Source organism: Somniosus microcephalus, chromosome 32 (assembly GCF_052327205.1).
Source record: "Somniosus microcephalus isolate GS21.2 chromosome 32, FLI_Smic_1.0, whole genome shotgun sequence".
NCBI lineage: Eukaryota > Metazoa > Chordata > Chondrichthyes > Squaliformes > Somniosidae > Somniosus > Somniosus microcephalus.
This window is the reverse complement of record NC_141018.1, coordinates 14,484,515-14,628,693: the sequence shown is the minus strand read 5'-3', so window position 1 is coordinate 14,628,693 and position 144,179 is coordinate 14,484,515. Positions and strand designations below refer to the sequence as shown.

Sequence of the window (144,179 nt, the reverse complement as noted above, 5' to 3'; positions counted from 1 at the left end):
TATTCTGCAACAGATATGCAAGGGGGCAAATAGTTGAATGTGGAACTCGCTACCACGGGAAGTGTTTGCGGCAAATAGCTTAGATGCTTTCAACAGGAAACTCGATGAGTACATGAGAGAAAGGGGAATAGAAAGATATTCTGAAAGGCTGGGGTGAGGTAGCTGGAATGGGAGGGGACTGGTGTGGAGTATAAACCCTAGCACACACTCATTTGGCCTGTTTCTATACTGTATATTCTATGTAATTCTGTGTAAAACTCCAACCATCCGCATTCTGAGCAGTGACTCAAAAACTGAAGACACTGGACTAGTTCGATTGCTTTGTGTCAGACCAGCATTTAAGGTGTTAACTCCTCAGTCACAGAGTGGGAGTGTTCCATGGCCGTGGCAGTGCCAACCCCAGTCCCATCGGCAATTTGGCGAGGTTAACAGATTACAAACTTCAAGTTAAGATAGATTTTGTCGCTGGGAGATCAGTGACCTGGTGTGATACAGGTAATAATATAATATAATATATAACATACCTTGTAATGTTTCTGACCCGCTGCCCATCTCTCCATTGCGTGCAGATGGTGCCGAGCTCAGCCAAGGTTCAGCTAAGCGAACAAACATTTAAGAATAGGTGTAGGAGCCAAACACAACCTTCCCCGCCCCAGCCCTCTACATAACTCAATGACCTGAAGGCAAGTGAGAGCCGAGAGCCCAGCGGAGTGAGCCGGGATCAGAGTGAGCCGGGAATGCCTTACAGAGAGGTGGAGGGAAAACTGGGGAAAGGAAAAGAAAAGGAACGAATGCGGGGAGAGAAGAATGGGGAGAGAGGGAGTGAACAAGAATGCTTTTAAAACTTTTATATTTAGATTTTTTAATGTATTACATCACTGCTCTTGACAGCTCACCAGCCCGAATACCAAGGGATTAAGATGTGAAATCTCAAGGAACACAGAATCCCGGCACTGTGAGAGTTAAAAGAGACACAGCTTTCAGATTGTAAAACATAAATCTGGTTTCGACAAGAGTCCCTGAATTCCAACTTTACATTCAGTAAATGAAGACTCTTCTCAACAAGCAATACAAAAGCTGGAATGGTTGGAGCCTGATGATAATACCGGTCTCTAATTTCCACGCAGAGTCCTGGCCCTGGCTTCAGTGGGCACTGCTTCTCCCAGCTCACAGCTCCTCTCCCCGCTGACTCACTGTCTGCGCTTCACACCTGGAAGTTCAGAAAAACTACAGAGGATCAGAAAATAAACCTTCAGAGCAACATGACTGCCAGCATCTGCTTAAGGCCTTACACTAAACATCCGTAAGACAAAGGTCCTCTACCAACCTGCCCCCGCCACACAGTACTGCCCCTAGATTATCAAAATCCATGACAAGGCCTTGGACAACGTGGACCACTTTCCATACCTCGGAAGCCTACTGTCAACAAGGGCAGACGTCGATGACGAAGTCCAACACCGCCTTCAGTGTGCCAGTGCAGCCTTCACTTGCCTGAGGAAGAGAGTGTTTGAAGACCAGGACCTCAAACCCAGCACCAAGCTCATGGTCTACAGGGCAGCAGTGATACCTGCCCTGCTGTATGCCTCAGAGACATGGACCATGTACGGCAGGCACCTCAAAGCACTGGAGAGGTACCACCAATGCTGCCTCCACAAGATCCTGCAAATCCATTGGTAGGATAGGTGCACCGTCAGTGTTCTTGCTCAGGCCAACATCCCCAGCATCAAAGCTTTAACCACGCTCAATCAGCTCTGATGGACGGGTCACATTGTCCGCATGCCCGATACGAGACTCCCAAAACAAGCGCTCTACTCGGAGCTCCGGCACGGCAAGAGAGCCCCAGGTGGGCAGAGGAAACACTTCAAGGACACCCTCAAAGCCTCCTTGAAAAAGTGTAACATCCCCACCGACACCTGGGAATCCCTGGCCCAAGACCGCACAAAGTGGAGGAGAAGCATCTGGGAAGGCACCGAACACGTCGAGTCACTTCGCCGGGAGCAAGCGGAAGCCAAGCGCAGGCAGCGCAAGGAACGCACGTCAACCCAAGCACCCCACCCACCGTCTACCCCACCTGTGACAGAGACTGTAGGTCCCGCATTGGACTCATCTTTAACGTGGAAGCAAGTCATCCTTGGTTCCGAGGGACTGCCTAAGAAGAAGGTCCTCCCCCACTGTGGGAATACAGTCACACCCCTGTGCATAACAAATGCTGAACGCTTGTTCCCCTCCTTAAATCAAGACAAACAGGTCTTTGATGATCATAGTGCCTAACCCGAACCCATATTTTTTAACATCTGGTATGTGGGAGGGCGAGGGGGCGGAGAATAGAACTTGTATTTAAATTGCACCTTTCACACCCTCAAGATGTCCTAAAGCACTTCACAACCAGTGGGGAACTTTTGAAATGTAGTTATTGTTCAAGTGAAACGTGGCAGCCAATTTGCACACAGCAAGTCCCACAAACAGCAATTGATCAGATAATTTGTTTTAGTGATGTTAATTGAGGGCTAAATGTTGGCCGGGAAACCAGGAGAACTCCCCTACTCTTCTTCAAATAGCACCATGGGATGTTTTACATTCATCTGAGAGAGCAGACGGGGCCTCAGTTTAACATCTCATCCGAAAGACGGCACCTCCAACAGTGCAGCACTCCCTCAGCGCTGCACTGGAGTGTCAGCCTGGATTATTGTGCTCAAGCCTCTGGAGTGGGACTTGAACCCACAACCTTGTGACTCAGAGGCGAGAGTGTTCCCACTGAGCCATGGCTGACTTTAGGATACTTAAATACTCAATATATAACTCCCTGGTAGATGGTTAAATTTGGGTGTAATTACTGGGCCAGTGGATGATTGGTGTGCAGATTGAAACAGGTTTAACCAGCAGGAGCAACAGGAGCAGACCATTCAGCCTCTCGGGCTGATCGCTATTCAATTAGATCATGGCTGCTGTGTCTCTCTAATCCATTTACCTGCCTTTGATCCTTATCCCTTGATGCCCTTCCTTACCCAACAATCTATCGAGCTCAGTCTTGAAAGCTCCAATTGACCCCCAGCAGCCACAGTGTTTTGGGGACGAGAATTCCATATTCTTGCTATCCTTTACATAACGGCGGGGCCTTATTATCATTTTGTCGGCCAAATTGACAGCCTTGCCGCCGGGCGTGAGGGGAGACCAGCGGTAGGAGCCGCAACCGGGGGCTCCTTGGGGACGGTCATTAGGGAGGTCGAAAATTCCTGATCAGAGCTGATCGGGGCTGGAGGGGGGGAAACCTGTTTTACACACTGATATTTCTCTGCGGCGTGCTCCTTCGAGCTGCACAGACCGACCGCGAAACCACCTCTGCATAATACATGAAAACAAAGTGAACACCGCAATAATGGCAAAATCTCAGCTCCACCTCACGCCCGCATCCTGCTTTGAATCCACCTCCAAACATTCCTGGGCAAATTTCTGCCGCCGCTCAATTGGTCGGAGACACAGTGATGACCACACGGTCACTCTGCCCCAAGCCAGAGCGGAATCACTAGAGCGTTAGCCAAGAACTGTCAACGCCTGCGAGATTCCATAGTGCAGCTCCGGAGGTAATGATTAACAGGAGCAGCAAAGGCGAGATTACAACCTCTCGTTATTATTGAATTTAAGATTGAGGAGGTGAAAGAACACGTGGAAAAGGGCATTGTTACCAGTGCTGGAGATCCTGACTAAGTCCAAGTCAATCAACGAGCAAAGCTTTTACAAGTTTTACATTTGAGGAACATGCAGCTTTCGTTCTCTCCTGATCTTTCCCATGTTCAGGAAGTTCATATCCCGGCTGCTTTTTGTCCAATTTGGGAAGAGGAACAGAAATTGACGAAGATACGGAATTGAAGGGCAGGAACAGACTAACTGGTCCATCAAGCCTGCCCCACAATATGATGGCGGGAGCATCTTGACTACACACTTCCTACCCCGCTCCCACAGCCATGTAATCTCCTGAGAGAGGCAACAAAAAACAATCAGAGAAAAACCCCAGGGCCAAAAAAGGGAAAGAAATAACCTGGAAAATTCCTCTCCGATCCCCTCGGGCGCTCAATACCAGTCCAGGTGGTCACTTGGGCCAAGTGTGTTCTGTAAAACCACTTGGCTTCTATCTGATGCGATCTCTGCCCATATGACGGGTGGTAAAGTTCAGGAGAAATTAAAATTTCTGCCGCCGCTCAATCATTATTGAATTTAAGATGGAGGAGTTGAAAGAACACGTGAAATCCTAACTGCCTTCACACTTGCTGAGTCAATGGGTACAGTAACAACAACAACTTGCATTTATATAGCGCCTTTAACGCAGTAAAACGTCCCAAGTTTCTTCACAGGAGCGTTAACAGACACATTTTGACACCGAGCCATATATAAGGAGATATTAGGGCAGATCAAAGAGGTCGTTTTTGGTGAGCCCTGGCTCCCAGCCCAGCTCCCACCTGAACTCACTAGCCGCTTCTTCAACAACGACCCGCTCACCATCCCTAGCTCCTTCGGGTCACCGAACCGACGAGGCGGTCAGAAGGGTCAAGAGTGGCCCTTCCGCTGAAACTCCGCCACAGCCTCACGTACCGCCGGGGGAAGGTGCATCACCTCGTAGACAGTTCGAGAGCAGCAACAGGCCATTTGGCCCATCGAGGTTGTACCAGTGTTTTTCTCCACATGAGCCACCTAGTTTAATCCTCCTCACTCCCCATTCCTTCTTTTCCTAGTTTTTTTGTAGAGGCAGAGAATTCCACATTCTAAGCACATTTTTTCTGACCTCCTTATTAATATTTGTGATTATCATAAATCCGGGCTCTCTTGTTATAATCTCACTGACTTCATGATCCCCTCACCCCTGATAAGATCCGTCTGAGTCTGTGCTGTACTCTTTCAAACATTACTGCATCCTTCCTATAATAGGATGGCCAAAACTGTGCACAATACTCCATCCTCATCCTAACTAAGGCCTTGAACATGTTCAACATCACCATCTTACTTTTGTATTCTCTGCCACTAGATACAAAACCGAAGATTCAGTTTGCTTTTTATATGGTCTTATTTACTGGTGCTGCCACCTTTAATGACTTGGGTGGCTGCAAAGCAAGGCTACTCTGCTATTCCCTTTAAAATCCCCATTAAGCTCATTTCCTTTTCATATTCTTACTTCCAAAATGTGTCACTTAATTTTGTACACTGAACTGCATCTGCCACCTATCTGCCCATCCCACTGGCCTCTGTCCCCCGTCAGTCTTTGATAATCCTCATTGCAGTTTCCCATTCTCCACAATGTGCAGCCTCAGCAAGTTTCAATATTGTTCCCTCAATTCTGAGGTCTAGATGATTTCTATATGCAGTGACTAAGAGCAGCCCCACTCGATGAGACACCACTCGCCCCATCTTCCCAGTTTGAGAAACTTCCCTTTATCTCTAGCCTTGGCTTTCTGCCCTCCAATCATCTCTCTATCCTTGTAGCCACATTCCCCGTAATTCTATTACCATTACTATTGTCAAAGATCTCTTATTTTGTCAAACATCGAATACAACTGTCAGCTGTGGTAGCACTCTCGCCTCTGAGTCACCAGGTCACGGGTTCAAGTCCCACTCCAGAGACTTCAGCACAAAAATCTAGGCTGACCCTCCTACTGCAGTACTGAGGGAGTACTGCACTGTCGGAGGTGCCATCTTTCAGATAAGATGTTAAACCGAGGCCCCGTCTACCCACTCAGGTGAACATAAAAGGTCCCATGGTCACTATTTCAAAGAAGAGGAGGGGAGTTTTCCTCGGTGTCCTGGCCAATATTTATCCCTCAACCAACACCACTAAAACAGATTGGTCTAGAAATTGGATAGAGCCAAGAAACGGGCAATAAGGCCTAATAATGTTAAGCTGTCCCACCTCAAAATGGTCTATGTAGAATGCAAAATTCGTGCTCACTGCTCTTTAACATGATTTCAGCATTAACGCTCTTCTCATTGGCTTAATGCTCAACAGGTGGGCCAATATCGGGTCCAGTCTAATTCACTGTACTGTGTGGCACAGGAGGGAAGAAGATGAAGAAGTATTATTATTATTATTATTCGGCATACACCGCCCAAAGGATGTGGCAGGAGATAGCCGCACATGTGACTGCCAGCACTGTGGTGCCAAGGTCGGCCATACAGTGCTGAAACAACTTTAATGATCTTACAAGGGTGGTCAAGGTGAGTGAAGTCTTCAGCAAATGCCATATCCCACCATCTGCACCACAAGCTGCATACACTGCTCAATGTACCACACCCCCATCACTTACCTACCAACAACCTCTGCCTATCACCACTCACACCTCACACCCATAGCTTAACTTCACCCTCACAACCTTACCACAGCTGCAACACTCACAGCCACATCTTGCATCTTGCATGTCCCGTGTCTGACCTTTCCGTGTCTGAGCGTCCTGTGGCTGAACGACCCGTGTCTGAGCGATCTATGTCATAATGTTCCATGACTGAACATACCATGTCTGAACGTTCTGTGACTGAACATTCCGTGTAAACTTGTGTGCATAAGAATCGGCTGAATGACACTGCATTAACCAGCGACTACCATATAAGGCAATGCCAGTTCCAGTTTGATAAGCAGAAAACAGTGTCTAAAAAAGCTTTTGTGTTAAGTTTTAGAGGAGAGAAACGGACAAGGATGAGCTCATGCCTACGTTCAAATCTGTTGACAAAACTTCGCTTGTAAATTGTGTTATACTCTGAAGAAATTATACTCTGCTTTAGATTGCTTTTTAAAGTAGAAAAAATAAAGTGATTATTACCATAAGACTGAATTCATTATGACTCAAGTGAACAACGGAATTTTGTTTAAACAATATTTGGCGAGCCGAGCGAAGGACCTGAACCTGTTGCTTTTTGAAAACCGGGGGTGTTGAGACCAGACTGAAGTCGAACTTCAATTATGAGCGAGCTCTGGGGCAGGAGGTGGACTACTTCCACTGTCAACAAAGCAAGTTGATGCAGCACAACACAGGATAAAGAACACATACACGTATGAATAGTATCAGTATCCAGTTTGATAAGGGGGTACAGCAGATACCAAGTTATATGGGCCTAGAAATTGGGTATAGCCCCGCTTGGGGCGTTAGAATTGGCGCAGCGCAAAGTTTATAGCCAGACGCAACTTATCGCCACCTGGCGCGATATTGGGTTGCATCGTCCCTAAAGGTGATTGAGGCACGAATTCAGGTGTTACACGGGACTCCTAAGGCGCTAAACTTCCGGCGCAACCCAATATTGGAGCGGACGGGCGCAGCGCAGGTGCTCTCAATTACCGATGACCACGAGACTTCCAGGCGCCGGCCAGCTCTTAAAGGGGTGGGTCAGTCAGCTTCAGCATCCACACTCTGTGCCTTGCAGGCCTCAGAATCGGCGCAGGCCCTTCTCTGGCGCTAAAAACTTGGACCAGATGGAGAAGGTGAGACAGAGAGCAGAGCGCTTCACCAATGAGGCTCTGGAGCAATTGGTGGCCGCAGTGGAGCGCCGGCGAGATGTTCTCTACCCAGACAATGGCAGGAGGCCGAATCATAAGGACTACCGACGAGCTTGGAGGGATGTATGCCAGAGGGTCAACTCCAGCAGCATGGTGACCAGGAGCCCTGTCCAATGCAGAAAGAAATTCAACGACCTCACTCGGGTCATGAGGGTGAGTGTTGTTTCTGCAAACTTCTGCATCCCTTCATTTGCACCTGACTTTATGGTTGCAGGGTGGGCTGTGCCCCATTGGCCATCTGCCAGCAAGCACCCATGGCCCTTTCTGGGCACACACATGCACATTTGACTCAAGGCGTCATGTAAGGGCTCTTGCACCATGGGGGGCATGAGATGATCACTCAGGGCATCATGAAAGGGCTCTTCCACCATGGGGGGCATGAGATGATCACTCAGGGCATCATGTAACATAACTTCCCCTCCTTTCCCCTGCAGTCCAAGCTGGTGAGGATTTGCAAAGACCAGCTTCGCACCGGTGGAGGACCTCCACAAGTGATCACTCTCATGGATCTCGAGGAGAGAGTCCACCAGATTCTTGGAGGACGTCTGAGTGGTCCTGTAACCACTGCAGCTGCCGACCCCATTGTCGACAGCGATGGTAAGGTTCTCACCTTTTACAACTGTCTCCTTCCACTTGTTCCCCCCGCCAGCATGCTTTCTCACTGTGGAGCTATGTCATGGCCTTGCCGCAATCTGGCATCCCTTGCTGCCAAGCTGCCCTTTTGCTAAAGCCACTCTTCCACCTCCCTGCTTTCAGATGCTGCATCACCAGCTCGGGAGCCGGGCCCTCAAGCTGCCAGTGCCAGTGCCTCCGAAGGCTCAATGAGAAAAGTACTGTCCAACAGAAGGTCAGCAGCTCTCTCCAGCAACAATCAGAATGGCCAGCCCAAATGGCTGCAGCTTTTATACTAGTGCTGTCCCCTTTAAATAGCGCCCCCCGAGTCCGAGAAGGGCCTGGGAACGCTCCATCCAACTGTCACTAATAGCGCCAGGCGGAAAGGTTGCGGGTACCACCGAATATATGGTCCGGGGCGCCAAAAAGGCGTTGCACACTGAAATGACGTCATGATCTGCCTGCGCCCGCGGGCGCGCGCAAAGTGTTAGCGCCAGCACTAAAAGGATACTCAATATGGGAGGTGGCGCTATATTCACTGCGCCCGCCCGAAAATTGGGTAACGCCCCAATTCTCGGGCTCTTTAGGCGCTAATCGCCGGCGCTACCAACCGAATTTCTAGGCTGGGAGATCACTGTGCTAATCATATAGTTCTCAATCTCTTACAGGCATCATAGAAAAGGGGGGGTTGTTGTAAGTGGGGAAATTGGAGACTGATCACCTTCAATAAAGGCCGAGTCCAAGAAGGAGAGGGCCAAATAAGAAACAGCTGTAAAATAAAAATTTAAACAAAAAATAAAGGAGCATTATCGTGGATGTTGTGGGCAGAAAGTTACGTCCAAAAGAACACTCGGGAAGCACCTTTTGAGGAGGGGAACAGTGACCCTTATAGAGACCGTACAATGAAGTGTGATAATCGAAATATGAATGAAAAAAAAGTAAGAAAACAAAAAAGACCAACTGCATAATGGCAATGGTTTGAATGAGAAATTCACTAAAGAGAGTACCAGGTTCAGACTCTACAGGCAGAGAGATAGAAAACTGAATTGAGAGCTGTACAGGCAGAATGGAGATCAGCCGCCAACCAACAGTTGGAGATCCACCAAGAAATAACTCAAATACGCTTCCAGCTGCAGAGTTCTTCAGAAACAATCGTTAAGACGTTGGGAAAATTGGAAAATACCGAAATAGCTTATCGGGAACTCTGGAATTTGTCGCAAGGAAAACAAGGAGCGAGAGGTGGTCAGGCAGTGGCGAGAGGAGAGACGGGGAAGAGCAGAGGACAAGAAAAAGATGAAAGAATTAGAAGTTAGATTGGCAGCCTTGTCTTTGACACTCACGAAGAGGAATCCGGTAGTGACGATGACAAGGATGATCCGGTCCTCCCAACAGCGCCCCCCACAGTTCGGAAGACCACTGAAGGTGGAGGCTTCTGATGCCAAGCAGGGGGGAAGTGGTACTTGTAGTATCAGTATTAATCCAGGGAGTGTTACCGATTATACCCGGTCTAAAACAGGAGATAGTACGGGGGGTACACAGGTCTGTTAAGATGCCCCATAGTTACCAAACACCTGCGCACAGGAGGAGCGACAAACAGGGAAAGTCAAGTAGTACATGAATACAAAGATAAAGAAGTAATTCGGGATCTGACCCTTTCAGATTTGTACCAACTTAGTGGCCAGTTGCCCAAATAGAGGGAATAGGAGACCCAACTCAGTTATTAAATAAAGTTCGATTGCTACAGCAGGCAGACGCCTTGACAGACAAGGATGCTTCACTGCTGCTGCAGGCGTGATATTGCCTTACAAGTTTGTGGAGTAAATAGCAGCTAATAAAAAAAACCCTGGGTTGAACACTGGATGTGCAACAAAAGGGTTAGTTAAAGGAGAAAGAAGTTAAAAAGCCCACAGCCAAAGTTAAAGAAATAGGATCGCTGTGAGGAAGAAATAGGATAAATGTCGTCAGCATGCTTTGTTTTTATTTTTTTTTAAAGGAAAACATTTCCGAGGTTGTGTGTGTGTGTGAATGTTTTATGGATTGCGACCAGGGAATATCACATAAATTTTGGCATTTTGAGTTTATAACCCATTGCAGGGATCAATGGAAGGAAAAATAGGGGAGACTGGTCACCTCCAATAGGGGCCAAATCCAAAGGGGAAAGGACGAGAGATAAGCAGTTAGTGTCGTTTTCGCGCAGTCCAGATGTGGACTCATATAAAAGGTCTCAGAATTAAGGGTGGTTAACTCAAACAATGTTGAAAGGGCCAGAGATACAAAATCATTAGAAATTATATATTTCTAAGTTGCATGGAAGTGTGAATATAGTTGATTATGTTCATTTTAATTTTAGATTTTGCACCCAGAATTGGGGGAAAAACTCTGAATTACATTTTAAGTTTAAAACGCTGGTGTGGATTTATTTTGACTAAGGTTTACTTGTGCAACTGAGAAAAGCAAAAAGTTTGTTTTACAAAAGGTAAGTTTCAATCCCAAGTTTCAGCCTTGAAGTTACGGTAGAAAATGAATTTGAACTCTTCGAAACATCTTGTTCTAATTGGAGTAGAGTTAAAAAAAATGTTTAAAGATGCGTGGTCTTATTTTAAATCAATGTCAACAATTACAAAGCGCTGTTACTGCAAATCTGCCAAAGATAGACCAATGTAAGCAGTGTAGATGGAAGCATAACATTACAAGGAGATATTAATAGATTAAATAAATGGGCAAAACTGTGGTAAATGGATTTCAATGTCGCAAATGTGAGGTCATCCATTTTGGACCTCAAAACGATAGAACAAATTACTTTTTAAATCGTGAAAAGCTAGAAACAGTGGCGATCCAAAGAGACCTGGAGGTCCAGGTACACAGATCATTAAAATGTCATGGACAGGTACAGCAAATAATTAGAAAGGCTGATGAAATGCTGGGCTTTATATCTAGAAGACTAAAATACAAGGGGGTAGAGGTTATGCTACAGCTATACAAAGCCCTGTTTAGACCACACCTTAGGAAGGATATGTTGGGCTTGGAGGGAGCGCAGTGTAGATTTACCAGAATCCAAGGGTTAAATTACGAGGGGAAATTACACAAACTATGGTTGCATTCCTTGGAATTTAAAAAAAGGGGGAGGATTTGATCGAAGTTTTCAAGATATTAAGGGGAACTGATAGGGTAGAGAGAGAGAAATTTGCAGATTGATCACATTGACCAGTTTCAGAAGAATCAAAGGGGAACCAATACGTCTTGGTTATAATTGACTGCTTTTGCAGATGAGGTTGAGCAGCAAACATCAGAAACTGAAAATTGGTTTGAGGAAAAAAAAAGGCAAAGACAGTCTATGATGGAATAAAGAAGGAGAAAGGGAAAGATTCTCTCCCTTTTCTACCTGTAAAAGCTGCAAGATTTCAGTGTAGCACCGCTTTAAAATGCCTGTTTTTGTTTTTGTTTTTGGTGCCACTGGCTGTGGCTCCGCCCTCTGTTCCCTTTTGTGTCAGAGTCTTAAAAGTTCTGTTTCACTGAAAAAATAATTTTTTGTTCTGTTATAATCAATATTGTTACAGTCATTTGGAAAAACACCTGAAGAAAGAAAAGGAAAGATGTAATTTACTGTAAGTACGTGCTATTTTGTTTTATTTTATCTGTTCTGTATTGTGTTTAGTCAATAAAATATTGTTCTGAATTAAATTGGAACTATTGAGGTTAAACTAACCTATTAAATGGTGTAAACCCAACTTTCATCGTGGCCACAGTGAAATTCTGATTATTTTAAATTGTGGGTGAGTTCCTAGTTCCGGACATAAGGGGCTGGATTTTGTCAATGGGAAGCTTTTGGAGGCAGGACTACTGCTTGCCGGGTTTCAGTCCCACCTCCATCAACTTCTGACCAACCAGAGGGCTCAGCAGGCCAATTAGGGGGAAGTCATTGACAGAGCACGTCAACATATGACGTGTCATCTGTCAAGATTTTTTGAAAGAAGAAATGTCAACGTTTGACAGCTCTGTGAAGCTGTCACACACTGACATTCTGTGTAGTTTGATGAGTCCTTGTGTTCAGGACTCATCAAACCTTTCAACTTTGCAGAAATCACCTGGCTGTTGTATCGGAGGATCCAACAGCCAGTCTGTGAAATCTACAATGGAGATGTCAGGACTCTGGCTTCTCAGCGGCTGAAGGCTGTAGGCAGAAACAAAGGTAAGTGAACATTTTCTAACACTTTACACTTACCTTACATACTTACCACTCCACACTTGCACCCATCACTCACCTCTACATTGCACTTTCAGACCCTTCCGACCCCCGCTGACCTCCTACTCATCTTCTCCACCCTGGCGGGGTTCCCCGAGGTCAGGAAGCCTGCACTTGGGAAGGTAAAAGGGGAATAATCCTATTTTCTGCCTGTTAACTACCTGTCAACAGGCAGTTAATTGGCTTTAATCCCTTTCCCGCCTCAAGGAGACGGGAGCCGGGGCAGGACGGCTTCCCGCCTCCTGGCAAGAGGGCACGGAGGCGGGATGGGGGCGGGTTTCCCACCAGCCCCCAAATTCCCCAAGTCCCGCCTCCATACCCGCCTCCTCGGGGCTGACAAAATCCAGCCCAAGGCTTTCAGATTGGAAAAAAAGGGGAAGGCATCCTGTAGTTGGAATAGAATTGGTTCACAGAATGTTTTTAACTGATTTTTAATATTTATGATGGATAAAAATTTGGTAACATTTTTGTGCCTTCGTGGCTCACGTTTTGCAAATTGGAACTAAAGGAGAAACTGAAATTTATTTATGACTTTAATTGCATCCTGAAATGTTGTGCAAGTTTTAAAAGGTACAAAGACTGAGGCAAATATTTAAAAAAAAATTAAGATGTGTTTGGTTCTTTGGCAAAGTTTTCTTAAATTTGCGTGAAGTGAGGCAATGACGTCTGACAATGTTTCGCTCCGTCTTCTTATAAGCTGACAGCTGTTTTCTTTATTCACCAAGCAAACACTTTTGATTACTGAATGTAAATTTATATGGGGCATTATTAAAGTTTCTTGATTTAAGTGGATATTTCCCCATGGTGACAGAAGGAAATTATGAATTGACAAATGAACCCCTTGGGCTCTTAAGCAGAATCATAATAGATTCTCTGTTTCTTTTTTCTTATAAACAGGGGAGCACGGTTTCCCGAACCATATGGAGGTTGCTGTCCAAGCAATTGATCCAGCATGGTGACGATTTGGACTTAAGATTTTGCCCTTCAAGGGCTCAGACGTAACCCATTCAGGGTCATTTGTTATCTTCTGAGACAGAGTGCTCAAGAGGGGGAGATATGGAAGTTACCTCTGTAGTAATTGTGAGCACTTCTGTCTCCAATGTAAAACCACTAAGCCTGTGTATCATTTGTTTCTGAAATTGGAATTGATAAGATAAATTGATATGAGTTGCTGTTTCAAGCACTCAAGATGGGAAAATTTACCTGATGGTTAAAGGAATAATCAAATTTTTATTTAAAAAAAAAGAGAGGAGTGCCGTCTAGGTGGTTTCTGTGTATCAGGAAGAAAGTTTTTTGGGGGGGAAATAGAATTGGACATTGACAAAATCGGTTAGACCAACAATACTGCTCTTTGAGGCGGGAAAGGGATTAAAGCCTATTAACTGCCTGTTAACAGGTAGTTAACAGGCAGAAAATAGGATTATCCCCATTTTTTGTCCTGAAGTGCGGGTTTCCCGACCTGGGGGAACCCTGTCGGGGTGCAGGAGGCGAGCAGTGGGACTGCGGGGGTCGGAGGGGTCTGAAAGTGCGATGTAGAGGTGAGTGATGGGTGCAAGTGTGGAGTGGTAAGTATGTGAGGTGAGTGTAAAGTGTTAGAAAATGTTAACTTACCATTGTTTCTACCTACAGCCTTCAGCCGCCAGCGATGAAATTTCTTTTTTCAAAAATTCTTGACAGATGACACGTCATGCGTTGACGTGCTCTGTCACTGACTTCCCTCTACTTGGCCTGCTGAGCCCGCCGGGCAGGCTTAACAAGGTCAATCAGGGGAAAGTCCCGCTGGTTGGCCAGAAGCTGATGGAGGCAGGACTGAAACCTGGCAAGCAGCTGTCCCGCCTCCAACACGTCTCCATTCATAAAATCCAGCCCTAAGAGTCTGGGATGAGGGATGGACTGATATAGCCTACAAGGGCAAGGGAAGATACTGTGTGACCACCATAGCTGCTTTTATGACTGTTGGATTAACAAGATGGCCCACACTGAAGCACCAATTCTGTGTGTTTCTAGCTGGGGAAAACCCAAACTGGTGATAAAACATTGTTGCCGGTACACCATCATAATGTGACCCACCTCCAAGTGAAGTTGCCTTTGGAGAGTGAGACGATTCAAGCAATCTCACACAACAAACATTATATACCCCCTCTATCCCTCAGTTTGAAATCTACAATCTACAGAACGAGAACCTCACAAAAGCATACTGTGCAAGATAATAAACAAATAGAACAGGCAATCAAGAAAACTAGCAAATCATGAATGGTGTGGAGTTACACCCATGGGTAGGTTATTTCAGATGGGATTGGTGATAGCACAAGCCATAGTATTAGTAATTCTGATCATTGCTTTATACTGCATGAGGAAGTCAATAAGAGATATAGAAAATATAAGGAAAGGTATAAAATAGCAAGGGCACTAAAAGGAAGCCAGGATTATTAATGTGAAGAAGGGTATAAAGCAATCTGCTAAGAGGTAGACATCCAATATAAAAAATAAAAAAGGCTTGTTGGTAGATGAGGGAGAGATACTCTAGCCTAACAAGTCGAGAGAGAGAGAGTTAAAGAATTACAGATCACCCTAGCAACAGCAAGTGTCAAGATTGAAATAATATGCCATACTATAAACATCCCACTACATACTACTGCAACTTACACGAAAGGTTGTTGATGTATGTATGTTGTAGAGAAATGTAAACTTGTGTGTGTAAGAATCGGCTGAAGGACACTGCATAAACCAGAGACTACCATATAAGGCAATGCCAGTTCCAGTTTGAAAAGGAGAAAAAGTGCATAAAAAATAAGTTTTGTGTTAAGTTTTAGAAGAGAGAAATGTACAAGGATGAGCACATGCCTATGTTTAAATCTGCTGACAAAACTCCGCCTGTAAATTGCGTTATACTCTGAAGAAATTAAACTCCGCTTTGAGATTGTTTTTAAAGTAGAAAAAATAAAGTGATTATAACCTTAAGATTGAATTTGTTGTGGTTGATTGCACCGACATCAAGGCCTTGACAGAAAACTGGCTGAGGGGTAATGACACCAACCCCCTAAATGAAGCCTCCCAGCCTTGCTATACCTTCCACCACTTTTCCCGTTGTGACCATCGAGGTTGCGGTGTGGCTCTTATCACCAAAACACATCTTGGTCTGTCCCCCTACTCCTCTGGCACTTTCTCCTCCTTTGTGCATCTCACCTTGTTCCATTCCTCTCTCCACTCATTTAAAATCCTTATTCCCTACCGCCCTCCCAAGTACCATGTGGCTTTGCGGTCACCGTATACCAATCCTGGGATCTTTCATAACCACAAAGGCTTCCACTCACTTAATGTGCAGTTGTTGTGTGACCATGCCCAGCGGATCCTGATGGTCAATGCCAGCTATCCTGGCAGCTGTCATGATGCCTTCATCCTGCTTCAATCCGGTGTGCCAGCAATCTTCCAGCTACTACGCCAAATCCGAGGGCGGCTGCTCGGAGACAAAGGCTATCTGTTCTTCACCTGGCTGATGACTCCCGTCCGCAACACCACCACTCCTGCCCAGCACTCATATGATGAGAGCTATACTGCCACCAGGAGCATCATCGAGCAGACCATCGGGCTGCTGACGCAACGGTTCTGCTGCCTTGACCGCTCGGGAGGAGCCCTCCAGTACCCGCCGGAGTGGGTGTCCCATTTCGTGGTGCATGCTCCACAACTTGGACATCAGGAGAGCGCAGCCCTTGCCATCAGGGATTGCGGGACCACCTCAGGAGGAGGACGAGTGAGAGGAGGTGGAAGAGGGAGAGGAGCAAGAGGAATAGAAACAGGAGGAGGAATGGAGGAAGGAAGTCTGTGAACGCCTCATCAGACTCCGATTCCAGTGAATGAAAGCCCAGATCCCCGTTGCTCACCACATCCCCATCATACCCTCCCTCTGTCATGGAACATCCTAGCACAAAGCTGAAATGAGAGCCACCACAAAACAAACATTCAATACAAAATTAATACATTTATAATTATTCAATTAACAGTACAATATCAACTAATCAGCCTTGTGCAATCCATTAGTGCCTGTTGTTCGTGTGCCCTTTCCTACTCTAGTGCGCCTACGCAGTGCTCCCCCAGTGGATGCAGCATGGCTGGTGGAAGGCTGCTGAGTTTCCATGGGAGAGACTACAGATGACCTTGCAGGGTGACCTGGAACAGCTGTGGTATAGAAGTTTCTGAGCTGGTGTCTGCGAGTGTCAGATGCAGTGACGGTGTGTCTTCTTCATCTCCACCCTCCTCCATGACTTCAGGGGCAGGCTGTGCTGGTGGCAGTTCTTGGTTGTCTGAAAGCAGATAGGCACAAGAGTCAGGTTGTGGTGAGGGGAGGGGGTGGTGGAGGTGAAAGCAAGATATCCATGTATACCATCAGCAGCTTTTAAGTGAGAAGAGATTGTGAGATGAGGGGGAAGTGGGATGTGAGAAGAAGGATTAGGAATGGCCAAACCATTATTGTCCCCAAGGGATTCAACTTCGCCCATGGCCACGGTCTTGGTGACTCCCCTCCAATGATGTCAAGCACCGTCTCCTCCAGTTGGCTCAGGGTATCTAATGTGACGTGGCTGCCTCCTGTCTGCTGCTGCTCATGGCGGTCGTGAGCCACCTTGGCCTGCACGAGAAAGGTAATATGTCAGTGAGTGTGGCGCAATGTGTTTAGGTGATGTGTCTGCCATAGTTGAATAGGTGTCAGTGTGAGCAAGTATGTAAAAAGAAAAAGATTAGTGAAGACAAATGTAGGTCCCTTACAGTCAGAAACGGGATAATTTATAATGGGGAACAAAGAAATGGCGAGCAGTTAAACAAATACTTTGGTTCTATCTTCACGGAAGAGGACACAAATAATTTCCCAGAAATACGAAGGAACCAAGGGTCTAATGAGAAGGAGGAATTAAAGGAAATTAGTATTAGTAAAAAAATAGTGCTGGAGAAATTAATTGGACCGAAAGCCGATAAATCCCCAGGGCTTGATAATCTGCATTCCAGAGTACTAAAAGAGGTAGCCATGGAAATAGTGGATGCATTGGTTGTCATCTTCCAAAATTCTATTGATTATGGAATAGTTCCTGCAGATTGGAGGGTGGCAAATGTAACCCCACTATTTAAAAAAGGAGGGAGAGAGAAAACAGGGAACTACAGACCGGTTAGCCTAACATCAGTAGTAGGGAAAATGCTAGAGTCTATTATAAAGGATGTGATAACAGGATACTTAGAAAATATCAACGGGATTAGACAAAGTCAACATGGATTTATGAAAGGGAAATCGTGTTTGACAAACTTACTGGAGTTTTTTGAGGATGTAACTGGTAGAATAGATAAGGGAGAACCAGTGAATGTGGTGTATTTGGATTTTCAGAAGGCCTTTGATAAAGTCCCACATAAGAGGTTAGTGTGCAAAATTAAAGCACATGGGATTGGGGGTAATATACTGGCATGGATTGAAAATTGGTTAACAGACAGGAAACGGAGAGTAGGAATAAATGGGTCTTTTTCGGGGTGGCAGGTGGTGACTAGTGGGGTACCGCAGGGATCAGTGCTTGGGCCCCAGCTATTCACAATATATATCAATGAATTGGATGAGGTAACCAAATGTAATATTTCCAAGTTTGCTGACGACACAAAAATAGGTGGGATTGTGAGTTGTGAGGAGGATGCAAAGAGGCTTTGAGGCGATTTAGACAAGTTGAGCGAGTGGGCAAATACATGGCAGATGCAGTATAACGTGGATAAATGTGAAGTTATCCACTTCGGGAGGAAAAAGAGAAAGGTAGAGTATTATTTAAATTATGATAGATTGGGAAATGTTGATGTACAAAGGAACCTGGGTGTCCTTGTACACCAGTCACTGAAAGCAAACGTGCAGGTGCAGCAAGCAGTTAGGAAGGCAACTACTATGTTGGTCTTCATTGCAAGAGGATTTGAGTACAGGAGCAAGGATGTTTTACCACAGTTATACTGGGCCTTGGTGAGACCACGCCTGGAGTACTGTGTGCAGTTTTGGTCTCCTTACCTAAGAAAGGATATACTTGCCATAGAGGGAGTGCAACAAAGGTTCACCAGACTGATTCCTGGGAGGCCAAGTCACTGAATATATTTAGGAAGGAGATAGATAGATTTCTAGACACATTTCTAGCAGCAAACCTGAGGATTGGGAGCAGCTTAGGATTCAGCAAAGGAGGACAAAGGGATTAATTAAGAGGGGAAAAATAGAGTATGAGAGTAAGCTCGCAGGGAACATAAAAACTGACTGTAAAAGCTTTTATACATATGTGAAGAGAAAAAGATTGGTGAAGTCAAGCATAGGTCCCTTGCAGTCAGAATCAGGGGAATTTATAATGGGGAACAAAGAAATGACAAACCAATTAAATACATACTTTGGTTCTGTCTTCACAAAGGAGGACACAAATAACCTCCCAGAGATGTTGGGGAACATAGGGTCTAATGAGAGGGAGGAACTGAATGAAATCAGTATTTGTAGGGAAATGGTGTTAGGGAAATTGACGGGATTGAAGGCCGATAAATCCCCAGGCCTGATAATCTACATCCTAGGGTACTTAAGGAAGTGGCCCTAGAAATAGTAGATGCATTGCTGGTCATCTTCCAAAATTCTGTAGACTCTGGAACAGTTCCCATGGATTGGAGGGTAGCTAATGTAACCCTGCTATTTAAAAAAGGTGGTAGAGAGAAAACAGGGAATTATAGACCGGTAAGCCTGACATCGGTAGTGGGGAAAATGCTAGAGTCCATTATAAAAGCTGTAATATCAGAGCACTTGGAAAACAGTGACAGGATCGGACAAAGTCAACATGGATTTACAAAAGGTAAATCATGCTTGACTAATCTACTGGAATTTTTTGAGGATGTGACTGGTAGAATAGATAAGGGAGAACCAGTGGATGTGGTGTATTTGGACTTTCAAATCAAATCAAATCAAATCAACTTTTATTGTCATTGTTAGTGCACAAGTGCAGTACAACGAAATGTAGGCTTGCGGCTCCCGAGAGTGTACAATTTGGATTAGGACACTTAAACATTTCAACATACATTTGTACATATATATTAGCATAAATATGACCATAATAAAGTGCATCGGCAGATGTGCAGGCTTTAGTGTTTATTTGTGGAGTTCAGTAGGATGACAGCCCTGGGAAAGAAGCTGTTCCTAAATCTGGTCGTACGGGTGCGAATGCATCTGTAGCGTCTTCCAGATGGTAGGAGGGCGAACAGACTGTGGCTGGGGTGGGTAGGGTCTTTGATGATGGACCGTGCCCTCCGTAGGCAGCGTTTCTGATATATATGATCTATGGTCGGTAGCCGGGTGCCGGTAATGCGTTGGGCAGTTTTGACTACCCGCTGCAGGGCTTTCCGGTCATGGGAGCTACAGCTGCCATACCATACCGTGATACAGAAGGCTTTCGATAAGGTCCCGCATAAGAGATTAGCGTGCAAAGTTAAAGCACATGGGATTGGGGGTAAGGTACTTACTTGGATATTGTAAGGGGTGGTGTGTGTGGTCAGCTTTGCCTCTGACTCCCTGAGCGGTTTGAATCACTCGCACTCCCTTGGTTCTAGACTTTGGACTTATTTGGGTTTGTAATAAAATTGCAACAGACAACTGAGTTGGTCAAAGGAATTGAGATTTTATTTTGAAACAGGAAAATATACAATACAATAAATCTTATACTCTAAAAGGGGGAACACTTCAGAATATGCGAGGGAGAATGACAATAGACAAAATACCTTACCCCTCCCAATCCCACTATCCTAACTAGGTTGAATTCCAGAGGACCAGGAAATGCTCACCAAATGACTTTCTTGACAGTTGTAGAGGTTCGTGATTTCGGGGTTCTCTCTAGCTGTGGTGGTTGGGGCCTGCTGTACCCCGGACGTGGTGGAAGACTGCACCTGTGTTGGGTTTTCAGTCCTCGTGAGTCTGCTGATGCGGTCGGGTGCGTAGTTGGATTTATCGTGTAAGTACCCAATTTCCTTTGGTTAGGTATAGTTTTTAGAGTCTTTTGTGTTAAATCTTACCCAGGGTTAAGTCAGGCTAGCTTGTAGAGTGGAAACAAGTTTGCGATTCTTCGGTTTTTCCCAGGTTGGTTTCTTGATGGTCGCGGTGGCCCAATATTATCTAGTTGGTGGTAATATTGTTAGTTGTTGGTTTCTTGGGGCCTTTGGTTGCTGCGATTCCTTTCTCCTTTTGTTTCGTTCTCCTTTCCTCGAGTCTCCGATTCTCCGACTGATGATGGTGATGAGTAGTACCTGTGATAAAAATAATAACTTCCGGGAAGTTATGTCATCACTTCCTGTGAACTGTGAACTGTGAACTATGAACTATGAACTGTGTACATACCTCACTTCCTGTCATGTGTCACTTCCTGTTGGACTGGTATAAATACTGGTCTGTTCAGTATTGTAAGAGGCTTCTACCAGAGGCATGGTAAAGACCTCTCTTGTATATAGTGTGTTTATAAGTTACTTAAAGCTTACTTTAAAGTTACTTGATGGTAAGCCTCCTTTTTCTTACATCAATTTAAGTAACTTAGTATTTACACTCACGAATACTAGACCTTCGGACAAACTCGGAATTAAGGATCCAGGGAACCACCCATCATGGAGAAAATCCTTAGACCTATTCGTCTGGACTTGGACCCGAATGCACCAGCAGCTGGCAGGGTATGGAAGCATTGGTACCGTACTTTTGAGAATTTTCTGGATGAATGTGAAGCGGATGCTCCTGCTAGATTGAAGATACTTATCAATTATGTGACCCCAAAAGTGTTCGAATATGTTGATGAATGGGATAATTACGATGAGGTGATTCGGGCACTTAAGAAACTGTATGCCAAGACCCCAAATGAGGTCTATGCTAGACATCTACTGGCCACAGCCCGACAAGGGCCAGGGGAATCAATTGACGAATTCCTGCAAGAACTTCGCAGGCTCAGCGTAGATTGTAACTTTCAGGCAGCCTCAGCTGAGCTGTACCGCCAAGAAATGATTCGTGATGCTTTCACCTGCGGGATTGCCTCTCCATTTATACGCCAGCGTCTACTAGAAAGTAAAACACTTGAGCTACAAAAAGCTTTTGACCTAGCTTATTCACTGGATTTGGCAAAGAGAAATGCAGACCTCTATCAGCTGCCCAGATCTCGATCTGCTGCTGTAGCTGCAACCAGACAATTCAAGCGGTCTCAGGTGAACCCTATCATGGGGGAATCTAATTCTGATAATTCTGATGAAGAAGAGGAGGACGACCCCACTTTAGCAGCCTCTTGGCAATCTAGGAAGGAATGCTTCTTTTGTGGAGATGCTTTTCACCCTAGGAAAACCTGCACTGCTCGCAATGCAATCTGCAGTTATTGCGGGAAAAAAGGACACTTTGCTAAAGTTTGCCTATCAAGGGCCTCTACGAGGGCCAATCCAGCTAAGGCCTACCGAACTGCCCCAATTAGGGCCTATCAAGATGCTCCAGCTAGGACCTATCAAGCTTCCTCTCGAGCTCTCTCCCGAAGAAGCACACCGAGAGTTTTAGCCACTCTCTGTGCAACGACACCAATTACAGCTGCTTGCCCACAGAACCTGTCTCATGCTGCCACAAAAATTTCAATTAAAGGGCATACCTTAGATGCCTTAATTGACTCAGGAAGTACTGATAGTTTCATTAAGGAACAGATTGTTGCGAAATTGAAACTACATGTCTTCCCATCGGACCAGGCAATTGCAATGGCCCAGTCATCACTTAATACCAGAATCTCCGGCTTTTGTGTTGTTGATATGACACTTCATGGTCGTATGTATCCCTCCACCCGACTTTCGGTGCTCAAGGACTTATGTAGTGATCTCCTCTTAGGACTGGACTTCCAAAAACAGCATAAGAAACTCACCATTGAGTTTGGTGGATCCAAACCCGGACTTACTATTTCTAATATACCGTCTAAATTACCATTTTGTGCATTATCAGCAGCTTCACTTGATGAACCCTCATTATTTGCCAGTATTCCGCCTCAATGCCAACCGATAATAACGAAATCGCGGCGCTTTAATCAGGAAGACCAATCTTTTATTGCGGCTGAAATCTCTCGACTTCTAGCAGAGGATATCATTGAACCATGTTCGTCGCCCTGGCGGGCTCAAGTCGTCATTGTCAAGAACCCTCTAAAACCTCACAAACAGCGACTATGCATCGATTATTCGCAAACCATCAATCAATATACCAACTTGGACGCCTACCCATTGCCACGCATTGATGATATGGTTAATAAACTGGCCGAATGCAAAGTGTTCTCAACTTACGATTTAAAAAGTGCCTATCATCAGTTACCCTTGAAGGTCTCAGATAAGCAGTACACAGCCTTTGAGGCTAATGGACGGCTGTACCAATTTCGTCGCCTCCCATTTGGGGTTACTAATGGAGTGGCTGTCTTTCAACGGGCAATGGATGGCCTGGTTAAGCAGGAAAACCTAAGGGACACTTTTCCCTATCTTGATAACATTACCATTGCAGGTCACGATCAACAGGAACACAACTCCAACCTCCAAAAATTTCGGGATGCCCTCCATCGCCGTAATTTGACCCTGAATGAATCCAAATCTGTTGAGTCGCAACCGACCATCAACATCCTTGGCTACTGCGTAGGCAATGGTATCATTCAGCCAGACCCAGAAAGACTTCGCCCGCTCCAAGAGCTCCCGTCACCTAAGAATCCGGCTTCTTTACGTCGGGCTCTCGGTCTGTTTGCATACTACGCTAAATAGATTCCTCATTTTTCGGACAAAATCCAACCCTTGCTGCATGCTAGATCATTTCCACTGGGAACAGCGGCTGTTGCAGCCTTTAACCTTCTCAAAAAACAGTTGGAGAAAGCGGCTCTTCACTCCATTGATGAGAATCTCCCTTTCGTGGTTGAATGTGATGCCTCGGAGGTGGCGATCTCGGCTACTCTGAATCAGGAAGGTCGTCCTGTAGCATTTATGTCCAGGACCTTACAAGGTGCCGAGCTACGTTATCCTCCGGTTGAGAAAGAAGCCACAGCCATCATAGAGGCAGTACGGAAGTGGAACCATTTTCTAGCTCGCCAGCACTTTACATTGATCACGGACCAACGATCAGTCGCCTTCATGCGCGATAATCGAAAACGAACCAAAATTAAGAATAATAAAATACAACTTTGGAGGATGGAACTGGCCTCTTTTGGTTATACCATTCTCTATCGGCCTGGCAAGGAGAATGTGGCCCCGGACACCCTCACACGGGCATTCTGCTCCACTATGTCATCCTCCACCCTCATGGATGTCCACAATGGTTTGTGTCATCCTGGCGTTACGCGCATGCTACATTTCGTACGATCACGGAATCTCCCTTTTTCCACTGGAGATGTAAAGAAAATATGCTCAGAATGCCGGCTTTGTGTGGAATTAAAACCTCAGTTCTTCCGCCCCTCAGATGGTATACTCATACATGCAACCCAACCGATGCAACGACTTAGCATCGATTTTAAGGGCCCAGTGCCCTCTTCAACTCGGAACACATATTTGCTCACCATGATCGACGAATATTCACGTTTTCCGTTTGCCTTCCCCTGCTCCAATATGCTGGCGTCTACAGTAATCTGCTGCCTTGAGCAGGTATTTTCTCTCTGTGGCATGCCGGCTTATATTCACTCAGATCGGGGTCCATCCTTTATGTCGAGGGAACTCAAGGACTACCTCTCAGAACGGGGAATTGCTACAAGCAAAACAACACCATACCATCCCATCGGAAATGGGCAGGTAGAGAGGTATAACGGTATCATCTGGAATTCCGTACGTCTCGCTTTAAGATCTCGGGGCCTACCAGACCAGCAATGGGAAACAGTGCTTCCGGATGCATTGCACTCTATACGGTCCCTGCTTTCTACAGCCACAAATACTACACCTCATGAGCGGTTCTTTGGATTCCAGCGTCACTCATCTCATGGGACATCACTCCCGTCATGGCTAACTACTCCTGGACCTGTATTACTCCGAAGATACGTTCGGACGTCTAAAAATGACCCTCTTGTAGACGAGGTCGAACTAACCGATGCCAACCCCACCTATGCAAACATACGATATTCCGACGGCCGAGAATCTACCGTATCATTACGGGATCTGGCTCCCTGCCCACCAGGACCTAGTGGGACATCGGGTGATGGCATTTCACCAGGAAACTCTTGGGACCTATCGGGTACCCCTCTCCAGGATCCTGATCGGACACCAACTAGCTTGGTGCCGGTAGAACCCCGTGCTCAAGGTTGCGACCCTCCCAGTACCACGCATGAAAGTACTGGTCCGCCACAGACCAGCTCTGCACCTCCCTCTGAACAGAGGCAGTCTGACTTTGAACCTATTGGGGCTCGTACTCGAAGCCATGATCTCCCCGACCCTTCACAGGGCAATCCAGGCCACATGGACTCTGGCCAATGGCCAACCGCATGTAAGCGGACCAGCGACCCTCTACGACGGGAATCCAAACGGGTGCGACTCTTCCTTGTTCGGCGGCTGCGGACCAAAAGGTAGACCACAGCCTCCTAAACCTGCAGGAGGGAAGAATGTGATAAAAATAATAACTTCCGGGAAGTTATGTCACCACTTCCTGTGAACTGTGAACTATGAACTATGAACTGTGTACATACCTCACTTCCTGTCATGTGTCACTTCCTGTTGGACTGGTATAAATACTGGTCTATTCAGTATTGTAAGAGGCTTCTACCAGAGGCATGGTAAAGACCTCTCTTGTATATAGTGTGTTTATAAGTTACTTAAAGCTTACTTTAAAGTTACTTGATGGTAAGCCTCCTTTTTATTACATCAGTACCCTTCTGAATCGTACTTTCTAACTGCTCTCCTGTACTGAACTTGAACCTTTCTGAGCCGAACTGACATGCTGTACTGAACAAGCAGGCCTCAATTATACTGTTTTGAGGCCTGGCTTATCTGACTGCCAAGTCTCCTCTGGCCCATTGTTAATTTTGGCGGGCTCGTTAATTTTAATAGTTTTAAAATTCTTATTGAGTTTCGGGGCTGGTCCCATCTATTTTTAATTGACCATTAACTAGTTTTGGGATTGCTTCGAAATCAGTTTAAGTGTGCAAAACGGTTTTGGAAATCTTTCAGAGTGGTTTTAAACTGTTGTTTGATTGTCTTCTCCTGCTGGGGCCAGGGTCTCTTTTGTTGATTAGTGGCATGTATTGTATTATTCATGTTCTTGATGGCCCTGTAGGTTTCGATGGGAACTGTCCTTCCGTGGGCCTATTGTCTTTATGCAGAATGGCTGGGATGGCCCAGAACCTTCTCAGACAATCTGGCCTTTTCCAATACTCAAACTGTCTGTCCCACAGTGCCCAACCCAGTTCCTTTGGTTAGCTTTTCCACAGGCCTGGACTTGCTTTTTAAAATAGTCAAATCTTCCTGGGGTTTCGACTTTAAGTCCCTTTTGGCCCAATATTCTTTCAAACAGTCCAAAATCTCTTCTTTTCTCAGTTTGGCGGGGGGGAATCTGTAGAATTTTGCGAACCTTACAATAGAGAACTGGTTGTCAGACAGGAAGCAAAGAGTTGGAATAAATGGGTCTTTTTCCGAGTGGCAGGCAGTGACTAGTGGGGTATCGCAGGGATCGGTGCTAGGACCCCAGTTATTCACAATATATATTAATGATCTAGACGAGGGAACTAGATGTAATATCTCCAAGTTTGCAGATGACACAAAGCTGGGTGGGCGTGTGTGCTGTGAGGAGGATGCAGAGAAACTCCAGTATGATTTGGACAGGTTGGGTGATTGGGCAGAAGCATGGCAGATGCAGTATAATGTGGATAAATGCGAGGTTATCCACTTTGGTGGCAAAAACAGGAAGGCAGATTATTATCTGAACGGCAATAGATTGGGAGAAGGGGAAGTGCAATGAGACCTGGGTGTTCTCGTGCAATCTCTCCTCATAGGACAGCCCTCTCTTCCCAGGGATCAACTTAGTGAACCTTCGTTGCACCGCCTCTAAGGCATGTATGTCCTTCCTCAGATAAGGAGACCAAAACTGTGCACAGTGCTCCAGGTGTGGTCTCACCAGAGCCCTGTACAATTGTAGTAAGACATCTTTACTCTTGTACTACAAACCCCTTGCAATAAAGGCCAATATGCTAATTAAGGAAAGCCAACATGGATTTGTAAAAGGCAGATCATGTTTGACTAATTTACTTGAAGTTTTTGATGAAGTAACAGGGAGGATTTATGAAGGGAATGCAATGGATGTTTGTACATGGATTTTAGGAAGGCGTTTGACAAAGTACCACATAGGAGGGCGGTTAGCAAAATTGAGGCTCATGGAATAGGTGAGTCAGTGGCAGCTTGGATAAGGAATTTGCTTAAGGATAGAAAACAGCGAGTTGTGGTAAATGGCTGTTTTTCAGACTGGAGGATGGTAGACAGTGGTGTTCCCCAAGGGTCAGTGCTAAGGCCACTGCTTTTTTTGATATATATGTGACCTGGATATTGGAATACAGAGTAGAATTTCTAATTTTGCCGATGACACCAAACTTGGGGGTGTGGCAAACCGTGAGGATGATACCAATCGACTGCAACAGGACATAGAAAGGCTAGCAGAATGGGCAGACAAATGGCCGATGGAATTTAATACAGAGAAGTGTGAAGTGATGCATTTTGGCAGAAGGAACAGGGAGAGGCAATATACACTTAATGGCACAGTTTTAAAGAGTGTGCAGGGACAGAGGGACCTGGGAGTTAACGTGCATAGATCCCTGAAGGTGGCAGGACATATTGAGAGAGCGGTTAGCAAAGCATATGGGATCTTGGGCTTCGTAAATAGAGGTATTGAGTACAAAAGTAGAGAAGTTATGCTGAACCTTTATAAAGCGCTGGTTAGGCCACAACTGGAGTATTGCATCCAGTTCTGGTCACCACACTTTAGGAAGGATGTGAAGGCCCTTGAGAGGGTGCAGAGGAGATTTACCAGAATGGTTCCGGGGATGGGGGATCTTAGTTACAAGGGCAGGTTGGAGAAGCTGGATTTGTTTTCATTAGAGCAAAGGAGGTTGCGGGGTGATTTGATAGAGGTGTACAAGATTATTACGGGTTTGGATAGGCTAGACGGGGAAAGACTGTTCCCACTAGTTGATGGTACAAGGACTAGGGGACACAGATTTAAGGTTGTGGGCAAGAGATACAGGGGGGATGTGAGGAAAAACTTTTTTACGCAGCGAGTGGTGATGACCAGGAATTCGCTGCCGACGGATGTGGTGGAAGCGGAGACACTCACTGTTTTCAAGGGGAGACTGGATAGACACTTGAGGGAAATAAACTTGCAGGGCTACGGGGATAGAGTGGGGGAATGGGACTGACTGGATTGCTCTACAGAGAGCTGGCACGGTCTCGATGGGCCGAATGGCCTCCTTCTGTGCCGTTATGACTCTATGCCATTTGCCTTCCTAATTGCTTGCTACCTGCATGTTAACTCTCTGTGTTTCCTGTATGAGGACACCTAAACCTCAACACCAATATTTAATAGTGTCTCACCATTTTAAAATGTTCTGTTTTTCTATTCTTCCTACCAAAGTGAATAACCTCACATTTCCCCACATTATACTCCAACTGCCACCTTATTGCCCACTTACTTTACTTGTCTATATCTCTTTGCAGACACTTTGTGTTCTCCTCACAGCTTACTTTCCCACTTAGCTTTGGATCATCAGCAAAATTGGATACATTGCACTCGGTCCCTTCATCTAAATCGTTAATATAGATTGTAAATAGCTGAGACTCAAGTTCTGATCCTTGCTGCACCCACTAGTTGCAGCCTGCCAACCTGAAAATGACCCATTGATCCCTACTCTCTGTTTTATGTCCGTTAACCAATCCTCTATCCATGCTAATATACTCCCCCCCCCCCCCCACCCCCATAGGACTTTATCTTGCGTAGCAACCTTTTATGTGGCACCTTATTAAATGTCTTTTGGAAATCCAAATATACTACATCCACTGGTTCCCCTTTATCTATCCTGCTAGTTACATCCTCAAAAAACTCTAATAAAGTTGTTAAACATGATTGACCTTTCATAAAACCATGTTGAGTCTGCCTAACCATATTACGATTTTCTAAGTGCCTTGTAATAACGGATTCCAGCATTTTCCCGACGACTGATGTCAGGCTAACTGGCCTGTAGTTCCCTGTTTTTTCTCTCCCCCTCCTTTCTTGAATAGCGGTGTTACATTTGCTACCTTCCAATCCGCTGGGACCGCTCTAGAATCTAGGCTGCTCAGAATGTGGATGGTTGGAGTTTTACACAGAATTACATAGAATATACAGTATAGAAACAGGCCAAATGAGTGTGTGCTAGGGTTTATACTCCAGACCCGTCTCCTCCCATTCCAGCTACCTCATCTCAGCCTTTCAGAACATATTTCTATTCCCCTTTCTCTCATGTACTCATCCAGTTTCCGGTTGAAAGCATCTAAGCTATTTGCCTCAAACACTTCCCGTGGTAGCGAGTTCCACATTCAACTATTTGTCCCCTTGCATATCTGTTGCAGGATAAGTATTAATATATGAATCTATTTTAAAAGCTCACCATGGCTATTTTTACACTGCTGAGAGAAACAATAGTAACTGCAGCTCATTTCAAAACAGACAACCCAGTTTGTACGCAGTGTAAGTTTGAGGATTGCACAGTGGAATATCTTTCCCATTGAATTCTTTTTGTGTATTTTACATGTAAATAAACCTGAACAGCAGTTTTAACCTGTTTAAACCACTTTTAACAGTTTAACAACACCTGCATCTGACTCATTACTAAGGTGCCATTTCCTGGTATATTCAATCTAATTAAAGCCCACAAGAGTAGAAACAGCTATAATTACAGCCCTGTATAATGATTGAAGACTCCAGCAAATGACATCACAGTGACTATGTATGAGCGTGTTAAGAATAAGTTACATTTGTCGGAGCGTCGCATTCCTTTATTTGATCAGTTTCATTATCTTGCTGTTTCTCAGATGTCCTCCACAGAGAAAACTGTTCTGATCAAACCCTCACTGAGTGAAGCCCAGGCTGGTGAGTTGGTTGGACGGTTGTACGGTCTGAAGGTCTCCAGTGTCCAACCATTGCCCAGTTACGATGACCAGAACTTCCACATCCTGGTGTCTGAGACCCAGGGGAGCGGAGATCACAGTAAGAGCTATGTCCTCAAAGTGATGAACACTTCCATTAGCCAAGATGCTGATTTGCTTGAAGTACAAACACGAGTCATGATGTTTCTGAACAAGAAAGGTTTCCCTTCGCCCACAGTAATCCCAACCATTGATGGCAAGATTATGTCATTGGAGACAATTGGTGAGTGTCATTTATCGGTTACTGTACATCGGGTTCAGGTCAAGGGTGTGTTGCAAAATTTAAAAGTTTGAACTTTTAAGTTCATTCCTGGCAATTGCTAGATGAAGAAAGACTAAGGGTCATCTAGTTCGCCTTCCACCAGCCTGGGAGTCACATGATACAATGATAATGGACTTGTTGACTAGTCACAGCCATCAATCTCTACCAATGAGTCTACACCAGACCCAGGCGTGAGGTGAGGAAACTCCCAATGGTGGAGAGCTTTGGGAACCACAGGTCCAAAGTCACCTGTTCCTCCTGATCATGTCACACTCACCACACGTCACGTCTCAAATTAATCATGCGCTGTATTCCAAAATTTTATTTTCTGAAAGAAATCTGATTTGCATTTGAATGAAACAATACTCTCTGCTTCCAGCATCTCCCCAGGGAGCCTGTTCCATAGATTGACCACTCGCTCGCTGAAATATCGCTTCCGCAGATTAGTTCACAGTTTAAACCCCTTCAAGTGCAGGCTGTGTCCGAGGAAACAAAGGAATGGGAGGAGGCAATTTAGCCCCTCGAGGCTCTTCCGCCATACAATGAAATCATGGCTGACCTGTGACCTAACTCCATTCACCCACCAAGGTACAATATCGACAACAACTTGCATTTATATGGCACCTTCAACACAGCAAAACATCCCAAGGCACTTCACAGAAGCGATATCAAAGAAAATTTGACACCGAGTCACATAAGAAGATATTAGGAGACGTCACCAAAAGGTTGGAGAAAGAGGTAGGAGTTAAGGAATGTCTTAAAGGAGAAGAGAGAGGTAGAGAGATGCTGAGGTTTAGGGAGGGAATTCCAGAGTTTAGGGCCTAGGCAACTGAAGGCACAGCCACCAATGGTGGAGCGATTAAAATTGGGGGTGAGCAAGAGGCCAAAATTTGAAATGCGCAGAGATCTCGGAAGGTTGTAAACCTGGTGGAGGTTATTATTCCTTAATACCCTTACCTAACAAAATGTGTCAATTACAGATTTTAAAATTTTCAATTGATCCTCAGCCTCAACAGCTTTTCGCAAAGGCTGGTGAATGTGTGGAATGAACTCCCCGGGAGGTAGTGAGGTCTTATTGCAGGGAACGTACCTGGAGGAAACCTTGGCTAGTGGGAATCAGAGGAACTGTGGGTTCCGCCAAGGCCACTCAGCTCCAGACCTCATTACAGCCTTGGTCCGATCATGGACAAAAGAGCTGAATTCCAGAGGTGAGGTGAGAGTGACTGCCCTTGACATCAAGGCAGCATTTGACCGAGTCTGGCATCAAGGAGCCCTAGTAAAACTGAGGTCAATGGGAATCGGGGGAAAGACTCTCCACTGGCTGGAGTCATACCTAGCACAAAGGAAGATGGTTGTGGTGGTTGGAGGTCAATCATCACAGCCCCAGGACATCACTGTAGGAGTTTCTCAGGCCCAACCATCATCAGCTCCTTCATCAATGACCTTCCCTCCATCATAAGGTCAGAAATGGGGATGTTTGCTGATGACTGCACAGTGTTCAGATCCATTCGCAACTCCTCCAATAATGAGGCAGTCGATGTTCGCATACAGCAAGACCTGGACGACATTCAGTCTTGGGCTGATAAGTGGCAGATAACATTCGTGCGACACAAGTGCCAGGCAATGACTATCTCCAACAAGGGAGCGTCTAACCACCTCCCCTTGACATTCAATGGCATTACCATCACCAAATTCCCTACCAACAATATCCTGGAGGTCACCATTGACCAGAAACTTAACTGGACCAGCCACATAAATACTGTGGCAAGAGGATTTGAGTGCAGAAGTAAGGAAGTCTTACTCCAATTATATAGGGCCTTGATGAAACCACACCTGGAGTACTGTGTACAATTTTGGCCTCCTTACCTAAGGAAGGATATACTTGCCATAGAGGGAGTGCAACGAAGGTTCACAAGATTGATTCCTGGGATGGCGGGACTGTCGTATGAGAAGAGATTGAGTAAGCTAGGCCTGTATTCTCTTGAATTCAGAAGAATGAGAGGGGATCTCATTGAAGCATACACAATGATTACAGGGCTTGATAGGATGGATGCTGGGAGAATGTTTCCCTTGGCTGGGGAGTCTAGAACCAGGGGTCACGGCCTCAGGATAAAGGGTAGGCCATTCAGGACTGAGATGAGAAGACATTTCTTCACACAGAGGGTGGTGAATCTTTGGAATTCTCTACACCAGAGGGCTGTGGAGGCTCAGTCATTGGGTATATTCAAAACAGAAGTCGATAGATTTCTGACTAGTAAGGGCATCAAGGGATATGGCGATAGGGCCGGTGAATGGAATTGAGGCAGAAGATCAGCCATAATCTCACTGAATGGCAGAGCAGGCTCGAAGGGCTTACTCCTGCTCCTATTTCTTATGTTCTTATGTTCTTAACAAGAGCAGGTCAGAGGCTAGGTATTCTGCGGCAAGTGTCTCACCTCCTGACTCCCCAAAGCCTTTCCACCAAGTCAGGAGTGTAATAGAATACTCTCCATTTGCCTGGATGAGTGCAGCTCCAACAACACTCGAAGCTCGACACCATCCAAGACAAAGCAGCCCACTTGATTGGCAGCAACTCCCAAAATCGCGTACTCTCCCACCTAGAAGGACAAGGGCAGCAGGCACATGGGAACACCATCACCTCCAAGTTCCCCTCCAAGTCACACACCATCCTGACTTGGAAGTATATCACTGATCCTTCATTGTGGCTGGGTCAAAATCCTGGAACTCCCTCCCTAACAGCACTGTGGGAGTATCTTCACCACACGGACTGCAGCAGTTCAAGGCGGCTCACCACCACCTTCTCAAGGGCAACTAGGGATGGGCAATAAATGCTGGCCTTGCCAGCGACGCCCACATCCCATGAACGAATAAAAAAACATACCATTCCCTCAGCCCTGGACTGCAGTAATCCTCACCCATCTGTCTGTTAAGCGGGAATAAAAGATGCAATGGCACCACCGAATCTGAACCTGTGGTTCCTCTCGTACTGAGCAGGATTACTATTGCAACAACACATCATCAGTCAGGTAAAACTAGCCGCCAAGGTTAATCGGTCAATGAGTTAATGTTCTCTCTGTAGGACCTTGCAGTACACACAGTGGTTGCGATGTTTGCCAACTGAACAGTTACACTTTAAAAAGTAATTATTTGGCTGCGAAGTGCTTTGAGAGGCTCTGAGAATGTGATAGGGTGCAATATAAATGAAGCTCTTTCTTCATCATTAAGGCACAGATTTTCCTCTGATTGTATCTGGGGAATGTTCAGTTCCCGGACTCAAAGCTGATCTGTATCTTAACTCCATTTACCCGCCTTTGCTCCATATCCCTTGATACCCTTACCCGACAAAACTCTCTCGATCTCAGTGTTGAAAGCTCCAATTCTCCCCCGGCATCCACAGCCTTTTGGGGGAGAGAGTTCCAGGTTTCCAGATTTCCACTACCCTTTGTGTGAAAAAGTGCTTCCTGATTTCACTCCTGAACGGCCTAGTTCTAATTTTAAGATTATGCCCCCTTGTTCTGGATTCCCCCACCAGAGGAAATAGTTCCTCTGTCTTTCTAAGCTCAAGGGAATACATAGAATTACATAGAACATACGGCACAGAAACAGGCCAATCAGCCCAACCAGTCCGTGCCAGTGTTTATGCTCCACTCTGGCCTCCTCCATCCTTCCTCGTCTAACTCTATCAGTATAGCCCTCTATTCCCTGCTCCCTCACATGCTAATCTAGCCTCCCCTTAAATGCATCGATACTATTCTCCTCGACCACTCCCTGTGGTAGCGAGTTCCACACTCTCACCACTCTCTGGGTAAAGAAGTTTCTTCTGAATTCCCGATTGGATTTCTTGGTGACTATCTTATATTGATGGCCTCTAGTTATGCTCTTCCCCACAAGTGGAGACATTCTCTCTGTGTCCACTCTATCAAAACCTTTCATAATTTTAAAGACCTCGAGCAGGTCGCCCCTCAGCCTTCTCTTTTCAACAGAAAGATATAAGGTATTAAAAAAATCCAAGTTTATAGAAGCTAGCCTTATACTTTAACCCTTTAAGCCCTAGTATCATCTGGTGAATCCGCGCTGTACCTCCTGCAAGGCCAATATATCCTTCCTGAGCTGTGGTGCCCAGAACTGAGCACAGTACGCCAGATGGGATCTGACCTTAAATGCCCCAACTTCCCTTTAAGATACAGTTTGCTGTTACAGATGTTCTAACAGGGACACATGCACCTTTAAGCCTTCCACTGAAACCTACAGAGCAGAACAGTTATAATCTGCTACTGTACTTAGAATGAGAAAGGTTAAAAATTGAATGTAATATTTGACTGTATTAATCAAAATATATTACAGAACAGGGGAATGAGTACAGACAATACATGATCAGGCTGCTGACATACCTTCCTGGAACCCCAATGGCCAAACTCACTTTGGATCATCGGACTTTCTACAATGTGGGCAGAACTGTTGCCCAAATGGACAAGGTTCTTCACGAGGTACTTGAATATTTTGCTCCTTATTTTATTAATTGTAGATACGGGCTCGGAATCTCCGTGTAATTGTCGGCGCAGCAACAGCGTAGGAGCTGCGCCGCCACGCTAAGTTTGCACGTAAATGGCCGACGCTGGTTTTAGACCGGAACCTTGCGAGCCGCAAGTTTCCGAAATCAGTCCGCTGAGGAAAGCGACTGAACTCATTAACATAGCCCCGCCTCCATGCAAAAAGACCACGAGTTTCCTGCCTTTACATCAGTGCTGATCGGGTGTAAATTTACAGCCCAACATGTCAACGTAGCACGGCCTGAATTAGATTTCTGGAGTTTGACAGCGATTAACCTTTCTCACTGGGACCCGCACTACACTTAAGCTTTCCACCATCTACAAGGCACAAGTCAGGAGTGTGATGGAATACTCTCCACTTGCCTGGATGAGTGCAGCTCCAACAATACTCAAGAACCTCGACACCATCCAGGACAAAGCAGCCCGTTTGATTGGCACCCCATCCACCACCTTAAACATTCACTCCCTCCTGCAGTGTGTACCATCTACAAGATGCACTGCAGCAGCTCGCCAAGGCTTCTTCAGCAGCACCTCCCAAACCCGCGACCTCTTCCACCTAGAAGAACAAGGGCAGCAGGCGCATGGGAACACCACCATCTCCAAGTTCCTCTCCGAGTCACACACCATCCTGACTTAGAAGTATATCACCGATCCTTCATTGTTGCTGGGTCAAAATCCTGGAACTCCCTCCCTAACAGCACTGTGGGAGTACCTTCACCACACGGACTGCAGCGGTTCAAGGCAGCGGCTCACCAGCACCTTCTCAAGGGCAATTAGGGATGGGCATTAAATGCTGGGCTTGCCAGCGACGCCCACATCCCATAAAAACGAGTAAAAAATAAAATAACCAAAGCGCTGCCGGTCTCAGTGCCTCCGGAATTCTTCGCAGCCTCGCTCCCCCTCCTCCCCAGGTGTTCAGAAGGACTGAGTATCTGGAATGGTCTTCCCAATGGGGAATAGGCCTGTTCTGCATAATAATAATGGGAGAGGAAGTGAACCAGCAGAGGTAAGAGGCTCTGAGACTGAGGCACCATGGCAACAGACAGCAGCCCATCTTCTTACACCCACGCTATTACCCCTATGGGTGGCGCTGCCTTTCAATTTATTTTATGATGGGTTTTCCATTTCGCAGGAAATTAGGGTTTAAGTTCCCATCGCCAAGATCAGTGTCAATTTCTGCTTAATCTCGGCGTAAATGGGATCAAGTAAATTCTGGGCCACTGAGTTTCATATAGAATCATTGAATCGTACCGCACAGAAGGAGGCCATTCGGTCCATCGTGCCTGTGCCGGCTCTTTGAAAGAGCTCTCCAATTAGTCCTACTCCCCCTGCTCTTTCCCCACAGCCCTGCAAATTTTTCCTTTTCAAGTATTTATCCAATTCCTTTTTGAAAGTTACTATTGAATCTGTTTCCATCGCCCTTTCAGTCAGTGCATTCCAGATCACAACAAAAAATTCTCCTCCTCTCGCCCCTGGTTCTTTTGCCAAACCAACAGTAGCAGAGACAAGCCATTTAAACATGAGCCCCATGTTTACTAGGAGTGAAAGTCCATCTAAATAGGTTCAGTCACAAATAATCACCTTTTTCATTCAATTTAAGCCATTTAGGTCTTACTTGTGGCTTCATTTTGAAAATGTCAGCATGCCTATATTACTCACCTAGTCCCGGACCCAACTGGGCACCAGAAAACTGTAGCTGGGATTTTCAATCCTCACTGAGTCCGTGCTCCCAGACTCCACCAGGATTGGCTAGTTTCTGGGATCTTGTCCGTGGTCCTGTACAGCTTCTCCCACTGGTGGAGGCTTCGGTGTATAAGATGGCTGCCACTGCAAGGGGTCCGGGTGACACATGCCCTGTCGGCCCATTTGCCAGGAAAGCCCTCCCATGGGAGCCCACACCCACAGGGTGGAGTCCTGCTCCCCCCATATTCCTCCCCAATCAAAGGCCATGTATACAAGTCCATCCAGAGAACAAAGACTGTGCAGATGATGCTAACACTTCAGACAGTATTGGGAAAGTCAGGTATAGATTGTTGTGTGTTCTTTTGGTCACTTTATTTATAAAAAGGTACGGAGACAGGGGAAAGATTCAAAGGAACACACAGATTTTTCCAAGTTTTAGGCCATTAGTTTTGGAAGACAAGCGAGTAGGATTCCACCCATTCTTATTGGAAAGTGGACCATTAACTGAGCTCGACGATCCAAGCCTTTCAATCAGGAAGAAAATCGACAGATTGATGCAGATCGCTATTATGGGAAGGAATTGGGAAGGAAAGAAAGGGGAATGAGTCGAGGCTACGGAAGAGGCAACTTGTTCACGCTCAGGGAGTTGAACTTATGGAGTAGTCTGTCATCAACCTGCTTGTTCAGACTCCTGACACATTCACAAACTGTTCGTGTGAGGAAGGGGTTGCTCAGACTGTCCTGATCTGCTAATGTCACACTGCTATTGGTTTCTCTTTATACTGTAGTAATGATAACCTTTAGCTTTTGCCTGTTAGACAAGGAACTCCAAGTCACTTTAGATGCAGTGACCGCTGAACTGCTGAGCTAGCAATGGCCTTACAGCGATGGCTAGTTTAGTCATGTCTGTAAGCCGAATGAAAAGACGTACTTCATATATTTCAGAGAACTTTAATACAGTTAGTTCTACAGAAGGAAAACTCTGGGTGTACATCATCCTTTTTAGAAGCAGGAGATTGGTACAGAATGGCACTGAGTGCAAGACAGACTTATAATTCAAAGTTTCACCTGGTGGAATAGCAATTACTTTGTAACAAGCGTGAAATTATCGAGAAGATAACAAAGTTGGGGAGTTGTAGTATGAAAAACGAACTCGTTAAAACTAAAGTTATGGATAAGGGACAAGCTGATTAAAATTCTCCGTACATGGAGTCGTATTATGTAATGCAGAGATGTGCGGATTGTCAGATGGAAGGGGAAGAAAAACATTAAAAGTGGGTGTTGGGGCAGATACTTAGGACTCGTAAAGGCCTAAGATCCTGAGCTCAGAACTGTAACATGTTTCAATCCTCCGACTAAACCCGCAAGGCTGTGTGGTAAACACTGCTTTTAAAGTATATGTTTAATTACTGCATACTTAATTAATCTGTGACATCTGAGATTCAGTGTCTATGAACCCTATTGATTTGAGGAGTACGGACACACCTATCCTCTCTAACATAAGGATGAGTTCGTAAGTCAACAAGGAAAAGAAGGAAAAACAAGCTATTTACCGCAGGTGCTGTAAATCTTAAACAAAAACAGGGAACGCCGGGAACAGTCAGCAGGTCAGGCAGCATCTGTGGAGAGAGAAACAAAGTTAACGTTTCAAACACATGGGCTCTGATGGGCTGACTGTTGAGAGTTTCCAGCACCTTCTGTCTATGTTCAAGGGGCCGAAGGATGTGCGGTTGACATAAGCCCCAGCAGGCAGTGCATGGTCTGAAATGGGAATGAAATGGTGAGATGAGCGGGGTGGGTTGACCAGCAGTTCCCCATTGCCACCTACTCACACTCTTATCATTCAGTCATGGATTTGTCCAACTGTTAGGAATTCCGCCACCCGACCAGGAAGAGTCTGTATCGAGAAGAATTCATGTGGAGTCTTTCAAATATTCACCTCCTGGAAAGGTACCTGCATGAAATGGAGGAGGGCGACACGCGCTGGATTGTAGAGCAAGTTATTCAGCAGTTCAAGAAGAAGATCCTTCCCAACCTGGGCAAGTTCCCTAAAGGTAAGTTAGTCTTATTGAAAAACTGGACGCCTTCCTGAAACTGATGGGGTCACAGGATCGTAGAATGTTCCAGCACAGAACCAGGCCATTCGGCCCATCCAGTCTGTCCCGGTGTTTATCTCCACATGAGCCACCTAGTCAAATCCCACTCTCCTGCTCACTCCCCATACCCCTATTTAACTCCTGATTGGAAGAATGTGTGGAGGGGGCGGGAGGCAGCCTTTACCTGGGAGAGCGGATCACGCCCCCCACCCCACACTGCCCATTGTAGAAGCTGCCCGATCTTCATTCAAGGGGGTTTGGAGTACAAGAGTAAGGAAGTCTTGCTGCAAGTATATAGGATTTTGGTGAGACCACACCTATTGTGTACAGTTTGGTCCCCTTACCTAAGGGAGGATATACCTGCCTTTAGAACGGGAGCGACAAAGGTTCACTAGATTGATTCCTGGGGTGAGAGGGTTGTCCTAAGAGGAGAGCTTAGATTAGAATGGGCCTATATTCTCCTGAGTTTAGACGAATCAGAGGTGATCTCATTGAAACGTATAACATTTGTAGAGGGCTTGACAGTGTAGATGCAGGGAGGATGTTTCCCCTGGCTGGGGAGTCTAAAACTACGGATTAATCTCAGGATAAGGGTTTGGCCATTTAGGACTGAGATGAGGAAGAAATTTCTTCACTCAGAGGCTTTGTGAATCTTTGGAATTCTCTCCCCCAGAGGGCTGTGGAGGCTCAGTCGTTGAGTATATTCAAGTCAGAGATCGATAGATTTTTGGGCACTAAGTAGTGGATGGATCAATGGATATGGGGATCAGGCAGGAAAGTGGAGTTGAGGTAGAAGATCAGCCATGATCTTATTGAATGGCGGAGCAGACTCGAGGGGCCATTTGGCCGACTCCTGCTCCTATTTCTTATGTTCTTATGTGACCATGGCCATGCAGACTCTGGATGCTAACATGTCTGCCACCTTAAATAGGATGACAGACAACTTAGCATTGGCCTTACTGCGTGTCACTGATCTGCACCAGAGTGGTAGGAGTGAAGTGCGGCTGGCCCATGGAAGGAATGATGGTGAAAGGGGACATGACAGTGGGGACTCCACTCAAAGGGCTTCCACTTCTCACCCATTGCCTCCCCATCCCCGTCCCCACTCAGTCAGTACCCGACATACTGCCTCGTGTCCCAATGGCCGAGCCTGCCCATGTACAGTTGCAGGTGGAGCAGTCCTTGATGGGGCCTTCACAGGCTCCAAGAGGTCGTCGGTCAAGAGCCTCTCAGCAGTCGGAGCAATGATCTGAGCAGCCTGTCTCTACCTCTGCTGAAGCAGCAGGGGATGCACCACGTAGCAGCATTAGGAAAAGAAAGTGCAAAGCTTTGTAGTTGCACAAGAGTATGTGCATGGGTGCATGAGAAACTGTTCTGTTGTTAAGTTCCTGTTCTTTAGTGGAATCACATAAAATGTATTACTTTGTACCACTTTCCCGTGTTGCCCATTCTTGGTTGCTGGGTGGCAGCTTCCCTTTTCAGTTCCTTCTTGATTAATGGGAAGACATGAATTGATGGGGACCAATGGGGGGATGTGCAATGGGTGGTTGGTTGGTTACAGCACTGCTTTGTGTCAGTGGGATTTGGGGTGGTTGGATGTGAGAGTGGCCGTTGGATGTGATTGTTACATCGGTCCAGCGGTGGTAACTAACTAAACCTTACAGCTATAAGGGTATCCCTGGCATCTCGGGCAGCAATGTGAGTGGCTGGTTCTGTGTTGGTGTCGCCGCCTTCCTCCTCCTCCTCCTCCTCTTCCAATCCTCCAATCTTCCAATCCTCCTCGACCAATACTCTTCTTCCAATCCTCGTCCTCAATCCTCCTCATCCAATCCTCCTCCTCCTCCTTCTCCTCATCCAATCCTCCTCCTCCAATCCTCCTCCTCCTCCAATCCTCGCTGATGTTCAATGTTGTGCAGAGCGCAGCAACCGATGTCCATTCTGGAGACCCTGGCTGTGTGTGCATACTGCAAAGTGCCTCCAGATCTGTCCAGGCACCTGAAGTGCATCTTGAGCATGCCGATCACTGACACATCTGGTTGTCATGTGGCTCTCGCTGTCCTGCTTGGGCTTATTGGTTGGGTTCCATCAGCCTTTGTCTGCTAGAAGTCACCCTTTAAGTCTGCTTGCAGGTCCAAAGACGTCAGGGAGCTTTGACAGACTATTGTCAGATTAGTGTATCAAGGGATATGGAGCAAAGGCGGGTAAATGGAGTCGAGGTGCAGATCAGCCATGATCTAGTTGAATGGCGGAACAGGCTCGAGGGGCTGAATGGACTCCTCCTGCTCCTATGTAACTGAAAGGCAGTAAAACGATAGAATTGGAACATAACTTAAGGGATGTATAAGAGGCACCTCGCTGGGGTGATGTTAACTTTCAGCAGGGGTGGAAAACACTGAGGAAGAGCTCTGTGTGTAACAGTCGGAGGATCCACTACCGCCCGCTGGTGAAAGTTAGAATCTATCCCAAGTGTCAAAAGGCTTTCGATGGTCAACTTTCTTTTTAAGATATATTAAAAATCAGTTTTTCTTCTTCTGACCCCTTCTCTCTCTCTGACACATTCAAAACATTTCCAGCACGATTTAACAAAAAGAACATGTGCCAATCACTCTGTTTTACAATCAGACGCTGTTCGTTTATAGTAAAACCATATTAAAACTTCCCCCAGTGTTGAACACTGTCTGATCTCCTTCAAACAAATCCTATTGGCTTTTTGCAATCTCTACAATTCTTTCCAAAGCGTTGCTCATTACAAATATGATCAATTACTGTTATCCAATTGTGTGTCTATATTCACAGATTCCAATTATATTTTAGGACCCGTGAAAAGACTGAGGGTCATCAGCCTGGTAGGCACATAATACAATGATAATGGAGTTGTTGACTAGTCACAGCCATCAATCTTTATCAATTAGTCTACACCAGACCCTAGTCTACACCAGACCCAGACATAAGGTGAGGAAAACCCCCAGTGGTCGAGAGCTTTGGAAACCATAGGTCCAGAGTCACCTGTTCCACCCGATCACGCTACACTCACCACATCATATCTCAAGTTACTGTATCCCAAAATATTATTTTCTGAATGAAATCTTATCTCATTAGAATGAGTGAATACAATCTGTTTCCTGATATTAGCCAACCAATGTCCTTCCTTCATCATTATATATATATGATGATAGAAAGTGTTACCCTTTTTGCAGGCATTATTCACGGGGACTGCAATGACTACAACATTCTTCTGGAACCCATGGATTCATCAGATGACGTTTCGGTGCAGAAACCCGGCCTGACCCGTCCACAACCCGAATTCCGGATTTCCGGCATCCTGGACTTTGGTGACATGAGCTACGGTTGCTTTGTGTATGAACTAGTTATAAGCATCACGTATTTCATGATCGAGAGCAGAGACCCCATAGGCCTCGGCGGCCATGTGATTGCAGGCTTCGAGAGCGTGATCCCGCTGACGGAGGTGGAGCGAGGGGCCGTCTTTTTGCTGGTGCTCTGTAGGTTTTCTCAGTCGCTGGTTATGGCCAGGCATAGCGTCCGGCTCAACCCAGAGAACGAGGAGTACCTCACAGTCACAGCGGTGAAAGGCTGGAAGCGCCTGCACCAACTGTGGGAACTGGGCAAAGAGGCAGTGGAGAAGATCTGGTTCGACACAGCCAAGTCCTATCAGACTTAGAGTGGATGCTGTGCGTGCCAACACACACAGTGCATCGCTGTCAGTAATATAAGGGAAAGGACAAAGATCTAAAAGCGATATTGCGTCACCTCTATCAATCCTCGCCCCCTTCAAACAGCTGAGCAAAGTTACATGTTCTTCAAACAGTTTCTCTTCTTCAGGTTGCTATTTGACATCAGGAGGTTAGCACAAGAGAGCCGGGACCAGGATAAGGCCATTCAGCCCACTTCTGTCCCTTCCACAGACCCTGTACCACCTGATTTGTCCTAAACACTCCTGAGCCTGTTTAATGTCCACTTTGTCAGTAAGCAGTTGCCTCCACTGACACCTGGCGGATGGGAGGGCTCAGCAGGTTGGATTTCAAACTTCCCCGTGGTTTTGATCAATGTCACTCTGTGTCAGGAATGTCATGATTGTCTGACCGTCTCGTGTCTGAAAGTCCCATGTCTGAACATTTCGTGTCTGAATGTTGTGTGTCAGAATGTAAACTTGTGAGCGTAAGAATCGGCTGAAGGACATTGCATTAACCAGAGATGCTCATATAAGGCAATGCCAGTTCCAGTTTGATAAGGAGAAAACAGTGTATAAAAAGTTTTAGGGGAGAGAAACTAACAAGGATGAGCTCATGCCTACGTTAAAATCTGCTGACAAAACTCTGCCTGTAAATTGTGTTATACTCTGAAGAAATTATACTCTGCTTTAGATTGTTCTTTAAAGTAGAGAAAATAAAGTGATTATAACCATAAGACTGAATTCATTACTACTCAAGTGAACAACGGAAGATTGTTTAAAACAACAGCCCTGACTCTCTCGACGCTGCCAGTGGATCAGCTATCACCGCCCCTCTTTGCATCTCCCTCCAGAATGTCCGCTCACTTGTGAACAATGCCTTTGCCATCCATGAGCTTATTGTGGATGACTGCATCGACATCATGGCCTTGACAGAAACCTGGCTGAGGGGTGATGACACCTTCCCCCTAAATGAAGCCTCCCAGCCTGGCTATACCTTCCACCACTTGCCCTGCCCAGACCATTGCTCTTATCACCAGATCACCCCTACTCTGCCAGTACTTTCTCCACCTTTGAGCATCTCACCTTGTTCCACCCCTCTCACCTCTTATTTCTCTACCGCCCTCCCAACTGCCATAAAAACTTTATCACCGAGATATCTTCACTGCTTTCCTCTCTCAGCCTCTGCACCGAGCGACTTCTCATCCTCGGTGATTTCAACCTCCATCTCAATTCATCATGCTCTCTCTCCTCTGAGTTCACCACCCTCCTACCCCCTCCTATCCTCCCTTAATTTCTCTCTCCACATAAACTCTCAACCCATTTTCACGGCCACCCCCTCGACCTTGCCGTCCCACATGGCCTCGCTACTCCCATTGTCTCAATCACAGATAAGGCCATCACTGATCACTTCCTTGTATCGCTCTCCACCCACATCCCCCTGTAATCCTTCCAACCCTACTTCAGTCTGTGTCCACCTCTGGGAAAAACACTCTCCCAATTCACTTACAACTGCACTTTCAAAATCCCAACTGTCCAGCCTTTGGCCCTCCATTCACCACGACATTTCTGCAGCTACCCTCACCTGCACCTTCGATGCACTAGTTCCCATTAAAACTATTACTCTCTCGCAACCTGGCCATTGCCCCTGGTATGGCCCTCATCTCTGCTCCCTTAAGTCCAAGGGATGCAGACTTGAACGGATATGGCGGACAACTGATTGAGCCATTCACCGCCACATCTGGCTGGACCACATAAAGCATTATCGGGTCCTGCTCTCGTCTGCCAAAACTGTTCACTATTCCAGGGTCATCCTGGAATGCAAAGATAACCCCCGGCTTCATTTCACTACTGCAAGCCGTTTTCTTAAACCCCTCTCCCCTGTCTCCTCCACCCTCACCTCCAACAAGTGTGAAGAGCTCATGGACTTCTTTGTCACTAAGATTGAGGCAATTTGATCAGTTTCCCCTGCCGCTTCCCTCCCTTCCCCGAGCCCACCGGGCCAAACTTCCTCTAGGACCCTGCCCTGGCTCTGAACTCACATCTTTAGTTTCTCTCCTATCTCCCCTCATGCTTTCTCTGATCTCATCTTGTCCATGAGACCCACCTCCTGCTCCCTTGACCCTATTCCCACTAAACTGCTGACCACCCAACTTCCCTTCCTGGATCCCATGTTAGCTGATATTGTTAATAGTTCTCTCTCCTCAGGTACTGTCCCCCTCTCACTCAAATCAGCCGTCATCACCCCTTTCCTCAAAAAGTCAACCCTTGATCCCTCCGGCCTTGCAAACTACCGCCCCATCTCCAACCTCCCTTTCCTCTCCAAAGTCCTTGAACGTGCTGTTGCCTCCCAAGTCCGTGCCCATCTTTCCTGGAATCCCTCCAATCAGGTTTTTGTACCCTGCCACAGTACCGAAACGGCTCTTATGTCACAAATGACATCGGTAGGAGCTCTGTGTCACCGTCCTTGCCTCTGAGTCACAAGGTTGTGGTTCAAATCCCACTCCAGAGACTTGAGCATATAATCCAGGCTGACACTCCTGTGCAGGACTGAGGGAAACATAGAAACATGGAAGATAGGAGCAGGAGTAGGCCATTCGGCCCCTCAAGCCTGTTCCGCCATTTAATGAGATCATGGCTGATCATCCAAATTCAGTACCCTGTCCCTGCTTTCTCCCCATATCCCTTGATCCCTTTAGCCTTAAGAAATATATCTAACTCCTTCTTGAATATATTTAATAAGTTAACCTCAACTGCCTTGTGTGGTAGAGAATTCCACAGGTTCACCACTCTCTGGGTGAAGAAATTCCTCCTCTTCTCAGTCCTAAATGGCTTACCCCTTATCCTTAGACTCTAACCCCTGGTTCTGGACTCCCCTGCCATCGGGAACATCCTTCCTGCATCTAGTCTGTCTAGTCCTGTTAGAATTTTATAAGTTTCAATGAGATCCCCTCTCATTCTTCTAAACTCCAGTGAGTATAAGCCCAATCGACCCAATCTCTCCTCATACGTCATTCCTGCCATCCCAGGTATCAGTCTGGTGAATCTTCGCTGCACTCCCTCCATGGCAAGAACATCCTTCCTCAGATAAGGCGACCAAAACTGCACACAAACGGTCTGAAGGTCTCCAGTGTCCAACCATTGCCCAGTTACGATGACCAGAACTTCCACATCCTGGTGTCTGAGACCCAGGGGAGCGGAGATCACAGTAAGAGCTATGTCCTCAAAGTGATGAACACTTCCAATAGCCAAGATGCTGATTTGCTTGAAGTACAAACACGAATCATGATGTTTCTGAACAAGAAAGGTTTCCCTACACCCACAGTAATCCCAACCATTGATGGCAAGATTATGTCATTGGAGACAATTGGTGAGTATCATTTATTGGTTACTGTACATTGGGTTCAGGTCATGGTTGACCAGTTACACACCCCTTTAAATGTTTGAACCTTTTAATAAATGTCCATATTTGCATGATTCCTTGTACACACTATAAATAATTAGAAATCAGTATCTATTGATATTGTTTAGCTTCTGAAAGATTAAGCTAACTAATTTAGCAAGAATGCTGTGCTCCTACCTTTTACAGATTGCGGGGAAGTCCATAAGGCCCACATGGTCCGGTTACTGATCTACCTTCCTGGAACTCCATTGGCCCAAATCCCCGCAGGCCCACAGATCTTGTACAAAGCTGGCCGAACTCTTGCTCAAATGAAAAAGGCTCTTGAAGTAAGTCAGTGTACTCTGCCTCAAGAATTGTCCTTTAAAAGGGCCGTGCATGGCACACATGGAAACTGTGATGCAAATCAATCTCTTTGTGTAGTTCAACAACAACAATTTGTATTTATATAGTGCCTTTAACCTAGTAAAACGCCCCAAGGCGCTTCACAGGAGTATTGTAGGACAAAAAATTTGACACCGAGCCACATAAGGAGAAATTAGGGCAGGTGACCAAAAGCTTGGTCAAAGAGGTAGGTTTTAAGGAGCATCTTAAAGGACGAAAGAGAGGTAGAGAGGCGGAGAGGTTTAGGCAGGGAATTTCAGAGCTTAGGGCCTAGGTAGCTGAAGGCACGGCCACCAAAGGTTGAGCGATTATAATCAGTGATCCTCAAGAGGGCAGAATTAGAGCAGATCAAAGACCCCCTCCTATTGTAACAAATCAGACTTGCTTTGGAGCTTCTTTAGCCTGACACCACATAATACATTATGAAGGGATTGTTTAAAAAGCTTTCTTCCTTCATTATATATGGGCTGTGGGCATCATAGGAGTGATTCCAAGCATGAAACTGCAGGAAGTCTGATATCACCAATAGCTGGATATTGGAAAGCTTTGGTCATTACAAATTTATCTGGTTTTTGTTTAAAAAACACAAATGTGGAAAGTGTCCAGGTGTCCCAAACATACACCGTTTTCTTCTAAATCAGAGTCCTGGTTGGTGACTATAGCCAGATCCAGGGCAATACGGAAGATGTGTCTTCTTTTATTGTGCTGTGTAACTTCCTTGGCCCATTGGGAGAAGGTTTCACCCGATACACAGTGGCCACAGTAGGAGAAGGGGCCACCCAATACACAATGGCCACAGCAGGAGTAGGGGCCACCCAATACACAATGGCCACAGTAGGAGAAGGGGCCACCCAATATACAATGGCCACAGTAGGATTAGGGGCCACCCAATACACTATGGCCACAGCAGGAGAAGGGGCCACCCAATACACAATGGCCACAGCAGGAGAAGGTGCCACCCAATACACAATGGCCACAGCAGGAGAAGGGGCCACCCAATACACAATGGCCACAGCAGGAGAAGGTGCCACCCAATACACAATGGCCACAGCAGGAGAAGGGGCTACCCAATACACAATGGCCACAGCAGGAGAAGGGGCCACCCAATACACAATGGCCACAGTAGGAGAAGGGGCCACCCAATATACAATGGCCACAGTAGGATTAGGGGCCACCCAATACACAATGGCCACAGTAGGATTAGGGGCCACCCAATACACAATGGCCACAGCAGGAGTAGGGGCCACCCAATACACAATGGCCACAGCAGGAGAAGGGGCCACCCAATACACAATGGCCACAGCAGGAGAAGGGGCTACCCAATACACAATGGCCACAGCAGGAGTAGGGGCCACCCAATACACAATGGCCACAGCAGGAGAAGGGGCCACCCAATAAACAATGGCCACAGCAGGAGTAGGGGCCACCCAATACACAATGGCCACAGCAGGAGTAGGGGCCACCCAATACACAATGGCCACAGCAGGAGAAGGGGCCACCCAATAAACAATGGCCATAGTAGGATTAGGGGCCACCCAATACACAATGGCCACAGTAGGATTAGGGGCCACCCAATACACAATGGCCACAGCAGGAGTAGGGGCCACCCAATACACAATGGCCACAGCAGGAGAAGGGGCCACCCAATAAACAATGGCCACAGTAGGATTAGGGGCCACCCAATACACAATGGCCACAGTAGGATTAGGGGCCACCCAATACACAATGGCCACATTAGGAGAAGGGGTCACCCAATACACAATGGCCACAGTAGGATTAGGGGCCACCCAATACACAATGGCTACATTAGGAGAAGGGGTCACCCAATACACAATGGCCACAGTAGGAGAAGGGGTCACCCAATACACAATGGCCACAGTAGGAGAAGGGGTCACCCAATACACAATGGCCACAGTAGGAGAAGGGGTCACCCAATACACAATGGCCACATTAGGAGAAGGGGTCACCCAATACACAATGGCCACAGTAGGAGAAGGGGTCACCCAATACACAATGGCCACAGTAGGATTAGGGGCCACCCAATACACAATGGCCACAGTAGGATTAGGGGCCACCCAATACACAATGGCCACATTAGGAGAAGGGGCCACCCAATACACAATGGCCACAGTAGGATTAGGGGCCACCCAATACAAAATGGCCACATTAGGAGAAGGGGTCACCCAATACACAATGGCCACATTAGGAGAAGGGGTCACTGATGCGCTATCAATTACTCATAAAAGACTGAGAGTTAGAAGAGTAACTAAAGGCTTTTATTAACAACAGAATGGAGGTCTGCCTCGAGTGGTCGACCGGTCCAGGATCTAAGGGCTGGGGAGCAGTCACCTTTATACTAGGACCTGTGGGAGGAGTCAGCCGAGGCATGTCCAGGCATGTACACAGTGGAATACAAACAGGACAAACAGGAATACAAACAGTGGTTTACCACATTCACCCCTTGTTTAAAATTGAGTCCGGCGGGGTGAAGTGTATTAAAAGTTAGTGTATTGGAGTCTCTCCGGAGGTCTTGTCTGCCGCTGTGATTGGCGTGGCGACGGCAGGGGTAGTGAAGCTTCCGGCGTCGAGTCCAGCGTAGGCTGTGGCACAGGCGTGTCGTCCTCGTAGATGTCGAGCGGGTCGCGGGGCCCAGGCCTGCCGTCTGCTGGGGCTGGATATCGGATCGTGGGGGGGGGTGGTAGTGGGTAGTGGGTTACTGTGGTCCCCGAGGGTGCAAGGTCTCTTATGGAGACTGTGTCCTCCCGCCCGTCCGGGTATGCGATGTAAGCATACTGGGGGTTGGCGTGGAGGAGGTCGACCCTCTCGACCAGGGGGTCCATTTTATGGGTCCTCACGTGTCTTCTCAGTAGGACCGGCCCTGGGGACGTCAGCCATGGCGGTAGCGATGTCCCTGATGTGGACTTCCTTGGGAAGACAAACATTTTCTCATGAGGGGTGGCGTTAGTGGCAGTGCAGAGCGCATCGGGGAGCACATCCTGCCAGCGGGAGGTTGGAAGGCCCCTAGACTTTAAGGCTAGCAGGACGGCCTTCCAAACTGTCGCATTTTCTCTTTCCACCTGTCCGTTCCCCCGGGGGTTGTAACTGGTGGTCCTGCTTGTGGCAATACCCCTAGTTAGCAGGTACTGACGGAGTTCGTCGCTCATAAACGATGAGCCCCGGTCGCTATGGATATAGCTGGGGAAGCCGAACAGGGTGAAGAGGTTGTTCAGACATTTAATGACCGTGGCACTGGTCATGTCCGGGCAGGGGAAGGCGAACGGGAAACGGGAGTACTCATCAATAATATTGAGGAAGTACACATTGCGGTCGGAGGAGGGGAGAGGCCCTTTAAAATCAACGCTCAGGCGCTCGAAGGGGCGAGTGGCTTTTATCAGGTGGGCCCTGTCTGGTCTATAAAAGTGTGGTTTGCACTCAGCGCAGACTTGGCAGTTCCTGGTCATGGTCCTGACCTCCTCAATAGAGTAAGGCAGGTTGCAGGCCTTGATGAGGTGGAAGAACCTGGTGACCCCCGGGTGGCAGAGGTCATTGTGGAGGACCCGTAGTCTATCGATCTGCGCGCTGGCGCAGGTGCCACGCGATAGCGCATCCGGGGGTTCATTTAGCTTCCCGGGCCGGTACAAGATCTCGTAGTTGTAGGTGGAAAGTTCGATTCTCCACCTCAAGATCTTGTCATTTTTGATTTTGCCCCTCTGCTTGTTGTTAAACATAAAAGCAACTGAACGCTGGTCAGTGAGCAGGGTAAATCGTTTTCCGGCCAGGTAGTGCCTCCAATGACGCACAGCCTCCACAATCGCCTGGGCCTCCTTCTCAACAGCGGAGTGTCTGGTCTCCGGGCCTTGGAGGGTTCGTGAAAAGAAGGCCACGGGTCTCCCCGCCTGATTGAGGGTAGCGGCCAGGGCAAAGTCGGACGCGTCGCTTTCCACCTGAAAGGGGATGGATTCGTCCACTGCGTGCATGGTGGCTTTGGCAATGTCCTCCTTGATACGGTGGAAGGCTAAGCGGGCCTCTGCCGTCAAGGGAAAAGAGGTGGACTTGATCAGCGGACGGGCCTTGTCCGCATAGTAGGGGACCCACTGGGCGTAATAGGAGAAAAACCCTAGGCACCTCTTCAGGGCCTTGAGGCAGTGGGGCAGTGGAAGTTCCATAAGGGGACGCATCCGGTCGGGGTCGGGGCCGATGACTCCGTGTTCCACAACACAGCCAAGGATGGCGAGGCGGTTTGTGCGGAATATGCACTTCTCCTTGTTATATGTCAGGTTTAGGAGTTGGGCGGTGCGGAGGAATTTTTCGAGGTTTGCGTCATGGTCCTGCAAGTCACGGCCGCAGATGGTCACATTGTCCAGATATGGGAAAGTGGCCTGCAACGCATTTTGATCTACCATCCGGTCCATCTCCCTTTGGAAGATGGAGACCCCGTTGGTGACGCCAAAGGGAACCCTAAGGAAGTGATAGAGGCGGCCGTTTGCCTCAAAGGCAGTGTACTGGCGGTCCTCAGGGTGGATGGGGAGCTGGTGGTACGCTGATTTCAGGTCAATGGTCGAGAAGACGCGGTACTGCGCGATCTGGTTGACCATATCAGCTATACGGGGGAGTGGGTAGGCGTCCAGCAGGGTGTAGCGATTTATTGTCTGGCTGTAGTCGATGACCAGGCGCTGCTTCTCGCCGGTCTTAACGACCACAACCTGGGCTCGCCAGGGGCTGGTGCTGCCCTCAATAATCCCTTCTTTCAGGAGCCGCTCCACTTTGGTTTTAATGAAAACCCTGTCCCCGGCATTGTATCGCCTGCTCTTTGTGGCGATGGGCTTACAGTCAGGGGTGAGGTTAGCAAACAGTGGTGGGGGGGTGACTCTGAGTGTGGAGAGGTTGCACCTGGTGCGCGGCGGGCAATTTGAAAGCTGCTGGCTGCGGACTGTGAGTGGGGGTAGGGGTCCACCGTACGCCATCGTAACACTTTTAAGGTGGCACTGAAAATCTAACCCCAGCAGGACGGCAGCGCAGAGGTCAGGCAGGACCAGAAGTTTAAAATGATCGTACACGGTCCCGTCTACTACGAGTGTCACCACGCAGTAGCCGCCGATGTCCGCCGACTGGGACTCGGAGGCCATAGAAATCCGCTGTTGCGCAGGCAGGACTGGGAGAGAGCAACGCCGCACCATGTCGGGGTGGATGAAGCTCTCCGTGCTCCCAGAGTCAAAAAGGCAGATTGTATCGTGACCATTTACCTTAATGTCCATTGTGGAACTGGCCAGTTGGTGCGGTCTCGCTTGGTCCAGTGTAACGGATGCCAGCGTAGGGGTCGGTGTGTCGCTGCGGGTATCAGATGAGGCGGTGTCGGGGGCCTGCTGCGTCCCGGCTGTTGTCCAAGATGGCGGCGTCCATGATCCCCATGTGGCTGGAGGCGTCCAAAATGGCTGCTGTACCGGTGATTCGCACACGGCCGGGGAGGTCCAAAATGGCGGCCCGCATGGCCCACACGCGGCGCTGCTGGGGTTCGGGGTGGCTTTGGCCCTGCAGACGCTAGCGTAGTGTCCCTTCTTCCCGCAGCCCGAGCAGATCGCGTTTTTCGCCGGGCAGCGCGCTCTGGGGTGTTTTGCCTGGCCACAGAAGTAGCATTTCTGGCCTTGGGGCACTGCTGTCTGGCCTTGGGACACTGCTGCGGTAGTTGGGCCGTTGTTGGGGTGTGGCTGGGGTGGCACGGCACTATGAGGCGGTCCTACCGTGTCCCAGGCTGTCATTCCCCGCGGCGTCCACGGTGCAGAGGAGTAGGCATCCATGCCCTGGTAGGCTGCATCCAACGATAGTGCGAGTTCAGAGGCCTTGTTGAGGTCGAGGTTACTCTGCTCCAACAGTCGCTGTCGTGTGTAATTGGATCTGTGGCCCGCTACAAAAGCGTCCCGGATAAGTTCCTCTGTGTACACGGCGGCCTTTACATCCTTACAACCACAGGCCCGGCCAAGCACAGACAGTGCCTGAAGGTATTCCACGGTCGATTCCCCAGGTTGTTGTTTACGACTCCCCAGGAGGTGCCTGGCGTACACTTCGTTTACTGGGCGCGTGTACTGGTCCTTGAGGAGCTTGATAGCATCCACGTACGAGGTCGCGTCTTGGATGACCGAGTACACTCGGTGGTTCACTTTGGAGGTCAGGACATCCAGTTTGTCCTCGTCCGATTTGATTGCTTCGGAGGCGGTCAGGAATTTTTCGAAACACTTAAGCCAGTGAGTAAACTTGGTGGATGAGTCCGCCTCCCGATGATCTAAGTCCAGGCATGCTGGTGTGAGGATCTTCTCCATTATAAAAATGTTGTTAATAAAATTGATGCGCTATCAATTACTCATAAAAGACTGAGAGTTAGAAGAGTAACTAAAGGCTTTTATTAACAACAGAATGGAGGTCTGCCTCGAGTGGTCGACCGGTCCAGGATCTAAGGGCTGGGGAGCAGTCACCTTTATACTAGGACCTGTGGGAGGAGTCAGCCGAGGCATGTCCAGGCATGTACACAGTGGAATACAAACAGGACAAACAGGAATACAAACAGTGGTTTACCACAGTCACCCAATACACAATGGCCACATTAGGAGAAGGGGTCACCCAATACACAATGGCCACAGTAGGAGAAGGGGCCACCCATTAGATGGTGGCACATTGAGAGAAGGGACTACCCAATGCACAATGGCCCATTGGGAAAATGAACCACCTAATAGATGGTGGCTCATTGGGCGAAGGGACCACCCAATAGATGATGATTCCAGTCGGGAATGGAGTCTGATTCCTGGTGGTTTAATGTCATATAGTAAGTATTAATTTTCCATGCTGATGTTGGGTGGGGAACATCAGTATCGAATCCCTGGCAGTGTAGACTGAGTTTACCTCCGCTTTCCCTTTATCTACAGTGCAAGGAGGTGTCCATCTTGGTCCAGCCTCATTGTTTCCTGTCTCCTGGGTTAAAAATTAACTTCATCAGTAACTAAACTTGGACCTATTGATGCTGAATTGTACAGAATTCCACAACAAATCCATAGGCGTTTTTGATCCCACACAGCACGATTGATATATTGGTGGGGTGAAAGTAATGGATTTGTCCAATTGTTAGGAATTCCAGCATCCTACCCTGAAGAGCCTGCAGCGAGAAGATTTCCTCTGGCATCTTTCAAACACTCACATGCTGGACAAGTACCTGTACGCAGTGGAGGAGGGCAGCAATCGCCGAGTTGTGGAGCAAATCATTCAGCAATTCAAGGCAAAGATACTTCCAAATCTCAGCAAGTTTGGTAAAAGTAAGTGCCCACCTCCCTTGGCCCTGAAGCCTACAGGGTTGCGAGTCACCTTGGGCGGTAGCGCTAACCGGGCGGTGTCAGTGGGCCGTCAGTTATACGCCCGCTGGATATTCTGATCCACTGTAATCAATGGAATCGAATATCGGGCGGGACGTGCAACGGGCGCCTGAAACGATAACGTCCATTTTGGGCCGCCGCACAAGATGCATTTCTACCCCGACAGATCTTAATACTTTCCATGAGAGGCCGAGAGAAAGCAAGAGAAGAAAGGAGAGAAAGAAAGAGAAGGAAAGAAAAAGAGAGAGAAAGAGAGAAAGAAAGAAAGAGAGAAAGAAAGAAAGAAAGAGAGAGAGAGAGAAAGAGAGAAATAAAGAAAGAAAGAAAGAAAGAAAACAAAAAAAAGACTTGCATTTCTATAGTGCCTGTCACGACCTCAGGTCATCTCAAAGCGCTTTACAGCCAATGAAGTACTTTTTGAAGTGTAGTCACTGTTGTAATGTGGGAAACGCAGCAGACAATTTGCGCACAGCAAGCTCCCACAAACAGCAATGTGATAACGACCAGATAATCTGTTTTTTTGTGATGTTGATTGAGGGATAAATATTGGCCAGGACACCGGGGAGAACTCCCCTGCTCTTCTTCGATATAGATCTTTTACGTCCACCTGAGAAAGCAGATGGGGCCTCGGTTTAACGTCACATCTGAAAGTGCAGCTCTCCCTCAGCACTACACTGGGAGTGTCAGCCGAGATTATGTGCTCAAGTCTCTGGAGTGGGACTTGAACCCACGACTTTGTGTGTCAGAGACAAGAGCTCGACCACTGAGCCGAGGCTGATACTAAGCTTGGACTGGAGGCATGGGTAGACCAGAGTGACAGGCTCACTGCAGCTTTTCTGGTGCCAGCCCAAAAATGATCAGATTCATGTATGAGAGAAATGGCCAGTAATTTGAACTTTAGTACCTTTCGGTCCTTTTGAAGACCCAGGACAGGACCTATGTCAGCTCTCAGCCTAAGGAGACCATGTTGGTTGGAACTCCAGAGGCAGCCCAGGAACATCCCCAGACATACCCGTGATACTGTCCATGGACATGGGGGATGGCGCAGCACTAACACTAAGACTCACCTGCTCATATCCCTCCATGGCCTCGCCTCTACCTATCTCTATAACCTCCTCATACCCTACCCCCCTTTGAGATCTCTGCATTCCTCCAATTCTGGCCTCTTATGCATCCCCAATTTCCTTCACTCCACCATTGCCGGTCCTGTCTTCAGCCGTCTAGGTACTAAGCTCGGCAACTTCCTCCCTAAACCACAAGACCTCCACCTCGCTCTCCTCCTTTAAGTCGCTCCTTAAAACCTACCTCTCTGAAGAAGCATTTTACCAACTGTCCTAATATCTCCTCCTGTGGCTCGGTGTCAAATTTTCGATGATAATGCCCCTGTGAAGTGCCCTGGGGCGTTTTACTACGTTAATGGCGCTATATAAATGCAGGTTGTTGTTGCTGCTGCTGCCTCCACCTGGGATTCGGGCCATTTTAAACAGGGTAGAATCCGGGAAGATTTTGCTTTTGCCCCAAATTGCCTCCCCTTCCCCCTCCGGTACAGGGCTTCCACGTAACCTCTGCCCCGGCTCCCCATTGGAATTGCAGGGCCAAAGGATTCAATATATTTCCAGCCGACCTCCCGTGGCGTTGCTGACACTGATTCAGGCGATACGGTAAAGTGCGACTGCCAGGCTGCGACGAAGCGAGTGTGACGCTTTAAGAAGCACCTGCTACATAACAAGACTTTCAATAGAGCTTCTTATTAAGTTATAATTTAAGTGTTGTCTTTAGTTATGGATGATAAAACATTACAATGCTTGTGTCTTTCACAGGCATTAATCACAGGGACTTCAGTCATACCAACATTCTGGTGCAGCCCGTTCATTCTTCAGCTGATCACTCCAACCCAACTCGCCCACAGCAGGAGTTGGATATTTCTGGTATACTGGATTTCAGTCACATGAGTTACGATTATTGTGTACATGACGTGGCCATATCCATAATGTATTTGATGCTCGAGAGCAAGGATCCCATAAATGCTGGCGGCCACATTCTCGCAGGCTTCGAGAGTGTGACCCCTTTAGCCCCCGAGGAGCGAGATGCCTTGTTTTTGCTGGTTCTTTGCAGGTTTTCCCAATCGCTGGTTCTCGCAAGATATAATATTTTGCTTTACCCAGAAAACGAAGAGTATCTTTTGACCACAGGAAGAACGGGCTGGAAGCATTTACACCAGCTCTGGGGGTTGGGTAAAGAGGCAGTAGAGAAGATTTGGTTTGAGACAGCCAAGTCCTACTGCACCTGATGTCGACCCTATTGGTTCTGTGTTGGCCCAGGCACACTGACCTCTAGGATAAGAATGGCACTTTTAAGAGAGGAATCATTGAATAAAAAATCAAGCAATATATCCGCTGCCTGGAATTCTATAAGTGCTTTAAGTTACGAATTATTTAGCTAAATTTTTAAACCAGTTTTCACTCCCTTTATGCCTGCCTTTCTGTTACTGTACCATCTTCAGCTGAAATAAGGGCCCAATCTGTAGACCTCTCTACAACCACTTAGTCTCACTCCAGAATTTCCTCTGTCCAATCTCAGAATAGTGTATCCAACCACCGTGAGGTGTGACCCTGGGCAATTGGCCTTGCTAATCTCCGAACCTGATTGTCCTGAGACCAAATCATGGAATTAATCTCCTCTGAACCACATACAGTCGCTGACTATATTATGGGTGATTTTGAGTTGATTGTGTAAAATGCTACGATGTGAATAGGACTGAAATTCCACAAAAAATCTCCTCCCTCCACATCCTGATTTGCAAGTCGCTCTGCGACGGTTTTGATTGAGTTATTTACATTGGACAGTTCAACAATGGAATCAATGATCCAAGAATCTGCTGTGAATAGTACTTGATGCAGCCACTGGAAATCCAAGGTAGCACAAGACTGTTACACTGCAGAGCAGTTACTGGAGATACTTTTTCTATACTGTCACGTTTCTTCAAATCAAAAGTACTTCATTGGCTGTAAACGGGTTTGGGACGTCCTGAGGTCATGAAAGACGTGATATAAGTCCAAGTTCTTTCTTTCTTTCTTATCTAAACAGTTATGGAAAGATATGGTGCTCCTTATGTTACTGGCTGAGACCCTGAAAGATGCCACAATTTTAAATATACCAAAACATAAACTATATCTGAATTTTATGCTGTAATGTTCATGGACCCAATGTTTATTAAAACATGCAAACAATAGCACGCAGCTATCAAAAGTCTTGTTTTTTTTGGTGGATAGTTTCAGATTGAAGAGCTAGATATCCAGATGTGTCCAAGGTGCCAGATTCTGGGACCAACTCCAATGACCCACGCGGCACGAAATATCCGGGATGAGCCCATTCCTCGTCCTCCAGGCCGTACATCAACAACTCTGGTGTGTGGAGGTGTTTGATCAGGATCTGATGTTACAGACAGTGGCCAGGCTGTCGAACACATTCTTCCCATTAAACACAGTCACCTCAAAGAGGAAACAATCCTTTGATTAAACATGGCCGCACTTCCTTTCCCCACCAGATCCGGAACACTCTCTGGACGTCTTTTGTCTCTTTCCTTGTCCTATCACCATCTTGTCTCGTTTTGAATACCTCTTAATGTCTCTTCACTTTTCTTTTGTTTTTTCATCCCCATTTCCCAGCCCCCAAACTGGCCTTTTAATATGTTTCATTTCCTGTGTTTCTTCAGTCCTGACGAAGGGTTTCGACCTGAAACTTTGACTTTATTTCTCGCTCCACGGACGTTGCCCTGGCCTGCTGAGTTTTTCCAGCATTTCCTGTTGTTATTTCGGATTTCCAACATCCGCAGTATTTTGCTATCGTACTGGGCTTTTCTTTCCTGTCTTTGGAAGAACTACCCATTTTATCTTTACTCGTGCGAGGAGTAACCACCGCCAGATTGTGTATTGGTATCTTTTGTCAGAGTACCTACGAGGAACATAAATTACCTGGGTGCGACTTGTCAGATTGTCTATTGGGAACTTTTGCAGGTCGCACCCAGGTGATTTATGTTCCCCGCAGGTGCTCTGATACTAGAAGGGGTATGGTAGTGTAGTGGTTATGTTACTGGACTAGCAAACCAGGGGCATTGACTACTGAGTCCACAGAAGCTGCGTTCAAAATCCCACCATTGCAATTTGCCATTTTGAATTCAGTTTAAAGAAATTTAGAAATTTAAAAGCTGCCATCAGTAAACAGTGACCATGAAGCTGTCAGATTGTCATAAAAACTGGTTCACTAATGTCCTTTAGGGAAGAAAACCTGCCGTCCTTACCCAGTCTGGTCTATATGTGACTCCAGTCCCACAACCAACGTGGTTGACTCTTAACCATCCTCTGAAGCGGCCGAGGAAACCGTTCAGTTCAGGGTAACTAGGGATGGGCATTGCATGCTGGCCTTGCCTCACCCTGAGAGTGAATTAATAAAAACAAACACATCCTTTTCCCTGAATTCTCGGGCCGGGTCATCATAAAATTATTGTCGTCCGTGTTATCCGTAATCTCCTGGGGCGATGATGCTGGCCCTCAGACAGTGCAATTTCCCTGCCTTATACACTTCCTTGTGTCCAGTTACACACGCCCATAATATCATCTTACCATTTCATCTCAGTTTACATAAGAACATAAGAAATAGGAGCAGGTGTCGGCCATTCGGCCCCTCGAGCCTGCTCCACCATTCAATAAGATCATGGCTGATCTGATCCTGGCCTCAACTCCACTTCCCTGCCCGCTCCCCATAACCCTCGACTCCCTTATCGTTCAAAAATCTGTCTATCTCCACCTTATGGGCCCTGCAGGAACTTTGACTCCAAGAAGCACGTCCCATTCTGAAAATAATTATATTTCGGGGTGAAATTTGTCTTGGGCGGCAATGGGGGTTAGAAAACCAGGTAGGGTGTAAAACGGGCGCTCGATGCGCTATTGCCCAAGACAGGTATCACCCCTCCTGTCAGTCCATAAACCAGTTCTCTCGGCATCTGAACAAGTGCCAGATCGCCTTCCCTCCCAAACACCTCAAACTCTTTCTGTATCTCTTTTAAGTTATCAGCGATATCATGCAGTAAAAACCCTTCTATAGCTAATTCCTTCCCATCAATCATGGGTTTATCTGCTTCATTCCTTTTTCCCTATTAAACTTGGCCTGATTTCTTCGAACTTCCTCAATTCCAAAGGTCTGCTCCAGAGCCCACCCCCAGAATACTTCCATGGATTCCTGAAAGGTCCTGTTTGTTCCTATTCTGACTGATTCCCTCCTCTGGTTTGTGGGCAGTGTTGGGTTTGTATAGGATACTGTCATATTTTTATTCTTAAATAACCTGCTGTCATTACCTTTTAAGTTTGTATTGAAGACTTTTACAATGTTCTTGAATTACTTTTTGTCCTAGTGTGATACTAAGATTTTAACTGAACCCTATTAATTCCGTGACCAATTTAATGTTTAGGGTCAGGGTGTGTCCCATCCCACCTGGTTCAGGGACGACTTCCTGGTCTCCCACATACAGGACTCCCAATCTTCCCAGGGAGCCCACCTTGGAGTTATTTCCCGATACCACCGAAATTATGCTTTTGAGAGGCTATACCTCGGTTTATCACTGATTCTAAATCTAACCCTTTTGAGGTCCTCTGCTTCCTCTTGGAGGTCGCTTCTCACTTGGATCCATGTTTTGTTCTGGAACCTGTAAGGTATGGCTTGCTTGTCTCCCACCTTCAGCATGTAGCTGATTTATATACAACCATGGCCCTCTTGTCCAGACAGAGACAGGCCTTGGCCGCCCTTATTTTTCGTTTTTAGCCTCCCTACAAGCTTTCTTTATTCAGCAGATAGTGGAGGCCTTGAAACTGACGACCATTCCAACTGTAAGGAAATCCCAACTTGAACAGCACTCTCTTTATTTTTAATTTTAATCCCTCTGATAGGTAGCAGTGTGTTTAACTCTATCTGGATTATTTCAAAGTCGGTTTCTCTATGGAGCATGTGTCAGTGCCTTGATGATTTAAAAAGTTGTCTCACTCTCTTGAGCCACATTAACCATTTCATGTTGTGCTGTTGTCGATAACTGAGCATGTCTGAGGCCCGTTCTTCAGTGTAAATTCAATATACATTCCCACATGCTAGTTACTTCACACGTATCATTTACATTTGCACATACACACCGGTATCCCAATATCATGCAACACGTCACATCTGATACAAGCCATTCTTGGGCTTTCAGATGATCTTATCAAAAGATCGTGGGGTGTCTGGAGAACTTTGCTCAACTCCCCCTGCATGGTCCCGACGTCTCGGGTAGTGGCCAGGCTATCAAATGCAGTTTTCTATAGTTCAGTATGGGCAATGACACAAACATCTCCGAGAGAAAGCTATCGATTTACTACTCTTAACTACACCTTCCTGACTTCCACAAGAATGTACATTAATAACAGGTTGACATTTTTTGGTGAATTGCACCCAGGAGATTTATTCCCATTCACCTAACCCTTAGAAAAATGATTTTATAATCATTCCCATTTGGTGGTGTAATTTCCCTTTTTCATCTTTGATCCTCGTTCACTTCCTCTCATTCAATTTTACACAGTATTCACCATTTCATCCGATTCCTGAGCTTGGGACAAATGTCACTGTCCAATACAATATTATCATAATGGGCTGAATTTTCCGGAGTGCTAGCGGGAATGATTTGTGGTGGGTCAGGTAGGAAAGTTGTTATTTTTGACAGCGGATCAGGGAACCAGCTGTCATCTCGTGCCCATGCACCTTTCCCACAGGCGCATCTGTCAGCGAGGAGCAGACCTGACCTGCAGCGGTGGGGGACCCAATTAAAATCATTATGAGGTAGTTTACGGGCAGGTAAGAGCCTTTTCCCCCCTACTTTTGAAATCTCCCTGCATGGCCACGGGATTCACACAGCTCGGGAACCGCGTCCGTCAACCTGAGGCGTGAGTTCCGTGGCCATTGCTCCAGCTGATTACTTGACAGCATGAAAAACAAACCAAAATAAAAACATGTTGATTACATCAGCTAACAGATTGATGGAGACTCTGTACTACTTGAAAAGTTGCTGGTAAATGTTAATTTTTCACTGGCCATTCTCGGCTGTTGCCTTCCAGCTCAACAGTAATTGCAGTGAGTTGATCTGCACTATCAAAAATGACATATACCATTTAAATACATTTTTGTGTTGTTTCTGGTCAGGTTTTTCTCACAGTATACTGTGATTGTCCATTTACACATTAAATGATGTCATCAACCCTGACAGTTTCATTCTTATCACTCATTCCACTGGTTCAATTTGCTTTCGGTCCCTGAATATGACTAATGTAATTTTTCAGTCTGAGACTTTGGGGGTGAATTTCTGCAGAGGTTCACTCACTTGTCCATTGCTAGCTGCAGAAATCCCAGAAACACATTGTAAGGACCACTTACACTGTTTGTCAGGGATTCCGCAGCTGTTCCGCTGAACTTGTTTAAGATTGTAAATCCACCGCTTTACAATTACATTTAAAATCTGCTTAATTTTATGTATTACCTACACACACACACACACACACACACATTCACACATCTTTTAGTTGCACCAGTTACTGATACAGTCCAATTTAAACAAGAGTTCAAATTCATTTTCTACCAGACACGTAGAAACATAGAAGATAGGAGCAGGAGTAGGCCATTTGGCCCCTCGAGCCTGCTCCGCCATTCAATGAGATCGTGGCTGATCATCCAAATTCAGTACCCTGTCCCTGCCTTCTCTCCATATTCCTTGATCCCTTTAGCCTTAAGAAATATATCCAACTCCTTCTTGAATATATTTAACAAATTGGCCTCTACTGCCTTCTGTGGTAGAGAATTCCACAGGTTCACCACTCTCTGGGTGAAGAAATTCCTCCTCATCTCTGTCCTAAATGGCTTACCCCTTATCCTTAGACTGTGACCCCTGGTTCTGGACTCCCCGACCATCGGGAACATCCTTCCTGCATCTAGTCTGTCTAATCCTGTTAGAATTATATAAGTTTCAATGAGATCCCCTCTCATTCTTCTAAACTCCAGCGAGTATAAGCCCAATCGACCCAATCTCTCCTCATACATCATTCCTGCCATCCCCGGTATCAGTCTGGTGAATCTTCGCTGCACTCCCTCCATGGCAAGAACATCCTTCCTCAGATTAGGCGACCAAAACTGCACACAATACTCAAGATGTGGTCTCACCAAGGCCCTGTACAACTGCAGCAAGACATCCTTGTTCTTGTACTCGAACCCTCTTGCTACGAAGGCCAACATACCATTTGCCTTCTTAACCGCCTGCTGTACCTGCATGCTTACCTTCAGCGACTGGTGCACAAGGACACCCAGGTCTCATTGCACTTCCCCTTCTCCCAATCTATTGCCGTTCAGATAATAATCTGCCTTCCTGTTTTTGCCACCAAAGTGGATAACCTCGCATTTATCCACGTTATATTGCATCTGCCATGCTTCTGCCCAATCACCCAACCTGTCCAAATCATACTGGAGTTTCTCGGCATCCTACTCACAGCACACACGCCCACCCAGCTTTGTGTCATCTGCAAACCTGGAGATATTACATCTAGTTCCCTCGTCTAGATCATTAATATATATTGTGAATAGCCGGGGTCCAAGGACCGATCCCTGCGGTACCCCACTAGTCACTGCCTGCCACTTGGAAAAGGACCCGTTTATTCCAACTCTTTGCTTTCTGTCTGCCAACCAGTTCTCTATCCAAGTCAATACCTTGCCCCCAATCCCATGTGCCTTAACTTTACACGCTAATCTCTTATGCGGGACCTTATCGAAAGCCTTTTGAAAGTCCAAATACACCACATCCACTGGTTCTCCCTTATCTATTTTACCAGTTACATCCTCAAAAAATTCCAGTAGATTAGTCAAGCACGATTTACCTTTTGTAAATCCATGTTGACTTTGTCCGATCCTGTCACTGTTTTCCAAGTGCTCTGCTATTACATCTTTTATAATAGACTCTAGCATTTTCCCCACTACCAATGTCAGGCTTACCAATCTGTAATTCCCCATTTTCTCTCTACCACCTTTTTTGAATAGTGGGGTAACATTAGCTACCCTCCAATCCATGGGTACTGTTCCAGAGTCTATCAAATGTTGGAAGATGACCAGCAATGCATCTACTATTTCTAGGGCCACTTCCTTAAGTACCCTAGGATGTAGATTATCAGGCCCTGGGGATTTATCGGCCTTCAATCCCGTCAATTTCCCTAACACCATTTCCCTACAAATACTGATTTCTTTCAGTTCCTCCCTTTCATCAGACCCTATGTTCCCCGACATGTCTGGGAGGTTATTTGTGTCCTCCTTTGTGAAGACAGAACCAAAGTATGTATTTAATTGGTCTGCCATTTCTTTGTTCCCCATTATAAATTCCCCTGATTCTGACTGCAAGGGACCTACGCTTGACTTCACCAATCTTTTTCTCTTCACATATCTATAAAAACTTTTACAGTCAGTTTTTATGTTCCCTGCAAGCTTACTCTCATACTCTATTTTCCCCCTCTTAATTAATCCCTTTGTCCTCCTTTGTTGAATCCTAAACTTCTCCCAATCCTCAGGTTTACTGTTTTTTCTGGCCAATTTATATGTCCTCTCCTTGGATCTTATGCTATCCCTAATTTCCCTTGTTAGCCACGGTTGAGTCACCTTTTTTGTTTTATTTTTATGCCAAACTGGGATGAACAAATTCTGTAGTTCTTCCATGCGATCTTTGAATGTTTGCCATTGCCTATCCACCGTCAACCCTTTGAGTGACATTCCCCAATCAATCCTACCCAACTCGCGCCTCATACCATCGTAGTTTCCTTTAAATTCAGGACCCTAGTCTCTGAGTCAACTACTTCACTCTCCATCTTAATGAAGAATTCTATCATATTATGATCGCTCCGACCCAAGGGGCCTCGCACAACAAGATTGCTAATTAATTCTTTCTCATTACATAATACCCAGCAACCGTAACTTCTAGACTGAAGCTTGGGATTGAAACTTACCTTTTGTAAAACAAACTTTTTGCTTTTCTCAGTTGCACAATAAACCTTAGTCAAAATAAATCCACAGCAGCATTTTAAACTTAAAATGTAATTCAAAGTTTTTTCCCCCAATTCTGGGTGCACAATCTTAAATTAAAATGAACGTACTCAATCAACTATATTCACCTATTCATGCAACTTAGAAATGTATCATTTCTAATCATTCTAATGATTTCTTATCTCTGGCTCTCAACATTGTTTGAGTTCACCACCCCTAATTCTGTCACCTTTTTTTATGAGTCCACATCTGGACTGCTCGAAAATGACACTAACTGTTTACCTTTAGATTTGGCCCTTATTGGAGGTGGCCAGCCTTTTTGAACTGCTGCAGTCCGTGTGGTGAAGGTACTCCCACAGTGCTGTTAGGTAGGGTTCCAGGATTTTGACCCAGCGACGATGAAGGATCGGCGATATATTTCCAAGACTGGATGGTGTGTGACCTGGAGGGGAACTTGGAGGTGGTGGTGTTCCCATGTGCCTGCTGCTCTTGTCCTTCTAGGTGGAAGAGGTCGCGGGTTTGGGAGGTGCTGTCGGAGAAGCCTTGGCGAGTTGCTGCAGTGCATCTTGTAGATGGTGCACACTGCAGCCATGGTATGTCAGTGGTGGAGGGAGTGAATGTTTGAGGTGGTAGATGGGGTGCCAATCAAACGGGCTGCTTTGTCTTGGATGGTGCCGAGCTTCTGGAGTGTTGTTGGAGCTGCACTCATCCAGGCAAGTGGAGAGTATTCCAACACACTCCTTACTTGTGCCTTGTAGATGGTGGAAAGGCTTTGGGGAGTCAGGAGGTGAGACACTCGCCGCAGAATACCCAGCCTCTGACCTGCTCTTGTAGCCACAGTATTTATGTGGCTGGCCCAGTTAAGTTTCTGGTTAATGGTGACCCCCAGGATGTTGCTGGTGGGGAATTCGGCGATGGTAATGCTGTTGAATGTCAAGGGGCGGTGGTTAGACTCTCGCTTGTTGGTGATTGCCTGGCACTTGTGTGACGTGAATGTTACCTGCCACTTATCAGCATGGACTACTTCATTATCTGAGGAGTTGCGAATGGAACTGAACACTGTGTAGTCATCAGCGAACATCCCCACTTCTGACCTTATGATGGAGAAAAGGTCATTGATGAAGCAGCTGAAGATGGTTGGGCCGAGGACACTGCCCTGAGGAACTCCTGTAGTGATATAATGAGGCACCCCAGGGTTTTGTATTAGCTGCTATTTACTCTACAAACTTGTATGGCAATGTCACGCCTGGAGGTAAGGCAGCCTGCAGCAGTAGTGAAGCATCCTTGTCTTTCAAGGTGTCTGCCTGCTGTAGCAATTGAACTTTATTTAATAACTGAGTTGGGTCTCCTATTCCCTCTATTTGGGCAATTGACCACTAAGTTGGCCCAAATCTGAAAGGGTCAGGCTCCGACTTCGACTTGCTTTTTTTATCTTTGTATTCATGTACTACTTGCCTTACCCTGTTTGTCGCTCCTCCTGTGCGCAGGTGTTTGGTAACTATGGGGCATCTTAACAGACCTGTGTACCCCCCGTACTATCTCCTGTTTTAGACCGGGTATAATCGGTAACACTCCCTGGATTAATACTGATACTACACGTACCACTTCCCCCCTGCTTGGCATCAGAAGCCTCCACCTTCAGTGGTCTTCCGAACTGTGAGGGCGCTGTTGGGAGGACCGGATCATCCTCGTCATCGTCACTATTGGATTCCTCTTCGTGAGTGGCAAAGACGAGGCTGCCAATCTAACTTCTAATTCTTTCATCTTTTTCTTGTCCTCTGCTCTTCCCCGTCTCTCCATTGCCTGACCACCTCTCTCTCCTTGTTTTCCTTGCGACAAATTCCAGAGTTCCCGATAAGCTATTTCAGTATTTTCCAATTTTCCCAACATCTTAACCATTGTTTCTGAAGAACTCTGCAGCTGGAAGCGTATTTGAGTTATTTCTTGGTGGATCTCCAACTGTTGGTTGGCGGCTGATCTCCATTCTGTCTGTACAGCTCTCAATTCAGTTTTCTATCTCTCTGCCTGTAGAGTCTGAACCTGGTACTCTCTTTAGTGAATTTCCCATTCAAACTATTTATTATTTGAACCATTGCCATTATGCAGTTGGCATTTTTTGTTTTCTTATTTTTTTCATTTATATTTCGATTATCACACTTCATTGTACGGTCTCCATGAGGGTCACTGTTCCCCTCCTCAAAAGGTCCTTCCCGAGTGTTCTTCTGGACATAACTTTCTGCCCACAACATCCACGATAATCCTCCTTTATTATTGTTTAAAATGTTATTTTTACAGCTGTTTCTTATTTGGCCCTCTCCTTCTTGGACTCGGCCTTTATTGGAGGTGATCAGTCTCCAATTTCCCCACTTACAACAACCCCCCCTTTTCTATGATACCTATAAGAGATTGAGAACTATATGATTAGCACAGTGATCTCCCAGCCACTGTCAGATTAAAGCACCATATAACTTGGTATCTGCTGTACTCCCTTATCAACCTGGATACTGATACTATTCACACGTGTATGTGTTCTTTATCCTGTGTCGTGCTGCATCGCCTTGCTTTGTTGACAGTGGAAGTAGTCCACCTCCTGCCCCACAGCTCGCTCAGGATTGAGGTTCAACTTCAGTCTGGTCTCAACGCCCCCGGTTTTCAAAAAGCAACAAGTTCAGGTCCTTCAATCGGCTCGCCAAATGTTGTTTTAAAAAAAATCCCATTGTTCACTTGAGTCGTAATGAATTCAGTCTTACGGTTACAATCACTTGATTTTTTCTACTTTAAAAAACAATCTAAAGCAGAGTATAATTTCTTTACATTATAATGCAATTTACAAGTGGAGATTTGAATGTAGGCCGTTTCTCTCATTCTTTTTTATACACTGTTTTCTCCTTATCAAACTGGAACTGGCATTGCCTTATATGGTAATCTCTGGTTAGTGCAGTGTCCTTCAGCCGATTCTTATGCTCACAAGTTTACATTTCTCCAGAACATACTTATATCAACAACCTTTCGCATAAGTTACAGTAATACGTACTGGGGTGTTTATCGTATGGCACTTTTGTAAACATTCCAAGGCCTTACTTCAATCTTGACATTGGCTGTTGCTAGGGTGATCTGTAATTCTTTCTCTCTCCCTCTCGACTGTAGCGAGGCTAGGTTAGCCCTTTCTTCCTCATGTACCAACAAGCACTGGGAGGGGGTGAGTTGGACAGGAAGGAGGTAAGCAAGGTTGGCCCCCAGCGGGCAGATTGAGTGGGAGGGTCAGCAAGAGAGTAGGATGGGGCAGTTGGGGTTGCTGCTCATAAGGGGGCAGCGGCGAGCGCCCTGATGGGCCTTTTGGAAGGTGCCAAGAGAGGCACAGAGGGAAGCTGTAGGATCATCTAAGAGGGAGTCAAGCCTGGGATGACGGCAGGAGAGTTGGAAAATGGAGGAGCGCTGAAGGGTTGGGGTGGGGATTCGGGAGGGTAGAGCACCCGAGGGGGGAGAAATGAAAGGAGGCAGGGTGACGGGAGAGAGGTGTCTCGGAGGGGTAAAGAGAAAAGAAGTAAAAAAAAAGGAAAGGAAAAAGTGGAAATAGAAGTGATGGGCTCGGGTCTGGAGCGGCAACTAAAACACACACAGGGAAACCCTGTGAATGGCTGGTTTGTGGTTTTCTGGGATGCAAATTCCAAATACCAAAAAAAAAATTAAGGGATTCAGCTGTTCACAGAAATGATCCATTTATTATCCATGAATTATGAGATCTACCATATAATAATCATACCACGCACAGTACTATCGTGGTCTAATGTTTCTGGAGCACTCTGGAAGGTTAGATTGTTATCTGTCTCAACCAAGCAACTCGCTGCTCTCTGGCCTTTCATCAGGCCTCGGCTCCTGGTGTTAGGAAAGGAATCAAACTGCTGAATTGTGACAATGTCTGGGATTTAACTCAAGGTGAGATCGGCAGTGTTTGGGCCGGGGACGGGAGTGGGGGGGGGGGGGGGGGGGGGGAGTGGGGCAGCTGTATTTATGAACATGGGAACAGGAGGAGGCCATTCAGCCCCTCGAGCCTGTTCCGCCATTCAATTAGATCCTGGCTGATCTGCGACCTAACTCCATCGACCCGCCTTTGCTCCATATCCCTCGATACCCTCAGCCAACAAAATGCTATCAATTTCAGTCCTGAAAGCTCCAATTGACCCCCAGCATCCTCAGCCTTTTGAGGGAAGAGAGTTCCAGATTTCCACCACCCTTTGTGTGAAAAAGTGCTTCCTGATTTCAGTCCTAATTGGCCTGCCTCTAATTTTGCCCCCTTGTTCCCGATTCCCCCACCAGAGGAAATAGTTTCTCCGTATCCACCCTAGCGAATCCTTTTGAACATTTTAAGCACCTTGATCAGATCGCCCCCTCGATCAGATCACCCCCTCGATCAGATCACCCCCTCGATCAGATCGCCCCCCCGATCTTCTAAGCTCAGGGGAATACAAGCGACCTGTCCTCATAATTTAACCCTTTTAGATCTGGTATCATTCTGGTGAATCTGCGCTGCACCCACTCCAAGGCCAACAGATCCTTCCTGAGGTGCGGGGCCCAGGACTGAACGCAGTGCTCCGGGTGGGGTCTGACCAGGTTCCATTTGACTCACCCACCTGTCCCACTACTGACCCTGGTGAATACTCCCCCGGTCAGCCTGATTTAAACAGGGTGGGGTCTTCCTGGCAAAGTTTCTGCCACGGTGGGGGGGGGGGGGGGGGGGTGGGGGGAGGTCCTAGGTGTAAAAGCCCTGCAGCTGGAGGACTCTGGCACCTGCTGGCAGCTTAACGAGGCTGGTGGTCACCTGGGCAGATGGACATCTGGTGTCCTTTGTTTCCCAGCAAAATCTGGCAATAGGGATGGTGGATTGGGGACCCCGAGCACTCACTAGAGTGGGCCGTGTCAGTTTTAAACCCCCTTGCTGGCTCCAGGAACACTGGATGGCAGGAAAGTACTGGGGTAGGTGCACAGACTGTTGCTTTTTTATTATTTGTTCATGGGATGTGGGTGTCGCTGGCAAGGCCGGCATTTATTGCCCACCCCTAATTGCGCTTGAGAAGGTGGTGGTGAGCCGCCTTCTTGAACTGCTGCAGTCCGTGTGGTGAAGGTACTCCCAGTGCTGTTAGGGAGGGAGTTCCAGGATTTTGACCCGGCGACGATGAATGAACGGCCGATATATTTCCAAGTCAGGATGGTGTGTGACTTGGAGGGGAGCTTGTAGGGGGTGTTGTTCCCATGCTGCTCTTGTCCTTCTAGGTAGTTGGTACACACTGCAGCCACGGTGCGCCGGTGGTGGAGGGAGTGAATGTTTAAGGTGGTGGATGGGGTGCCAATCAAATGGGCTGCTTTGTCCTGGTGTCGAGCTTCTTGAGTGTTGTTGGAGCTGCACTCATCCAGGCAAGTGGAGAGTATTCCAACACATTCCTGACTTGAGCCTTGTAGATGGTGGAAAGGCTTTGGGAAGTCAGGAGGTGAGTCAATCACCACAGAATACCCAGCCTATGACCTATTCCTGTGGCCACAGTATTTATGTGGCTGGTCCAGTTAAGTTTCTGGTCCATGGTGACCCCCAGGATGTTGATGGTGGGGGATTCAGCGATGATAATGTCGTTGGAACGTCAAGAGGCGGTGGTTAGACTCTCGTTTGTTGGAGATAGTCATTGCCTGGCACTTGTGTGGCGTGAATGTTACCTGCCACTTCTCAGCCCAAGCCTGAATGTCGTCCAGGTCTTGCTGCATGCGGACACGGACTGCTTCATTATCTGAGGAGTTACGAATGGAACTAAACACTGTGCAATCATCAGTGAACATCCCCACTTCTGACCTTATGTTGGAGGGAAGGTCATTGATGAAGCAGCTGAAGATGATTGGGCCTAGGACACTGCCCTGAGGACCTCCTGCAGCGATGTCCTGGGGCTCTGATGATTGACCTCCAACAACCACCTTCCTTAGTGCTAGGTATGACTCCAGCCAGTGGAGAGTTTTCCCCTTGATTCCCATTGACTTCAATTTTACTAGGGCTCCTTGATGCCACACTCAAATACAGCCTTGATATCAAGGGCAGTCACTCTCACCTCACCTCTGGAATTCAGCTCCTTTGTCCAAATTTGGACCACGGCCATAATGAGGTCTGGAGCTGAAACTGGGCATCAGTGAGCAGGTTGTTGGTGAGTAAGTGCCGCTTGATAGCGCTGTCGATGACACCTTCCATCACTTTGCTGATGATCAAGAGTAGATTTATGGGGCGGTATTTGGCCGGATTGGATTTGTCCTGATTTCTGTGGACAGGACATACCTGGGCAGTTTTCCACATTGTCGAGGAGATGCCAGTGTTGTAGCTGTACAGGAACAGCTTGGCTAGAGGCGCGGCTAGTTCTGGAGTTAAGGCAATAATGATAGAAAAGTGCCGTACGATGTCACCGATCATCGCTTTATTGGAATCTGCTCCTGGTGGCTGGCAGGAGGGGCACAAGAAGATTGATGGGGCACAGAAAGGGACCCGAAAGTCCCCAGCTCGTACTGTAAAAGCAGCCTGAAGTGGGCAGTTCATTGAAATCCAGGATATTTGGACTGGGGATTTGCTCATTGCTCTACAAGGCCACTAGGTGGAGCTCGGTGCTGCAATCAGCGGGTTTATAGTGTTAGATTTTTACTGAGGCCATCAGAAGAGAGACATTCAGAGACGGGACGTTCAGGGATGGGACGTTCAGAGACGAGACGTTTAGAGACGAGATGTTCAGAGACTGATGTCAAATATCGAGCTGAAGAAGGGAAACTGAAGAAAATGTAACTTTGCTCAGCTGTTTGAAGGGGGCGAGGATTGATAGAGGTGACGCAATATCGCTTTTAGATCTTTGTCCTTTCCCTTATATTACTGACAGCGATGCACTGTGTGTGTTGGCACGCACAGCATCCACTCTAAGTCTGATAGGACTTGGCTGTGTCGAACCAGATCTTCTCCACTGCCTCTTTGCCCAGTTCCCACAGTTGGTGCAGGCGCTTCCAGCCTTTCACCGCAGTGACTGTGAGGTACTCCTCGTTCTCTGGGTGGAGCCGGACGCTATGCCTGGCCATAACCAGCGACTGAGAAAACCTACAGAGCACCAGCAAAAAGACGGCCCCTCGCTCCACCTCCGTCAGCGGGATCACGCTCTCGAAGCCTGCAATCACATGGCCGCCGAGGCCTATGGGGTCTCTGCTCTCGATCATGAAATACGTGATGCTTATAACTAGTTCATACACAAAGCAACCGTAGCTCATGTCACCAAAGTCCAGGATGCCGGAAATCCGGAATTCGGGTTGTGGACGGGTCAGGGCGGGTTTCTGCACCGTAACGTCATCTGATGAATCCATGGGTTCCAGAAGAATGTTGTAGTCATTGCAGTCCCCGTGAATAATGCCTGCAAAAAGGGTAACACTTTCTATCATCATATATATATAATGAAGGAAGGACATTGGTTGGCTAATATCAGGAAACAGATTGTATTCACTCATTCTAATGAGATAAGATTTCATTCAGAAAATAATATTTTGGGATACAGTAACTTGAGATATGATGTGGTGAGTGTAGCGTGATCGGGCGGAACAGGTGTCTCTGGACCTATTACGATAGCAAAATACTGCGGATGCTAGAAATCCGAAATAACAACAGGAAATGCTGGAAAACTCAGCAGGCCCGGCAACATCCGTGGAGAGAAAAACAGACTCAACGTTTCGGGCTGAAACCCTTCGTCAGAACTGGAAAAAAAAAGCAGGAAATGAAACATTAAAAAGCAAGTTTGGGGGCTGGGAAATGGGGGACCTATGGTTCCCAAAGGGGGTTTTCCTCGCCCCGGGCTGAATTTTTACCTTCGCGTCGGGTTGGGTGTGGGGGGTGGGTGGGAGCCGTGTAGTGGGTCACTATCCCGAACATTCCAGCAGCACGCTCTGCAGTCTCTTATTAACTTAAGCACTCCAATGGAGTCAGTCATGCGAGTTTCCCGGCCAATTAGCTGGAGTGGGTCTGATGACATCATGGATGACTTGACTTCAGCTCAGCTGTTTAAAGGGGCAGTGGGCAGATGAGAGCTGAAGGTTGTTGGCGGTGGTCCAGAGGTTGGTCTGAGAGTTAGCTGTGAGATGGGCCAATTCGTTTGACTGTTTAAGGTTTAACCATTTCTAAACCACGATGCGGGCTCACCGCCAGAAGTCAGCGCCCAGGTTTAGTGATTCCTCCCTGGAAATGCTGCTCCAGGGGCTGAGAGCCCGCAGGGAGGTCCTCTTCCCTGGGGACGGGAGGAAGAGGCCAGCAGTAGAGACAAAGGGGGCATTGGCTGGAGAGCGCCGAGGAAGTGAGCAGCAGGGCTCCTGTCAGCCACTCCTGGATCCAGTGCAGGAAGCAATTTAATGACCTCACGAGGGCAGGAAAGGTGAGTGCAATGCCCACATTGCTCTACATCCTGTCACCCCAACCCCTTCACACTGCCTTCCCAAGCCTACCCCTGCACATCACTCCTCACACCAACCTACCTTGCAGGTGCACCCGTCCCTCACTCTCTATGCACCTACTCACATCACCATCTGACTATCCCCCACTGGCACTCACCCGCATCCTAATGCAATCATACAATCATAGACATTAACGGCACAGAAGGAGGCCATTCGGCAATGTCGCGCCACTCCCTCATAGTCACCCTCTACAGATGTAGCCCATCCATCCTTTACACTCATTCCATCACTCTCACTCAAAGGTCTCTTGTTTCCCTCCTTGCAGGAAAAGAGAGCGCAGCACGGTGGCATAGTGGTTAGCACTGTTGCCTCACAGCGCCAGGGACCCGGGTTCGAGTCCGGCCTCGGGTGACTGTCTGTGTGGAGTTTGCACATTCTCCCCGTGTTTGCGTGGGTTTCCTCCGGGTGCTCCGGTTTCCTCCCACAGTCCAAAGATGTGCGGGTTAGGTTGATTGGCTATGATAAAATTGACCCTTAATGTTAGGGGGATTAAATACGTGGGGTTACGGGGATAGGGTGGGATATGTGTTGGTGTAGGGGTTACGGGGATCGGGTGGGATATGTGTCGGTGCAGGCTCGATGGGCCGAAATGGCCTCTATCTGCACTGTGGGGTTTCTGTGATTTCTGTGAACAATAGGGAATGGCTGAGAACCAGAGGCGGCCCTCCAATCACCACTGCACTGGTGCCATCAGAGGAGGAGGCGCTCGACATAAGCGGAGTTGCGGAGCTGCTGGCGGTGGGGGACCGAGAGAGGGGGACCCCCCCAGCTACCTGGTGACAGAGTTAAATATCACACAGCCACATGGCATACAACAGTCACTCATGGTGACTTGATGTCAGCAGTCAGTGAAATATGATCATGTGCATAATGGTAATTTACAACATTATCATAACAGTTCTAATTCGTCTCTTTACTCTCCCACAGGCCCATCAAGTCCCCCACCCCCCACTGTCCAGCCAGAGGAGGATGATGATTCCTCAGAGGAGTCTTTGAGGGTGCACTGTCACACATGCACACCCAGCACCAGCGCAGATACGTACACGTCCTGTGAGAGACAGAGCAACGTTGTCGCCTGGTGCCTCACAGATTACAAGTGAGCAAGAGCAGATGCTCGAGACAGGGACAGCGGTGGAGAGTCCTCGCCGGAGGGCGCAGGACGCTCCGAGCTCTGCCCAGCTGGATGCAGACCCTGAACCTCGGGAGGCCGTTGACAAAGAGGGTGATCTTGGGGGAGCAGCAACAAATGCGCGAGGCTCTGGCTGCTTTTCCAGCCGCGATGTGTGCGATTGTAGAGAGAATGGAGGAGGCCATCTCCAACACGAGCAGCACCATGTCACAGGTGAGAGTGACAATGTGCTGTCCCATGGAAAGGATGGCCACCTGCCTGGAGCTTCAAATGGGCCAGTCACACGAGGCATGCTGGCTGTGAACAACAGATTGCCGACTCTTATTGCAGTCATATCTGGGAGGGATACCAACCCAGACTTTTCCGTTCATGGCCCCACTGATGTGCAGCAAGGTGCTCTCCAGCTCCTTGCTAGCAGGGAAGTACTGGTGGCCCATAAGAGGGACGATGGTGAGAGGGGAAGTGGGAGCTCTGCTCAAAGTGCTCCCCCTTCTCCCCCATTGCCTCCCCCTCAGTCAGAGCCCCAGATGCCTCCTCGGACAGCGATGGCCGAGTCTGCCCCTGCACAGTTGCAGGAGGAGCAGTCTTTGGCGGGGCCATCACAGGCTCCAAAACCCAGAGGACGTCCGCCAAGAGTGTCCAAGCAGTCAGAGCAGGGAAGTGAGCAGCTGCCTCTACCCCTGCTGAAGCTACAGGGAGTGCATGTTGTAGAAGCACTAGGAAAAGAAAAATGACACATTGTAGATGCACAAAGGTGTTCACATGGGTCTTTTCCAAGATGTTCTATTTATAACACACATCAAGTTATTTCTTTGCACCACCTTCTGTCATGTCCATTTTTGCCTGCTGCCTGGGAAGTGGCCTTGACAGTTGAAGTGAATGGTAAGACATGACTTAATCTTGAGCATTGGGTGTGTGTGTGACAGGAATGGTTTGCTCATTTTAGGACTGTTTTGTGCTTTTTTGGGGGGTAATTTGTTTCAGCATCTGCGTGTCATATGGGTGTAAAGAAAGAAAGATAGACTTGCATTTGTATAGCGCCTTTCATGACCACCGGATGTCACAAAGCGCTTTACAGCCAATGAAGCACTTTTTGAAGTGCAGTCACTGGTAGTGTACTGGTGCAACCTAACTACATCATGCCATTATAAGTCCATCCCTGGCCTCCCGCACAACAATGTGCGCTGCTGCCATCTACACCTCAGGTGGTTCTTCCTCCTGCTCGTGTTCCACCTGCTCCTCCTCCTCATCCTCTTCCGAGCAGCCTCTGTGCTCTGAGTCTGCTCCTCCTGCCGTTCCAATTCTCACTGCTGTGCTGTGCGCAGCACACAACGATCATTCTGGAGACCCTGGCTGGTGCATACTGACGGGCTCCTCCAGCTCTGTCCAGGCATCTGAAGCGCACCTTCAGCATCCTGATTCCTTGCTCTATTACACATCTGGTCATGATGTGACTTTGATTATAGCACTCCTCAGCCTCATTGCTTAGCCTCGTCAAGGGTGTCATCAGTGGGCAGTCCTGGTCTCCAAGCAGCCAGCCGGTAAGTCTGTTCGGAGGTGCGAAAATTGAGGGAGGGTGGACTGGCACAGCACGAAAGAGTCATGACAGCTCCCTGGGAATCTGGCACACACATACATGATGATGTTTTGTGGTTGCGGACGAGCTGCACGTTGAGGGTGTAGAAGCCCTTAGGGTTCACAAACACTCCTGGGTGATCTGGGGGTGCCCTGATGGGTACATGCGTGCAGTCAATGATGCCCTGCACCGGTGGGAAGCCAGCCAGAGCTGCAAAGCCCAGTGCCCGCTCAGTCACACTGACTTCGACAGTGCATATAAGTGCCTGACTTGTGAAACATGGCATCGGTCACCTGGGTAATGCATCTGTGTGCGGCCGATTGCGATATCCTGTAAATGTCTGCTACGGATCCCTGGAAGGAGCCTGAGGCGAAGAAGTTGAGGGTGGTGGTGACTTTGAGAGCCGCTGGTAAGGCGGGTCCACCAGGTCCTCTGGGCAACAGGTCTTCTTCCAGCAAGCTACAAATGTCTGCCACGACCTGACACGCTAGCTTGAGCCTCCTGAGGCACTGCTGTTCAGTCAAGTTCAGGAAGCTCAGCCCTTGCCTATAGACCCTGTGTTGGGGGTATCGCCTCTGATGAGTGGCACACCTGTGCCCATCCCCTCTCTCCTGTAGAGCAGTAGGTCAGTGAGGAGTAGGCTGCCAATTATTTCAACTGTCAATTGTTCAACTCACACAATGGCCGCTCACCTCTCGCCTTGCTTTGACAGGCGAGCTTCAGGAAGCCCGTGAATCACGCGCACAGCCAGTAAAAGCTGAAACCTCTGGTTAAAAAGTCTCTTAATAGTCTTTTAGCAAGCTCTGAAATACCTGAATGAGGTCGCCCACCTCTCCCGAGCGGGTCTCTGGCACGCTGAGAAACGAGCCGGAGTTAAAGGCGGAAGCTGGCGGGATGAAGGGAGGGTTCCCGATGTGGTCAATTTCAGCGCTTTTAACAGCCCGCCTGCTCGCATACCCGCACTCAGTTCAAAGGGAAAAATCCGGCCCTCATGACTGTGTCTGGTGTAGACTCATTGATAGAGATTGATGGCTGTGATTAGTCAACAACTTCATTATCATTGTATCATGTGCCTACCAGGCTGGGGGAAGGTGAGCTAGATGACCCTCAGTCTTTTCACGAGTCCTAAAATATAATTGGAATCTCTGAATATAGACACACAATTGGAAAACAGTAATTGATCATATTTGTTATGAGCAGCGCACAGTTAACGCTTTGGAAAGAATTGTAGAGATTGCAAAAAGCCAGTAGGATATGTTTGAAGGAACTCGGACAGTGTTCAACACCGTGGCAGGTTTCAATAAGGTAAATAGGGAAAAAGCATTAGCACAGGTCGGTGAGTCAGTAACTAGAGGGCTTACCTTTCAGATGATCAACAAAGGGAGGAGAGGAGAGGCTAGAGGAAGTTTTCTTTTACACACACACAGGGTTGGTGTGACACAGATTGCCCAACCTGCAACAGTGGGGGAGACGGGTTCCATGGGGTAAATCGTCATCTTCACCACCTGGGCGGTCATTGTCGGCGAGCATTTTAAAGGGTGTGGGGGAACAGCAGGGGAATGGGGCAGTAGTCTGCGCCTCTTAATTCAGAACTGTTTCATTCATATTATTGGATAAGCGAAAAAAAAACTTTGAATTCCCAGGAGTAGAGTGTAAATGGACGGCTCTTTCAGAGAGCCTCAGAGGTGTGATGGGCCGAATGGCCTCCTCCTATGCTCTACAATCCTCTGACTCTCTGATACAGCGTCCCCTTTGCTCCACTTCGATTGATTTTATTACCTTTGTTATGATCTCACATTGTGTTCGAGTTGCTGCACAGCTTTCTGTGTGTCGTTAAAAATGTCCTTATTTCCATACCTGATAACTTTTTAATCATAAACGAACAGCACGCCTAATCGTAAAACGGAGTGATTGGCACATGTTATTTTTGTTAAATCGTGCTGGAAATGTTTTGAATGTGTCAGGGAGAGAAAAGGGGTCAGAAGCAGAAAAACTGATTTTTAATACTCTCCACAGGTGAGTACGCATGGGGTACTCACCCGTAGGCCCAATGGAAGTGCCGGTTTTCTGCATGCACTGCGCATGCGCGGGAAACCGGCACTTCCGTTCCCCTGAAAGAAGGGGTTCAGAAGTCAAACGCGTGCGCAGGAGAGGCAGCGCGTGCGCATCAAACTTACGTTTTTTTTGCAGGTTTTCCCGGGAGGGTAAGTCTCCAGAAGTTAGACATGTAAAAAGCAGTTGCAAGGCCTGCTTTTTACAAGGTAAGTGGTGAATTAATTAAAATTAAAACATTTTTTCCACAGGTTTATTATTTTTAAATACTTTAAAGAAAGGTAAGTTTATTTTTAGCCCTGTTAGAAAATGTAATTACTTTTTTCAAAAATTTAAATTATTGTTTAAAATAGTTATTTCATGTAATTTATAGTTTATTTTAAAAATGTGATTTAAAAAAAAATTATTTGAGGTTTTAGTGATGTTTTGGGACTTATAGTATTTATAGGTTTGACAGGTCTTCCTGTCAAACTTATGAATGAAGCATTCCCTGCTACCATTGGCTCTCCATGGCCCATGTGATCCCAGGGGACGCATCGAACTAACTGCGCCCCTGGGATACGCAAGCACTGCGCGCCGGCAGTTGGAGGAGGCCCAGGATCGGAATCCCACACGGGCCCATAGCACAATGGCTGGCGCGCAAGGTAAGTGCAGGTCAGAGGCTTGTACCTGCGGGAAGCCCCCGACCCGAATTTCTGGGCCAATATATCTTAAAAAGATGAAAGTTGACCATCGAAAGCCTTTTGACTCTTGGGATAGATTCTAACTTTCACCAGCAGGTGGTAGTGGATCCTCCGACTGTTACACACACAGCTCTTCCACAGTGTTTTCCACCCCTGCTGAAAGTTAACATCAGCCCCATAATGTGCCTCTTATCAAGTTAGGTTCCAATTCTAACCCTTTACTGCCTTTTATTTAAATAGGAGCAGGAGGAGGTCATTCAGCCCCTCGAGCCTGTTCCGCCATTCAACTAGATCATGGCTGATCTGCACCTCAACTCCATTTACCCGCCTTTGCTCCATATCCCTTGATATACTAATCTGACAATAATCTATCTTTCATTGTCCCCCAGCATCCACAGCTTTTTAAGGAGATCCGGATTTCCACTTCCTTTCACTGCTTTCTTTAACTTTGTTTTAGACACTGTATACAGTCCCTACTGTTCGAAAACGTGGCAGCCATTATGCGCACAGCAAGGTCCCACAAACAGCACTGGGACAAATGACCAGATAGTCGGCGTTTGGTGGTGTTGGTTGAGGGACAAATGTTGGCCAGGACGCTGGGATACTTTAGAATAAAATGTACACTTGGGTGACTGTGCTTTAACATTCAGCGAATAACAAAAGGGAGAATAAAATAGCAGGCAGGTGACCATTCTGGTTTGGCCTTTCCCCACGTGAGTTGTGAAGGTTAGGGGCTGACCTGACAGAGGTGTTACAGAATATGAAGGGTTGCGATCAGGTAAATAGAGACTGATGGCGGAGTTTGAACACTGAAGAGCGTGTGGGTTTAGGTGTGGGTGGGGGGGTTAAATTTGGCGAAAATGTCAGTGGGTCCAGAAGCCGGCTCCAACACACCGACTTCCGGGTTTAACTCAAATGTGTTTGGCCCCTCTGGAGAGGCAGGGTAGAGATTAGAATATTTATATCAGTGTCTTTCAAGCGATTGGCATGCTCAAGATGTGCTTCAGTTGCCTGGGCAGATTTGGAGGTGCCCTTCAGTACTCACCAGCCAGGGTCTACAGAAACATGGTGGTGTGCTGCGCTTGGCACAGCATTGCACAGCAGTGAGAATTGGAGGAGGTGGAGGATTGGAGGATTGGAGGAGGAGGAGAAGGATTGGAGGAGAAGGAGGATTGGGGGAGAAGGAGGATTGGAGGAGATGGAGGATTGGAGGAGGAGGAGGATTGGAGGAGACGGAGGAGGAGGAGGATTGGAGGAGACGGAGGATTGGAGGAGGAGGAGGATTGGAGGAGGAGGTGGATTGGAGGAGAAGGAGGATTGGAGGAGGAGGAGGAGGAGGAGAAGGATTGGAGGAGAAGGAGGATTGGGGGAGAAGGAGGATTGGAGGAGACGGAGGATTGGAGGAGGATTGGAGGAGACGGAGGATTGGAGGAGACGGAGGATTGGAGGAGACGGAGGATTGGAGGAGACGGAGGATTGGAGGAGACGGAGGATTGGAGGAGACGGAGGAGGATTGGAGGAGGAGGAGGATTGGAGGAGGAGGAGGATTGGAGGAGGAGGAGGATTGGAGGAGGAGGAGGATTGGAGGAGGAGGAGGATTGGAGGAGGAAGGCAGTGACACCAACACAGAACCAGCCGCTCACATTGCTGCCCGAGATGCCAGGGATTCCCTGATAGCTGTAAGGTTTAGTTAGTTACCACCACTGGACCGATGTAACAATCACATCCAACCACCCCAAATCCCACCGACACAAAGCAGTGCTGTAACCAACCAACCACCCATTGCACATCCCCCCATTGGTCCCCATCAATTCATGTCTTCCCATTAATCAAGAAGGAACTGAAAAGGGAAGCTGCCACCCAGCAACCAAGAATGGGCAACACGGGAAAGTGGTGCAAAGTAATACATTTTATGTGATTCCACTAAAGAACAGGAACTTAACAACATATCAGACACCCATGCACATACCCTTGTGCAACTACAAAGCTTTACTCTTCCTTTTCCTACTGTTCTCAAATGGTGCAACCCCTGTGGCTTCAGCAGAGGTAGAGGCAGGCTGCTCAGATCATTGCTCTGACTGCTGAGAGGCTCTTGGCCGATGTACACTGGGTGTTGGAGACCGTGAGGGCCCCGCCAAAGACTGCTCCACCAGCACCTGTGCAGGGGCAGACTCGGCCACCAGGAGAGGAGGCAACAGCGGTTGAGAAATGGGACCGCTTTGAGTGACCCTACTTCCATGTCCCCTTTCGCCATCATCCCTCATTAGTGCAATCATGGTCCAGCCGCACTGCGCTCCTACCACTCTGCCGGAGAGTAGCTTGGTGCAGATCAGTGACGTGCGGTAAGGCCAAGGTTAAGCTGTCTGTCACGCTATTGAAGGCGGCAGACATTTTAGCATCCAGAGTCTGCACAGCCTTGTCAACATAAGAGATATAAGAATTAGGAGCAGGAGTCAGCCATACGGCCCCTCGAGCCTGCTCCGCCATTCAATAAGATCATGGCTGAACTTCGACATCATCTCCACTTTCCTGCACTATCCCCATATCCCTTGATTCATTTAGTGCCCAAGAATCCATCGATCTCTGTCTTGAATATACTCAATGATTCAGCATCCACAGCCCTCTGGGGTAGAGAATTCCAAAGATTCACAACCCTCTGAGTGAAGAAATTTCTTGTCACCTCAGTCCTAAATTGTCGACCCCTTATCCTGAGACTGTGACCCCTAGTTCTAGACTCTCCAGCCAGGGGAAACAGCCTCTCAGCATCTACCCTGTTAATCTTCCTCAGAATCTTGTATGTTTCAATGAGATCACCTCTCACTCTTCTAAACTCCAGAGAGTATCGGCCCAATCTACTCAATCTCTCCTCATAGGACAACCCTCTCATCCCAGGAATCAATCTGGTGAACCTTTGTTGCATCCCCTCTAAGGCAAGTATATCCTTCCTTGCTCAAGATAAAAAATCACGGGATTGGGGGTAATATTCTGGCGTGGGTGGAGGATTGGCTCTCTAACAGAAAGCAGAGAGTTGGGATAAATGGTTCGTTCTCAGACTGGCAATCAGTAACTAGTCGTGTTCCGCAGGGGTCAGTGCTGGGTCCCCAACTCTTTACAATCTATATTAACGATTTGGAGGAGGGGACCGAGTGTAACATATCAAAGTTTGCAGATGATACAAAGATGGGAAGTAGTGAGTGAGGAGGACATAAAAAACCTGCAAGGGGACATCAACAGGCTAAGTAAGTGGGCAGAGATTTGGCAGATGGAATACAATACTGGAAAGTGTGAGGTTATGCACTTTGGCAGGAAAAATCATAGAGCAAGTTATTATCTTAATGGCAAGAAACTGGAAAGTACTGTAGTACAAAGGGATCTGGGGGTCCTGGTGCACAAAACTCAAAAAGTTAGTATGCAGGTGCAGCAAGTGATCAAGGCGGTCAATGGAATGTTGGCTTTTATTGCTAGGGGGATAGAATATAAAAACAGGGAGGTATTGTTGCAGTTGTACAAGGCATTGGTGAGACCGCACCTGGAATACTGCATACAGTTTTGGTGTCCATACTTAAGAAAAGACATACTTGCTCTCGAGTCAGTACACAGAAGGTTCACTCGGTTAATCCCGGGGATGAGGGGGTGGACATATGAGGAGAGGTTGAGTAGATTGGGACTCTACTCATTGGAGTTCAGAAGAATGAGAGGCGATCTTATTGAAATATATAAGATTGTGAAGGGGCTTGATCGGGTGGATGCGGTGAGGATGTTCCCAATGATGGGTGAAACTAGAACTAGGGGGCATAATCTTAGAATGAGGGGCTGCTCATTCAAAACTGAGATGAGGAGAAACTTCTTCACTCAGAGGGTAGTAGGTCTGTGGAATTTGCTGCCCCAGAAAGCTGTGGGAGCTACATCATTAAATAAATTTAAAACAGAAATAGATAGTTTCCTAGAAGTAAAGGGAATTAGGGGTTACGGGGAGCGGGCAGGAAATTGGACATGAGTCTAGGTTCGGAACGGTCATGACCCTGTGGGTAGCGGAGCGGGCCCAGGGGCCGTGTAGCCTGGTTCTGCTCCTACTTCTTGTGTTCTAATTCTGTGTTAGATTTCAGGAGATGGTTCTATTCCTGTTCCTGGCTGGGGTGGAGATCACCTTTTACAGAAGGTAAGTACTGTAGAAAATATAGGGACAGCGTGATCTCCTGGACGAGTTTCGATCGCCTAGATGGGTCGGAGAGGAATTTCCCAGATTTTTCCTCCCAAATTGGCCATTGGGTTTTTTAATCTCGTTTTTCACCTCTCCCAGGAGATCACATGGGTTCGGGTGGGATGTAGAGTGATAGTAGATTTGAGGTTAGGATCAGATCAGCCATGATCTTATTGAATGGTGGAGTAGGCTCGAGGGGCCGATTGGCCTACTCCTGCTCCTATTTCTTATGTTCTTAAGTAAGGAGACCAAAACTGTGCATAATACTCCAGAGGTGTGGTCTCACCAAAACCCTATATAATTGTAGCAAGACCTCCTTACTCTTGTACTCCAACCCCCCTTGCAATAAAGGCTAACATACCATTTGCCTTCCTAATTGCTTGCTGTACCTCCATGTTACCTTTCTGTGATTCGTGTACAAGGACACCCATGTCCCTCTGAATACCAACATTATTCAGAGGCCATCCAGGCCTGCATGGACTCATTTGATTGCTGCGATTGATGTTACAGGGAGTTGGCCACTCTATCCATGGAAGACGACATCGTGGCAATGCCCTGCGACATCAACCCACTCATGTTTGAGGTGGGCTCCTCCATTCTCTGTGCGATCGTGGACAGTGTGCGTGGAAGGCCTGTCAGTGTGTCGCAGATTTTCTGCTGCCCCTCAATGATTCTCCTTTTCATCAGCGGTCCAGCTGAGCAGAGCTTGAAGAGCGTGGCGCCCTCCAACGTGGACTGTCCAAGCTGTCCCTGCCACTACTGTCTGCTCTTGCTCACCTGTGAACTCTGAGTCGCCAGGTGAAACCCAACTGTCTAACTGGACCCAGCGAAGTGTGAATGTCTGAGCTGATGCAGGGTAAGCATGAGTCATGTGATGGTGCACCCTCAGAAGGAATCAGCTTCACTGAGGATTCGTTACCTGACAGGTTCACCGATTGCTGCTGTGGGCGTGAAGGCCCTGGCGGAGAGAACATTTATCAATTAACATTGGCAAGGCAAGAATGTTGCAACTTAGCATCATGAACAAGATCATATTTCACTGGCTGCTGAAATTGAGTCAACATGACGAGTGTTACATGATGTGTGGGTCACTGATATTTAATTGTGTCACCGGGTAGCTGGGAGCTCCCCATCGCCGATGGCCTGGGACGCCGAAATACCACCGATCTCCAGTGCCTCCTCCTCTACAGTTGTGAGCTGCGAGATCTGAGGAGGACCACCTCCGGTTCTCTCCCTCTCCCTCGCGTTGTGAGCTCTCTTCTCTGGCAACAGGGAAAACAGATCTGTAAGTGACTGTAATGGCACCCAATGGATGCAGTGCAGTTGGTGAGTGTGACTATCAGGGAGAGGCATCAAACTGCATAAGGATCAGGGTGCGTGGCAGTGGTGGATGGATAGATGGGGATAGGAGAAAGTGTATAGAATCATAGAATGGTTACAGCACAGGAGGCAGCCATTCGGCCCGTCGAGCCCATGCCGTGTAAGAGCATTTCAGCTAGTCCCACTCCCCGCCCTTGCCCCGTAGCCCTGCAAATTTTTTTCCTTTAGGTACTTATCCAATTCCCTTTTGAAAGCCACGATTGAATCTGCCTCCACCGCCCTTTCAGGCAGTGCATTCCAGATCCTTTGGTTCTTTTGCCAATCACCTTAAATCTGTGTCCTCTGGTTCTCGACCCTTCCACCAATGGGAACAGTTTCCCTTTATCTATTCTGTCTAGACCCTTCATGATTTTGAACATCTCTATCAAATCTCCTCTCAACCTTCTCTGCTCTAAGGAGAACAACCCCAGCTTCTCCAGTCTATCCACATAACTAAAGTTCCTCATCCCTGGAACCATTCTTGTAAACCTTTTCTGCACCCTCTCTAAGGCCTTCACATCCTTCCTAAAGTGCGGTGCCCAGAATTGGACACAATACTCCAGTTGAGGCTGAACCAGTGTTTTATAAAGGTTCATCATAACTTCCTTGCTTTTGTACTCTATGCCTCTATTTATGAAGCCCAGGATCCCGTATGCTTTTTTAACCACTTTCTCAACCTGCCCTGCCACCTTCAACGATTTGTGCACATATACCCCCAGGTCTCTCTGTTCATGCACCCCCTTTAGAATTGTACCCTTTAGTTTATATTGCCTCTCCTTGTTCTTCCTACCAAAATATATCACTTTGCACTTTTCTGCATTAAATTTCATCTGCCACGTGTCCACCCATTCCACCAGCCTGTCTATGTCTTCCTGAAGTCTATCACTATCCTCCTCACTGTTCACTATACTTCCAAGTTTTGTGTCATCTGCAGATTTTGAAATAGTGCCCTGTACACCCACGTCGAAGTCATTAATATACAGTACATCAAGAAAAGCAGTGGTCCAAGTACTGCCCCCTGGGGAACACCACTGTATACCTTCCTCCAGTCTGAAAAACAACCATTCACCACTACTCTCTGTTTCCTGTCACTTAGCCAATTTCATATCCATGCTGCCACTGTCCCTTTTATTCCATGGGCTTCAACTTTGCTGGCAAGCCTATTATGTGGCACTTTATCAAATGCCTTTTGGAAATCCATGTTCACCATGTCAACCACATTGCCCTCATCAAAAAACTCGATCAAGTTAGTTAAACACGATTTGCATTTAACAGATCCGTGCTGGCTTTCCTTAATTAATCCATACTTGTCCAAGTGACTGTTAATTTTGACCTGGGTTATCATATCTGAAAGCTTCCCCACTACCGAGGTTAAGCTGACTGGCCTGTAGTTGCTGGGTTTATCCTTACACGCTTTTTTGAACAAGGGTGTAACATTTGCAATTCTCCAGTCCTCTGGCACTAGCCCCATATCCAAGGAGGATTGGAAGATTATAGCCGGTACCTCCGCAATTTCCACCTTGGCTTCCCTCAGCGTCCTAGGATGCATCCCATCCGGTCGTGCTGACTTATCTACTTTAAATACAGCCAGCCTTTTTGGTACCTCCTCCTTATTAATTTTCATCAACCACCTCTTTTTTCACTATGACTTTGGCAGCATCTTCTTCCTTTGTAAAGACAGATGCAAAGTACTTATTTAGTACCTCAGCCATGCCCTCTGCCTCCATGCGTAGGTCTCTATTTTGGTCCCTATTTGGCCCCACCCCTCCTCTTACTACCTGTTTACTATTTATATGCCTATCGAAGACTTTTGAATTCCCTTTTACGTTAGCTGCCAATCTGTTCTCACACTCTCTCTTTGCCCCTCTTATTTCCTTTTTCACTTCCCCTCTGAACTTTCTATATTCAGCCTGGTTCTCACTTGTAATCTCAACCTGACATCTGTCATAAGCCCCCTTTTTCTGCTTCACCTTACTCTCTATCTCTTTTGTCATCCAGGGAGCTCTGGCTTTGGTTGCCCTACCTTTCCCCCTCGTGGGAATGTACTTCGACTGTACCCGAACCATCTCCTCTTTAAAGGCAGCCCATTGTTCGATTACAGTTTTGCCTGCAAATCTTTGATTCCAATTTACCCGGGCCAGATCCATTCTCAACCCACTGAAATTGGCTTTCCGCCAATTAAATATTTTTACTCTAGATTGCTCCCTGTCCTTTCCCATATCTAGTCTAAACCTTATGATACTGTGATCACTGTTCCCTAAATGTTCCCTTACTGACACTTGCTCTACTTGACCCACTTCATTCCCAAGAACCAGATCCAGCAATGCCTCCTTCTTCGTTGGCTGGAAATATACTGATTAAGAAAGTTCCCCTGAACACAATTCAGAAATTGTTCCCCCTCTCTGCCCTTTACACTGTTACTATCCCAGTCTATATTAGGATAGTTGAAGTCCCCCATTATCACTACTCTATAGTTCTTCCACCTCTCTGTAATTTCCCTGCAAATTTGCTTCTCTATATCCTTCCCAATATTTAGCAGCCTATAGAAAGAGTTTTTTTTTATTTGTTCCTGATATGTGGGCCTCACTGGCAAGGCCAGCATTTATTGCCCATCCCTAATTGCCCTTGAGAAGGTGATGTTGAGCCTCCTTCTTGAACCGTTGCAGTCCGTGTGGTGAAGGCACTCCCACAGTGCTGTTATGGAGGGAGTTCCAGGATTTTGACCCAGCGACAACGAAGAAAGTAAGTGGTTGTGAGGAGTGGTGTGATGGAGTATTAATAAGGCAGAGGGAGGAAAGGGATGATGTGTTCAGCAGGATGAAGGTGAATGTACTCACCTTTCCTGACCTGGTTAGGTCATTAAAGCGCTTCAGGCACTGAACCCAGGAGCGTGGCACAATGCTCCTGCTGCTGATCTCCTTGGCCTCCTCCAAAGATGGCATTTGGATGAGTTAGGAGTTTGAACAAAGCAGGTTTCTTCCTCCCGTTGCTGGGGAAGAGTATCTCTCTCTAACTCCTCACAGCACCCCAGCAATACATCGAGCGATGCGTCGTTAAATCAAGTGTGGCCCTTGGCCGTCCTGAATCCATGACAAAACTTCTCCCTCTCTTTGTTCAAACTCCTAACTCCTCCAAATGTCATCTTTGGAGTGGCCCTTTAAATACTCGAGTTGCAATCGCGCCATGCGGGTCCGCACCACGCCCGCTGCTGCACATTCAACGGCAAACCCAGAAGTAATATTATAATTAGGTGGCTGCGTTCAAATGCCACAGACAGACGGGGTGAGAGTACGTACGGGTTTTCCACCCGATGTCGCACCCTCCGCCCCCACCACGCCGAATGTGCCTCGGAGTTATTATCGGGGCCAGATTGTCTTCATTGGCCAGTGAGATGGTAATAAATGGGCACAAATTCAATGTGATTCCAAAAAGAATGAAAGGGAAGGTTAGAAAAACATTCTGCACGCAAAATGTAATTAAAACATCGAATTCCCTGCCACAAACCACTGCTGAAATAGAGTCCATGGGCTAAATTGCCATCTTCACTATTGATTTCAATGGAATGAAGATCGGGCAGCTTCTACAATGGGCAGGGTGGGGTGGGGTGGGGGGCCTGATCCGCTCTCCCAGATTACCGCCCGTGCGGTGAAGGTAAAGGATGCCTCCCGCCCCCTCCACACATTCTTCCAATCAGGAGTTAAATAGGGGTATGGGGAGTGAGCAGGAGAGTGGGGTCTGACTAGGTGGCTCATGTGGAGATAAACACCGGGACAGACTGGATGGGCCGAATGGCCTGGTTCTGTGCTGGAACATTCTACGATCCTGTGACCCCCGTCAGTTTCAGGAAGGCGTCCAGTTTTTCAATAAGACTAACTTACCTTTAGGGAACTTGCCCAGGTTGGGAAGGATCTTCTTCTTGAACTGCTGAATAACTTGCTCTACAATCCAGCGCGTGTCGCCCTCCTCCATTTCATGCAGGTACCTTTCCAGGAGGTGAATATTTGAAAGACTCCACATGAATTCTTCTCGATGCAGACTCTTCCTGGTCGGGTGGCGGAATTCCTAACAGTTGGACAAATCCATGACTGAATGATAAGAGTGTGAGTAGGTGGCAATGGGGAACTGCTGGTCAACCCACCCCGCTCATCTCACCATTTCATTCCCATTTCAGACCATGCACTGCCTGCTGGGGCTTATGTCAACCGCACATCCTTCGGCCCCTTGAACATAGACAGAAGGTGCTGGAAACTCTCAGCAGTCAGCCCATCAGAGCCCATGTGTTTGAAACATTAACTCTGTTTCTCTCTCCACAGGTGCTGCCTGACCTGCTGACTGTTCCCGGCGTCCCCTGTTTTTGTTTAAGATTTACAGCACCTGCGGTAAATAGCTTGTTTTTCCTTCTTTTCCTTGTTGACCTACGAACTCATCCTTATGTTAGAGAGGATAGGTGTGTCCGTACTCCTCAAATCAATAGGGTTCATAGACACTGAATCTCAGATGTCACAGATTAATTAAGTATGCAGTAATTAAACATACTTAAAAAGCAGTGTTTACCACACAGCCTTGCGGGTTTAGTCGGAGGATTGAAACATGTTACAGTTCTGAGCTCAGGATCTTAGGCCTTTACGAGTCCTAAGTATCTGTCCCAACACCCACTTTTAATGTTTTTCTTACCCTTCCATCTGACAATCCGCACATCTCTGCATTACATAATACGACTCCATGTACGGAGAATTTTAATGAGTTTGTGCCTTATCCATAACTTTAGTTTTAAGAGTTCTTTTTCCGCAGACCGGTACAACTCCCCAATTTTGTTATCTTCTCGATAGCTTCACGCTTGTACATGTAATTGCTATTCCACCAGGTGAAACTTTGAATTATAAGCCTGTCTTGCACTCAGTGCCATTCTGTACCAATCTCCTGCTTCTAAAAAGGATGATGTACACCCAGAGTTTTCCTTCTGTAGAACTAACTGTATTAAAGTTCTCTGAAATATATGAAGCACGTCGTTTCATTCGGCTTACGGACGTGACTAAACTGGCCATCGCTGTAAGGCCATTCCTAGCTCAGCAGTTCAGCGGTCACTGCATCTAAAGTGACTTGGAGTTCCTTGTCTAACAGGCAAAAGCTAAAGGTTATCATTACTACAGTATAAAGAGAAACCAATAGCAGTGTGACATTAGCAGATCAGGACAGTCTGAGCAACCCCTTCCTCACACGAACACTTTGTGAATGTGTCAGGAGTCTGAACAAGCAGGTTGATGACAGACTACTCCATAAGTTCAACTCCCTGAGTGTGAACAAGTTGCCTCTTCCGTAGCCTCGACTCATTCCCCTTTCTCTCCTTCCCAATTCCTTCCCATAATAGCGATCTGCATCAATCTGTCGATTTTCTTCCTGATTGAAAGGCTTGGATCGTCGAGCTCAGTTAATGGTCCACTTTCCAATAAGAATGGGTGGAATCCTACTCGCTGGCCTAAAACTTGGAAAAATCTGTGTGTTCCTTTGAATCTTTCCCCTCTCTCTGTACCTTTTTATAAATAAAGTGACCAAAAGAACACACAACAATCTATACCTGACTTTGCCAACACTGTCTGAAGCGTTAGCATCATCTGCACAGTCTTTGTTCTCTGGATGGACTTGTATACATGGCCTTTGATTGGGGAGGAATATGGGGGGAGCAGGACTCCACCCTGTGGGTGTGGGCTCCCATGGGAGGGCTTTCCTGGTAAATGGGCCGACAGGGCATGTGTCACCCGGACCCCTTGCAGTGGCAGCCATCATATACGCCGAAGCCTCCACCAGTGGGAGAAGCTCGACAGGACCACGGACAAGATCCCAGAAACTAGCCAATCCTGGTGGAGTCTGGGAGCACGGACTCAGTGAGGATTGAAAATCCCAGCTACAGTTTTCTGGTGCCCAGTTGGGTCCGGGACTAGGTGAGTAATATAGGCATGCTGACATTTTCAAAATGAAGGCACAAGTAAGACTTAAATTGAATGAAAAAGGTGATTATTTGTGACTGAACCTATTTAGATGGACTTTCACTCCTAGTAAACATGGGGCTCATGTTTAAATGGCTTGTCTCTGCTCCTGTTGGTTTGCCAAAAGAACCAGGGGCGAGAGGAGGAGAATTTGTTGTTGTGATCTGGAATGCACTGACTGAAAGGGCGGTGGAAGCAGATTCAATAGTAACTTTCAAAAAGGAATTGGATAAATACTTGAAAAGGAAAAATTTGCAGGGCTGTGGGGAAAGAGCAGGGGGAGTGGGACTAATTGGAGAGCTCTTTCAAAGAGCCGGCACAGGCACGATGGGCCGAATGGCCTCCTGTGCTGTACGATTCAATGATTCTATATGAAACTCAGTGGCCCAGAATTTACTTGATCCCATTTACGCCGAGATTAAGCAGAAATTGACGCTGATCTTGGCGATGGGAACTTAAACCCTAATTTCCTGCGAAATGGAAAACCCATCATAAAATAAATTGAAAGGCAGCACCACCCATAGGGGTAATAGTGTGGGTGTAAGAAGATGGGTTGCTGTCTGTTGCCATGGTGCCTCAGTCTCAGAGCCTCTTACCTCTGCTGGTCCACTTCCTCTCCCATTATTATTATGCAGAACAGGCCTATTCCCCATTGGGAAGACCATTCTAGATACTCAGTCCTTCTGAACACCTGGGGAGGAGGGCGAGCGGGGCTGCGAAGAATTCCGGGGGCACTGAGAGCGGCAGTGCTTTGGTTATTTGTAGTGCGGGTCCCAGTGAGAATGGTTAATCGCTGTCAAACTCCAGAAATCTAATTCAGGCCGTGCTACGTGGACATGTTGGGCTGTAAATTTACACCCAATCAGCACTGATGTAAAGACAGGAAAAACGTGGTCCTTTTGCATGGAGGCGGGGCTATGTTAATGAGGTCAGTCGCTTTCCTCAGCGGACTGATCGCGGAAACTTGCGGCTCGCGAGGTTCCGGTCTAAAACCGGCGTTGGCCATTTACGTGCAAACTTAGCGCGGCGGCGCAGCTCCTACGCTGTTGCTGCGCCGACAATTACACGGAGATTCCGAGCCCATATCTACAATTAATAAAATAAGGAGCAAAATATTCAAGTACCTCGTGAAGAACCTTGTCCATTTGGGCAAAAGTTCTGCCCACATTGTAGAAAGTCCGATGATCCAAAGTGAGTTTGGCCATTGGGGTTCCAGGAAGGTATGTCAGCAGTCTGATCATGTATTGTCTGTACTCATTCCCCTGCTCTGTAATATATTTTGATTAATACAGCCAAATATTACATTCAATTTTTAACCTTTCTCATTCTAAGTACAGTAGCAGATTATAACTTCTGCTCTGTAGGTTTCAGTGGAAGGCTTAAAGGTGCATGTGTCCCTGTTAGAACATCTGTAACAGCAAACTGTATCTTAAAGGGAAGTTGGAGCATTTAAGGTCAGATCCCATCTGGCGTACCATGCTCAGTTCTGGGCACCACAGCTCAGGAAGGATATACTGGCCTTGCAGGAGGTACAGCGCGGATTCACCAGATGATACTAGGGCTTAAAGGGTTAAATTATGAGGCTAGGTTCTATAAACTTGGATTTTTTTTTATACCTTATATTTTTTAACATCTTAAACAACACATGGGAACTAAATATTCCAGGGTACTTGACGTTTCGAATAGATAGGCAGAATGGAAAAGGAGAGGGGTTAGCCCTGATAATAAAGGATGACATAAGAACATAAGAAATAAGAGCAGGAGTCGGCCATAAGGCCCCTCGAGCCTGCTCCACCATTCAATAAGATCATGGCTGATCATCGACCTCAACTCCACTTTCCTGCCCAATCTCCATATCACTTGATTCCCCTAGAGTCCAAAAATCTATCGATCTCAACCTTGAATATACTCAAAGACTCAGCATCCACAGCCCTCTGGGGCAGAGAATTCCAAAGATTCACAACCCTCTGAGTGAAGAAATTCCTCATCTCAGTCTTAAATGGTCGACCCCTTATCCCGAGACTGTGCCCCCTAGTTCTAGACACTCCACTCCATGACATAAGGACAGTAGTAAGAAAGGATCTTGGCTCAGAAGATCAGGAAGTAGAATCAGTATAGGTGGAAATAAGAAATATCAAGGGGCAAAAAACACTGGTGGGAGTAGTTTATAGACCCCCAAACAGTAGGTATATACCATTGGACAGAGTATTAATCAACAGATAATAGGAGCTTGTAACAAAGGTAACAATAATCATGGGGGACTTTAATCTTCATATAGACTGGGCAAATGAAATAGGCAAAGGTAGTCTAGAGGACGAGTTCATGGAATGCATTCGAGACAGTTTCCTAGAACATGTACACCCATGGAACCAACCAGGGAACAGGCTATTTTAGATCTTGTATTGTGTAATGAGACAGGGTTAATTAGTAATCTCATAGTAAAGGATCCTCTGAGAGTGAAATACTTCAGTTGGAAACGAAAGTCTTAAACTTAAATTAAGCCAATTACATAGGTATGAGGGGTGAGTTAGCTTAGCTAGATTGGGAAATTAGATTAAAAGGTATGATGGTAGATAAGCAGTGGCAAACATTTAAAGAAATATTCCAAAATTCTCAACAAATATACATTCCTTTGAGAAATAAAAACTTCACGGGAAAAGTGATCCATCTGTGGCTAATTAAAGAAGTTAAGGATAGTATTAAAAAGAAGAGACTTGAAATGTTGCGAAGAATAGTAATAAACCTGAGGATTGGGAGAGCTTTAGAAACCAGTGAAGGATGACCAAAAAATTGATAAAAAGGAAGAAAAAAAAAAGTAAACTAACAAGAAATATTAAAACAGATTGTAAGAGCTTCTACAAGTATGTAAAAAGGAAGAGAGCATCAAAAGTAAGCGTTGGTCCCTTAGAGGCTGAGACAGGTGAAATTATAGTGGGGAATAAGGAAATGGCAGAGACTTTAAACAAATATTTTGTATCCGTCTTCACAGTAGAAGACACAAAAAGCATACCAAAAATAGTGGGGAACCAAGGGCTAATAAGAGTGAGGAACTTAAAGTATTTAAAATCAGTAGAGAAAAAGTACTTGAGAAACTAATGGGACTAAAAACTGACAAATTCCCTGGACCTGATGGCCGACATCCTAGGGTTCTAAAAGAGATGGCTGCAGAGATAGTGGATGCATTGGTTCTGATTCCCTAGATTCTAGACAGTCCCAGCGGATTGGAAGGTAGCAAATGTAACACCGCTATTCAAGAAAGGAGGGAGAGAGAAAACAGGGAACTACAGGCCAGTTAGCCTGACATCAGTCATCGGAAAATGCTGGAATCCATTGTTAAGGAAGTGGTAACAAGGCACTTAGAAAATCGCAATATGATTAGGCAGAGTCAACATGGTTTTATGAAAGGGAAATCGTGTTTAACAAATTTATTAGAGTTTTTTGAGGATGTAACTAACAGGATAGAGGGGCACCAGTGGAGGTAGTATATTTGGATTTCCAAATGGCATTCAATAAGGTGCCACATGAAAGGTTGCTACACAAGATTAGGGCTCATGGGGTTGGAGGTAATATGTTAGCATGAATAGAGGATTGGTTAACAGACAGAAACAGAGAATAGGGATAAATGGGTCATTTTCCGGTTGGCAAGATGTAACTAGTGGGATGCCGCAAGGATCAGTGCTTGGGCCTCGACTATTTACAATCTATATTAATGACTTAGACGAAGGACTGAGTGCAATGTATCCAGGTTTGCTGATGATACAAAGCTAGGTGGGAAAGTAAGCTGTGAGGAGGATGCAAAGAGCCTGCAAAGGGATACAGACAGGTTAAGTAAGTGGGCAGTAAGGTGGCAGATGGAGTATAATGTGAAGAAATGTGAGGTTGTCACTTTGGTAGGAAGAATAGAAAAACAGAATCTTTTTTAAATGGTGAGAAACTATTAAATGTTGGTGTTCGGAGTGATTTAGGTGTCCTCGTACAGGAAACACACAAAGTTAGCATGCAGGTACAGCAAGCAATTAGGAAGGCAAATGTCATGTTGGCCTTTATTGCAAGGGGGTTGGAATACAAGAGTAAGGAAGTCTTCTTACAATAATTGGCTTTGGTGAGACTACACCTAGAGTACTGTGCACAGTTTTGGTGTCCTTATCTGAGAAGAACATACATGCCTTAGAGGTGGTGCAACCAAGGATCACTAGATTGATCCCTAGGATTAGAGGGTAGTCCGATGAGAAGAGATTGAGTAGATTGGGCCCATACACTCTGGAGTTCAGAAGACTGAGAGGTGATCTCATTGAAACATATAAGATTCTGAGGGGGATTGACAGGGTAGATGCTGAGAGGCTGCTTCCCCTGGCTAGAAAGTCTAGAACTAGGGCCATAGTCTCAGGATAAGGGGTTGGCCATTTAAGATTAAGATGAGGAGAAATTTCTTCACTCAGAGGGTTGTGAATCTTTGGAATTCTCTACCCCAAAGGGCTGTGGATGCTGAGTCGTTGAATAAATTCAAGGCTGTGCTAGATTATTGGACTCCAGGGGAATCAAGGGATATGGGGTTTGGGTGGGAAAGTGGAGTTGAGGTTGAAGATCAAGCATGATCTTATTGAATGGCGGAGCAGGCTCGAGGAGCCATATGGCCCAATCCTGCTCCTAATTCTTATATCTTTCTCTTGAAAAGAGCAGGCTGAGGGGTGACCTACTCGAGGTCTTTAAAATTATGAAAGGTTTTGATAGAGTGGATACAGAGAGAAATTGTTTTCACTTGTGGGGAAGAACATAACTAGAGACCATCAATATAAAATAGTTACCAAGAAATCAAATGGGGAATTCAGAAGAAACTTCTTTACCCAGAGAGTGGTGAGAATGTGGAACTCGCTACCACAGGGAATGGTCGAGGAGAATAGTATCGATGCTTTTAAGGGGATTAGCATGTGAGGGAGCAGGGAATAGAGGGCTATACTGATAGAGTTAGACGAGGAAGGATGGAGGAGGCCAGAGTGGAGCATAAACACTGACACGGACTGGTTGGGCTGATTGGCCTGTTTCTGCGCCGTATGTTCTATGTAATTCTATGTATTCCCTTGAGCTTAGAAAGACAGAGGAACTATTTCCTCTGGTGGGGGAATCCAGAACAAGGGGGCATAATCCTAAAATTAGAACTAGGCCGTTCAGGAGTGAAATAAAGAAGCACTTTTTCACACAAAGGGTGGTGGAAATCTGGAAATCTGGAACTCTCTCCCCCAAAAGGCTGTGGATGCTGGGGGAGAATTGGAGCTTTCAACACTGAGATTGAGAGAGTTTTGTCGGGTAAGGGTGTCAAGGGATATGGAGCAAAGGCGGGTAAATGGAGTTAAGATACAGATCAGCTTTGAGTCCGGGAACTGAACATTCCCCAGATACAATCAGAGGAAAATCTGTGCCTTAATGGTGAAGAAAGAGCTTCATTTATATTGCACCCTATCACATTCTCAGAGCCTCTCAAAGCACTTCGCAGCCAAATAATTACTTTTTAAAGTGTAACTGTTGTTCGGTTAGTTAGGAAGGATATATTGACCTTGGAGGGAGTGCAGCGTAGATTTGCCAGAATGATACCTGGACTCCAAGAGTTAAATAACTAGGAGAGATTACACAAACTAGGGTTGTATTCCCTGGAATGTTGAAGGTTAAGAAGGGTGATTTGATCGAAGTTTTTAGTATATTTAGGGAAACAGACAGGGTAGAGAGAGAGAGAGACTGTTTCCGCTGGTTGGGGAGTCTAGGACGAGGGGACATTGTCTAAAAATTAGAGCCAGACCTTTCAGGAGTGAAGTTAGGAAATACTTCTACACACAAAGGGTGGTAGAAGTTTGGAACACTCTTCCGCAAATGGCAATTGATGCTGGATCAATTGTTAATTTTAAAACTGAGATTGATAGATTTTTGTTAACCAAAGGTATTCAGGAATATGGGGCAAAGACAGGTGAATGGAGTTGGGTCACAGGTCAGCCATGATTTCATTCAATGGCGGAAGAGCCTCGAGGGGCTAAATTGCCTCCTCCCATTCCTTTGTTTCCTCGGACACAGCCTGCACTTGAAGGGGTTTAAACTGTGAACTAATCTGCGGAAGCGATATTTCAGCGAGTGAGTGGTCAATCTATGGAACAGGCTCCCTGGGGAGATGCTGGAAGCAGAGAGTATTGTTTCATTCAAATGCAAAGCAGATTTCTTTCAGAAAATAACATTTTGGAATACAGCGCATGATTAATTTGAGACGTGACGTGTGGTGAGTGTGACATGATCAGGAGGAACAGGTGACTTTGGGCCTGTGGTTCCCAAAGCTCTCCACCATTGGGAGTTTCCTCACCTCACGTCTGGGTCTGGTGTAGACTCATTGGTAGAGATTGATGGCTGTGACTAGTCAACAAGTCCATTATCATTGTATCATGTGACTCCGAGGCTGGTGGAAGGCGAACTAGATGACCCTTAGTCTTTCTTCATCTAGCAATTGCCAGGAATGAACTTAAAAGTTCAAACTTTTAAATTTTGCAACACACCCTTGACCTGAACCCAATGTACAGTAACCAATAAATGATACTCACCAATTGTCTCCAATGACATAATCTTGCCATCAATGGTTGGGATTACTGTGGGCGAAGGGAAACCTTTCTTGTTCAGAAACATCATGACTCGTGTTTGTACTTCAAGCAAATCAGCATCTTGGCTAATGGAAGTGTTCATCACTTTGAGGACATAGCTCTTACTGTGATCTCCGCTCCCCTGGATCTCAGACACCAGGATGTGGAAGTTCTGGTCATCGTAACTGGGCAATGGTTGGACACTGGAGACCTTCAGACCGTACAACCGTCCAACCAACTCACCAGCCTGGGCTTCACTCAGTGAGGGTTTGATCAGAACAGTTTTCTCTGTGGAGGACATCTGAGAAACAGCAAGATAATGAAACTGATCAAATAAAGGAATGCGACGAACCTCTCCTGTTTCTCTTTGACTCTCTCCTCCTTCACTTCTGTTTTTCTTTCTCCATTTTTATTTCTGTCTATCACTCTCCTCCTTTGTTTCTGTTTCTTTCTCTCCTCCTTCACTACGATTTCTCTTTACCCTTCTTGGCTGCTTCTTTATGCCTATTTTGTCGGCAACTAACACGAATGGTCAAAATGTAATTTACTACAGTCCCAGATACTCAAAAAGATGTTGAATAATGACACCTTTCTCAAAGACCACAACATTAAAGTGGAAATTTAAACACGGAATTAGACTTTTAATAGTGAAAGAACGATTCTGCTGGTAACACCATTGTAACAAAATTGGGAATTTCCTGTCTTGGCTTTTGTATCGGTCAAATACGCTGAGGTTTCGAATGGAAGGCAGGAGATAGCCAGAGAAAAAAATAGGATGAGAGGGAAAAGGAATTGAAGGGTGAAGAGAATCGTAAAGTGAAGGAGGAGAGAAAGAAACAGAAACAAAGGAGGAGAGTGACAGCCAGAAATCAAAATGGAGAAGGAAAAGCGGAAGTGAAGTAGGAGAGAGTGAAGTACAACAACAAAAGAGAAACAGGAGAGGTGAGAGACAGAGCGCGGCAGACTTGGCCTCTGGCATCGCTGTTTGATTTTGTAACGTACTTTGAGTGGGTGAGTCGGTTAAATTTCTTTCATTCATATGTATCTGAGAGAGAAAGAGGCAGAGCAAAAACTAGAGCACCAGAGAAAGAGCTAACTTAAAGAAGGGAAATCCTAAAGGACTGTATCATCATTAAGGTAAGAAGGCGAATTCTGTAAAGAACGTCCTGCATTTAGATATCGAGAAAGGCAGAAAGACAGGAAGAAAGAAAGAAAGAATGAATGACAGAAAGAAAGAATGACAGAAAGAAAGAAACAATGACAGAAAGAAAGATAGAATGACAGAAAGAAAGAACGTAGGAAAGAGGGAAAGAGACTTGCATTCATACAACACCTTTCACGACCTCAGGACGTCCCAAATCAGTTTACAGCCAATGAAGTACTTTTGGAGTGTAGTCACTGTTGTAATGCAGGAAACGCGGCAGCCAATTTGCGCACAGCAAGCTCCCACAAACAGCAACAAGATACTGGCCAGAGAATCTGTTCTCGTGATGTTGGTATCAGTATAATATCAGTAAGACCTGCTGCAGAAACATTGGTGAAGAAGGAAATCTGTCGATTAGTTTAATATTCTCTCGAGTTTTGAGCTTTTGATTCTTTAAAACTGACCCTCAGCCCAAAAATACACCAGGCCCCGAATTTCCTTGGGTAGAAAATAGCTCGACAGAGGAATCTGTGTGTTCTCTTCGGTTTCCCCTCTTGTCCTACGTGTGGAGCTCCCGTGTGCTTCAGGACTGCAACCAATGGAAAACAGGAGGTCTTTTAACTGAATAAACCCCGCGATTCTCTCAGAGATCTGAGTTCTGCTTATCGTGACCTGTCAAAGGTGGACTGTACACCTTGGGGGAGTCAGTTTACCCTTTATCACTGGGCGATAAACGGGTGAGAGCCAATTGGGTTGCGCATTTTACATTGTGGAAGAGAAAATTGTGCAAAGTGTAAAACGAGCGGCCCATTCACTATCACCCATTCTCTCCTGTAAGGTTTGAAAAATTTCTGCACAACCCCAGAACAGAAGGAAAGTCATTTTTTTTTTAAAGGATTTTGGAACATTACAGAAGAAATCTGTAAGAAGGGATAAAAGTATGGTTGGGCTTAACAGAAGAATGTCAAAGAGTTAAATTACACAGTTTTCCTAAGTGTAAGAAGAAAAGATTTTGGACTGTTTTAAGGAATATTGGGCCAAAGGGGTTTAAAACAAAAATCCCAGGAAGATTTGGCTGGTTTAAAAGACATGTTCGGGCTTGCAAAAGGCTGGAACAAAGGGGAGGTGGGGTGGGCCCCCGAGTTTGGATATTGAACTGTCTAGGAATGTCCAGGGCCGCCCCAGTTTTACATAAGGACAATGAAGCCTGTTTTCCCGCCGAGAATTCGCAGAGCCAGGTATCGAATAAACAGGACATGTCCCCAGCAAATACAAAGGAAGAAACATTAGCCCCACAGGTTACCACAAACAAACCACAGTCCAAAAACAATTAAAGAGATTGACAAACGTTTTGCATTTTTAAACTGGTTTCAAGGCAATCCCGAAACCAGTTAAAGGCTGATTAAGTTTAGCTGAGCCATCCCCTAAACTCGTTAAGTTTGGATGGGTCATCCCCGAAACTCGTTAAAGTTTTGAAACACATTAAAAATAACGAGCCCGCCAAATTTAACAAAGAAACCCGAGATTTGGCGGTCAGTTAAGCCAGGCCCCAAATTAGTATAATTGAGGCCTGCCTTTTCAGTTCAGTAGGGCAGTACAGACAGCAAAGACAGTGAGACAGTTCAAACGGACAGCCAGTCCGAGTTCAAGTTCAGCCAACCAGTTCAAGAGGGAGATCATCATCGGAGACTCGAAGGAAGAAAGAAGAAACGTAGCATTCGTAACAAAATGAATGAGTTAACGGCACAAATAATGACATATGGGTATGATCTTGTGGCCATTACAGAAACATGGCTGCAGGGTGACCATGACTGGGAATTAAACATACCAGGTTATTTAACAATCAGGAAGGACAGGCAGGAAGGGAGAGGAGGTGGGGTGGCTATGTTAATAAAGGAAGGAATCACTATAATACAGAGAAATGATATTGGGTCAAAGGAGCAGGATAGTGAAACAGTTTGGGTGGAGGTAAGGAATAATAAGGGGAAAAAAACACTAGTGGGTGTAGTCTATAGGCCTCCGAACAGTTGCAACTCTGTTGGACGGAGTATTAATCAGGAAATAGTTCAGGCTTGTAATAAGGGAACAGCTATAATTATGGGGGATTTTAATTATCATATTAACTGGACAAATCAAATTGGGCAGAGCAGCCTTGAGGAAGAGTTCATTGAGTGTATTAGGGATGGGTTTCTTGAGCAGTATGTAACTGAACCGACCAGGGGGCAAGCAACCTTAGATCTGGTCCTGTGTAATGAGACGGGATTAATTAAAAATGTCCTAGTAAAGGATCCCCTTGGAATGAGTGACCATAACATGGTTGAATTCCATATTCAATTAGAGGGTGAGAAGGTTGGATCTCAAACAAGCGTGCTGAGCTTGAATAAAGGAGACTATGAAGGTATGAGAGCGGAATTAATTAGAGTGGACTGGGAAAATAGATTAAAGGGTAAGACGGTACATGACCAGTGGTGTACATTTAAGGAGTTATTTTACAACTTCCAAAAAAAATATATTCCACTGAGGAAAAAAGGGTGTAAAAGAAAAGATAGCCATCCGTGGCTAAGTAAAGTAATTAAGGATAGTATCCGACTAAAAACAAGGGCATATAAGGTAGCCAAATCTAGTGGGAGGATGGAAGATTGGGAAGTCTTTAAAAGACAGCAAAAAAATAACAAAAAGATTGATTAAGAAAGGGAAGATAGATTATGAAAGTAAATTAGCAAAAAATATAAAAACAGACAGTAAAAGTTTCTATAGTTATATAAAAAGAAAAAGGGTGGCTAAAGTAAATGTTGGTCCCTTAGAGGATGAGACCGGGAAATTAATGGTGGGAAACATGGAGATGGCAAAAACACTGAACAATTATTTTGTATCTGTCTTTACAGTAGAGGACACTAAGAATATCCCAACACTGGACAAACAGGGGGCTCTAGGGGGGGAGGAACTAAATACAATTAAAATCACTAAGGAAGTGGTACTTGGTAAAATAATGGGACTCAAGGCGGATAAATCCCCTGGACCTGATGGCTTGCATCCTAGGGTCTTGAGGGAAGTAGCGGTAGGGATTGTGGATGCATTGGTAATAATTTTCCAAAACTCACTGGACTCAGCAAAGGTCCCGGCAGATTGGAAAACTGCTAATGTAACACCCTTATTTAAAAAGGGTAGTAGGCAGAAGGCTGGAAACTATAGACCTGTTAGCCTAACATCTGTGGTTGGTAAAATGTTAGAGTCCATTATTAAGGAGACAGTAACGGGACATTTGGATAAACATAATTTAATAGGGCAAACTCAGCATGGTTTCATGAAGGGGAAGTCATGTTTAACAAATTTGCTTGAGTTCTTTGAGGAAGTAACATACAGGGTGGATAAAGGGGAACCAGTGGACGTAGTGTATTTAGACTTCCAAAAGGCATTTGACAAGGTGCCACACAAAAGATTATTGCTCAAGATAAAAAATCACGGGATTGGGGGTAATATTCTGGCGTGGGTGGAGGATTGGCTCTCTAACAGAAAGCAGAGAGTTGGGATAAATGGTTCGTTCTCAGATTGGCAACCAGTAACTAGTGGTGTTCCGCAGGGGTCAGTGCTGGGTCCCCAACTCTTTACAATCTATATTAATGATTTGGAGGAGGGGACCGAGTGTAACATATCAAAGTTTGCAGATGATACAAAGATGGGATGGAAAGTAGTGAGTGAGGAGGACATAAAAAACCTGCAAAGGGACATAGACAGGCTAAGTAAGTGGGCAGAGATTTGGCAGATGGAATACAATACTGGAAAGTGTGAGGTTATGCACTTTGGCAGGAAAAATCATAGAGCAAGTTATTATCTTAATGGCAAGAAACTGGAAAGTACTGTAGTACAAAGGGATCTGGGGGTCCTGGTGCACGAAACTCAAAAAGTTAGTATGCAGGTGCAGCAAGTGATTAAGAAGGCCAATGGAATGTTGGCTTTTATTGCTAGGGGGTTGGAATATAAAAACAGGGAGGTATTGCTGCAGTTGTACAAGGTATTGGTGAGGCCGCACCTGGAATACTGCATACAGTTTTGGTGTCCATACTTAAGAAAAGACATACTTGCTCTCGAGTCAGTACAAAGAAGGTTCACTCGGTTAATCCCGGGGATGAGGGGGTGGTCATATGAGGAGAGGTTGAGTAGATTGGGACTCTACTCATTGGAGTTCAGAAGAATGAGAGGCGATCTTATTGAAACATATAAGATTGTGAAGGGGCTTGATCGGGTGGATGCGGTGAGGATGTTCCCAATGATGGGTGAAACTAGAGCTAGGGGGCATAATCTTAAAATAAGGGGCTGCTCATTCAAAACTGAGATGAGGAGAAACTTCTTCACTCAGAGGGTGGTAGGTTTGTGGAATTTGCTGCCCCAGAAAGCTGTGGAAGCTACATCATTAAATAAATTTAAAACAGAAATAGATAGTTTCCTAGAAGTAAAGGGAATTAAGGGTTACGGGGAGCGGGCAGGAAATTGGACATGAGTCTAGGTTCGGAATGGTCATGGCCCTGTGGGTAGTGGAGTGGGCCCAGGGGCCGTGTAGCCTTGTTCTGCTCCTACTGTGTTCTAATTCTGTTAGATTTCAGGAGATGGTTTTATTCCTGTTCCTGGCTGGGGTGGAGATCGCCTTTACAGAAGGTAAGTACTGTAGAAAATATAGGGACAGAGTGATCTCCTGGAAGAATTTCGATCGCCTAGATGGGTCGGAGAGGAATTTCCCAGATTTTTTTCTCCCAAATTGGCCATTGGGTCTTTATCTGGTTTTTCGCCTCTCCCGGGAGATCACATGGGTTCGGGGGGATGCAGAGTGATAGAAGATTTGAGGTTAGGATCAGATCAGCCATGATCTTATTGAATGGTGGAGCAGGCTCGAGGGGCCGATTGGCCTACTCCTGCTCCTATTTCTTATGTTATGTTCTTAGATCACGGCAACCAAAGGCTTACAGAAACCAACAACCGCCAATATTACCACCAACCAGGTAATATTGGGCCACCGCAACCAACAAGAAACCAACTGCCGAAAAACTCACGAACCAAAGACATGTTTCCACTCTACAGGCTAGTCTGATTTACCCCTGGGTAAGATTTGGACACAAAAGACCCTAAAACTAGCCCTAACCAAAGAAAATTGGGTACTTACCCGATAGATCCATCAGCACGACTAACCACATCTGCGGACAATCCCAAACTGAAGACCCAACGCAGGTGCAGACTTCTACCATGTCCGAGGTACGGCAGGCCCCAACCGCCACAACTAAAGAGAACCCCGAAATCGCAAACCTCTACAGTCTGTCAAGGAAGTCGTTTTGGTGAGCATTTCCTGGTCCTCCGGATTCCAGCCTAGCTAGTGTAGTAGGGTTGGGAGGGTAAGGGTTTTTGTGTATTGTAATTCTCCCTCGCTTATTTCCGAGTGTTCCCCACCCTTTTAAGGTATAAGTTTTATTGTATTGTTTATTTTCCTGTCTCAAAATAAAGATCTGAATTCTTTTGACTAACCCAGGTGTCTGTTGCACGTTTATTACAACCCCCAAATAAGTCCAAAGTCCAGAACAAAAGGGAGTGGGAGCGATTCAAACCGCTCAAAGGAGTCAGAAGTGAAGCTGACAAACAACCCACACACCACCCCTTACGGCATGGCGACCGCGGCAGGACTTTGGCAAAAGGGAAGTAATGCAATAGACCCTGTGTTTGATGAAAGGACAAAGATGGAAGAGAGGATTTCCTCTTACGTTTTTGAGAAGGTGAATATCACCAAGAAGTGGGTGACCAGTCTGTTGCGTGCTATGCGTCCCATGGACGCTGCAGCCAAATGGACTGAGGGCAAGGATCATAAGAAGTCGGTAGAGAAGGCCATCTGTTTGGTCTGTGCCCTACGACATATCCAGCTTTTAGACCAGCAGGTGAGAGCTTTGACAGCAGAGCTGCAGGAGGCAGCCAAACTGTCTCAGGCAAGAGCTTTAGCAGGGGAGGAACTATTGCAGGAATTACAAGCACAGAATCAAGAGAAATTGCAGCTAGTAGAGAAACACAGAAACAGGCATGAGTATTTTCGGTGTCAAGTCACCGAAGTAAAAGGAAATGAGCTGGTACTGAAAGAGGAGAACGCTCGCCTAACCAGACAGTTAAGGGAACAGGAGGAGCAGTACAGGAATATAAAGGCAGCTTATCAAGTAGCAAGCACTAGGGATGTAGAAGCGGGAGATCACGGCCCTTGTCAAAAGCAGATAGAGAGTTTAAAACTTGCTCTGTCCAGGGCAAAAGGCATGGTATGCCTAGTAAGCCCAGGTGCAGCCTGGGTAGACCTGGAAGTAGAAGTAGAAACTGTGCAGACATCACCTGTGGTGCCGGGGAGCAACTCGGTTGGGCAGCAGGAGGGACAAGCAATGTGTAGGGAGGGCAGGGAGGAGTGCACACCACCGCCACCTGTGGCACGGGTTTTGACTGGGTTTGGCAGCAGGCAGAAGTGGGCAAACAAATGCAGGAAAGGTCGGAGCCGGGGCCGATGTGCCCGACTCGACAGCAAAAGTTTGGCCCACCTTGGGTAGGTGGGGGCCAGGGGCCCCTTGAAAGCCAGTTTGTGATTCCCCATGGGACCCAACAGCTTAGGGCTATGGTAAGCCACTTGAGTAAGCTCACACACAAGGGAGATCCGTCAGTCCACTTTATGGAAGTGGAACAAGCAGCAGGCATCAATGAGTGCGACGACTCAGAAATGGCCAAGATGTTCCTGTTCACCTTGGATGGCAAGCTGTACCAGTCCCTCTCTGCTGAGTGCAAGAAGGGACAGGGAGGGTACGCTGCCATCCGGGATCAAGTTCTGGAGGCGATGGGGATGAATGATGGTAGTCCGTTCTCCCGGGTGGAGAAGACTACCCAGTTAGCAGGGGAGACCCCACAGGCTTTCACAGACAGGCTGTGGCCTGTGTACAGGAGTGCCTGGAATGGGGATCTCGACCGGGCTAATTTGAACCAGGATAAGCTGGCTCACTGGCTCCGAAGTCTGGTGGCAAACAGCTTGCTACGGATCAGAGCCAAGGCCGAGCTGTGGTTCGACCCAAAGGGTCCCCAGGTCACCGAGGAGGCAGTGGTCAGACAGCTGACCCTGGCTTACCGCAACGGTAGGGGGGTAGACGAACCACAGACTAAAGGGAAAGTGCATGAGTTTAAACCCAGCCAGGGTAAGAAGGAATGGCACCAGGAAGGGGGTATCCCTTCCGATGCGAGGCATAACTGCTTCGGGTGTGGGAAGAGTGGGCATTGGAGAAGGGACTGTAAAAATCCTTGGAAGGATAGTGCAGGAAAGAGTGCCCCAGCTCCCGCCCCAAAGGCAGAAACACCAACCTCTTCCCCCACAGTAGATTCGATAGTAGCTGCACTTCGAGTTTTGTTGGCTGGCCCAGGGAGGGTAGCCACAGCCACGGGTGCTTTAACTCCATCTGCCCCCCCAGTTAACACAGACTTATGACTAGAGCCAGCGCAGCCTGTCTATCTGTGTCCCCTTGAGTATGATGTATGGAAAAGACCGCTTGTTAAGATGGAAGTGGAAAAGGTAAAAGGGACCTATCTGTTGGATACGGGAGCTTCGAGCACCATAGTCTATCAGATAACCCCGCTGCCTCACCTCTGTCTAACGGGGTCCCGTACAGCTTAGTGGGGTTCACAGGTAACAAGCAGGTTGGCTCGTTCTCTGTCTCGCTGTCCATTCATTTAGGAGCACTCCACACCAAGTGGACTTGTGTTCTAATGAAGTGGGAGCAGGAAGGGAAGGGGATCCTGGGGGTTGATTTTATCATAGGCCATCGGATCCTAGTGGATCTTAGGAACCACTGACTGTGGGGAGCATGCACCGGCAAAGAGGGTGAAGTGGCAGTTATCCCAGGGAAGCAGGGCAAGGGGACCCTGTGTACCCTAAAGCCCAAGGAGGGTTACGACCTCGAGCAAATGATCAGTAACACTCCAGTGGAGTACCAGGCATTTGTGCGAGCACATCTCGGCACATTTGCCACTCACAAGCATGATTGTGGGAGGGTGAATGGGGTCGACGTAAGTGTAGATGGGGACCCCATGACCAGACCACAAAAGCAGTATAATTTCCCAAAAGAGGCAGAGAAGGACATGGAAACGGCCATGACCTCTCTGGTCAAACAGGGGGTATTGAGACCAATACCCACCCATGTAAACTCTCTGTTGTGGCCGGTTAGGAAACCGGACAACTCCTGGAGAGCCACGGTGGACTATCGGGTGCTCAATAGGTACATCCCCGCCTGTGCACCCACGGTAGCAGCCGTCGCCGACCTCATAGGAAGTATTCCAGCCTCCGCGACCACCTTCACAGTGCTGGATATTTCCAACGGGTTTTGGTCCATCCCTCTACGGAGAGAGGACCAGTACAAGTTCGCCTTCATGTTTAAAGGCCAACAGTACACCTGGAACTGCCTACCACAGGGGTTCCACAACAGCCCCAGCATCTTCCATCAGTGTATGGCAGATTGCTTAAAAGGCTTCAGCCGACCCCGACAGTTAGTCCAGTATGTGGATGGCCTGCTCCTATTCACTGATGAAGGAGAGGAACACGGTCCACTACTGGCTGAACTGCTGGGGTTGCTGAAGCAGGAGGGTTTTAAGGTAAACCCCAAGAAGGTACAGATTGGCAAAAAGGACGTAAAGTTCCTAGGGCTGGCTGTACGAGCAGGGGAAAGGGCCATAGATAAAGCCAGAAGGGAAGCAGTACAGGAGTTACCAGCCCCCAAGAGGGAGGGTAATCAAAGGGCAGATGAACTAGCCAAGCAGGGAGCTAGGGAAGGAGAGTTTTGGGACCCCTATCAGACAGGGTCGGTAGCCGCAATCCGGGACAAGGGAGGTACACAAGGGGTAGCCTTGGTCCCGGACCTAAAGCAGGCCCAGCTACGGGATCCCATCCTCAGAGCCGTCCTGGACGCGCTCACAGAAGGGGAAAAGGTAGAGGGCCCGTACGGTACAGCAGCCATCACCATCAAGGAAGGCATGCTGTTCAGGGGGGAGCAATGGGTAGTGCCGCAGCAGCACAGAAGGGAATTCCTCCAACTGGCCCATGAGGGTCCAGGAGCGGGGCACCCCGGGTCTGAGGCCACCTGGCAGAGGGTGGAACAGGCAGGATGGTGGCCAGGACTGAGGGAACAGGTCCACGAGTTCAGTGCCGACTGTCTGGTGTGTGCTGCCAATAACCCTGACCTCCAGAAAAGGAAGGTATCTTTGGGACACACCAGGAGGGTAGAGGGACCATGGCAGTCGATCCAGATCGATTACATCGGGCCCCTACCCACCGCCCAGGGAGGCTACACGTACTGCCTAGTCCTGGTGGATGTGTTTTCAAAGTGGGTGGAAGCTTTCCCCTGCCGTACAGCTACCGCGTTGGGTACAGCCAAGATCCTGGTCAGGGAAGTGTTCTCACGATGGGGACTCCCACAGTATGTGGAGTCTGACCAAGGGAGTCACTTCACAGGACAGGTCATGCAGGAGACCCTCATGGTACTCGGCATTAAAGGAAAATGGCACGTCGCCTACAACCCAGAGTCATCGGGTCCTGTAGAGCATTTAAACCGTACCATAAAGGAAAAGCTGAGGAAGGAAACGGGAGACTTGATGGGGATCCGAGCCAGCCAGTCAAAGAGCACGGGGTATTCCCCACACGAGCTGATGACTGGTAGGGTTATGCGGACCCCCACCCATGTGCTAGCACCGGTGCTGACAGAAGGTCAGCTCAGAGAGGTGAACCGGGACAGTTTTGTCAGGAATCTGTTTGAGCACCTGATTCACTGGCAGGCTGCTGGTAACATGGGAAAGCAGCATCGGAGTGACCGATTGCTGCTAGAACCCAACAGGCACCACGAGCGGGAGATAGGGGATCAGGTTATGGTGAGGAACTTCGCCCGGATGGGAAGTTTCGAACCATTGTATATGGGTCCATACAGCATTGTGGACAAGGCAAGTCCCATGGTGTATGGCATCAAGATGCCCCGCCGCACAAAGTGGTTCCACATTAATCAGTGCAAGCTGTTTAAGGCTGAGAGTGGAGAACGGTCAGCAAGGGTTAACCGCACTAAGGCTAGAGAGCAGCCGCCTGCAGCTGTAGCTGATTCACAGACCGCAAAGGTGGGGGCAGTGAGTTGTGTGACTGGAGAGGCCCTCCCACCAATTAAGTGGGATTCAGGTACACTCCCAGTAGTCGGAGCCTTAAGAAGGGCTCCTCGCACACCACAGCCTAAGCTGCCTTGGTCACCTGAGTATTATTTTAGAGTACGGTCCAGCCCCAGGAGAACCGTTAGCAGGAAGTGAAAACCAAAGGTTAGGGACAAGTCTAAGGATATGGATTCCCAGCCTACAGCCTCCCAAGGTGAGGGGCTCACAGGATGGGTAGCGTTGGGCAAGGAGAGAGACAAGGGTCCCCAGCCTGCGGCATCAGCCTGCGCGGAACCCATAGGACAGGATAGGGACTCGGCAGCCACACTGAAGGGGTTAGTGTGTTGCAGCACTGGAGGACACACTACCCTGGTTAACTGGGAGTCAGGAAAACTCCCAGTTGTTTTAAGAAGGACTCTTCGGGTCCGGTGGCACAGGTCACCTTACGCCCAGGTGTACAAGCTGCCCAGATTCCATAAAAGGTACAGGCCAATCAGGAATTAGCCTGGCCGTCCGGAGACGGGCGGCGGATGTATATAGCTTTATGAAGGATTTTAAGTGTGTTTTACAGTTTGGAAGTTTGGAATTTTAGTGTAGGATAAGTTTAAGTTTTGAATTTTGATAACTGTGTCAGGCCAGAGAACCTTCGGGACATGGCTATTTTGTTTGTGTGTCCCTACAGAAAGGAAATCGGGATGAGGAAGGTTCTGCTCCTGCTCGCCCTGGTAGGGGTGAGCATCAGTAATCAAGGAGACGTGGAGAACTCCCATATCTATGGGTGTTCAGGAGAGAGAGCACCGATCTTTACCGCAGGGGGTGGCGAACGGGGTGTGGAAGAGCTCGCTATTTACTTCCACGAGGGAAGGTGGCCAGGGTGGCTGGGGTCCAATTCGACCCAGTATCCAGCCAGACTGGGTTCACGTACGGGGAGGCCTCCATCCCGTGCCCCAGGGTGCAGGTCGTTGCTACAACGGTCAGCGTCACCGTAGGGAAGCGTGTGTGTTTGACATGCAAGGGACAGATTCCTTTGGATAAGTGGTGGTGGCTCAGAAAGCTGAGCAAGGATATAGGAAACCCAGCAGTCGATTGGGAAACAATACCCATCGGACGATTACAGGGATCTGAGGGGTTTGAGTGTGTGCTGGGAACCGGATCAGGGGATTTATGTCTGTATGTGGGGGTCAGAAAACGTCTGCCCCACAGGCGTATCCATCATTTTCCACTGGCAATGGCAAGATGCCGGAGAGGGGGTGGAGTGGAATTCCAGCCTGCATGCGTGCGCGCGGTCCCACACTCCCCGATCCCAGTGAATGCCACTGAACTTGTGACCCGCCCCCGAAAGCCCCTGCCCACAACATCACGGACTATAGTCCAGTGGTGTCCTACCACCACCAAGGGACCAGGGAATGGTTTAGTCCTAGTACCAACCGATAAGCTGCTGTACCATGGGGTACACTATGCAGTGGCCTCAGTGATCCTGAACCTGACCGAGGTGCACTTACCTGAGTGGTGCCCTAAAGAGACAGAACAGTTGTACCAAGCCCTGTTGAAGGAAATGTTTAGAAAGTTTTATGAGTTCGATTTTGCCAATGTGGACAAAGCGAAGCTGTACAGTTTACATCCTGAAAAAAAGCAGTGGTCATCTCACAGAAACATTTCTATACATTAGAGCAGAAGACAGTTGAGATAGGGGCCAAGATATTGGATATTGTGGTTCCACCCTGGTGGGACATTTTTGAAAATATAGAAGTCCCCTCTTGGATTAGGCTGGCTTCGCACATTTTAGTGGTTTGCCAGATGGGAATAGTTTTCCATCTGTTGTATGCGAAGTGCAAAGGAAGGGACCAAATGCTCCGCTCTCAGCATGAGGGAGCATGGGACAAAAACAAAAATAAAGGCTATGCCCAGGTCTAAAAACAACCGTGAATGTGATTAAAAATAAAGTCTGACGAGTGTGTGTGTCAATTAATTTTTCTGTGTGTGTAATATTTCCAAGTGGTGCAGGGGTGTTGGACCCCCTCCGTGCTTGGATGTGAATGTAATAAAAGGTTTTACTTTGTGTATTTTTGATAAACACTACACCTAAAGGGATGGGAGAGTGTTTTGTTTTGTGGGTGTTATTAGTTTAGGTAACACAGGGGAAGGTTGGCTCCCAAGGATCAGAAATTTTGCTCACACCTGCATGATACTGTAGTGTTATAAAGTATCACAGGGGGGTGTGTAAGGTTCGAAAAATTTCTGCACAACCCCAGAACAGAAGAATGTCAAAGAGTTAAATTACACATTTTTCTAAGAGTAAGAAAGAAGAGATTTTGGACTGTTTTAAGGAATATTGGGCCAAAGGGATTTAAAATAAAAATCCCAGGAAGATTTGGCTGGTTTAAAAAGACATGTTCAGGCTTGCAAAAGGCTGGGACAAAAGGGGAGACGGGGTGGGCCCCCAAGTTTGGATATTGAACTGTCTAGGGATGCCCAGGGCCGCTCTAGTTTTACATAAGGACAATGAAGCCTGTTTTCCCGCCGAGAATTCGCAGAGCCAGGTATCGAATAAACAGGATATGTCCCCAGGAGTACAAAAGAAGGAACATTAGCCCTACAGCAAACAAACCACAGTCCAAAACCAATTAAACAGATTGACAAACGTTTTGCATTTTTTAAACTGGTTTCAAGGCAATCCCGAAACCAGTTAAAGGCCGTTTAGATGAGCCATCCCCTAAACGCGTTAAGTTTGGATGGGCCATCCCCGAAGCTCGTTAAAGTTTTAAAACACATTAAAAATAAAGAGCCCGCCAAATTTAACAAAGAAACCCGAGATTTGGCGGTCAGATAAGCCAGGCCCCAAGTTAGTATAATTGAGGCCTGCCTTTTCAGTTCAGACAGCAACACGGAACAGTCAAGACAAGAGACAACAGCGAGACAGTGAGACAGTTCAAATGGACAGCCAGTCCGAGTTCAAGTTCAGCCAACCAGCTCAAGAGAGAGATCATCATCGGAGACTCGAAGGAAGAAAGAAGAAACAGAGATCACGGCAACCAAAGGCCTACAGAAACCAACAAACGCCAATATTACCACCAACCAGGTAATATTGGGCCACCGCGACCAACAAGAAACCAACCGCCGAAAAACTTACGAACCAAAGACTTGTTTCCACTCTACAGGCTAGTCTGACTTACCCCTGGGTAAGATTTGGACACAAAAGACCCTAAAACGAGCCCTAACCAAAGAAAATTGGGTACTTACCCGATAGATCCAACAGCGTGACTAACTGCATCTGCGGACAAACCCAAACTGAAGACCCAACGCAGGTGTAGTCTTCTACCACGTCCGAGGTACGGCAGGCCCCAACCGCCACAACTAAAGAGAACCCCGAAATCGGAAACTTCTACATCTGTCAAGAAAGTCGTTTTGGTGAGCATTTCCTGGTCCTCTGGATTCCAGCCTAGCTAGTGTAGTGGGGTTGGGAGGGTAAGGGTTTTTGTGTATTTTAATTCTCCCTCGCTTATTTCCGAGAGTTCCCCGCCCTTATAAAGTATAAGTTTTATTGTATTGTATATTTTCCTGTCTCAAAATAAAGATCTGAATTTTTTTGACTAACCCAGGTGTCTGTTGCAAGTTTATTACAACCCCCAAATAAGTCCAAAGTCTAGAACAAAAGGGACATGGAAGCAATTTGAACCGCTCAAAGGAGTCAGAGGTGAAGCTGACAAACAACCCACACACCACCCCTTACACTCCCAGTGATTAAGGTGGAAGTTAGCCCACCTTGAATCAACCTTGGCTACCAGTTTGAGTCATCTCTCTATTCTGCTGTTCCCAGGTTGATTGTAAATGGAATATTTTGGGATGTCCTGCCGACATAAGGTGCACGTAAATGCAAGTTCTGAAAGGCTTAGTTAAAAGTGTTCTATTTGTACACAACTTACACACTCGCTACAAATAACCCAGAGACTTCAGTAACTGTCAGCGGTGTATTAAAATCTAAGACGAGGTTTGTTTTGAAATATTTATCAGTGATTCTGGTTTAATTTGCATGGAAATCAAAAACTGAAAACTATTTTAGAATTGCCTGTCACAGTTACTCATGATTGTGTCTGTTTAGAAGGATGCAGATAAGGTGAGATGAAGTAGGGTGGTCGGAGTCTTTAAGTGGAGATATTATCAGATATTGTCATACATCCTTCACCTCTAATACAAGTTCCGAGGACTAGGAAACACGGAAAAGTTTGATTAATAGCTACAAGGACAGGTTGGAGAAGCTGGATTTGTTTTCACTAGAGCAAAGGAGGTTGAGGGGTGATTTGATAGAGGTGTACAAGATTATGACGGGTTTGGATAGGCTAGATGGAGAAAGGCTGTTCCCATTAGTTGATGGTACGAGGACTAGGGGACACAGATTTTGGGCAAGAGATACGGGGGGTGGGGGGATGTGAGGAAAAACTTTTTTACGCAGTGAGTGGTGAGGGCCTGGAATTCGCTGCCGACGGAAGTGGTGGAAGCGGAGACACTCAATGTTTTCAAGGGGAGACTGGATAGGCACTTGAGGGAAATAAACTTGCAGGGCTACGGGGATAGAGCGGGGGAATGGGACTGACTGGATTGCTCTACAGAGAGTCGGCATGGACTCAATGGGCCGAATGGCCTTCTTCTGTGCCGTTATGACTCTATGACTATGACTCTAATACTTTTTATTAAATCAAGCCAATGAGATAATAAAGCACAACCATTTACATACAGTGTAAATGAGAATAGCATTGATTATAACTCATGTGCAAAAGCTTCTTCATCAGGAGGTTGCAAGTGCTTACAATCCCCAAACATCTCACAAGACTCTCACTAACACACTTCCCTTTTTCTTGCAGGAGTAGGTGGCGCATAACACAAGGCAGTAGACTGCCCCCCACCCCCGCCCATGGGGGACCAGCACATCTGCACACCCGTCCCCTCTTGAAGAGAGTATCCAGGCGACACTGGAGGAGATGCCGAGCAGGATTTCTTTATATCTAATCCTCCTCGTCTCTTCTGACCTCTCCCTCACCCCACACGCTCCGCACGACGAGCTGCATGTGCTTTTCAGCACCCATTTATTTCTTTTTCATTTGTTCACAGGATGTGGGCGTCGCTGGCTAGGCCAGCATTTATTGCCCATCCCTAATTGCACTTGAGTGGCTTGTTAGGCCATTTCAGAGCGCAGTTAAGAGTCAACCACATTGCTGTGCCATAGGCCAGACCGGGTAAGGACGGCAGATTTCCTTTCTTAAAGGTCATTATTAGTGAACCAGATGGGTTTTTATGACAATCCGGTAGTTTCATGGTCACCATTACTGATACTAGCTTTTTATACCAGATTAAATCAATTAACTGAATTGAAATTCTCCAGCTGCCGTGGTGGGATTTTAACTCACGTCTCTGGATTATTAGTCCAGGCCTCTGGATTATTAGTAACAGTACTACAGTACTATGCTACTGCTCCCTTAAAAAAAAAATCAGACCCCTAGATAATAGCCTCGACAGGGAAATCTGTGTGCCCTCTTCAGCTTTCCTTCTCGTCCTACATGTTGAACTTCCTCCTGCAATAGGACTGCAACCGATGGATAACAGGAGGTCTTTAACTGAATAAGCCCTGCGGTTCTCTCAGAGACCTGTGTTTTATTTCTCTTGCCCTGGCGGAGATGTGCTGGACACCTCCCTGCTCCACTTCGCACCACAATTTAACCCTTGACCCTTTCTGATTTCAGCTCCTCAGAATGTGGAAGCCCCTCAGCCGGTGGAGGAAGAGGGGCAGAGTGACTGTGAAGATGCTCCATCCCTTGATCTCGCTCGCTCAACCTCCAGCTCGGATACCGGCACCACATGGACCTTGGAGGAAGTGCACCTGGTGGCTCACTGGGCGTAAGTGCGCAGGAGTTAGGGCGGGGGGATAGGACGCCACAGATGCCAGCCCGCCGCAGGGCAAATCGTCTACTAGTTCTGCTGCTCGTGCACTAGGACTCCGATGCTGACTCCAGTGGGCTAGGCTACTGAAGGTGGTAAATGGGAATGCACCGGGAAATGCTCGGTGCACTGGGCAGCCTGCCGGAGAGCTTGCGCGCAATGCCGCGGAGCATGGAGGAGTCCACCTCCAAACTGGTGCAACCATGGAGATCGTTCTGCACAACCCAGACCGAGTGGCGAGCTCCGTCAGCAGCGCAGTGGAACCCACCCTGATGGAGTGTCTCATGACAAGTCTGACCGCTTCCACTGCCGAATAAGCTGCCGCCATGAAAGGTCAGACGGCTGCCACCTTGGCACTGGGAGCCCCGGTTGAAAGCGACTTCCGGGGCATCACATCATTCCCAGCACTCTGTTCTCCAGCAGAGCCCTAGGAGGGTCGAGGCGCCTCCCCGGGAAAGTGGTTCCACAGGAGAGGAACCTGGTGTTCCTCTCTCAGGATGCCTGTTCCCCCGCCAGCCACTCCGCCCTGGTGGTGCCATTCAGCCAGCTGGCCCAGATTGCTGCAGCCCACCCTGAGAGGCTGCAGTCTGCACCCGGACCCTCTCGGCCCAGAGCTGCTCAAAGTCGCCCTCCAAGGCCATCTGCAGTCTCCTCAATGGGAGTTCAGCAGCCTTCCACCACCCAAGCTCCAATCACTGGGGAAGCATCTCATAGGAGCACCAGGAAAGGAACAGGCACAGAGGGAATGCAGAAGGGTGAATGGTGATTTTTTCCCCCTGAAACCGATGACATTATTAATTTGTTTCTGCATCTGGATTTGGTATTGGTATTTATCTTTGTAGCGAAATGAGGGCGAAACCAGTAAGTGTGGAGTGAAGGAAGGCAATGTGATGGTTGCTGTAAGAGAGGTAACGATTGAGGGACTGTTGGTGAGTGGGGAATGGGAGGTCTGCCTTAGTTGAACCGCTCCGTAATGAGCTGGTCTCTGAGCTTGGGAAGATAGGGCTGTGGTGGTCACACCCTCCTCCTCTTCATCATCTTTGTCTCCTCTTCCTTCTCCTCCTGAAGCTGTTGGTTTCGCTGATGATGGTAAGGGCTTGTCCCTCATGATGGTGAAGTTGTGGTGCATGCAGCATCTACGACCACGATTCTGGATACAAGGTTAGAGGAGGTGCTTACACCTGATGACTCACTGGGCACGTGTGCAGGAGTTAGGGCGCTATGCACGGCCCAGCTCCACTGGAACTGTCCAGGCAGCGGAAGCGTTGCTTGAGCACGCCGATTGTCTGCTCGATGATGTTCCTCAATCAGGTCCCCCCTCAGCCTTCTCTGCTCTAAGGAAAACAACCCCAGCCTGTCCAGTCTCTCTTCTGACGTGCTCCAGCCCAGGTAACATCCTGGTGAATCTCCTCTGCACCCTCTCCAATACAATCACATCCCTCCTATAGTGTGGTGACCAGAATTGCACACAGTATTCCAGCTGTGGCCTAACTAACGTTTTGTACAGCTCCATCATAACCTCCCTGCTCTTATATTCTATGCGTCGGCTAATGAAGGCAAGTATCCCATATGCCTTTTTAACCACCATATCTACCTGTCCTGCTGCCTTCAGGGATCTATATACAAGCACACCAAGGTCCCTCTGATATTCTGTCCTTCCTAGGGTCCTACCATTCATTGTGTATTCCCTTGCCTTGTTTGTCCTCCCAAAATGCATCACCTCACACTTTTCAGGGTTAAATTCCATTTGCCACTGTTCTGCCCATCTAACCATCCCGTATATTTCGTCCTGTAGCCCGAGGCATCCCTCCTCGCTATTTACCACTCCACCAATTTTTGTGTCATCTGCAAACTTACTGATCATACCTCCTACATTCATATCTAAATTATTAGTGTACACTACAAACAGCAAGGGACCCAGCACCGATCCCTGCGGTACACCACTGGACACAGGCTTCCAGTTACAAAAACAACCTTCGACCATCACCCTCTGCCTCCTGCCACTAAGCCAATTTTGGATCCAATGGGCCAAATTGCCCTGGATCCCATGGGCTCTTACCTTCTTGACCAGTCTCCCATGTGGGACTTTGTCAAAAGCCTTACTGAAGTCCATGTAGACTACATCAACTGCACTACCCTCATCCACACACCTAGTCACCCCCTCGAAAAATTCAATCAAATTGGTTAGACATGATCTCCCCCTGACAAAGCCACGCTGACTATCCTTGATTAATCTTTGCTTCTCCAAGTGGAGACTAATTCTGTCCCTCAGAATTTTTCCAATAATTTCCCTACCACTGATGTTAGGCTCACTGTAATTCCTTGGTTTATCCCTACTACCCTTATTGAATAATGCTACTATGTTAGCTGTCCTCCAGTCCTTTGGCACCTCCCCTGTGGCCAGAGAGGTTCTGAAAATTTGTGTCAGAGGCCCTGCAATCTCCTCCCTTGCCTCACACAGCAGACTGGGATACATCTCATCTGGGCCTGGGGATTTATCCACTTTTAAGCCTGCTAAAACCACTAGTACCCCCTCCCTCTCAATGCTAATTTGTTCACGTATATCACAATCCCCCTGCCTGATTTCTATGCCTACATCGTCCTTCTCCATAGTGAACACAGGTGCAAAATATTCATTTAAAACCTCACCTACATCTTCCGGCTCTACACACAGATTGCCACTTTGGTCCCTAATGGGCCCTACTCTTTCCCTGGTTATCCTCTTGCCCTTAATATACTTATAAAACACCTTGGGATTTTTCTTTATTTTGCCCGCCAGTGTTTTTTCATAGCCCCCTGCACTTTCTATACTCCTCTAGGGCTTCCACTGTTTTTAGTCCTTTGTATCTGCCAAAAGCCTCCCTTTTTTTCCTAATCCAATGGATTCTTGTATATCCCTTGACATCCAGGGTTCCCTGGACTTGTTGGTCCCACCCTTAACCTTTACAGGAACATGTTGGCACTGTACTCTCTCTATTTCCTTTCTGAATGACTCCCACTGCTCTGATGTGGATTTTCCAACAAGTAGCTGATCCCAGTTCACTTTAGCCAGATCCTGCCTTATCATATTAAAATCGCCTTCCCCTTTTAGAACCTTTATTTCCGGTCCATCTTTGTCCTTTTCCATGACTACCTTAAATCTCACTGAATTATGGTCACCGTCACCAAAAGGCTCTCCTACTGACACTTCTACCACTTGCCCGGCTACATTCCCTAGAATAGGTCCAGTACCACCCCCTCTCTTGTAGGACTTTCTACATGCTGGCTCAAAAAGCTCTCCTGGATGCACCTTAAGAATTCCGCACCCTCTAAGCCTTTCACACTCTGACTATCCCAGTTAATATTGGGGAATTTGAAATCCCCTACTATGATTACCCTATTATTTCTACACTTCCCTGAGATTTGCCTACATATCTGTTCTTCTATCTCCCCCTGACTGTTTGGGGGCCTATAGTACACTCCCAGCAAGGTGCTTGCCCCCTTTTTGTTTTTAAGTTCTACCCTTAAGTTTTTAAGGGCAGCACGGTGGCATAGTGGTTAGCACTGTTGCCTCACAGCGCCAGGGACCCGGGTTCGAATCCGGCCTCGGGTGACTGTCTGTGTGGAGTTTGCACATTCTCCCCGTGTTTGCGTGGGTTTCCTCCCACAGTCCAAAGATGTGCGGGTTAGGTTGATTGGCTATGATAAATTGACCCTTAGTGTTAGGGGGATTAAATACGTGGGGTTGCGGGGATAGGGTGGGATATGTGTTGGTGTAGGGGTTACGGGGATCGGGTGGGATATGTGTCGGCGCAGGCTCGATGGGCCGAAATGGCCTCTATCTGCACTGTGGGGTTTCTGTGATTCTGTGATGTGATACCCATATGGCCTCATCAGAGGAACCTGCTAAGATATCATCCCTCCTTACTGCAGTAATGGACTCCTTACTGCAGTAATGGACTCCTCTGTCTCGTCTGAAGATTCTATACCCCGGAATATTGAGCTGCCAGTCCTGCCCCTCCCTCAAACATGTCTCTGTGATAGCAACAATATCATACTCCCATGTGTTCATCAGCTCCTTCAATTCATCTGCCTTACTCGTAAGACTCCTTGCATTAAAATAAATGCCATCCAGCCTTGCCATACTCCCTTGTGCCGTTACATATTTGCTCCGCCTTCCAGACTGACTTGTTTTTTCCTCTATATTTGGCTGTGCATCACCCCCTACTATAGCTCCACTCCATATCCCATCCCCCTGCCAAGTTAGTTTAAAACCCCCACAACAGCACTAGCAAACCTCCCTGCAAGGATGTTGGTCCTGTACTGGTTCAGGTGCAACCCGTCCGACTTGTACAGGTCCCACCTTCCCCAGAAACAGACCAAGTGATCCAGGAAACTAAAGCCCTCCCTCCTGCACCAACTCTTTAGCCACGCATTCATCTGCTCTATCCTCCTATTCCTATACTCACTAGCACGTGGCACCGGAGTAATCCAGAGATCACAACCTTTGAGGTCCTGCTTTTTAATCTGCTACCTAGCGCCCTAAATTCTTGTTGCAGGACCTCATCCCTCTTCCTACCTATGTCGTTGGTACCAATGTGAACCACGACCTCTGACTGTTCGCGCCCCCCCCCCTTCAGAATGCCCTGCAGCCGTTCAGTGACATCCTTGACCCTGGCACCAGGGAGGCAACATACCGTCCTGGAGTCACGTCTGCGGCCGCAGAAATGCCTGTCTGCACCCCTCACTATTGAGTCTCCTACCACTATTGCCCTTCCACTCTTACTCCTCCCACCTTGTGCAGCTGAGCCACCCACAGTGCCGTGAACTTGGCACAGGCTGCACTCCCCAGAGGAACCGTCACTTTCACCGTTTTCCAACACAGAAAAACGGTTGTTGAGTGAGATGCACTCTGGGGCTTTCCTGACTACCTGCCTGCCCCTCTTCTTCTGACTGGTGGTCACTCATTCCCCCTCTGACTGCACTTTCTTAAGCTGCGGGGTGACCACATCTAAAAACGTGCTATCCACGTAACTCTCAGCCTCGCGGATACACCGCGGTGCCTCCAGTGGACGCTGGAGCTCCGAAAATCGGATCTCAAGTTGGCCAACCCATTGGCACTTACTGCACATGTGGTCATCCTGACTGCAAGAAGCGTCTAGGAATTCCCACATGCTGCAAGCCGTGCAATGCACGGGACTGAGGTCCCCTGCCATAATTTTAATTTAAAAACTCTTACCTCAAATTTAAACTCTCGGATTCTCGCTCTCCCGAACTACCTTAACGATGAACTACCTTAAAAGAAATAAACTTAAAATTGAAGGGAAAAAAAGCACTCACCCACTACTCACCAATCAGCTTCTTCCCCTCTGCCGGCGTCACTTTCCGTACTGTGACGTCACTCTCGAATTCTGCCGCCACTCCCGCCGCTCGACTGGGCCTGAAAATCACCGACCTTTATTTTCTCCCACAGCCGCTGCTCCCTCGCTCCCGCTGCTGCCTGGACTCAGGCAGTGCTGGCCATACCCTGGTGTGAGGCTGGAGTTGTGGCTGCAGCAGGTAACGTAGCTCCTTGGTAAAGTGACGGGGCCTCATACATTGCTCCTCAGTCAAGTTGAGGTAGAAGGGGCGCTCCCTTATGACCCGCGGTGGATATGGCCTCCTGCTGTGTCCCCTCCCCCTCTTCTGGCAGCTTCTCCTGCTCTGTGGTACCTTTCCATGCTCCTCCCAATCGCGCGCTATTCCCAAAGGCACTCTTATCATACCACCCACTACCCCAGTCTATTTGTTAGGCAAACAGCAACTGGAGTGCAAAAGCAGTCAAAGCTGTCTCTCTGCAGACAGAGTGAACTTTCAGCAGCGCTGAAACGAAGCCAAAAACGCCTAGAAGTCAAACAATAGCCGGAAATAGTATAGCAGCAACTAACCTAAATATTTGAAGTAGAAAAAATTGCAGGGCTATGGGGAAAGAGCCGAGAGTGGGACTAACTGGATTGCTCTTCGAGAGAGCTGGCGCAGACTCGATGGGCTGAATGGCCTCCTCTGTGCTGCACTATTCTATGATTCAATATGGTGAGCGGATTCCTGCATGTAGTGCGGGAACCTCATCTGCATAATTTGTTTCTTGCTTTGAACGTTGTCTGTGTGCGCCCCTGAAGTGAGCGCTGCTTCCTCGACCAAAATGGCGGTCGGAAATGTGCATGCGCTTCCTGTCTGCCATTTTGGGACCTTAGCTGCCCAACTTCAAGGCCACAATACGGAAAACACAAGACATCAATAGTCTGTCATCTGCTGCCACTCTTTGTGTGACTCATGATAGAACAGGCTCATTTGCCTTTTTTTTTTTGCATTGAGTGCAGCCATAGGAAGAGGAGGAGAACATTTATCCTGTTCTGCCATGTGGCTGATCTGTATCTTAACTCCATCCACCCTCCTTGGTTCTGTAACCCTTAATACCCTTGTGTAACAAAAATCTATCAATCTCAGTTTTGAAATTATAAATTGACCCCCAGCCTCAACAGCTTTTTGGGGGAGAGTGTTCCAGATTTCCACTACCCTTTGTGTGAAGAGGTGCTTCCTGACATCACCCCTGAACGGCCTGGCTCTAATTTTAAGGTTCTGCCCCCTTGTTCTCCCACCAGGGGAAATAGTTTCTGTCTACCTTATCAAATCCTTTCATCATCTTAAACACCTCAATTAGATCACCCCTTAATCTTCTATATTGTGAGAATCCTGGGAAGTCTCCAGTTTGGATTCTCCCTACTAACCAACATGAACTGAATGAAATAAGTATTATTAGCTTGTGGCGACACGCCACCACTGGACATAATCCGCTCACGGCGGCACAGACAGTCTAAGCAGAAGCCCCCAGCCGGGGGCCCTTTCCTCCAGCAACTTGTTGCCCGCAGGGACAGGCTGCCGGGAGCACTTCCTGTCTGGGAAGTATTTAAGTGGATGCGCGGGCTTTTCTAGTTCCTGTTTGACATGTGAATGGAATAAAGCAGTTGTGTTTTCAATAGCTCTGGTCTCGACTCCCACGTTTGCCGCGGTATCTCAACACTGGTGACCCCGACGCTCAGGACGAATCCTAAGCTAGCATGGCGGATACAAACGCAGTCACGGTTAAATTACCAGGCTTTTGAGAGAACCTCGCCGAAGCCTGGTTCGTTCAAGCTGAGTCCAGATTCCGGCTGAAAGGCATTACAGTCGACGCCACGAAGTACGACTACCTCGTCGCCTCGCTCACCTACGCTACAGTCCCCAAGGTTTGGGCAGCGCTGCAGAATCCACCAACGGATGGCAAGTACGAACATCTGAAGGCTGCGCTACTTAAAAAATTTCAAACGTCCTCTTACCAGCACCACTGCCAACTCCTGGACCTCCCCGGCCTTGGTGACGCTTCACCATCAGACCTGCTTTCCCACATGCTGTCCCTCTCAGACGACAAAAATCCCGGCGCCCTTTTTCGCACGCTTTTCATTCGGCAGCTCCCCGCCAGCATCCGCCCACTCATTGTGGAGTCTGACTCCACGGACCTGAATGATATAGCCGAAAAGGCCGACCGGCTGCTCTCTGCACAGGCCGCTCGCGACGTCGCGCCCGACCTCACGGCAACGACCACGCGGTCTTCCCGGGCCGCTAGGCCCGACCGCCCTACCACTCCGGGTCACTGCTACTACCACACCCATTTTGGCGCTAGGGCTCAACGTTACACGCCACCGTGTACCTTCAAACCCCCCCCCGCACCGGCCCCCGCGATGGCCGCGGGGCAGAAGGAGCCCCTACTGTACGTCACCGACGACAGAACCAACCGCCGATTTCTGTGCGACACAGGGGCCCAGCACAGCATCACCCCCGCCTCCGCCCTCGAGATCCAACGCGGCACACGGGGTATCACACTGGCTGCAGCCAACGGCTCTGACATCCGCACATATGGCACCCGCATGGTCACGCTCGACCTCGCGGGCCGCCGCTACCGCTGGGAGTTCCTCACAGCCAAGGTCCTCTGCCCACTCATCGGCGCCGACTTCCTACGCGCCCACGGCCTCCTTGTCGACATTCCGAGGCACCGCCTCGTCGACATCAACACTATGGCCCCCATCCTCGGCGCCTTTACCCCGGCCCGTTCGGCCGGCCTGACGACCTACTGCCTCGCCAGAGCCATGGACGACTACTCGGCACTCCTAGCTGAGTTTCCCGCCCTCACTAACCCGACCTTTTCGGCCAAAGCCGCCAAGCACGGTGTGGAACACTATATCCCCACCACCGGCCCCCCAGTTTCAGCCCACGCCCGCAGACTCAACCCGGCCAAGCTGGAAATCGCGCGGGCCGAGTTCACCACCATGGAACAACTCGGCATCATCCGCCGTTCCAGCAGCCCTTGGGCCTCGCCCCTCCACATCGCCCCCAAGCCCGGCGGAGGCTGGCGCCCTTGCGGGGACTACCGCCGCCTCAACGACGCCACCACCCCCGATCGATACCCGGTGCCACACATCCAGGACTTCTCGGCCCGACTGGCCGGACGAACCGTCTTTTCCAAAGTCGACCTGGTGCGCGGTTACCACCAAGTCCCCGTACACCCCGTGGACATCCCCAAAACGGCCGTCATCACCCCATTCGGCCTGTTCGAGTTCCTGAGGATGCCCTTCGGCCTCAAGAATGCAGCACAGGCTTTCCAGCGCCTTATGGACTCAGTCCTCCGGGACCTGAACTTCCTATTCGTCTATCTAGACGACATTCTCATGGCCAGCTCCTCCAAACAGGAACACCTCGAACACCTTCGCATCCTGTTCGGGCGCCTAGCCCAACACGGGCTCATCCTCAGCCCGGCGAAGTGCCAATTCGGCCTAACCGAGATCGATTTTCTCGGTCACCACATCACCCCTGCTGGGGCCGTTCCCCTGCCCAACAAGGTGCAGGCCGTCCAGCAATTTCCCCGCCCCACAACCATCAAGGGCCTCCAGGAGTTCCTCGGGATGGTGAACTTCTACAACAGGTTCATCCCCAGAGCTGCAGCCCTCATGAAGCCCCTATACGACTCCCTCCGAGGAAAATCCGGCAAGATGGACGTAGCCTGGACCACTGACACGGCAGCCGCCTTCGACGCCACCAAAAACGCGCTCGCCGACGCCACTCTGCTCGCGCACCCGAGGGCCGATGCCCGGGTCGCGCTCACCACCGACGCCTCCGACCACGAGGTCGGGGCCGTGTTCGAGCAGTGGGTCAATGGCGCGTGGCAGCCACTTGCCTTCTACAGCCGCCAACTGCGCCCCCCGGAGGTCAAATACTCCACTTTCGACCGCGAGCTTCTCGCGCTCCACCTGTCGGTCCGCCATTTCAGGTTCCTCCTGGAAGGCCGCCCCTTCACCGCGTATGTGGACCACAAGCCACTCACATACGCGATGGCCAAGCACACCGAACCCTGGTCCACTAGGCAGCAACGCCAGCTCGCGGCCGTGTCCGAGTTTACTACGGACATTCAGCACGTCTCCAGTAGAGACAACGTGGTCGCCGACTGCCTTTCCCGTCCCGCCATCTGTGCGAATCACCTCGCGGTCGACTACGCACAACTAGCAGCGGCCCAGCTCACGGACCCAGACCTCCTCTCGGCGGCTACCAGCCTGCCAGGGCTACGCCTAGCCAAGGTCGCGCACGGGCCCGAAGCCACGGCAGTCACTTGCGACGTCTCACTCGGCCACCCCAGGCCGGTCATCCCTGAGACCTGGCGCCGCCGCGTCTTTGACGCGCTCCACGGGCTCTCTCACCCGGGTTCCCGCGCATCCGTCAAACTCCTCTCCAAGCGCTTTGTCTGGCGCGACCTCAGCAGAGATGTTCGGACTTGGGCCACCTCCTGCCTCGCCTGCCAACGGGCTAAGGTACAGCTGCACACCAAAGCACTCCTGGGAGACTTCGAGGTACCCAGCCGCCACTTCGACCACGTACACGTCGACATCGTCGGTCCCCTGCCGCCATCGCAAGGCCAAACTTATCTCCTCACGATGGTCGACCGCTACACACGCTGGCCTGAGGCAGTGCCGCTGTCCTCCACCACCACAGCCGACATCGCCAGGGCGTTCGTTAACACCTGGGTTGCGAGGTTCGGCGTACCGGCCGACATAACCTCCGACAGAGCGCCCAGTTCACCTCCGAACTCTGGACGGCCACAGCACGTAACCTCGGGGTGACGCTCCACCGCACCACAGCGTACCACCCGCAGGCCAACAGACTTTGTGAACGCTTCCACAGGTCACTCAAGGCCTCCCTCCGCGCCGGCCTGCAGGACAGTACCTGGACTGACCGCCTGCCGTGGGTGCTACTCGGCCTACGCACCGCGGTCAAGGAAGACCTCCAGTCCTCGGCAGCGGAGTTAGTCTACGGACAACCGCTGCGCGTCCCAGGCGAATTCCTTCCGGAGCCTACCAAGCCTTGGTCGGCCGAACAGCAGCGGCTCAACTCTTTCTCTTCTGCTCAGCAGTTCGCCCCACTTCCAGTCAACCGGCACGGCGAACTCGCACCTCACGTCCCGCCAAATTTACAGCAGGCGCGCTTCGTCTTCGTGCGACACGACGCGCACCGCGGGCCCCTGCGACCCCCGTACGAGGTACTACAAACCGGGGACAAGGTCTTCAAGCTGCGACTCGGCGACAGGGTCGACACAGTCTCCATCGACCGGCTCAAACCAGCACACACAGAACCAGGGGAACAGGTCCCCGTGGCCCAGCCTCCAACTGGAGGCCGTCCCCCCGGCAAGCCAGCACAGCCGGCGGCGAACCACCCGACCCAACCAACCAGACCGGCGACCACTCACAGCCGCTGCGGTAGAACCATTAGACCACCGTCACGACTCGTCCACTCCTCCTAAGCGGATTCTGGGGGGAGCTCTGTGGCGACACGCCACCACTGGACATAATCCGCTCACGGCGGCACAGACAGTCTAAGCAGAAGCCCCCAGCCGGGGGCCCTTTCCTCCAGCAACTTGTTGCCCGCAGGGACAGGCTGCCGGGAGCACTTCCTGTCTGGGAAGTATTTAAGTGGATGCGCGGGCTTTTCTAGTTCCTGTTTGACATGTGAATGGAATAAAGCAGTTGTGTTTTCAATAGCTCTGGTCTCGACTCCCACGTTTGCCGCGGTATCTCAACAAGCTATAGGTTCAGGTTTATATTATGGAACGGTTACACGATGTACAACGATTCTTGAAGAATCCTGCTTTTAAACTAGTGTAACATGCCCTGGGTAGACCTGATCAGATTAAAAATGGAAGAAACCAAGGCACTGGGCCCTGCTTGGCCTCAGCAAGCTCATCAGCAAAACACACACCTTGTCTGTGGGAACAGAACTAGTAGAATTCCAGGGATTGAGATACGAGGCAAAGGGACTGAAAGATTATCATGGACTAGTTGGTTTTTAGAATACTTGTTCTAATATCTTATAATCATTAATGGGCCTAGGGCAGTGTCCTAGGTTCAACCCTCTTCAGCTGCTTCATCAATGAGCTTCCCTCCAACATAAGGTCAGAAATGGGGATGTTCGCTGATGACTGCACAGTGTTCAGTGCCATTCGCAACTCCTCAGATAATGAAGCAGTCCATGCCCACATGCAACAAGACCTGGACGACATTCAGGCTTGGGCTGACAAGTGGCAAGTAACATTCATGCCACACAAGTGCCAGGCAATGACTATCTCCAACATGAGAGTCTAACCACCTCCCCTTGACATTCAACGGCATTACCATCGCCGAATCCCCCACCATCAACATCCTGGGAGTCACCATTGACCAGAAACTTAACTGGACCAGCCACATAAATACTGTGGCAACAAGAGCAGGTCAGAGGCTAGGTATTCTGCGGTGTCTCATCTCCTGACTCCCCAAAGCCTTTCCACCATCTACAATAGACAAGTAAGGAGTGTGATGGAATACTCTCCACTTGCCTGGATGAGTGCCGCTCCAACAACACTCAAGAAGCTGGACACCATCCAGGACAAAGCAGCCCGCTTGATTGGCACCCCATCCACCACCGGCGTACCGTGGCTGCAGTGTGTACCATCTACAAGATGCACTGCAGCAACTCGCCAAGGCTTCTTTGGCAGCACCTCCCAAACCCGCGACCTCTTCCACCTAGAAGGACAAGGGCAGCAGGCGCATGGGAACACCACCACCTCCAAGTTCTGCTCCAAGTCACACAACATCCTGACTTGAAAGTATATCGCCGATCCTTCATCGTTGCTGGGTCAAAATCCTGGAACTCCCTCCCTAACAGCACTGTGGGAGTACCTTCACCACACGGACTGCAGCGGTTCAAGAGGGCGGTTCACCACCACCTTCTCGTGGGCAACTAGGGATGGGCAATAAATGCTGGCCTTGCCAGCGGCGCCCACATCCCATGAACGAATAAAAAAAATAAAATCTTATAACTATTAATCTCTTATAATCATCAGTAATGGGTTTAATGGATTTATAATCGTGTGTAAGAATTAAATGTAGAAGTTTATAATCAACAACTGTATGCAATGATAACCTGAATTATATATGACATGTAACCTTTTTGCTTAGTGTTAAATCTGTGAGTTGTTCAAGTAATTAATACTCAGACTTAATCAGTAACAATAAAACAGGTCTTTACTGGTTGGAGGTAGGGACTATACGTAGGTCTTTACTTCATGCCCACAGGCGGGAACTGAGGGGAGATCAGTACCCACAGTACTATTTATACCCCTATGGCCAGGAGTGGTACTGCGTATCACTACGCCCAACAAGTAGTGCAGTCCTGTCCATAGGTTCAAAGTAGCACACATATTACATACACAACATTCCTCCCTTCCTAGCTTTACAGTCATCTCCCCATTTAACATAACGTAATAACATATATACATATATAACTTCAGGTTTACATAACAGAATAACATAGATACATAGATAACTTCATGTCAAAACAGATCACAGATTCAGTCTCTGCGGAAAACAGTTCACAGATTCAGTCTCTGTGGTGGAGTCGGTTCACGTTGCTGGAGTGACTCATTCAATAGTCCTTCCATGGATTTAACAGTTTGAACTTCCGAACTGAATTGGCTCCGTTCGGAGGGACCACGTGTGTGATCTGGTAGAGGTGATAATGGTTCAGATGGGTCATCTTCTGTTTCGACTTTTCCTTTTCTGCTTCTTGGAGACTCTCTGGGCTCCATTGTCAGCTGCCACAGCTGCCAGCTGCATGCGCAGTTCCTCCTTCTCTTCCTCCTGTTTCCGTCGTAGAGCCAGCTTCTCCCGATGTTCCGTAGACTTTTGGTGCTCCTCCATGATTTCTGCACTTTGGGAGTCGAAGTTACAAGCTGGGCAGGACAGGACATCGTAATATTCGGTGTCGTCCACCAGGTCATAGTAATATTCGGTGTCGTCCTGAGCTAGACCAGTGAGAGGGTCGTCTATTTCCTCCATACCCAGCTGGACGTTAGCCAGCTCTTGTTCCAAATCCAGACATCTTTCCTGAAGAGACTTCTTCATGTGTACCTCTGCATCCAGCTTTTTCTGGGCTTTCAGCAAGTCGTTTACTAGTGACCTCATTTGTGATTTTAATACTTCAACTTCCTTTGGAGATTGATTGATCGGACTATTCAATCCCTCTACCGGAGCAGCTGTTTCAGCGGTCTGTTGTTCTACGTTGACGTGAGTCAGCGTACTTTTGGCATCCAAGGGCTGCTCTGTTGCAGTCATCTCAGTCTGTGTTGCCACCTCAGCTCTTCCAATAACCTTTGAGAGCTCCGAACCCCTTTCGTTTGAATATTGAAGTTCGTGTTCAAGTTTTTCCCATTTCAGAGTCCTGTCCTTCAGCATATGCAGGAGTTGGCTGACCGTTAACTCCTCTGACATCAGACGTTTTGCGTGCTCCTGTTCCATTTTCTCCATCAGCTGCTTCTGTTGTCTTTCCAGATTCTCCAACTCTATATCAAAGAACTCTTTCGTTGCATTCAACTCTTGCTCACAACGGCGAAGCATTTGTTCTAATTGCTGTTGTAGTTTGAAATGGAGTTGAGTTCGAGCCCGGTGTCCCTCAGAAATGGGCACATCAGTAGACTTGCCAGACTCAGAATCCACAGTTAAACTATGTTGTTGTTGCTCAGTGGAATTCTGTGCTGAAACTTTGTCTTTTGCACCTGAGTTGGGCTTACCATCATCCGTTCCAGAGTCTGGGCCGACTATCTTCACCGAGTTCTCACTCGTTATTGTTTGTAGGAAATGCCAGTCCATATTCATTTTCCTAATCCACTCCCGTCCTAGTAGTGGAGGACCTCCTTCAGATATCACATATAAGTCCATTATTTGACTGTCTTCGCCCTTGTGGACCACTGCAACCTCTATTTTCCCGATGGGGTACACTCTTTGCCCCGTGTATGTTTCCAATATAATCCCCGTATCCTGTAGGGGAATATGTTGGAATAACTTTCCGTAATCTTTCTTATTTATGACCGTCAATGCCGATCCAGTGTCCAATTCCAGTTTTACTTGGACTCCTTCTATCTGAAGAGTGACCCAAATTGTCTGGAGGTCTGCACCCTTACCAGCGTTGAGTACTCTTAAGCTAGCCAGTTCATTACTGCTAGCGTCTGAATCGGACTCCTGTTCGGTCACCTTGTGTACCTTTGCATATTTTCCTTGCGGTGACTTCTTGTTGCTGGTCTTCTTCGCTGACCTGCATACTCTAGCTATATGTCCAAGCCTACCACAAGTTCTACATTCTTGGTTTTTAAACCAACACTGGTTCTGATCATGCGCTGTCTTTCCACAACGATAACATTTGCCAGAACTCACACCCAATTTGTGTGCACTGAGCTCCGGTGACCGTAGCTGCATTACTGCCGTGCCTCTCGCTGCGGCTTCGTGTGCTGCTGCCATAGTGACCGCCTTCTCAAGCGTCAGCTCATTCTCCTCGAGCAGTCGCTTTTGTGTATCCTGTTTAAATAAACCACACACAAATTTGTCTCGAAGTGCCTCTGTCAGTCCCGTTCCAAACTGGCAATATTTCGCTAATTTACGCAATTCCAGCAAATAATCAGCATTGCTTTCATGCTGTAGCTGCCTTCTGTCGTAAAATTTCAATCATTCCGCTAGCATCAGCGGCGTGGGGTTTAGATGATCTTTCAGGACAGTAACAATCTCATCGAACGTCTTATCCGCCGGTTCATCTGGTGATAACAGGTGTTTCAATTGCCCGTATGTCTTCGCACCCATTAAATTTAATAATGTTAGAGCTTTATCTTGGTCACGAATTTTATTGGCCTTACAATAATTTTTTACTCTTTCAACATATATGGCCCAATCTTCGAGGTCACTATCAAAGGTGCTAATATTCCCGTGTTTAGGCATTGTAGATTTGCAATTTCTCAGATTTTTTAATTTTTTTTTTACTGCTATCCAAGATGGCGGCTTCCCGCTCTTGCCGTCGTCCTCCGCCCACAAAATGGCGGTTTTCCCATGCTTGGCGGTCTTCACCCGTCCCCCAACGCCGTCTCCCTTCAGCCCCCGAGTGCGGCCCTTATCTTCGCCGCGATCGCCCGAGTGCGGCCCTTATCAGCGGATGCAATCGCTGGATCGCGAAGCGGCTCTCGGCTCTTATCAGGAGATGCGATCGCTCTGTTGAAACGCCTCCCGCTCGAAGCGGCTCTCGCGCCCTATTCCTCCAGCTCCCCCAGCCCCGTTCGTGCGGCCAACGCGGTCGACTGCCTGTCGCGTCGCTGCCCGGCTCAGACAACGGCTTACCCACCACCAAGCTGGAGAAGAAGCTGACGGTCGCCGATGGAGGCTCCGAGGTCAGGATGTCTTCCAGTGGGGTGGAGAGGGTGGAAACCTCTCTGCAACGTCCTGGCTGTGGACGAAGCTGCCGTGGAGTGACTGCCGCAGGGTCCGAATCAGACTCGTCGCCAGTGTTAAATCTGTGAGTTGTTCAAGTAATTAATACTCAGACTTAATCAGTAACAATAAAACAGGTCTTTACTGGTTAGAGGTAGGGACTATACATAGGTCTTTACTTCATGCCCACAGGCGGGAACTGAGGGGAGATCAGTACCCACAGTACTATTTATACCCCTATGGCCAGGAGTGGTACTGCGTATCACTATGCCCAACAAGTAGTGCAGTCCTGTCCATAGGTTCAAAGTAGCACACATATTACATACACAACATTCCTCCCTTCCTAGCTTTACAGTCATCTCCCCATTTAACATAACGTAATAACATATATACATATATAACTTCAGGTTTACATAACAGAACATAGATACATAGATAACTTCATGTCAAAACAGATCACAGATTCAGTCTCTGCGGAAAACAGTTCACAGATTCAATCTCTGTGGTGGAGTCGGTTCACGTTGCTGGAGTGACTCATTCAATAGTCCTTCCATGGATTTAACAGTTTGAACTTCCGAACTGAATTGGCTCCGTTCGGAGGGACCACGTGTGTGATCTGGTAGAGGTAATAATGGTTCAGATGGGTCATCTTCTGTTTCGACTTTTCCTTTTCTGCTTCTTGGAGACTCTCTGGGCTCCACTGTCAGCTGCCAGCTGCATGCGCAGTTCCTCCTTCTCTCCCTCCTTTTTCCGTAGTAGAGCCACCTTCTCCCGATGTTCCGTAGACTTTCGGTGCTCCTCCATGATTTCTGTATGGTGGGAGTCGAAGTTACAAGTTGGGCAGGACAGGACATAGTAATATTCGGTGTCGTCCTGATCTAGGCCAGTGAGAGGGTCTTCTATTTCCTCCATACCCAGCTGGGCGTTAGCCAGCTTTTGTTCCAAGTCCAGACATCTTTCCTGAAGAGACTTCTTCATGCGTACCTCTTCATCCAGCTTTTTCTGGGCTTTCAGCAAGTCGTTTACTAATGACCTCATTTGAGATTTTACTACTTCAACTTCTTTTGGAGATTGATTGATCGGACTATTCAATCCCTCTACCGGAGCAGCTGTTTCAGCGGTCTGTTGTTCTACGTTGACGTGAGTCAGCGTACTTTTGGCATCCAAGGGCTGCTCTGTTGCAGTCATCTCAGTCTGTGTTGCCACCTCAGCTCTTCCAATAACCTTTGAGAGCTCCGAACTCCTTTCGTTTGAATATTGAAGTTCGTGTTCAAGTTTTTCCCATTTCAGAGTCCTGTCCTTCAGCATATGCAGGAGTTGGCTGACCGTTAACTCCTCTGACGTCAGACGTTTTGTGTGCTCCTGCTCCATTTTCTCCATCAGCTGCTTCTGTTGTCTTTCCAGATTCTCCAACTCTATATCAAAGAACTCTTTCGTTGCATTCAACTCTTGCTCACAACGGCGAAGCATTTGTTCTAATTGCTGTTGTAGTTTGAAATGGAGTTGAGTTCGAGCCCGGTGTCCCTCAGAAATGGGCACATCAGTAGACTTGCCAGACTCAGAATCCACAGTTAAACTATGTTGTTGTTGCTCAGTGGAATTCTGTGCTGAAACTTTGTCTTTTGCACCTGAGTTGGGCTTACCATCATCCGTTCCAGAGTCTGGGCCGACTATCTTCACCGAGTTCTCACTCGTTATTGTTTGTAGGAAATGCCAGTCCATATTCATTTTCCTAATCCACTCCCGTCCTAGTAGTGGAGGACCTCCTTCAGATATCACATATAAGTCCATTATTTGACTGTCTTCGCCCTTGTGGACCACTGCAACCTCTATTTTCCCGATGGGGTACACTCTTTGCCCCGTGTATGTTTCCAATATAATCCCCGTATCCTGTAGGGGAATATGTTGGAATAACTTTCCGTAATCTTTCTTATTTATGACCGTCAATGCCGATCCAGTGTCCAATTCCAGTTTTACTTGGACTCCTTCTATCTGAAGAGTGACCCAAATTGTCTGGAGGTCTGCACCCTTACCAGCGTTGAGTACTCTTAAGCTAGCCAGTTCATTACTGCTAGCGTCTGAATCGGACTCCTGTTCGGTCACCTTGTGTACCTTTGCGTATTTTCCTTGCGGTGACTTCTTGTTGCTGGTCTTCTTCGCTGACCTGCATACTCTAGCTATATGTCCAAGCCTACCACAAGTTCTACATTCTTGGTTTTTAAACCAACACTGGTTCTGATCATGCGTTGTCTTTCCACAACGATAACATTTGCCAGAACTCACACCCAATTTGTGTGCACTGAGCTCCGGTGACCGTAGCTGCATTACTGCCGTGCCTCTCGCTGTGGCTTCGTGTGCTGCTGCCATAGTGACCGCCTTCTCAAGCGTCAGCTCATTCTCCTCGAGCAGTCGCTTTTGTGTATCCTGTTTAAATAAACCACACACAAATTTGTCTCGAAGTGCCTCTGTCAGTCCCGTTCCAAACTGGCAATATTTCGCTAATTTACGCAATTCCAGCAAATAATCAGCATTGCTTTCATGCTGTAGCTGCCTTCTGTCGTAAAATTTAAATCGTTCCGCTAGCATCAGCGGCGTGGGGTTTAGATGATCTTTCAGGACAGTAACAATCTCATCGAACGTCTTATCCGCCGGTTCATCTGGTGATAACAGGTGTTTCAATTGCCCGTATGTCTTCGCACCCATTAAATTTAATAATGTTAGTGCTTTATCAGCCTCATGAATTTTATTGGCCTTACAATAATTTTTAACTCGTTCAACATATATGGCCCAATCTTCGATGTCACTATCAAAGTTGCTAATATTCCCGTGTTTAGGCATTGTAGTACTTTATCAGATTTGCAATTTCTCAGATTTTTTTTTTTACTGCTATCCAAGATGGCGGCTTCCCGCTCTTGCCGTCGTCCTCCGCCCACAAAATGGCGGTTTTCCCACGCTTGGCGGTCTTCACCCGTCCCCCAATGCCGTCTCCCTTCAGCCCCCGAGTGCGGCCCTTATCTTCGCCGCGATCGCCCGAGTGCGGCCCTTATCAGCGGATGCGATCGCTGGATCGCGAAGCGGCTCTCGGCTCTTATCAGGAGATGCGATCGCTCTGTTGAAACGCCTCCCGCTCGAAGCGGCTCTCGCGCCCTATTCCTCCAGCTCCCCCAGCTCCGTTCGTGCGGCCAACGCGGTCGACTGCCTGTCGCGTCGCTGCCCGGCTCAGACAACGGCTTACCCACCACCAAGCTGGAGAAGAAGCTGACGGTCGCCGATGGAGGCTCCGAGGTCAGGATGTCTTCCAGTGGGGTGGAGAGGGTGGAAACCTCTCTGCAACGTCCTGGCTGTGGACGAAGCTGCCATGGAGTGACTGCCGCAGGGTCCGAATCAGACTCGTCGCCAGTGTTAAATCTGTGAGTTGTTCAAGTAATTAATACTCAGACTTAATCAGTAACAATAAAACAGGTCTTTACTGGTTAGAGGTAGGGACTATACATAGGTCTTTACTTCATGCCCACAGGCGGGAACTGAGGGGAGATCAGTACCCACAGTACTATTTATACCCCTATGGCCAGGAGTGGTACTGCGTATCACTACGCCCAACAAGTAGTGCAGTCCTGTCCATAGGTTCAAAGTAGCACACATATTACATACACAACAATTAATCTCTTATAATCATCAGTAATGGGTTTAATGGATTTATAATCGTGTGTAAGAATTAAATGTAGAAGTTTATAATCAACAACTGTATGCAATGATAACCTGAATTATATATGACATGTAACCTTTTTGCTTATAATTAAAAATCTGTGAGTAAGCTGTAACCACAACACAGCCTAGCATTGGGGGGAGGGGGGAGAAGGAAGATTGCCATGGTCGAATAGCGTGCAGCTAGCCTGGGAAACAAGGTCATGTGTTGCTGCCACTGTTGGAATGTTGTGATGTCTGAAGTGAATTAAAACATAGGCAAAGAGCAAGGATGCCATAGCTTTACACATGGGGACATCTTCCGTTTGTGTTGCCACAACTACCCCAGATACTTGTCTTGATGGTCAAAAACAGATGACGCGAGGGTGTCACAAGACTAGAACCTGCGTAAGCCAGGGTGCTGTGGACATGGCACCTTCATGATTGGATTTGGGGTTTGGGGTGTAAGCCAGTGATTGGTTCAGGAGGACTCCATTGGTTTTGAATGAGAGTAATGGTATAAGAAGGGGGTCTCTCAGACACTTAGGTTGGAGAGGCATTCGGCTGGAAGCTTGGGACCATCCATCAGATGGGCCAAGGAGGGATGGGCTGGTGGAGGGACCACACGTGTGACACCAACCGGACGTAGAGTCGAGAGGTCTGAGGGGCCGGCAGGGGTTTGCTTGGGGAGATCGCGACCTCTACTCAGAGCATAACGGGCAATATAAATCTTGCTTGCGCCTTGTATGACTACTGCTCAGATGCTGTAACATATCAAGTCTCACTTACACTGAATAAAATATAATCACTGTCACCAATATGGGTCAAGTCGAATCTTTTGGAACTTAGGAGTGAAAGGATTAATTGGCAAGAAACCCATAATTCTAGCAATATTCAAGGAATACAAGCCAAGTCTATGAAACCTGTCCGCATAATTTAATCCTTTTAGCCTGGTATCACTCTGGTGAATCTGTGCTGCGTCCCCTCCAAGGCCAATATATCCTTCCTGAGGTGTGGTGCCTAGAACTGAACGCAGTGCTCCAGATGGGGTCTAACCAGAGCTCTCTACAGTTGTAACATAACTTGCACCCTTTGTATTCCAGCCCTCTTGAGATAAAGGACAATATCCCATTAGCCTTTTCAATTATGTTTTGTCCCTGTCCACTAGCTTTAAGCTGTTTCTGTACCTGGACCCCTAAATCTCTTTGCTCCGCCACAGTTCCCAGCTTCTCGCAATTTATTAAATACTCTGATCAATCTTTCTTAGGTCCAAAGTCTCACATTGAACTCCATCCGCCACAGTTTTGCCCACTCACTTTATCGATCAATGTCCCTTTGCAACTTTCTGCTCCCATCTTACTGTGCCACCTAACTTAGTGTTGTCAGCAAACATAGATATACGGCTCCCTTTTCCTTCATCCAAGTCATTTACAAGTATAGTGAAAAGCTGAGGTTCCTGTACAGATCCCTGGGGGACACCACTAGTCACATCCTGAGCACATACCCATTATCCCTACTCTGTCTCCTACCTCCTCACCAATTCCCTATCCAAGCCAATAGGTTTCCTCCAATTCCATGCACACTCATTTCAGTCAACAGTCTCTTGTGTGGAACCTTGTCGAATGCCTTCTGGAAGTCCATACAAATAGCATCCATAGACATTCCCGTATCTACCATGTCTGTTACCTCCAAGAAATTCAACTAGGTTCATTACTTCCTCTTTACAAATCCATGCTGGCTCTCTCTGATCAGTTCAAATTTGTCCAAAAGAATGTAGTAACTTTCCCACCCTGACTAATATGTCTATAATTTCTGAGATTATCTCTCTCGCCCATCTTAAATAATGGAGTGCAATTGCAATTTTCCAATCCAAGGGGCCAATTCCTGAATTGAGAGAGCTTTGAAAGATCATGACCAATGTTCCCAATAATTTTTTTTTGGGCACGAGGTTCTGCCATTGAAAAGCCGGCACGCCGGCTGTGCGGATGGTCCAGAGAGCTGCGCGGCTTAAAGGGAACATTGATCATGACCAACGCAGCAACAATTTCCTCACCTACCTCTTTTAAATACCCTAGGGTGGAATCCATCTGGTCCCGGAGGTTTGTCAATTTTTAATAACATTCGTTTCTCCATCACCACGTTTTTACTTGTATTGAATGTAGTTAGTTCCTCCCCTTGATTTATTTTTAGATTTCCTTGTAACTCTGGTACTTTATCCTCATCCTCTACTGCGAAGACCGATTCAAAGTAGCTTCACGGAAACCCAGCGTAAGCTCGAGGAACAGCATCTCATTTTCCGATTGGGAACTTTACAGTCTTCCGGACTCAATATCGAGTTCAACAATTTCAGATCATAACCTCGGCCCCTATTACATTTTTACATATATTTTTTATCCACACTTGTGTTTTGTACCCTTCCCCCTTTTTTCTCTCCCGCATGGCAGCTGTCTCCCATTCTGCCAGCGCATTTCACACCTAATCTAGAGCCGTCTTTTGTCTCCACTAGTCCTACCACCATCTCGTCTGGTTTTGAATACCTCTTAATGTCTCTTCACTTCTCTTTTGTTCTTTTATCCCCATTTCCCAGCCCCCAAACTGACCTTTTAATCCGTTTCATTTCCGGTGTTTTTTCAGTCCTGACAAAGGGTTTCGACCTGAAACGTTGACTCTATTTCTCTCTCCACGGATGTTGCCTGGCCTGCTGAGTTTTTCCAGCATTTTCTGCTGTTATTTCAGATTTCCAGCATCCGCAGTATTTTGCTATCGTCAAGTAGCTATTTTGTAAGTCTGCCATTTCTTGAATTCCAGTCTCATCTGCTTGTCATTAAGGGGCCCACATTACTCTTAGCCAACCTCTTTCTCTTAATATATCTGTAAAAACCTTTAGTGTTGTCCTTGATATCCCTCGCAAGCTTTTTCTCGTGTTCCCTTTACTCGGCTTTTACCACTTTTTGTATCCCTTTGCTGTTTTTTATACCTCCCCCAATCCGCGGGATCTCTACTGTTCTTTACCTTCCTATAAGCCCTTTTAGTTTTATACTATCCCTCACTCCCCTTGTTGACCACGGTTATTTCATTACACACGTAGAGCTCTTGCCCCTTAGGGGTATGTACAGGTCTTGTATTCAGCCAAATACTTTATTGAACACCTCCCGCTGTTCATCCGCTAATCGTTCTGCCCAGTCTACTGTGGTCAAATTCATAGAAACATAGAAGATAGGAGCAGGAGTAGGCCATTCGGCCCCTCGAGCCTGCTCCACCATTCAATGCGATCATGGCTGATCATCCAAATTCAGTACCCGGTCCCTGCTTTTTCCCCATACCCCTTGATCCCTTTAGCCTTAAGAAATATATCCAACTCCTTCTTGAATATATTTAATGAATTGGCCTCTACTGCCTTCTGTGGTAGAGAATTCCACAGGTTCACCACTCTCTGGGTGAAGAAATTCCTCCTAATTTCTGCCCTAAATGGCCTACCCCTTATCCTTAGACTGTGACCCTTGGTTCTGGACTCCCCGACCATCGGGAACATTCTTCCTGCATCTAGTCTGTCCAGTCCTGTCAGAATTTTATAAGTTTCAATGAGATCCCCTCTCATTCTTCTAAACTCCAGCGAGTACAAGCCCAATCGACCCAATCTCTCCTCATACGGCATTCCTGCCATCCCAGGTATCAGCCTGGTGAATTTTCGCTGAACTCCCTCCATGGCAAGAACATCCTTCCTCAGATAAGGCGACCAAAACTGCACACAATACTCAAAATGTGGTCTCACCAAGGCCCTGTACAACTGCAGCAAGACATCCTTGTTCCTGTACTCAAACCCTCTCGCTACGAAGGCCAACATACCATTTGCCTTCTTAACCGCCTCATTCCTCCAAAGTCAGCCTTTCCTAAACTTAAACCTTGGTTTGTGACTCACCCTTCTCTCTCTCAAACCTAGTATTGAATTCCATCACATTATGGTCACTGTTAGCTGGGTGATCCCTTACCGTTAGATTATTAACTAATTCAGGCTCGTTACTCAGTATTAAATCTAGTAGGGCCTGTTCTCTTGTTGGTTCAAGAACATATTGTTTCAGAAAACTGTTCCGAATACACTCAAGATATTTGCTGCCATTGGGACATGAGCAGTCCTGCTATGTGAAAATTAAAGTCTCCATTATAACGACTCTGCTTTTGCAACAAGCTTCTCTGATCTCCATACGTATGTATCCCGCTACTTTATCACTGCTATCTGGAGGCCTATAAAAACTCCCAGCAAAGTTTTGCATTCTTTTCTATTCCTCAATTTTACCCAGCGCGTTTCTACTACCTGTTCACCCTTACTGATGGACCCTCTTTCTAACGCTGTAATCGTGCCCCTCGTCAATTGGTGCTACTCTGGCTCCCTTTCCAATTTCTCCGACCTTTCTACAGACAGTATAACCTGGAATTTTTATCTCCCAGTCATGCCCAGCTTGTAGCCAGGTCTCAGTGATGGCCACTACGTCATACTCTTTAAGCTGAATCTGCACCTCTAATTCACTTGTTTTATTTCTTATGCTACATGCATTAGCATATAGAACTTTTAACTGGGCAATAGGCTGTCCTGCCTTTATGCCCTGATGTTGTTTTTAAACATATGCTTTAACTTATCACATGCCTTGTTTTTTTTTAATCATTTCCATTGTATTTATCAATTATTTTGTTATTGGTTCCTATATGTTTTTCTGAACCCGAGGTATTTACATTACCTTTAACACAATTGATGACCTGGATTGCCCTCATCCCTTTTTTCAGTCTTTAGGCTATTTTTATTTCTGTCTGAGCCCTCGCCACACCACTGTGCCCACAACTCCCCCCCCCCCCCGCCTCCCCTTTATTGGTTTAAAGTCCTTTCTACAGCCCTATTTATGCTTTCTGCTAGAACCTTGGTCCCAGCCCGGTTCAGGTGAAGCCTGTCCCAGCGGTACAGCGCCTTCCTGTCCCAGTACTGGTGCCCATGTCCCATGAAACTGAACTCCTGTTTCCTTTAGCCATGTAGTAACTTTCCTAATCTGTTTGTCCTGATGCCAATTTGCACATGGCACAGGTAACCCTCAAGGTCCTGCTGTTTAATTTAGCCCCTGGTACTCTCTCAGCAGCACCTCCTCCCTTTTCATAGAAACATAGAAGATAGGAGCAGGCGAGACAGAGGGGGGTGTAAAAGGGGAGGGGGTGTTGCAATATTAATTAAGGAGTCAATTACTGCTGTAAGGAGGGATGATATATTAGCGGGTTCCTCTAATGAGGCCATATGGGTAGAACTTAAAAACAAAAAGGGGCAAGCACTTTGCTGGGAGTGTACTATAGGCCCCCAAACAGTCAGGGGGAGATAGAGGAACAGATATGTAGGCAAATCTCAGAAAAGTGCGAAAATAATAGGGTAATAATAGTGGGGGATTTCAACTTCCCCAATATAAATTGGGATAGTCAGAGTGTGAAAGGCTTAGAGGGTGCAGAATTCTTAAAGTGCATCCAGGAGAGCTTTTTGAGCCAACATGTAGAAAGTCCTACAAGAGAGGGGGCGGTACTGGACCTAATTCTGGGGAATGTAGCCGGGCAAGTGGTGGAAGTGTCAGTAGGAGAGCATTTTGGCGACAGTGACCACAATTCGGTGAGATTTAAGGTGGTCATGGAAAAAGACAAAGACGGCCCGGAAATAAGGGTTCTAAATTGGGGGAAGGCCGATTTTAATATGATAAGGCAGGATCTGGCCAAATTGGACTGGGAGCAGCTACTTATAGGAAAATCCGCATCAAAACAGTGGGAGACTTTCAGAAGGGAAATAGAGAGAGTACAACGCCAACATGTTCCTGTAAAGGTCAAGGGTGGGACCAACAAGCAAAGGGAACCTTGGATGACAAGGGATATACAAAAATGCATTAGAAATAAAAGGGGGGCTTTTGGCAGTTACAGAAGACTAAAGACGGAAGAAGCCCTAGAGGAGTATAAAAAATGCAGGGGCATACTTAAAAAAGAAATTAGGAGGGCGAGGAGGGGCCATGAAATAACACTGGCGAGCAAAATAAAGGAAAATCCTAAGATGTTTTATAAGTATATTAAGGGCAAGAGGATAACCAGGGAAAGGGTAGGGCCCATTAGGGACCAAAGTGGCAATCTGTGTGTAGAGCCAGATGATGTAGGCGGGGTTTTAAATGAATTTTTTGCATCTGTGTTCACTATGGAGAAAGACGATGCAGACATAGAAATCGGGCAAGGGGGCTGTGACATACTTGAACATATTAGCATCGAGAGGGAGGAGGTGCTAGCGGTTTTAGCAGGCCAAAAAGTGGATAAATCCCCAGGCCCAGACGAGATGTATCCCAGGCTGCTGTGGGAGGCAAAGGAGGAGATTGCAGGGGCTCTGACACAAATTTTCAGAACCTCTCTGGCCACAGGGGATGTACCAGAGGACTGGAGAACAGCTAACGTAGTACCATTATTCAAGAAGGGTAGCAGGGATAAACCAGGGAATTACAGGCCAGTGAGCCTAACATCTGTGGTAGGGAAATTATTGGAAAAAATTCTGAGGGGCAAAATTAGTCTCCACTTGGAGAGGCAAGGATTAATCGGGGATAGTCAGCATGGCTTTGTCAAGGGTAAATCATGTCTGACAAATCTGATTGAATTTTTCGAGGGGGTGACTAGGGGGGTGGATGAGGGAAATGCTGTGGATGTGGTTTACATGGACTTCAGTAAAGCTTTTGACAAAGTCCCGCATAGGAGACTGGTCAAGAAGGTAAGAGCCCATGGGATCCAGGGTGCCTTGGCGCGTTGGATCATAAACTGGCTGAGTGGCAGGAGGCAGAGGGTGATGGTCGAAGGTTGCTTTTGTGACTGGAAGCCTGTGTCCAGTGGGGTACCTCAGGGATCGGTGCTGGGTCCCTTGTTGTTTGTGATCTACATAAATGATTTGGATGAGAATGTAAAAGGTATGATCAGTAAGTTCGCAGATGACACGAAAATTGGTGGGGTGGTAAATTGTGAGGAGGAAAGCCTCAGGCTACAGGACGATATAAACGGGTTGGTCAGATGGGCGGAAAAGTGGCAAATGGAATTTAACCCTGAAAAGTGCGAGGTGATGCATTTTGGACGGACAAATAAGGCAAGGGAATACACAATGAGTGGTAGGACCCTAGGAAGTACAGAGGGTCAGAGGGACCTTGGTGTACATGTACATAGATCCCTGAAGGCAGCGGAACAGGTAGATAAGGTGGTTAAAAAGGCATATGGGATACTTGCCTTCATTAGCCAAGGCATAGAATATAAGAGCAGGGAGGTTATGATGGAGCTGTACAAAACGCTGGTGAGGCCACAGCTGGAGTACTGTGTGCAGTTCTGGTCGCCTCACTATAGGAAGGATGTGATTGCTTTGGAGAGGGTGCAGAGAAGATTCACCAGGATGTTACCTGGGATGGAGCGCCTCAGCTATGAAGAGAGGCTGGACAGGCTGGGGTTGTTTTCCTTGGAGCAAAGAAGGCTGAGGGGGGACCTGATTGAGGTGTACAAAATGATGAGGGGCATAGATAGGGTAGACAAAGAGGAACTTTTCCCCTTAGTAGGGGGGTCAATAACAAGGGGGCATAGATTCAGGGTAAGGGGCAGGAGATTTAGAGGGGATTTGAGGAGGAACTTTTTCACCCAGAGGGTGGTTGGAATGTGGAACTCAATGCCTGAAAGGGTGGTGGAGGCAGGAACCCTCACAACATTCAAGAAGCATTTGGATGAGCACTTGAAATGCCATTGCATACAAGGCTATGGACCAAATGCTGGAAAATGGGATTAGACTGGACAGGGATGGATGGGCGGCGCAGACACGATGGGCTGAAGGGCCTCTTTCTGTGCTGTAAAACTCTATGACTCTATGAGGAGTAGGCCATTCGGCCCCTCGAGCCTGCTCCGCCATTCAATGCGATCATGGCTGATCATCCAAATTCAGTACCCTGTCCCTGCTTTCTCCCCATATCCCTTGATCCCTTTAGCCTTAAGAAATATATCGAACTCCTTCTTGAATATATTTAATGAATTGGCCTCTACTGCCTTCTGTGGTAGAGAATTCCACAGGTTCACCACTCTCTGGGTGAAGAAATTCCTCCTCATTTCTGTCCTAAATGGCTTACCCCTTATCCTTAGACTGTGACCCCTGGTTCTGGACTCCCTGACCATCGGGAACATCCTTCCTGCATCTAGTCTGTCCAGTCCTGTTAGAATTTTAAAAGTTTCAATGAGATCCCCTCTCATTCTTCTAAACTCCAGCGAGTATAAGCCCAATCAACCCAATCTCTCATCATACGTCATTCCTGCCATCCCAGGTATCAGCCTGGTGTTCTACCCTATGTCATTGGTTCTGACAATGGGATCTGCCCCCCTCCCTTTCCAGCTGCATCAAGATATCCCTTACCCAACACTCCCTTCGGGACTCTCAATCGTGGCTGCAGAGGGTGCTACCTATCCCCCTAGTTATTGAATCCCCTATAACCACACCATTTCTATTCTGCTCCTCTGCCTCTTGCACAGGTCAGTGTTCTGGCTGTCCTCCCCAGAGTTTTTCTGCTTATCCTCACAGATATCAAGTACATTGCGCCTGTTAGATAGGGCCAGTGTCCTCGGGACCTCCTCCCCTTGGCCCCCCTTACCCTGCTGACTGACTGTCACACTCTCCCCTTCCTGTTTTACTCTGAGGTGTGACCGCGCTCTGGAGTAAACTATCCAGAAATCCCTCCCCCGCCCTTAAGTAGTAATGTCTCCAGCTCGCACTCCAGCTCAATGACTGCGCCAGAGACATTTCCTGCCAATGTAGCAGTCCGGAATAGATTCACTTTCTACAATCTGCTACACACAAAAGTAATTATGAAATTAAAAATGGCAAAGCAGCTGCAAGTATAGAATCTGAGTTATGCCTGCAGTCAACTACCAATCACGTCACTACTTCAAAAGAAAGACAAATTCATGAAAATAAAACGTTACCTTGCAACTGGAAGTTCCGATCAGAGCTATGCCGTCCAGAGCAGTGCGATTTTTGGACTAAGTAGTTACCAAGGCAACCAGAGGAATGTCCGTTCAAAGGTCAGAGCCTTGTTTAAATGGGCTCCAGTCCCATGGAAATCGAGCAAAAACTTGCAAGTAGAACTTTTTCAACTGACTCCATTTAACCCTTTTCGAGCCAGCTAAAAGAGAACTGTTTGTGCTCCAGGATCTCAACAATGTGATTATTGCCAGAAACTATAATCGTAGAATCTTATAGCACAGGAGGAGGCCATTCGGCCCATAGTGTCTGTGCCGGCTCTTTGAAAGACCTCTCCAATTAGTCTCACCCCCTGCTTTTCTCCCGTAGCCCTGCAAATTTCTCCTTTTCAATTATTCATTTATTCAATTCCCTTTCGAAAGTTACTCTTGAATCTACTTCCACTGCTTTGGAATTTGGACAGCAACAAACATCACGATATTACGATCTCCAGATAAATTCTCACCCTTATGCTCCTGACATCACGGACAATGCTTACTCTTTAAGCACAATGCAGGTTTTGGTCACAGTGCAGGAAAGCGGGTATGGCCTTTGTCACAAGGCAAATGGAGAAGGAGTGCTGAAAGCAGGGTTTGGAGCCTGTATGCAGTACTCATTGATCTAATCAAGGCGTTCAACACCAGCAACCATCCTGGTCCAAGGTTGCACCCAGCAACATTTGGATTCCATCAACTTTGTTGAACAGCGGCAGAATGGGATGCTTGGATATAGCACATGGGCAGATTCTGTCTGATCCCGTTGGACAGCCTCGTGCTCTATGGTGCCTTGGACGGCATTCTGGCTGTTCTGCCCACAGTCTTTCTTCTTATCCTCACAGGTATTGAGTATTACATTTTGGTAAGAAAAATAAGGAGGTCACATATTACTTGGAAAAGAAGAATGTAAATGGGGTAGAAGATAAGAGTGAGATGAGCAAAGGGATCTCGGGAGTACAAATACACAAATCACTAAAAGTAGCGTCGCAGGTTAATAAGGCCATAAAAAAAGCAAACCAAGCACTAGGGTTTATTTCTAGAGGGATAGAATTGAAAAGTAGAGAAGTTATGCTAAATTTGCATTGAACCTTGGTTAGACCACACTTGGGAGTACTGTGTACAGTTCTGGTCGACATATTATAACAAGGATATAGAGGCACTGGAGAGGATTTAAAAGGACGATACCAGAAATGCGAGGTTATACCCATCAGGAAAGGATGAACAGGCTGGGTCTCTTTTCTCTTGAAAAGAGAAGGCTGAGGGGTGACCTAATAGAGGTCTTTAAAATTATGAAACATTTTGATAGAGTGGATACAGAGAGAGTGTTTCCACTTGTGGGGAAGAGCAAAACTAGAGGCCATCAATATAAGATATTCACCAAGAAATCCAATAGGGAATTCAGAAGAAACTTCTTTACCCAGAGAGTGGTGAGAATGTGGAACTCACTACCACAGGGAGTGGCTGAAGCGAATAGTATAGATGCATTTAAGGGGAGGCTGGACAAGCTGATAAGAGTTAGATGAGGAAAGACGGGAGGAGGCTCGAGTGGAGCATAAATGCCGGTATGGACTGGTTGGGCCGAATGGCCTGTTTCTTTGCTGTATATCCCATGGGCTAGAAATTCGGCTCCTTTGCGTCTGCCATTAGTGCCTCTGGGGGGCGCTTACGGGGCGCAAAGGGCTTTATGCCTGGGGGGGGGGGGGGGGGGTGCGGAAAAAGCGCCTCGCGAGAAATTCGGCGGGGCATTGCTAAGGTGCTACCCGATAGCGCTGCGCCTCTGCTGGTAACATCCCGGGCCGCTGCGCCGCTGGCAATGACCTCATCGCCGTGCGCCGCGACCTCTTACCATCCTGTGGCAGAAATTCGGCTGCGCCCCGCGAGGCTACCGCAGGCGGTGTCAGCGCCAGCCAAATGGGGTAGTAGTTAATGGGGAGGTGCGACCACGACCCGTGCTGCCATTTTCAATTTTGGGCCGACCTCCAGGTCAGCCCTCTGTGGTGGGCCGTGGTGTGGTCCTGGCCGCCATCGCGCAGCTGCCTTGGCACCACACCGCCTTGGTGGCCTAGTGTGGGCCATTGGAGGCCCTGCAGAGTGCGCAGCGGCCCTTCCCTTTAACTGAAGGGGCGGGACGTTGAAAGGCGGAGCTTCCGCCAAGCGCTGCCGATCGCGCCCTGACATCGCCTCGGGTACCGCCCCACCAGAAAGAGGAGCGCCCGAGATTGCGCTCCATTTCCTGGGCGGGGCGGTGTGGTAAACCACTTTTATCGTTCACTATTGTTACACTATAGTCATCACTGTTATATCGTTACTCTATGGTTATCACTGTTCACACTGTTGTATCACTATACGAGGTCGCCTCTTGTCACACTGTTATACCTGGGCTGACCACTGCTGACTCCGCCCACGGCTCCACCTACCTGCCCAGGTATAAAGGTGGTCGACTGGCTGGTATTCCTCCTTGTTGGATCTGATCACCCATGAGGGTGGGCTCTGTTATTTAGCCAATAAAAACCTATAGTTACTTTCTTAACTCGTCGCTTTTCATTGGATAAATTGATAGGTATATCAATTTTATTGGCTAAATTTTAAAATGTCGTTACTTGAGCAGCCAAACGAGCAGCCAGACGAGCAGCCAAACGACCAGCCAGACGCCCAGCTACAACAGCCACAGCAGCCGGCTTGGCTGCGAGCCCTCCGACCACCGTACCTGGATCTAAACCCACAGGCAGCAAACTCAGCCCTCGACTTCGAACACTGGCTGAGCTGTTTCGAGTCCTACCTGGGAGAATCCGGCGTGCCTCAGAAATCCAAGCTAAGAGTTCTGACCGCCCAAGTGAGCCCTAAAGTATTCGCACTCATCCGGGACCTTAAAACATACGAGGACGCCATCAACCGGCTGAAACGACAGTACCAGAGCCCGGTAAATTCCATGTATGCCAGACACCTCCTAAGATCCCGCCCGCAACAGCCAGGAGAGTCTGTAGATGAATTATTACAGGCGCTACAAGCACTCGGCAGGGACTGTAACTTTAAAGCGGTAACGGCGGCAGAAAATACTGAAGACAATGTCCGCGATGCCTTCGTGAAAGGCCTGCGGTCCGACTACTCACGGCAAAGACTGCTTGAAGCAAAGGACCTCGACCTGGACAAAGCTGCAGCCCTCGCTCGCTCCCTAGAAGTGGCCCATCGGGACCTCGAGGCATATTCCAGGTACTGTAATTTGCGACCCTGGGACTCGGGACCGACCCCGACCGCAATACCCCCCGCACCTAC

At 47.5% G+C, this 144,179-nt stretch overlaps 4 protein-coding genes across 11 annotated transcripts in view; 2 read left to right on the top strand and 2 right to left on the bottom strand.

The window, feature by feature from the left end:
- Nucleotides 1-9,566, bottom strand: part of LOC147097284 (hydroxylysine kinase-like) — an 18,878-nt gene extending 9,312 nt beyond the window's left edge. Inside the window, exons 1-3 of one of the 8 annotated variants that reach the window (XM_085972105.1) lie at nucleotides 9,484-9,566; nucleotides 1,107-1,210; nucleotides 525-596 (exon numbers count right to left, since the gene is read on the bottom strand). In XM_085972105.1, coding sequence (XP_085828231.1) covers nucleotides 525-560 — 36 coding nt within the window. In that variant the 5' untranslated portion in view covers nucleotides 561-596; nucleotides 1,107-1,210; nucleotides 9,484-9,566. The other 7 variants (XM_085972104.1, XM_085972106.1, XM_085972103.1 and 4 more) reach the window with 7 other exon arrangements.
- A 19,820-nt stretch (nucleotides 9,567-29,386) lies between these two features.
- LOC147097283 (hydroxylysine kinase-like) lies at nucleotides 29,387-42,611 on the top strand. Its single transcript, XM_085972101.1, has 4 exons — nucleotides 29,387-29,757; nucleotides 34,141-34,283; nucleotides 37,900-38,083; nucleotides 41,323-42,611. Exons 1-4 carry the CDS (start codon nucleotides 29,421-29,423, stop codon nucleotides 41,802-41,804), a joined length of 1,146 nt encoding a protein of 381 aa, XP_085828227.1. The 5' UTR covers nucleotides 29,387-29,420; the 3' UTR covers nucleotides 41,805-42,611.
- Nucleotides 42,612-44,248: 1,637 nt separating this feature from the next.
- LOC147097282 (hydroxylysine kinase-like) lies at nucleotides 44,249-56,339 on the top strand. Its single transcript, XM_085971990.1, has 5 exons — nucleotides 44,249-44,257; nucleotides 44,901-45,183; nucleotides 45,403-45,542; nucleotides 52,712-52,895; nucleotides 54,773-56,339. Exons 1-5 carry the CDS (start codon nucleotides 44,249-44,251, stop codon nucleotides 55,240-55,242), a joined length of 1,086 nt encoding a protein of 361 aa, XP_085828116.1. The 3' UTR covers nucleotides 55,243-56,339.
- Nucleotides 56,340-65,288: 8,949 nt separating this feature from the next.
- Nucleotides 65,289-140,999, bottom strand: LOC147097281 (hydroxylysine kinase-like). Its single transcript, XM_085972100.1, has 5 exons — nucleotides 140,874-140,999; nucleotides 95,100-95,436; nucleotides 89,649-89,791; nucleotides 86,419-86,602; nucleotides 65,289-70,453 (listed from the first exon to the last, which is right to left on the bottom strand). Exons 2-5 carry the CDS (start codon nucleotides 95,434-95,436, stop codon nucleotides 69,972-69,974), a joined length of 1,146 nt encoding a protein of 381 aa, XP_085828226.1. The 5' UTR covers nucleotides 140,874-140,999; the 3' UTR covers nucleotides 65,289-69,971.
- Nucleotides 141,000-144,179: the final 3,180 nt, after the last annotated feature.

Bases quoted from the DNA above. Each gene is read 5' to 3' on its own strand.
- LOC147097281 (XM_085972100.1), bottom strand. From the start codon at position 95,436: ATGTCCTCCACAGAGAAAACTGTTCTGATCAAACCCTCACTGAGTGAA. The intron at 86,603-89,648 runs GTACTTGAATAT...TCCAACTGTTAG, and splicing joins TGGACAAGGTTCTTCACGAG to GAATTCCGCCACCCGACCAG. The intron at 70,454-86,418 runs GTAAGTTAGTCT...CCCTTTTTGCAG, and splicing joins CCTGGGCAAGTTCCCTAAAG to GCATTATTCACGGGGACTGC.
- LOC147097283 (XM_085972101.1), top strand. From the start codon at position 29,421: ATGTCCTCCACAGAGAAAACTGTTCTGATCAAACCCTCACTGAGTGAA. The intron at 29,758-34,140 runs GTGAGTGTCATT...AATATATTACAG, and splicing joins TATGTCATTGGAGACAATTG to AACAGGGGAATGAGTACAGA. The intron at 38,084-41,322 runs GTAAGTTAGTCT...CCCTTTTTGCAG, and splicing joins CCTGGGCAAGTTCCCTAAAG to GCATTATTCACGGGGACTGC.
- LOC147097282 (XM_085971990.1), top strand. The intron at 45,184-45,402 runs GTGAGTATCATT...TACCTTTTACAG, and splicing joins TATGTCATTGGAGACAATTG to ATTGCGGGGAAGTCCATAAG. The intron at 52,896-54,772 runs GTAAGTGCCCAC...TGTCTTTCACAG, and splicing joins TCTCAGCAAGTTTGGTAAAA to GCATTAATCACAGGGACTTC.